This window comes from Pelophylax lessonae (assembly GCF_965119305.1).
Source record: "Pelophylax lessonae genome assembly, chromosome: 6".
Classification (NCBI taxonomy): domain Eukaryota; kingdom Metazoa; phylum Chordata; class Amphibia; order Anura; family Ranidae; genus Pelophylax; species Pelophylax lessonae.
In genome coordinates this window covers 185317730-185461908 of record NC_138773.1, presented here as the reverse complement: position 1 = coordinate 185461908, position 144179 = coordinate 185317730, and the positions used below count along the sequence as shown (strand labels likewise).

At 43.9% G+C, this 144179-nt stretch overlaps 1 protein-coding gene across 1 annotated transcript; it reads left to right on the top strand.

Moving 5' to 3' along the window:
* Positions 1-33835: 33835 nt before the first annotated feature.
* On the top strand, positions 33836-130259 carry CFAP410 (cilia and flagella associated protein 410). Its single transcript, XM_082260373.1, has 8 exons — positions 33836-33962; positions 44575-44696; positions 49243-49261; positions 84414-84460; positions 90713-90942; positions 108318-108492; positions 123903-123999; positions 129838-130259. The coding sequence occupies exons 2-8, from the start codon at positions 44620-44622 to the stop codon at positions 129964-129966; spliced, it is 774 nt and encodes a 257-aa protein (XP_082116499.1). The 5' UTR covers positions 33836-33962; positions 44575-44619; the 3' UTR covers positions 129967-130259.
* Positions 130260-144179: the final 13920 nt, after the last annotated feature.

Below are 144179 nucleotides of genomic sequence, written 5' to 3'. Positions count from 1 at the left end.
TTCCCCTAGAAGGCCTTCCTCGACGCAAGACAGAACCCGCAACAACGGAAGCCCCACAGCCTCTCCAGTTCACAGAAGATCTAGGCAAGACTGATCGGAGTGGTCGTGCTCTTAACTCAGACTTCTATTCCTTTATATCCCCCCTTTTCTTTTCCTTTCTCCCCCCTTCTAGGTCCATACCCGTCCCTCCGCCTTGAAAGAATGGATCATCCACACCCGCAACAGGCATAACTACTCATCGAAGAGACCTATCCATTACTACTCCTCGATCTCTCCAGGTAACTCATCCAGCCAACGACGACTTTCCACGACCGCATGCAAAAAGCCAATAGAACTATCTCCTCCGTCCCTCCTGATCCGATACCACCTTTGGTCCGGTAAAGTATTTCTACATATTCTCATGACATTACATTGACACCCTGAGGACCGCTAACACTAGCTCCTGAGCAGAGACACCATACTCTAACTTTAGAGAAAGTCGTTTGATTAGACTAGTGACCAGAAAACTTCTCAGGGTTGTCTGTGAGAATAGACCTCACTTTCTGCCCCCCCCCCCACATACAAAGAAAGAAAATTATATCTGATTATAGACTTCATCCCCATTTTATGAAACCGAACCACTAATTGTTGCAACAAGTGATTACAGTACCTGAAAAACTCTTCTGCGCATCACCAGGATAGCAAAACATGAGAAGAAGTCACCTTTTATAAATGCATACCTTATAGTTTAAATGCTATGATAAAACTCTGGTAGTCAATTTTTTATGCACATACGGCTGGCATGGATGGCGGAAGTCGACTCTCTAGGGCCAAGCCTCCTCCTCAAGACGATAGAAGACAGGAAGGGGTCAGGGGAAGAAGGAACTAGATGAGAGAGTTAGCAAGGGGGATACAATTATCTAAGTGGGTTTGAAGGGAGAGAGATATTTAAATAACAATAATATCTAATCCCCGCTCAGGCTCGACCTGATTAAGTAATTTTACTCATTAACTGATAGATTTCCCATTAACAATCTAAGACCAACTCGATCGTTTTTCCAAAAGCTGGGAAAGGCCCCGGAGTTGACTTCTGCCGCCATAGGATATTTGATACCACCCTCCCCCTTCCCAGAACCCATATGGCTCACATAACTCCAATCCAATTACACACGAAAGATCCCCTGTGAGTAGAATTGATAAGCCTTGATTAACACCTGGAGAAGTATGATTAGGACCTATTACACTTCTTGCCAACTCCTCATACCTGAGACAACTAGGTCAATACAATAACTTTGACTCAACCTACTTTAGACATGATCCTAAGTGTTTACTTAAGCTGACCGTGGAGAAATTCTCCCACTTCTTTGACTAATGAAACACCCTAAAATATATAGGCGAAGTAAAAGACCTCAGTTTCTTTTAAAATACTGCCTACTTGAAGATGGTAGACGGCCCGTTCTACTCCCTATAAAACAATACTCTACCCTCATTCACCTAACATGACTTCTTTCCTCCACTATGGAAATAACATTTCAATGGTTTTAAATGTTATAGTTGGTTATCTTTCTTTCAATTTTGATTGATTGTTCTACGTGGTAATTTCATGCTTCAAAACTCTCAAATGACATACTTATAGCTCTCCTCTCACAGCTATAATATATTCAAACTAGCCTCTTACACCCCCCATAGACCAATTTTAGCACGCACCCTGCCATATTGGCTACCCCATTCTCTAACTGAATCCGTTCCTCTCCTGACCGGGACTATGTTGCACGTCAAACTTACCTATTTCTAACACAATTCGCCCCCCCAAAAGAAAATTAAAAAAAAGAGACGGGAATTGCTAACGCTTTTCCTTTGTCGATCGTTTCCGAACTGTTAATACTTGGCTAGGTCGGAGTTCTTTACTCCTCCCTAGGTTCGGTCCTTTCCTTTCATCCTCCTCCCCTACCTACCCATCCCTCCCTCTCCTCCTCCCCTGTTCTACGCTCCTCCTCCCCTTTCCACCCTCTCCACCCTCCCAATCTCCCCTTTATACCTCCCAGTCTCTGTCCTCCAATTTTCATGATTGGAAAACACCAAATATTATCCGGAAATTATTAATTTTTAGCCCCGCCCTTTGTCAAATAATAAAATACACTATTCTGGAATAAAAATGCCCAGCACACAACAAACTGACAATGCCACTAGACTTAAAGTGGTATCGCTAAACGTCAAAGGATTGAACATCCCAGAGAAGCGCAGTCAAATTCTTGATCTTATGTCCAAGCTAAAGGCGGATATTGTGTACTTGCAGAAAACTCATTTTAGATCTAAAGACACACCAAAGCTCTCTAATCGATCCTATCCCATCTCGTACCACTCTACGAATCCCTTAGCAAAAACTAAAGGAGTCTCCATCTTAATATCTAAAAATGTGAATTGGTCAATGCTGGACTCAAGTGTCGACCCAGAGGGAAGATTTATCTTCTTAAAAGGCACAATAGCAAACAAACCCTTCACTCTGGCGAACATTTATAGCCCGAACACGGCCCAGGTCACATTCTTTAGAAAAATTGCTACTAATCTTGCGGAATTTAAAAAAGGTATAACTATCCTGGGTGGAGACTTCAACGTGGCACTCTGCCCCATCCTAGATACTTCAACGGGTACCTCCTCCCTCCCGTACAGAGCTCTAAAACAGATAAAACTACAACTGCAAGAACTCCTTCTCCATGATACCTGGCGAACACTCTATCCATCTACCAAGGATTACACCTTTTTCTCTCCCCCACACAACAAATATTCTCGCATAGACTATCTCTTCATGTCACAAACTGATTTACCTATACTACGCAATGCATCAATCGAGCCAATGTTATTGTCAGATCACCATCCAATAGCTATCACACTCTCGCTCCCTCCGACTCCTACAAGACCTCATTTTTGGAGACTTGATCCCACCCTTTTGACCACAGAGTCGAACGTACAATCCATTCACAAGGACATTAATGATTTCTTTACCGATAGCACTCATCCAGATATCAATCCCATCACATTATGGGAAACTCACAAATGTGTACTTAGGGGAAAACTTATTTCCCTTAAAGCCTCTAGGCGAAAAGCCCAACAAGCAGAACTGCAAAACCTAGTACAAAAAATTAAAAAGCTTGAGACCGCTCATAAAAGCACTCAAGCACACCAAACATATAAGGAACTCATAAATTACAGACAGCTCCTATTGGAAACTCTGAACGTCAAGACCAAACGTAAATTCATTCTACAGCAAAAGCTGTTCTATGAATTCAACAATAAAAGTAGCAAATATTTGGCGAGAGCCCTACAGGCAAAAAAGGCTAATCTCACCATTCATAGTATCAAAGATAACCAAAACCGAATTCTACATGTTACTCCAGATATCGCAACCCAATTTGAAAAATATTATTCAAAACTATACAATTTACACCTTACAATCCCGCATGCTGACAAACACCTACTCATACAAAACTTTTTACAAAAACATTGCCCCAAACCTATCTCGCAATCACAATCTGTTCTCCTAGAACAACCCATGAATCACGACGAACTCAAGACAGCTATATCCCAACTCAAAGCAGGCAAGAGCCCTGGACCAGATGGTTTCACAGCCCCATACTACAAGACATTTATAGATATACTCTCAGGACCACTACTACAAACATTTAATGCTCTGTCCAATCCCCCTTTGCCACTAAACAGACTTCTGGATGCCCAGATTACGGTCATCCCCAAGGAAGGAAAAGACGCCACCTGCGTTACAAATTACAGACCCATATCCTTACTGAATGTCGATATAAAATTGTACGCCAAAATACTAGCAAACAGAATTCTCCCCCTCTTACCAAGTATAATCGATAAAGACCAAGTAGGATTTGTCCCGGGACGAGAAGCCCGAGACAACACCATCAAGACACTCAATGTACACCATTGGCTGACAGCCAACAAACAAGAGGGCTTTCTGCTTTCACTGGACGCTGAGAAGGCGTTTGACAGGTTGGATTGGACATATATGACATCTGTTTTACAGTACTTGGGTTTCCAAGATAAGATGATCAACTATATTATGTCACTCTACTCTACTCCATCAGCCAGTGTAAGGGTAAATGGCCACCTGTCAGATGCCTTCTCTATATCCAACGGAACGAGACAGGGCTGTCCACTCTCTCCCATACTCTTTATCCTCACGCTAGAACCATTCCTCCGATCATTAACTAACAATCCAGATATCCGGGGCATCAAAATTAATTCACGCACATATAAAGTCGCAGCATTCGCAGACGATATTCTACTGTTTCTCTGTGAACCGCTACTATCTATCCCATCCCTACTGAAAGAGTTTCAAAATTTCCAAAAAATGTCAAATTTTAAGATCAACTTTTCAAAATCCCAAGCCCTTAATGTCTCCTTGCCTCAAGATAAAGTCTCCCATTGCAAACACAATTTCCCATTCCAATGGGCGTCTGATGCTATTAAATACCTAGGCATTCATATACCGACTAATCTATCTGACATTTACCAAAAAAACTTTATTCCTATACTCCAAACTATAAAAGACGACATCAAAAAATGGAATAAACCTCATTTTTCATGGTTCGGGAGAGCTGCAATCATAAAAATGAACATTTTGCCCCGAATATTGTATCTACTCCAAACTATTCCGGTTAAAATCCCACTGTCCTTCTTCAAAACCTTCAAATCTGCCTGCATACAATTCTTGTGGTGTCATAAACGCCCCAGACTTGCTTATGATGTCTTAACAAAACCGAAATCGATGGGGGGAATTGGTTTCCCAGATCTTAAAAAATATTACTGGGCTTGCCACATCACAAGACTGGTAGATTGGCATATACATAGATCCAATAAAGACTGGATAACGCTGGAAGACTCGTTTTCTGCAATACCTCTATATATTGTCCCCTGGATAGATTGCACTCATACTCCTACTTCATTAAAGAAGCACCCTTTGATCAACACCACATTGACCTGCTTTAAAGACACGTGCAAATATGCAAATATATCCTCTACTCCAGGACCGCTATCTCCCCTAAACCTCAACCCTGACTTTAGCCCGGGACTGACCGAGAATTTTCTCATAGACATACAAAAAGGCAATTCCGTTAGAGCGTATCAATTCTACAACCGTGGAGTTCTCTTGGATCGTACTGCACTTAAACCCGATGATGCTTCTCCCCCTATTCCATACTGGATATACTTCCAAATACGCCATTTCCTCTTCTCCCTAAACAAAACCGGAGCTCTTTGTAGAGATCTAACACCCTTTGAAAAATTGTGTACCTCAACATCTCCACAAAGACACCTAATATCTACAGTCTACAACTTGCTCTTCACTACAACCCATAACAGCCTCCGACAAAACACGCATAGCATGGGAAAATGATCTCCTCATCTCTATCTCTGATCAACAATGGGAAAACATCTGCACCAACACACATAAAAGCTCTTTAAATGTTTCCCTGCAAGAAAATTGCTATAAGATCTTGACCCGTTGGTACAGAACACCCTTCGTTATTAACAAATTCTACCCAGAAGTTTCCAATGAATGTTGGAGATGTGGTAAAGAACCTGGTACGTTAATTCACCTACTCTGGTCGTGTCCCATGCTTCAACCATTTTGGAAGCAAGTACACAGCATAGCATCTTTGCTGACTCTCTCACCCATTCCGTTTACTCCGGCACAATTTCTTCTCCACCACTCGGATATGCCCCCACATAGATATCGCAAAAGCCTTCTCCCATATCTCCTTAATGCAGCCAAGATCTGTATTCCTGCTCATTGGAAATCACACACCCCACCGTCCATTAAGGAATGGCTGCTCAGAATCGAGAAAATAGCAAAAATGGAAGAACTAATTTCCATAGCACGAGATACTACTACAAAATATACACAAATATGGAACGCTTGGACGGTGTATAGTCATTCTGAGGCATATTTCAATCTCTGTAAAGAACCACAACGAAACAATACACAACCCTCATCTGCCATATAATCTCTACTACTCTCTCCATATCATCATAGTCCGGACAGAAACAATAACCTTACTCCCTACTTCAAAGTGAGTTCCTCTCACCCCTAGAAAAGGGCTGAGTGTGAGAGGCGCTCACTTCCCCCTTTTTTATCTTATCCCCACTCTTAACCGCTATATCCCTAAACCAACGTTTCATACTCAGCTATACTTGCATTGGTCCCTCTTCATTCCTCCCTCTGAGGACAGAGACTGAGACCCCCCCCCCCCACACCTGCCCTTCATCCCCCCCCTTCCCTCCCTCCCCCTCTCTCCTCTCCCTTCCTCCAAGTGCCTCCCCTTCTATTGCAATTTTTCCTTTAGTCAATTAAGATGCTCCCTCTATGGAGGGGGGGGGATAAGCATCCTACGTCCGGTGAGATGTGGGAGGCGAACCCCCCTTTTCCATTCAGGGAACTGCGACATACAGCAGACTATATTATCCCACTTGAATGAGTCTTGTTAACACCCCCTCATTTATTACCATGTCCTTCTATACTCCAAACCGACAACGAATTTAAAGAAATCAAAATCCTGATTCTCCTTTGAAATTCTGTATGCTTACCCACAATTACCTACCTATTGTTATCTATGTTATGCAACACTTGTTCTTGACCCCCTCAAGACTTAAAGGCATTCTTTTGAATAGACTTATTCCCTACATTTCTCAACTTTCAATGCAAATTAATAAGAGCTAGTGTACTCTCTTGAACCGTGTTTTATCAACTATTGTTATTGGTTTTTGAATTCATACAGTATTCTTGATGTTAGAATATGACTGTAACCTTATCATACTCGTTAACACAGACGTTTCTTTGAATTTGCTGTATGTAAGTTTCTTTATATATTGATCCTCAATAAAGATATTTTGGAAAAAAAAAAAAAAACTTTATTCCAAAGAAGATCACATCAAAAAAATATATAGTGCAACGTTTCAGAGTCGCGCAGGACCCCTTCCTCAGGCATGTGATGCCTGAGGAAGGGGTCCTGCGCGGCTCCGAAACGTTGCACTATATATTTTTTTGATGTGATCTTCTTTGGAATAACGTTTTTGGACTGCTTTTGCAAGATCCTTGGCGTGCTGGCGAATATGTATCTACTTAGGACCCTACACAGACTGCTAAAAATGGCGCCCGCTGACATCATCCAGCGGCGCCTCCAGAACCTACTACGTATGGGCCGCCGCTACCGTGCATGCGCAAAACCAGGCCTCGATCCCGCGCATGCGCAAAAGGCTCAGACCGGCGGCCGGCAGGGACGCGGAAGCGGACCGCCCCCAGACACTAGACACCAGGGAAGAGAAAAGGGAGCAAGAAGAGAGGTAAGGGAGAAAACAACATACGGCTGCCATGGAGGGAAGAGCACTTACTTTTAGAGAGGCCCACTAGACACCAGGGATGGATAGCAGTCTTTGTTGCTGCATACACAAGACTTCTTGGGCAACAGGCCACCCGCAGCAGCTGGGTTTTAGGCCACTGGCTAACACATCCTCAAGTGCCCCACTAGGGTTTAGCGGAGGGATGCGACTCATCTCCAAGTCGTCGGAGCTATCCATCCCTTCAGATCCACCAGGTAGAATACAGGTACTGTGCACCGTAGGAGGACAAAAAAAAGAACAAAGGTGCTGAACAGTCCTCTCAGTCCTGGACCAGGGCATCACTGAGCTCCTGAACAGACTGAGGTGCAACATGGCGGCGTCGGATGGACCAACACATAATGTTCCAGAGTAGTTCTATTGGATTTAGGTCAGCCGAGCAAGGGGGCCAGTCAGTGGTATCAATTCCGTCATCCTCTCACCACATGAGGTCGGGCATTGTCGTGCACTAGGAGGAACCTAGGACCCACTACACCAGCATAGGGTCTGACAATGGGTGCATGATTTTATCCCGACACCTAATAGCAGTCAGGGTGCCATTGTCTAGCCTGTAGAGGTCTGTGCGTCCCTCCATGGATATGCCTCCCCAGACCATCACTGACCCACCACCAAACCGGTCATGCTGAACGATGTTACAGGCAGCATAACTTTTCAACAGCTTCTCCAGACCCTTTCACGTCTGTCACATGCTCAGGGTGAACCTGCTCTCATCTGTGGAAAGCACAGGGCGCCAGTGGCGGATCCGCCAATTCTAGTGTTCAAATGAAAATGCCAATCAAGCTCCACAGTGCCAGGCAGTGAGCACAGGGCCCACTAGAGGACGTTGGGCCCTCATGCCACCATCATGAAGTTTGTTTCTGTATGTTTAGTCAAAGACATTCACACCAGTGGCCTGCTGGAGGTCATTTTATAGGGCTCTGGCAGTGCTCATCCTGTTCCTTCTTGCACAAAGGAGCAGATACTGGTCCTGCTTATTGGTTAAGAACCTTCTACGGCCCTGCCCAGCTCTCCTAGAGTTACTGCCTGTCTCCTGTAATCGCCTCCATGCTCTTGAGACTATGCTGGGAGACACAGCAAACCTTCTGGCAATGGCATGTATTGATGTGCCATCCTGGAGGAGTTGAACTGCCTGTGCAAGCTGTATAGGGTGCAGGTATCCCCTCATGCTACCAGTAGTGACACTAATCCTATATGTCAATACTTGGTCACAACTGTGAGCTGCTACAAACCAAATTCCCAAAAAGTTGGGCATCAATTACAACATTATGGCTGCGTAGAAGAAGGATGCGGGGACTGAAATGGCCAGCCTGCAGTCCAGATCTTTCACCCATAGAAAACATTTGGTGCATCATAAAGAGGAAGATGTGACAAAGACCTAAGACAGTTGAGCAACTAGAAGCCTGTATTATACAAGAATTGGACAACATTCCTATTACTAAACTTGAGCAACTTTACTCCTCAATCCCCAGACGTTTGCAGACTGTTATAAAAAGAAGAGGGGATGCCACACAGTGGTAAACATGGCCTTGTCCCAACTTTTTTTGAGATGTGTTGATGCCATGAAATTTAAAATCAACTTATTTTTCCCTTAAATTTATACATTTTCTCAGTTTAAACATTTGATATGTCATCTGTGTTGTATTCTGAATAACATATTGAAATTTGAAACTTCCACATCATTTCTTTGTGTTTTTATTCAAAATTTGTACAGTGTCCCAACTTTTTTGGAATTGGGTTTGTATTTGACTGGCAGTTTTGGCACAGACACATACACTTGCAAGGATTGTGTTCAGCAGCGGTACCACTGAACATGACATGAGGTATAATTCTTTCTGCAATACAAACCATTGGGGCCAAAACTTGTATACAGCCCAGTCCAGCCACCATTGCAACTTAAAGAGGGGCTCCAGGCTCCATCAGAAAAAAATTAAAGTCAGCAGCTACAAATACTGTAGCTGTTGACTTATAATCTAAGGACACTTACCTGTCCAGGGATCCAACAATGCCCTCATCCGAGACGATTGTTCAATCTCTAGAAAGGGAAACAGAAAGTGAAGACTTCCAGCTTCACAGCCTGTTCACTACTGCGCATGCACGAGTTGCGCTGCGCCTTGTGAATGGTCCTGTAGCCTTCAGGGACCCGTGATGTGTCCCAGAAGACTGCAGGGTAAGGTAGAGGGGTGGGGGAAACTTCCGACTCCGTTTGCCAAGGTAATCTGAGCCAGGAGTTTTGACAGGTACCCGCTCCCTTTTCCACCCTAAAAAGTGCCAAATATGGCAGTTGGGGGGGGGGAGGGGGGGTTGGGTGCAAACAAGTGGAGATTCCCCTTTTGGGTGGAGCTCCGCTTTAAGAGGGGCAGGCGCAGGACGGAAAAAACACGGGTCACCTATAATGTCCTTATAAATATACAGTGAAGGAGTCCTTGTTTTGAAACAATACCTGGAGCAGACTCTTGGAATTATTATTGTGCCTTGCCAATTCTACGATAAAGAGGTCTGCAACGCATAAAACAAAACTTGTTTTATAGCAAAGATTTTCTAAACTTGTTCTTCATATAGCTTCTTGCTCAGATTATTCCGTTTTTATATTGGTTCTAAAATTCTTGTATACAACATTTCAGTTATTCTTACGAACAATAGAGGGTGCAATTGAACTTTCATATTTCTACTGTAGAGCCTCTTAAGGAACTAACATACTGTACCTTTGTAGTCACTCAGAAACTTATATATTTTGTCCAATAATATATATATATATATATATATATATATACACACACACACACAGTGCCTTGCAAAAGTATTCAGACCCCTTGACCTTTGCGACCTTTTGCCACATTTCAGGCTTCAAACATAAAGATATAAAACTGTAATTTTTTTGTGAAGAATCAACAAGTGGGACACAATCATGAAGTGGAACGAAATTTATTGGATATTTCAAACTTTTTTAACAAATAAAAAACTGAAAAACTGGGCATGCAAAATTATTCAGCCCCCTTAAGTTAACCACTTGCCGACCGCCGCACGACTATCTACGGCGGCGGTCAGCCCCTCACAGGCAAAGTGACGTAGGTCTACGTCGCTCGCCTGTGAGGGTTTAGGGAGCGAGCGCGCGCCGCCGGAGGCGCGCTCCCGCTCCCGCGTGGTCACGGACCCCCCCGCGCGTGTGATCGGCGGACCCGATCGCCGCCGGCCACTCTGCGATCGGCGGGGGAGAGGGAGAAAGTCAGGCAGCTTGTGTAAACAAGCTGCCTGTCATTCTCCTCTCTGTATGAGAGATGATCACATGGATCTACTATGTAGATCCATTGATCACTCTGCATACAGTTGAAGCCACAGCCAATCACAGTTAGAATCACGCCCCTAGGGACACACACAGCCCCTCCCTCTCAAATAAAGTTAACCCCTTCACTACCAGTGTATTTTTACAGTAACAGTGCATATATATAGCACTGATTACTGTAGAAATGTCACTGGTAACCCCAAAAGTGTCAAAAATGTCAGTCAAGGGTCCGATCTTTCCGCCGCAATGTCGCAGTACCGCAAAAAAAATCGCAGATCGCCGCCATTACGCGTTAAAAAAAAAAACAAAAATGACAAAAATCTTTCCCTTTGTTAGTAAACGCAATAACTTTTGCGCAAACCAATCAAAATACGCTTTTTGCGATTTTTTTTACCAAACATAGATAGCATAAAACAAATTGGCCGAAAATATTAAAAAATTTTGATTTTTACATTTTTTTTGGGGGGAATTTCATATAAAAAAAAGGGAAAAATATTGCTATTTTTGCAAAATTTACGCTCTTTTTTTGTTTATAGCGCGTGATCAAAAAATCGCACAGGTGATCAAATACCGCCAAAAGAAAGCTCTGTTTGTGGGAAAAAAAGGACGCCAAATTCATTTAGGTACAGCGTCGCACGACCGCGCAATTGTCCGTTAAAGTCACGCAGTGCCGAATCGCAAAATACCCTCTGGTCGTTTAGCAGCCAAATCCTCCGGGGCTTAAGTGGTTAATACTTTGTAGTGCCACCTTTTGCTGCAATTACAGCTATAAGTCACTTGGGGTATGTCTCTATCAGTTTTACACATCGAGAGACTGAAATTTTTGCCCATTCCTCCTTGCAAAACAGCTCAAGCTCAGTGAGGTTGGATGGAGAATGTTTGTGAACAGCAGTTTTCAGTTCTTTCCACAGATTCTCGATTGGATTCAGGTCTGGACTTTGACTTGGCCATTCTAACACCTGGATATGTTTATTTGTGAACCATTCCATTGTAGGTTTTTGCTTTTTGATTTGGATCATTGTCTTGTTGGAAGACAAATCTCCGTCCCAGTCTCGGGTCATTTGCAGACTCCATCAGGTTTTCTTCCAGAATGATCCTGTATTTGGCTCCATCCATCTTCCCATCAATTTTAACCATCTTCGCTGTCCCTGCTGAAGAAAAGCAGGCCAAAACCATGGTGCTGCCACCACCATGTTTGACAGTGGGGATGGTGTGTTCAGGGTGATGAGCTGTGTTGCTTTTACGCCAAACATAACGTTTTGCATTGTTGTCAAAAAGTTTGATTTTGGTTTTATCTGACCAGAGCACCTTCTTCCACATGTTTGGTGTGTCTCCCAGGTGGCTTGTGACAAGATTTAAACGACACTTTTTATGGATATCTTTAAGAAATGGCTTTCTTCTTGCCACTCTTCCATAAAGGCCAGATTTGTGCAGTATGCGACTGATTGTTGTCCTATGGACAGAGTCTCCCACCTCAGCTGTAGATCTCTGCAGTTCATCCAGAGTGATCATGGGCCTCTTGGCTGCATCTCTGATCAGTCTTCTCCTTGTATGAGCTGAAAGTTTAGAGGGACGGCCAGGTCTTCGTAGATTTGCAGTGGTCTGATAATCCTTCCATTTCAATATTATCGCTTGCACAGTGCTCCTTGGGATGTTTAAAGCTTGGGAAATCTACTGTATCCAAATCCGGCTTTAAACTTCTCCACAACAGTATCTCGGACCTGCCTGGTGTGTTCCTTGTTCTTCATGATGCTCTCTGCGCTTTTAACGGACCTCTGAGACTATCACAGTGCAGGTGCATTTATACGGAGACTTGATTACACACAGGTGGATTCTATTTATCATCATTAGTCATTTAGGTCAACATTGGATCATTCAGAGATCCTCACTGAACTTCTGGAGAGAGTTTGCTGCACTGAAAGTAAAGGGGCTGAATACTTTTGCACGCCTAATTTTTCAGTTTTTTATTTGTTAACAAAGTTTGAAATATCCAATACATTTCGTTCCACTTCATGATTGTGTCCCACTTGTTGTTGATTCTTCACAAAAAATTACAGTTTTATCTCTTTATGTTTGAAGCCTGAAATGTTATAAAGGTCGCTAAGTTCAAGGGGGCCGAATACTTTCGCAAGGCACTGTATATATATATAATAATTATTATAATTTTTTTGTATTTTTCAATTTGCATTGAGAAATAAAGCAATTAAAATAGCAACAGACATAAAATTTGGCTGCACTGTAACTTGGAACGTATGGTAATGTAGCCTCAAAGATGTATTAATAATAAAAGTCCTTGAGGCAAGAAACATGTCTAATGCCTCATTAACATGGGAAAAAAGTTTCAGCTGCAGCCAGAATCAAGTATATTCCGTATATATATTCTGGGAAGTGTCTAGTGCAAACATCACATCTAGGGTGCAGTGCAGAGCAGCAGGAAGGTGAGCAGGGTCTGGACTGGCGCGGAGACACTAGCAGAGGGCGGCACACGTGATTTGCAAAATGGAAATGCTATAGTGAAAGGTGAGCAGGATTCGGAGAGAGAGAGGACCGAGTGGCAGAGGATCAGCAGAGCTGGGGGACCAGAGTAGGGGAAACAATGTCACACATGGTGTGCAATATAGCGGAAGGTGAGGAGGGTACAGAGAGAGAGAATGATCAGAAAAGCTGGGGGTTTCTACTGAGTGGGGGATCAACAGAGCTGGGGGTTACTACTGAGCAGGGGATCAGAAGGGCTGGGGGTTACTACTGAGCAGGGGATCAGCAAAGCAAGAGTATACTACTGAGCAGGGGATCAGCAAAGCTGTAGGTTACTACTGAGTGGGGGATCAGCAAAGCTGGGGGTGTCAGGTCACCTGTGGCCAGGTGACAACTGCACTCTGTTGGAGGCAGGGGCGCAGCGCAAGGTAGTGAACCCGATAGCAGACTGCTGCGGATGGACCGGAACATGAGCCCAAGATTCCACAGGGTGCGGAGTCTAAGATCCAGCAGGTGTTCACCAGAGCCTCTAGTTGTGAGGATGGACTTGGCTGCAGTTGGGCCCAGGTCACGGCCCCTGGGGTCCCCCAGGTCATGCTCCATAGGGAGAGAAGGGAAGAAGCCACTCAGGACACACGGAATGGTGATGGGTAAGCCGAGGTCGGGGTAACAGGCAGACAAGGGTAACCAAGGGACAGGCCAAAGGTCAGGGTAACAGGCAAACAGGAATAGTCAGAGACAAGCCAAAGTCGGTACACAGAAAAGTAGATCAAGCACACGGCAAACAGGAAACAAACACTGTTGAACAGCAAAGCAGACCTGCAGTGCACTGGTTAGTATAGACTTCCCGTGATGACCTGGGTGGGGCAGGAACAGGAAGGAGAGTTGATAAAAAGGAACCAGAATTGCAGTCTGACCTTGAATACAGACATGAAGGGACAGGTAAGCTTGCCAACACTATTGCAAGTCTATGACAGTACCCCCCTCTTATGAGGCCTCCCCCTACCCCGCCTGGGCCCGGGTTTAGAGGGACACCTCAGATGAAACCTTCTTAACAGACGAGGTGCAAAGACCTCCGATGCATGAACCCAAGACCTCTCCTCAGGACCAAAGCCTTTCCAATGAACAAGGTACTGAAGAACGCCTCTACAGAGTCGGGAATCCAGAACTTGACTGACCTCGTATTCCTGATTATCCTCAGAGACCGGTGCCATGGTAGGGAAAGGACGAGAGAACTTATTGAGGACTAAAGGCTTCAGAAGGGAAACATGTAAGGAGTTAGCAATTCTGAGGCTTTTGGGGATCTGAAGTTTGAAACAAACCGGATTCAGTTTAGAAATTATAGTATATGAACCAATTAATCTTGGAGCAAACTTCAGGGAAGGCACTCGAAGCTTGATGTTCCTGGTGGAGAGCCAAACTTTGTCCCCTGGCTGAAGAGAAGGTGGTTTACTCCTGCGGCAGTCAGCAAAGCCTTTGAATTTGTCGGCAGCTGCCCGGAAGGAAATCATGAACGTGTAACGCTCATGCGTTTTTGTTAGTGGATGGATTTGCAGCTGCAGAATTGTCACACTCAGTAGTCGTGTAGAGATTCTGTTGAACAAACATATCCAACTCTCAGGACTTCATCACTGTGCACAGCCTGTTTATGCAATATACATACACTCAATCTGATGTTAATGGAGGGATAGAATATGTGAGAGTATATAGGTGAGAGACAGGCTATAGTATGGTGAGCACCTAGGAGTAGTATTAGGAGAGTGGTTAGGTGATGGTAGTAAGCAGATAGGTTCTAATGTCAAGTATAGTGCAGATGGTAGGGGACAGCAGATGGAGTATACAAGACAGAGTAACCTAGTGCAAGAATAGTTGATGGTAGTCCCAAGAGCTAACAGTCTATGCAGATGATAGGAAATAGCTTAGATAGAGATAGTCCTGGTATATGCAGTAGATGACAGTAGAAGTGCAGGTTAGTAAGGAATCCCCTGTGGGGTACTTATCACTAGATAGGTAGTAGTAACAAAGTTCAGTAGTGAGAGGTGATCCAGTAGCGAGATACGGATCGGCAGCGAGGTTCTGGTTCAGTTCAGGCAAAGGGAATAGCCAGCAGCTCCAGCTTCACAAGAGAAGGTGCGGTGAATATGCGGTTTGAACGAGCAATGAGTGAGAGAAAGCCGGCGATTGAAATAGCCGCTCATAGCGGCGCTCGGCGATGATGTCATTGCCCTTAAAGGTGTATGCGTCCCATTTGGATAGCAAGATGGGACGCAATATTAAGAGAGAAATGTGGAAATAAGGGTAACATTACAGTACCCCCCCCCCCCTTAAGGCCGGCTCCGGAAGGCCTCTAGAACTGTTTTTTCCGGGTATTTTGAGTGGAAATTGCGAATCAGTCTAGGGGCATGTATATCGGAGGTATCCAGCCAGGTGTCATCTTGGGGCCCATAGTTCTTCCATCGTACTAGATATTGGAGTCTTCTTCTATGGATACGGGAATCCAGAATCTCCTTTATCTCAAATTCTTCTCCACCTTCAACTTGTACAGGAGGTGGAGGTGATATGGTAGGCCTTATTCCTTGGTTAGGAACATGGGGCTTTAGTAGCGACACATGGAAGATGGCAGGGCCGGCCCTACCATGGGTCCCGGTGGGACCATGGGACCCAGGCGGCACTTAGAGAGGGGCGGCCCCCGGCCGCCTCTTCTCTTTGGCTATTGCTAAAAAAAAAAAAAAAAAAAAAAAAAGGTCCGCGGCTGGCCTGACATGCACACTGCGCATGTGCCGCCGGCCGCCGCCGCTCGGGAATGCCCGTAAACGTTCGGCTATTTCCGGGAATAGCCGAACATGTACAGACTTTACCGAGCGGCGGCGGCGGGCGGCACATGCGCAGTGTGCATGTCAGGCCAGCCGTGGACCTTGTGCCGACGTTCGTTTCCCCAGGCACTCGGCTCTGATCGGAACTCCGCCTCCCCAGCACACATGGATTCCGCCCCTCCAGCTTCCACCAGCCTTCTGAACTCCAGCTCCGCCTCCCCAGCCATTTTTAAATCCTAAGGCGCCCTTTAGGAACAGGTAAGTGAGACTGCTCCATACACAGCCACACTACCTGCCATTATGCGGGGCTGCATGCATGCTACAGAAGATGCAGTGCTGCGGGCATGGTACATGCCCACAGCACTGCATCTCCTGCAACATGCCTGCAGCCCCGCATTCTCCTGTACCATGCCCGCAGCCCCGCATTCTCCTGTACCATGCCTGCAGCCCCGCATTCTCCTGTACCATGTCCGCCACCCTGCGTTCTTCTGTACCATGCCCACAGCCCTGCATTCTCCTGTACCATGCCCACAGCCCTGTTTTCTCCTGTACCATGCCTACAGCCCTGCATTCTTCTGTAATATGCCCGCAGCCCCGCATTCTCCTGTACCATGCCTGCAGCCCCGCATTCTCCTGTACCATGTCCGCCACCCTGCGTTCTTCTGTACCATGCCCACAGCCCTGCATTCTCCTGTACCATGCCCACAGCCCTGTTTTCTCCTGTACCATGCCTACAGCCCTGCATTCTTCTGTAATATGCCCGCAGCACTGCATTCTCCTGTACCATGTCCGCCACCCTGCGTTCTTCTGTACCATGCCCACAGCCCCACATTCTCCTGTAGTATGCCCGCAGCCCTGCATTCTCCTGTACCATGCCCACAGCCCTGTTTTCTCCTGTACCATGCCTACAGCCCTGCATTCTTCTGTAATATGCCCGCAGCACTGCATTCTCCTGTACCATGCCCGCAGCACTGCATTCTCCTGTACCATGCCCTCAGCCTTGCATTCTCCTGTACCATGCCCGCAGCTCTGCATTCTCCTGCACCATGCCTGCACCCTGCATTCTCCTGTACCATGCCCGCAGCCCCGCATTCTCCTGTACCATGCCCTCAGCCCTGCATTCTCCTGTACCATGCCCGCAGCCCTGCATTCTCCTGTACCATGCCCGCAGCCCCGCATTCTCCTGTACCATGCCTGCAGCCCCGCATTCTCCTTTACCATGCCCGCAGCCCTGCATTCTCCTGTACCATGCCCTCAGCCCTGCATTCTCCTGTACCATGCCCGCACCCTGCATTCTCCTGCACCATGCCCGCAGCTGCGCATTTTTCTGCACTATGCCCGCAGCCCCGCATTCTCCTGCACCATGCCCGCAGCCCCGCATTCTCCTGCACCATGCCTGCAGCCCCGCATTCTCCTGCACCATGCCCGCAGCCCCGCATTCTCCTGTACCATGTCCGCAGCCCTGCATTCTCCTGTACCATGTCCGCAGCCCTGCAGGGCACTGTGGCATTGTAGACAGTAGAAAGACTAGTACGCTCATCTGCCTAGTGTCAACTGCTCTGTCCTGCTCCTGCTGTCACTCCGTACACACTCACACCCCTCTGACTGCTTTCATAGTCCAATAGAATGTGGGGGCCTCTTGGAGGGCGTGAATTTTATTTTTGGGGGGGGGGCAGCATTTAATTCTCGGACCCAGGCAGCACAATGTCTTGGGCCAGCCCTGGAAGATGGGATGTATCTTGAGGTCTGTTGGTAATGTGAGTTGTACTGCAGCTGTTCCAATAAGCTTCTTTATTGGGAAAGGTCCCAGGAATAGAGGTCCAAGTTTTTTACTAGGGATCTTTAATCTCAGATTTTTTGTAGAAAGCCAGACAAGATCCCCAGTGGCATATTGGGGAGAGGGTTTCCTACGGAGGTCGTAGTACCTCTTTTGTTGGCTATGAGCATGTGAGATGGTATTGTTGAGTAATCCCAGGGAATCCTTTATCTGGGTAAGATAATCAGATGCCACTGGATTACTTGATGGCAAGATACGTGGCTGAAGGAGTGTGGGATGAAACCCATAATTTAAGTAGAATGGACTTTGTTTAGTAGTGCTGTGGGTCGCGTTGTTATAGGCGAATTCCGCCAGCGGGAGGAGATCCACCCAATCGTCCTGTAGATATGAAGTATAGCAACGTAGATATTGCTCAATGCACTGGTTAACTCTCTCTGTCTGTCCGTTGGTCTGAGGGTGGTAAGGAGAAGTAAGTTTACGCTCTATTCGTAGTATCTGAAATAGAGCTAGCCAAAACTTTGAGATGAATTGTGAACCACGGTCAGACAGCAGTGTTTTTGGAATACCATGTAACTTAAAGACATGTTTCACAAGTAATTCCGCTGTTTGTTTGGATGAAGGTAGTCTTCGGATAGGAGTGAAATGTGCCATCTTGGTCAGATGGTCCACTGACACTAAGATGGTGTTGAATCCTTTGGAAGGTGGTAGTTCCACTATGAAGTCTAAGGATACCACTTCCCACGGAACCTGGGGTATTGGTAAACTACAAAGTAGACCCGATGGTTTTGTATTGTCAATTTTAGACCTTGCACAGATATCACAAGATGAAACGAACTTTTTTACGGTTGTCTTCATGTCTGGCCACCAAAACTGCCTAGTAAGTAGATTGAAAGTTTTAGTCATACCCATATGTCCTGCCATAGGTACATCATGCGACAATTCCAAGATCTTGGTTCGCATAGTAGGGGGTATGTATAATTTATCGTTGTAGTAAAGGAAGCCTTCTGCGTCAGCATTTAGTTGTGGTGGAGGTGAATCCAGTCCTATGCTGTGCAAAATCTCCTCCTTCAGGGAACGAACGACGCCGACAATACGTTCATGTGGTATTATAGGAACTGAGGAAACCTCGGTGCAATCATTCTCGGCTAATCGTGAAAGCGCATCCGCTTTTTTATTTTTGTCTGCAGGTGTGTAGGTTACTAAAAAATTAAATCTCAAAAAGAATAACGACCACCGTACCTGCCGGTGGGAAAGAGTTCTATTAGTCTGAAGGTATTGAAGGTTTTTGTGATCAGTATATATAAGGATTGGCAATTGAGTACCCTCAAGTAGATGTCGCCAATTCTCTAGTGCCAGTTTTATGGCTAGCAACTCTTTCTCACCTACTGGGTAATTCACCTCGGGGCTGCTTAATGACTTTGAGAAGAAAGCAACTGGGTGAAGAGGTGAGGTGTTAGTTGGTCGTTGTGAGAGAACTGCTCCTACTGCCATATTTGACGCATCTACCTCCAAGATGTATTGAAGGGATGGGTCTGGATGGCGTAGTATGGGAGCAGAAGTAAAGCTTGATTTCAACAGACAGAAAGCTCCATTTGCTTCTTCTGACCATTTGAATGATTTTTTTGTGCTTGTGAGTTGTGTGAGAGGTTTCACAATCGCAGAGAAGTTCTTAATGAACTTCCTATAGTAGTTAGAGAATCCGAGGAACCTTTGTAATGCTTTGCGAGTGGTTGGCACAGGCCAATCCAGAATGCAGGATATTTTGCTCATGTCCATTTTGATTCCATTTTTAGATATAATGTATCCTAGGAATAGTACTTCCTCTTTATGGAATAAACATTTTTTTGATTTAACATATAAGTTATGTGCAAGTAGTCATGACAACACAAGTCTTACATGTTTTATGTGCTCAGGTAAGGAATGAGAATAAATAAGTATATCGTCCAAATATACTACAACACAAACATCAAGCAAGTCTCTGAATATCTCATTTATAAAACGTTGGAAGGCTGCGGGAGCATTACACAACCCAAATGGCATCAAGAGGTACTCAAACAGTCCGTATCTGGTTCTGAATGCTGTCTTCCATTCATCCCCCTCACGGATTCGAATTAAATTGTATGCCCCTTTTAGGTCCAATTTTGAAAAGTAGGAAGCTCCGCGCACCTGTTCGATAAGTTCAGGAATAAGAGGTAAAGGATAACGATCCTTTATTGTAATGGTATTTAATTGTCTGAAATCAATGATAGGCCTAAGACTAGAATCCTTATTGCGGACAAAGAAGAGTCCAGCAGCAGTGGAGGAAGTAGAAGGTCGGATGAATCCTTTTGCCAAGTTTTCATTCAGATATTCCTTGAGATGAGAGAGTTCATCTTGTGAAAGAGGATAGATGTGACCGAAAGGCAACTTACTATTAGGGAGTAGATCGATACAACAATCATAGTCCCTTTGGGGAGGCAACACTTGAGCGTTTTTCTCAAGGAAAACCTCCGATAAATCCTGATAACATTTTGGTATAATGTCATCCGACACCACAGACAGGATCCTACCATATGGGGGGAGATTACACGTAGTTTCGCAATAGTGAGAAGAGAAGGCTAGCGTTCTTGTTTTCCAATCGATGATTGGTTGATGTATGTGTAACCAGGGAAGTCCCAGAATAATGGGAAAATATGGTGAGGTTAATACATCAAAGGTGGTGGTCTCCACATTAGACTTGTCAGCAGTTACAAGGAGTGCCTGTGTCTGATTGGTGATGGGACCGGAGGATAAAGGGGTACCATTAATAAAACTAACAGAGACAGGTTTGGGTTTTGGAACAATAGGTATTTTATTTAAGGAGACAAAACAAGTATGAATGTAGTTTCCACAAGATGCAGTGTCGATCATAGCCTTGGTGGTGATCCTAGTTTGGTCCCACTGCAATGTCAATTGAACAAAAAGATAAGGATTAGAAAAGGAAGTTGTTAGTCCCCCTCGCAAGACATTTGAACACTCACCCTCTTTTTTGCGGACAAGGGGACAGCCGCTTATCAAATGATCCGAGGATGCGCAGTACATGCAGAGATGTTCGGTTTTCCTCCTGGCACGTTCGGAAACGGTCAAAGGTGGGCGTATCATTCCTACCTCCATAGGAGTAGGGTCAGCAGGCGACATCCGAGAAGGACTGGAAAATGGTAAGCCCATCTTCTCAGCCTTTCTTTCTCGCAGTCGTCTGTCAATATTGATACTGGTCTGCATCAGGCCATCCAAAGTGCCAGGTAAATCCGCTCGGGCGAGCTCGTCTTTAACGGCCTCTGATAGGCCGAGTCTGAACTGCGTTCGCAAAGATGTGTCGTTCCACCCTGAATCAGGGGACCATCTTTTGAAATTTGCCACGAAATCTTCAACAGGTCTCCTTCCTTGTTTTAAAGCCCTCAATTGGGTATCAGCAGTACTCTGCCTATTGGGGTCTTCATATAAACTAGCGAGTTGCGCTAGGAATAAAGGATAGGAGTTAAGGAGTGGGTCATCTTTCTCAAAGAGAGCGTCTGCCCAGGCCCGGGGTTCACCCGTCAGATAGGAGATAATGGTACAGACTTTAATTTGGTCAGTGGTGTAGGTCAGAGGTTTTAACAAGAAAAGCAATTGACATGCGTTTCTAAATTCACAAAATTTACTCCGATCACCAGTAAACACTAGAGGAGGGTTTATCTTAGGCTCACGGGGCTGAGCAGCAGAAAGCTGCGTGAGACGGCCAACCTGCTGTCTTAAAGCCTGATTTTCGTTTTTTACCTCTGTAAGAGCAAGGATCAATGCATCTATTTGCTGTTTTAATTGTAGTACCTGAGTGGGTAATTCTGCTGAATCCATAATTTTTTTAAGGCTCGTTCAATCTGTAACGCTCATGCGTTTTTGTTAGTGGATGGATTTGCAGCTGCAGAATTGTCACACTCAGTAGTCGTGTAGAGATTCTGTTGAACAAACATATCCAACTCTCAGGACTTCATCACTGTGCACAGCCTGTTTATGCAATATACATACACTCAATCTGATGTTAATGGAGGGATAGAATATGTGAGAGTATATAGGTGAGAGACAGGCTATAGTATGGTGAGCACCTAGGAGTAGTATTAGGAGAGTGGTTAGGTGATGGTAGTAAGCAGATAGGTTCTAATGTCAAGTATAGTGCAGATGGTAGGGGACAGCAGATGGAGTATACAAGACAGAGTAACCTAGTGCAAGAATAGTTGATGGTAGTCCCAAGAGCTAACAGTCTATGCAGATGATAGGAAATAGCTTAGATAGAGATAGTCCTGGTATATGCAGTAGATGACAGTAGAAGTGCAGGTTAGTAAGGAATCCCCTGTGGGGTACTTATCACTAGATAGGTAGTAGTAACAAAGTTCAGTAGTGAGAGGTGATCCAGTAGCGAAATACGGATCGGCAGCGAGGTTCTGGTTCAGTTCAGGCAAAGGGAATAGCCAGCAGCTCCAGCTTCACAAGAGAAGGTGCGGTGAATATGCGGTTTGAACGAGCAATGAGTGAGAGAAAGCCGGCGATTGAAATAGCCGCTCATAGCGGCGCTCGGCGATGATGTCATTGCCCTTAAAGGTGTATGCGTCCCATTTGGATAGCAAGATGGGACACAATATTAAGAGAGAAATGTGGAAATAAGGGTACCAGAACATTACAGAACGTCACTCCAGATAGAATTGAAGGACTCCTGAGCTGAAGCCAATGCTGGGATATCCGGAGAACAGGCCATGGGAAGCGGAAGTTGAGGATGTCTTCCATAAACTGCAAAAAAGGGTGTTTTCTGCGAACTGGTATTTACAGGATTGTTAAGGGAAAATTCCGCCCATGGAAGTAGAGAGGACCAATCGTCATGATGAGCGGAGACTAAGGTGCGAAGAAAAACCTCTAACTCCTGATTAACCCTCTCCGTCTGCCCATTGGATTGAGGATGGTAAGAAGAGGAAAAATCCAAGGCAATATTGAGGGATTTGCAAAAGGCTCTCCAGAAATGAGACGTAAATTGAACGCCCCTGTCAGAAACAATGTGAGAAGGAACCCCATGGAGGCGGAAAATTTCTTGAATAAAAATGGGAACCAAGGCAGGAGCAGAAGGAAGACCAGGAAGGGGAACAAAATGAGCCATCTTGGAAAACCGATCGACTATCACCCAAATGACCGTATTACCATCCGACAGTGGGAGATCGGTGATAAAATCCATGGCAATATGAGCCCAGGGTTCCTTAGGAATGGGCAAAAAATGCATGAAGTGGGGATGATTGGCTCAAGTTCAGGAGTGGACTCCTCGTCCAAAGTGTCAAAGGACCTAGAAAGTGCATCAGCCCGACCGTTGCAGGAACCAGGTTTGTACGTAATCGTGAAATTAAAACGGGAAAAGAAAAGACTCCACCTGGCCTGTCTGGGATTCAAACGTTTAGCATTCTGTAGGTACTGTAAATTCTTCTAATCGGTGAAGATCGTTATGGGGTGAGGAGAACCTTCCAAAAGATGACGCCACTCTTCCATCACCAATTTGATTGCGAGAAGTTCCCGGTCGCCGATGGCATAATTTCTCTCTGCCTGAGAAATTTTTTTGGAAAAGAACGCACATGGTTGACGTTTCTTCTCAAAGAGTTGAAGAAGAACAGCTCCCACCCCCACTGAAGAAGCGTCCACTTCAATAAAGAATGCATCCCCAGGATTAGGTCTCCTCAAGAGAGGCCCAGAGACAAAGGCCTGTTTCAGATCATGAATTGCAGCTACAGCTTCGGGGGGCCAGACTTTGGCATTAGCAACCTTATTGGTCAAAGCGATAATAGGTGCGGCAATAGAAGAGTAATTCCTTATGAACTGCCTATAGTAATTTGTGAACCCAAGAAAGCGCTGTGTGGCCTTAAGACTAGCAGGAAGGGGCCAGTTGGTAATAGCCAAGACCTTCCCAGGATCCATACGAAGGCCCAAACTTGAGACAAAGCATCCTAGAAATAGGACCTCAGAACATTCAAAGGAACATTTCTCCAGCTTGGCATAGAGATTATTCTCTCTAAGGCACTGGAGTATAGTGCGGACATGGTTTCTGTGGACACGCAGATTTTCCGAAAAGATCAGAATGTCATCCAGATAGATGACAACAAACTGGTACAGCAGGTCCTTGAAGATTTCATTGACAAAGTTTTGAAACACAGCTGGGGCATTACACAGCTCAAAAGGCATGACCTGGTATTCGTAGTGATCGTCCCGAGTGTTAAACAGTCTTCCATTCATCACTTTCTCAAATTCGAATGAGGTTGTACGCCCCTCTGAGATCCAAATTGGTGAAAATGAAGGCACCCTTCAACCTATCGAATAGTTCAGATAATAAGGGTAAGGGATATTGGCTCTTAATAGTAACAGCGTTTAAGCCTCGATATTCAATGCAGGGTCTTAAGGTACCATCCTTCTTGGCGACAAAAAAGAACCCTGCTCCTGCAGGCGATGAGGATTTCCGGATGAAACCTTTCTCAAGATTCTCTGCGACATACTCAGACATGGCCTGGGTCTCTTTGATGGACAATGGGTAGGTACGACCCCTGGGCAGAGTTGCCCCGGGAACAAAGTCAATGGCACAGTCAAAAGACCTGTGGGGAGGAAGCACCTCAGCTGATTTCTTACAGAACACATCTCGGTAATCGCTGCATGCAGCGGGAAGGTCAGAAGATACCGATGTGGTGGCAATGGAAATTCTCTCCTTTCGGGTCACCTTGGAAAGACATGACGAGAAACATGAGGGGCCCCAAGCCAGGATCCGCCCAGAGACCCAGTCCACATGGGGAGAGTGGAGCCGTAGCCAAGGAAGGCCCAACACAATGGGGTTAGAGGCTTTGGGTAGGATGAGAAAGGATATCCACTCCTGGTGAAGAATCCCTACCGACATCCTAATGGGTAGTGTCTGGAAGCGAATAGGGCCCGCTGGGAGAACAGTGCCATCAATTGCCGAGACGACCAATGGCATAGAGAGGGGTGAAAGGGTGAGCTTCATAGAACAAGCAGTTCTCCAATCCATAAAGTTGCCGGCAGCCCCGGAATCCAGATATGAAAGGGTCGACTGGGGAGAAGTGCTTATGTGAAGGGACACCAGAAGAAGAATACGGGAAGGCAATGTTTCTGGGTCCAATATTCCACCTTCTAAATGTATTACCCGAGCGTTTCCTGGGCGAAGCGAACAGGAGTCATGAAAGTGGCCCTTGCCTCCACAATAGAGGCATAAGCCCAAAGTTCTGCGTCTAGCACGTTCTTCGGGGCTAAGTCTGGTCCAGCCCAGCTGCATAGGTTCCTCAACAGGCAGAGGATGCTCCACGGGACGGAGTGAGGGGATCTCAGACTGGCTAAGACCTAGGGAGTGTTGACATCTTTTTTCTATGGACCTCTCCTGAAAACGAATATCGATCTGGTTGCATAAAGAGATGACATCGTCCAGACCGACGGGGATGGTTCTTCCCGCTAATTTGTCCTTCACTCGGTCAGAGAGGCCATGCAAAAAGGTAGTGACCAGAGCCTCATTGTTCCAGCTCAATTCAGCTGAGAGGATACGGAACTGGAGAGCATATTGTCCCACTGAACGGGATTCTTGGCGGAGACATAAAAGAGCACTAGCCGCTGAAGAGGCCCGAGCCGGCTCCTCAAAGATGTTATGAAAGAGCTTCAAGAAGTCGGGCAGGTTGGAAACTACTGAATCATTCTTCTCCCATAGGGGGGCAGCCCAGGCTAGAGCTATACCGGAAAGGAGGGAAATAATATAGGCTACCTTTGCCCGATCTGACAGGAAGTTTTGCGGCTGAAGCTCAAAATGGATGGTACATTGGCTAAGAAATCCCCTGCAGGCCTTGGAGTCTCCAGAAAAAAGGATTGGAGGAGGTAGTTGCAGCGAATGCGAGTCTGTGACTGGCGCGACAGGCCCAGCCACTGGTTGCTCTTGGGGTTGCGGCTTTGGGGTTCCCAATGAGGTCTGAAGCTGTTCAAAGCGGGAATCCAGAACCTGTAGGAATCGCATCACCTGAGCCTGATTAGCTTCTTGCGTCTCGTCTGTGAACTACCCTGTAACGGATCGTCTGGGGGGGGAACGGCACGTCAGTCGGGTTCATGGCTGTTCAAACTGTCAGGTCACCTGTGGCCAGGTGACAACTGCACCCTGTTGGAGGCAGGGGCGCAGCGCAAGGTAGTGAACCCGATAGCAGACTGCTGCGGATGGACCGGAACGTGAGCCCAAGATTCCCCAGGGCACGGAGTCTAAGACCCAGCAGGTGTTCACCAGAGCCTCTAGTGGTGAGGATGGACTTGGCTGAGTCCAGGTCGCGGCCCCTGGGGTCCCCCAGGTCACGTTCCGTAGGGAGAAAAGGGAAGCAGCCACTCAGGACACACGGAATGGTGACGGGTAAGCCGAGGTCGGGGTAACAGGCAGACAAGTGTAACCAAGGGACAGGCCAAAGGTCAGGGTACCAGGCAAACAGGAATAGTCAGAGACAAGCCAAAGTCGGTACACAGAAAAGTAGATCAAGCACACGGCAAACAGGAAACAAACACTGTTGAACAGCAAAGCAGACCTGCAGTGCACTGGTTAATATAGACTTCCTGTGATGACCTGTGTGGGGCAGGAACAGGAAGAAGAGGTGATAAAAAGGAACCTCTGACCTCTAATACAGACATGAAGGGACAGGTAAGCTTGCCAACACTATTGCAAGTCCATGACAGGGGGTAACTACTGAATTGGGGATCAGCAAAGGTGGGGGTTATCACTGAGTGGGGGGGATCAGCAGAGCTGGAGGTTACTACTAGTGATCGACCAATATCGTTTTTTCATTGCCGATACCAATATTTTGGTCGGTATATGCTGATATTTTCGTACATTTAAAATTCTTTTTTTTTTTTTTCTTACTTGACAAGTACTCTTGTGGAGGGATCTAAAAGACCCCAAACCCCTCCTCTGCACTTAAAAGCATTCAAAAAGCCAAGTTTACCTGTTTTGAATGCTGTCATTTTTTTTTTAATCTGGCGCCAGTACATGGATGCATGGATACCCGATCAGAGCCAAATGCGTAACGGGAGACTCGGGTGAGCCGCGGAAGGTGGCGGGAGGGGGGGGCGCTCCCTCGCGCTCCTTGTAATAACAGCTGAGCAGCTTCTCATTTGCATCGGTTGTCATTACAAGACAGCCGACAGTTGGCTATGGACGCCGGTACCGGGGTGATGCCTCTAGCTTCAGGCATCACTCGGATACAAGCACTTTCCGAAATATTGGTAATATCGGCCACCTTGGTGGGCGATTCCGCTATATCGGCCCTCTATATATCGGCTTTGCTTATAATCGGTCGATCTCTAGTTACTAATGAGCGGGGGATTTGCAAAGCTGGGGGTTACTACTGAGCAAAGGGACAGCAAAGCTGGGTGTTACTTCTGAGCAGGGGGTCAGCAAAGCTGGGGGTTACTACTGTGCAGGGGATCAGCAAAGCTGGAGTTTACTACGGAGCGGGGATCAGCAAAGCTGGGGGTTACTACTGAGCAGGGGATCAGCAAAGCTGGATTTTACTACGGAGCAGGGGATCAGCAAAGCTGGGGAATACTACTGAGTGGGGGATCAGCAGAGCTGGAGGTTACTACTGAGTGGGGGATCAGCAAAGCTGGGGGTTTCTACCAAGCAGAGGGTCAGCAGAGCTGGAGGTTACTACTGAGTGGGGGATCAGCAGAGCTGGGGATACTACTGAGAAGGGGATCAGCAGAGCTGGGGATACTACTGAGTGGGGTGAACGAGGGTACTAAAAAAAGCTGGGGATCTGCTGAACAGGGGTAATAATGAGCTGGGAATCTGCTGAACAGGAGTAATAATGAGCTGGGGATCTGCTGAGTGGGTGTACTACTGAGCTAAGGTTATACTGGGTCCTTTTAAAACAAATTGAATATTAACACACACAGGGCATTTGCCAAGATTCATTAACCACTTTACTGCTGCTCACTGAGCTGCTACTGCGGCAAAGTGACTCGATAACGTCTGACGACGTAGACCTACGTCGTCAGACTTTCCCCTCTCTCGGTGGCGCGCGCGCGCCGCCGGAGGCTCGCTCCCGCTGTATTCAGTCACAGCAGGAGTCGGGCCAGGGGAGGAGCGGTGGTGATCACCGCCGCTCTTCCCCGATTGTCGGGGAATCGAGTGTGGAGATCTGCCTGCTTGTGTAAACAAAGCAGGCGGATCTCCTAAGTGACAGGCAGGGTCAGATTGCAGGGTTCAGCATAGCTGAACCTGCGATCTGTCCCTGTGTCACTCAGTCACCTCCCCCCACACACGTTAGTAAGCACCAGGCATACATTAACCCCTTGATCACCAATAAAAATTAACCCCTTCCCTGCCAGTGTCATTTTTACAGTAACAGTGCATATGTATAGCACTGATTACTGTAGTAATGTCACTGGTACCCCCAAAAGTGTCAAAAATGTCAGTCAAGGGTCCGATCTGTCCAGCGCAATGTCGCAGTCCCGCAAAAAAAAAGCGCAGATCGCCGCCATTACTCGTTAAAAAAAAAAAAAACACCAAAAATGACAGAAATCTTTCCCTTAGTTAGTAAACGCAAAACTTTTGCGCAAACCAATCAAAATGTGCTTATTGCGATTTTTTTTACCAAAAATATGTAGCAGAAAACAAATTGGCCTAAAATGACATAAGAGGGCGGGGTCTCCCGATGACGTCATCTGGTGGCCACGCCCCTAATGGCTATATAATAAGCTGCAGAGACCGGAGACCGGCATAATCACCGGAGACGTCGTCGGAGGAGGACCGGAGGAAGAAGAAGAGCCGACAGCAAAAGAGCAGAAGACCGGAGAGGAGAAGACAAGAGCGGACAGCAAAAGAGCAGAAGACCGGAGAGGAGAAGACAACAAGAGAGGACAGCAAAAGAGCAGAAGACCGGAGAGGGAGAAGACCAGATGAAGATTTTTAATAAACTTTCCAAAACGTCTCCTGTCGTTATTTACACACACTGCCTTTTATGGGGTGAATGGGTAGGGGTACAGTGTACCCCATACACATAGGGAGGGGATCTGGGGGGCCCCCTTGTTAAAGGGGGCTTCCAGATTCCAATGAGCCCCCTGCCCGCTGACCCCCACAACCACCGGCCAGGGTTGTGGGGATGAGGCCCTTGTCCTCAACATGGGGGCAAGGTGCTTTGAGGTGGGGGGTGCAGAGCCCCCCCTGCCCCAAAGAACCCACATGTTGAGGGCGTGTGGCCTGGTATGGTCCAGGGGGGTGGGGCCGCTCGCTCGTCCCCTCCCCTTTCCTGGCCTGCCGGGCTGCATGCTCGGATAAGGGTCTGGTATGGATTTTGGGGGGGAACTCACGCCGTTTTTTCGGCATGGGGCTACCCTCAAATTCCATACCAGACCCGAAGGGCCTGGTTTGGAACCTGGGGGGGAACCCCACGCTGTTTTTTTCCCCATTTTGGCGTGGAGTTCCCCCTCAAGATTCTCACAGCGCAAGTCGCGCTGCAAGTCGGATCATCCTGATGTGACTTCCATTCAAATCAATAGGCTCCCATAGGGAACCATTGATTTTGAATGGAGGCAGAAAAAACGCTGCTAAAAGCTACTGTGGCCAAACGTGCAATAATGCTAATGGAAAAAGCTACTGAAAGCACGTTTTTACAGCTGCTTTTTCCCGGCGTCAAGAAACAGCTTTGGAGCTCGTTTTTATGACGCCCTGTGTGCATGGAGCCTTAGCAGCGCCAGACGTTTTTAAAGCTTGACGCTGCAGCTCCAGAACGCACAGTTCCTGGGTTTTTTTTTTTGAAGCTGTAAAACGCCTATGCCACTTGGAGCTCCTAAAAGCTCTATGTGTGCATGAGGCCATAGAATAACATGGATGGGCGTTCTGCAGCTGCAAAAAAAAACGTCTGACGCTGCTAACAGCAGCTCCAAAAACGTCCAGTGTGCATGAGGCCTTAAAGTGTAACTCCACTTTTGTTGAGAAAAAAACATTTCCCTCTGGGTGATCTCTGTACATTGCATGGATTTTTAACAAACTTTGTTGCAGAATCCTATCTTTTGTTATTCTGAAGAAATTACTGTTTGTGCTGAGTGGGTCTAATGGGAGTGGTTTTATAATTATCAACCAGCAGAGCACTAATGAGAAAACTGATAGGCCAGCCAGCATGTTCCTATTGGAAGTATCTCACCAAAAAAGACATTTTGGTTGCAGGGGATGCCAAGCCTTCATATTCACCTCATGTTGCTACAGAAAATTATTTTTTCGTGCTCCAGAAATCTTTTCTTTCCAGGAATTTACTTTTCTTGTGCTTATGAGCATTTCTTTTTATTATATTTCTCAGACAATTCTCCCATCATTGATTAGAAAATCGTTTGTTTTTCAACAGGTTTCCAACATGACATCACTCAAACTTTATGGGCACACGAAAATCAGCTGTTGCTGCAGCCAACAGATAAGATTCTTTCTAAATTCGTCCTATTATGGCCAGCCCTAGGTAGACTTCTGAGGAAATCAGTGAGTCAATTACACAAGCAGGATGTAAACAAGGCAGACCGCTGTTCTGTCAGACAGAAAGAGAGGAACTATGTGTTCCTACTAATCAGGAACACAGATCTCGCTCTTCCTGCAGTTAGTCCATCCCCCTACAGTTAGAAAGCACTCCCTAGAAGCACACTTAACCCCTTGATCACCCCTGATGTTAACCCCTTCCCTGCCAGTTTCATTTATACAGTAACAGTGCATATTAATTAGCACTGATCACTGTATTGGTATCACTGGTCCCCAAAAAGTATCACTAAATCCCCGTACACACGCACTGATTGTCGGCCGAACGATCGGCCGTCTTTTGTCCGTTGCTGTCCTAAAGTGCTAAAGACTGCACACGAATTTTGTCGGCCAACAACAGCCGACTGCAGAAGTGATGTCATGTGATGTTTAACTTTCCGTGTGTTTTTTTCTTCTCTGAGCATGCCCAGTCTTGCTCATCTGCTGTTTGTCGGCCGAATTCTGTACTGACTAAGGAACAATCGGCTGTTCTGGTGTTGGCCAACAAAAATTTTAAAGGCTGCACACCAGATTCTGTTCGGCCGAAAAGTCACAGTCGGTTGTCGGAAGCATCATACTAACAAGCCGACAATCAGCTGATCGGACATTGGCCGAATATTTACGGCCGACAATCGCTACGCGTGTACGGGCCTTTAGTGTCAGATTTGTCCGCCGCAATGTCCTGCTAAAAATCGCTGATGGCCGCCATTATTAATAAAAAACAATAAAAAATAAATAAATATCCCATAGTTTGTAAATGCTAGAACTTTGCGCAAACTAATTAATATACTCTTTTTGTGTTTTTTTTTTTTACCAAAAATATGTAGCAGAATACATATTGGCCTAATCTAATAGAGAAAGTTGATTTTTTCAATCTTTTTTTTGGGAATGTTTTATAGCAGAAAGTAATATATATATATATATATCTTTTTTTTTAAATTGTCGAACTTTTTTGTTTATAGCGCAAAAAATAAAATCCACAGAGGTGATCAAATACCACCAAAAGAAAGCTCTATTTGTGTGAACAAAAAGGAAATCAATTTTATTTGGGTACAGTGTCGCACGACCGCGCACTTGTCAGTTAAAGCAACGCAGTGCTGGTGTTCTATCCGAATACCGCTACCTATCAGATTTTGCAACCGGAAGTGACATCCGGACGAGAAAAACTTACTGTGCATGCACCATGCATTCCAACATGGCCGCTATGTGTTCCAATAGCTTTCCTAGTGTGACAGAACACGAAGCAGCTGCGGACATCTTCTCACACCCACGTAAGTACATTTATTTTAGCAGTAAACTGACCTTATAGACTTAATAACAGTAATATATTTCTATAATTATTGTAATATAGTAAATATAGAGAGTAACCTGCAGGAAGAAGGTGGCGACGTCTATCTTGGCACACCCTGCACTGCTCAGCGACAAACTGATTATATAGTGAAATAGTCTATTTCAGTTTATAAGGTGAGTTTACTGCTAAAATCAGTCAGCAATTCCAAGAGTTGCTTGGATGTAAAAACTTGTCTGCTGCTGCTTCATGTTCTGTCACATTAGGAAAGCTATTGGAACGCATAGCGGCCATGTTGGAGCGCATGCCGCATGCGCAGTAAGTTTTCTTGTGCCAACGTCACTTCCAGTTGCAAAATATAGGTATAGGTGGCGGTATTCTGATAGAACAACGTACCGCAAAAAATGGCCTGGTCATTAACCACTTTACCTCTGCCCACAGTAATATTACTGCGGCAGAGTGGCTTGTTATCGTCTGACGATGTAGTACTACGTCGTCAGACACTCCCCTTTCTCGTTTTCAGTCACAGCAGGAGTCGGGCCAGGGGAGGAGCAGCGGCGATCGCCGCCGCTCTTCCCCGATCGTCAGGGATCTCCTAAGTGACAGGCAGGGTCAGATTGCAGGGTTCAGCATAGCTGAACCCTGGATCTGTCCTTGTGTCACGCAGTCACCTCCCCCCACACACGTCAGTAAGCACCAGGCATACATTAACCCCTCCTTCTCCAATAAAATTAACCCCTTCCCTGCCAGTGTCATTTTTACAGTAACAGTGCATATATATAACACTGATTACTGCAGTAATGTCACTGGTACCCCCAAAAGTGTCAAAAATGTCAGTCAAGGGTCTGATCTGTCCGCCGCAATGTCGCAGTCCCGCAAAAAAAATCGCAGATCGCCGCCATTACGCGTTAAAAAAAAACACCAAAAATGACAGAAATCTTTCCCTTAGTTAGTAAACGCAATAACTTTTGCGCAAACCAATCAAAATACGCTTATTGTGATTTTTTTTTACCAAACATGGGTAGCAGAAAACAAATTGGCCAAAAATTTAAAAAAATTTGATTTTTACATTTTTTTGGGGGGGAATTTCATATAAAAAAATGTTAAGAATATTGTTATTTTTTCAAAATAAATGCTCTTTTTTTTGTTTATAGCGCAAAAAGTAGAAATCGCACAGGTGATCAAATACCACCAAAAGAAAGCTCTGTTTGTGGGAAAAAAAAGGACGTAAATTTCGTTTGGGTATAGCGTCGCACGACCGCGCAATTGTCAGTTAAAGTCGCACAGCGCCGAATCGCAAAAAGTGGCCTGGACGCAAGACAGCAAAATGCTCCGGTGGTAAAGTGGTTAAAGCGGTTGTATCCTCTTTGTAAAAAAAAATAAAATCCTGCAGTACAATGGCATAATGTGTTAGTGTTCATCTCATAGGAGCACATTATGAAATACTTACCTTAGAACGAAGCCACACGGTCGCCCGGACACCGCTGAGGGAGCTGACATGTTCCCTCTGCGCCTCTTCCGAATTCTGCGACTCCAGCCCTGTGAGTGGCCGGAGCAGCGATGACGTCACTCCCACGCATGCTCGCAGGAGTTAACTTTTCGGCAAGGAGCTCTGAAGGTCTGGCAAGATACACCGGACCTTCAGCGCGCATACGCCGCTGGTGTCAGCGGCTGCATGCAAGGTGAATATCTCCTAAACTGTGCCAGTTTAGGAGATATTCATTTTACCTACAGGTAAGCCTTATTATAGGCTTACCTGTAGGTAAAAATAAAAAAGCAGAGTATACTACCGCTTTAAGGGGATATAACCTTCCGGGGCTGAAGTGGTTAAACTGTACCACTCATATAGAGGAAAGCTAGAGGTTCATTATAATGCAAACCACCACAGACATGTATACTTGTCTTCCCCTGTCCACTTTCCTCAGCCACATGGAGTGAAAGGACAGCTCTGGGTGAGCTCCAAGTCTCTGGAGTCATACCTCACACATGGACAATGACTCCACTACTAATACACAGGACAGGGGCTGTCTCTACAGTGTACAGCTCAGCTCTGCTTTCCCCTTCACTGTGAGGGAAGACTGTTCCACAATGACCATCCTGTACCTTGGGAATAAAGAACAGCTCGTCTCCACATAATCCAGCGAGCGGGGAAGCTCAGTACACTTATCAGCCCCTTACTAACACATCCTGCTGGTGTGAATGGAAAAGCCGGAACTTTATTTTCAGTGACAAAGTACACTGGGGACCGCTTTGGAGAGTGCACACAGCCGCACCAATCCACAAGCAGCGGATGATAGTGTTGCTGGAACTTGTTACCTGGCAACTGGAAGAAATAGTGCCCGAACGCTGTATAATTTCAGGGGGTTCTGAATATTCTTTCCCCTAGACAGGTGAGTGAGAGAAGAGGATGACTCCCCATCCCTGGATACCATGGACAATGTGTGTATAGTACACCAATGACAGACACACTACCAGGGTCAGCCATGTGTTTTTACAGTGGGTTCTCCATCCACCTCTATAGGCACTGTGGGGTTTTCTTTTCTGTTTTTGAAGTGATACTGAAGTAGTGAGCTCCCACCAGATTATTCATCAGAGCATTTCTCTATTTGCCAGAGATGCCTATTGCATTCTCATTACTAGTAAATCTGTGTGTATTAGTGCTGGGTCACATTGGTGCGATGTGGGAACCCTGCGATTCTACTGTGGGTTCCCGCATCGCATACGACTCGTAGGCAGTTCACACTGCAATATGCGAACTGCTGGGGGTGTCAATACAAAGTTAACGACACTCCCAAATTAGTTCGCATATCGCAGTGTGAACTGTCAGTTCAGACAGGAATCGGATTGCATCGGTGTGAACACCCATTCAATCCGATTCTGGTCTGGACCAAAAAAAAGGGTCCTGTGCGACTTTGGTCCTAATGCGATGCAAATTCAGCCGTGCAATCACACAGACATCGTATGATTTGTGATTTGCGGTGTGAATCACATGCAATGTCTGACATCGCATATGTTTAAACGGGCATTTTCTTTCTTCTTTTGTTTGGTTTATGTATACTCTGTGCAGTGGTTTCCTTATCCACTTCAATACAAGGCACTTTCACCCCCTTCCTTCCCAGGCCAATTTTCAGCGCTGTTGCAATTTAAATGACAATTGCATGGTCATGCGACACTATACCCAAATTAATTTTGTTATCATTTTCTTCACACAAATAGAGCTTTCCTTTTGGTGGTATTTAATCACTGCTGTTTTTTTTTTTTTTTTTGCAAAAAAAAAAACGATAAAAAAGACCAAACATTAAGCCCCCGTTCACACTGGGGCGACCTGTGAGGCGACCTGGTCGCCTCATAGGTCGCCGTAGGTCGCCCGCCATACAGAAGCTGTGGACCTGTTCTAATAGGAGCGACACAAGTCGCTCCTACTTAGAAAAAGGGTCCGGAGCTTCTTTGGGGCGACCTGCATAGACTTCAATGTTATGAAGTCCGTGCCGGCCGCTCCGAGGTCGCGGGGCGAGCAGCGCGCCGCGACCTGTGAGGTCGCCCGGCAAAGTCGGGTCGCTGCAATGTGAACGGGGCCTGAAACAAAAAAACAAAAAAAAAAATTCTTAGCTTCTACCAGAAAATGTGGCAAATAAGTAGTTTTTCTCTTTCAATGATGGGCACTGATGAGGAGGCCCGAATATGCAGCACTGATAAGCAGTACTGATGAGCAGGCACTTAAAAGCATCACAGATTGGCCTCACTAATGGGCACAGACTGGTGTCACTGATGGGCACTGTTGGGGCTGTATTGTAATCAGGGCACTGATGAATAGTGTAAAGAGTCGCAGCTCTTTGCTGAGATCCAGGCTGTGGCTAAACTGGGCGCCGTCATATGCCGTCGTCTCAGAACGAGAGCCGCACCACTCCGCCATCATTTGTCGGCGGGCGCCAAGTGGATGTGGTACTAAACTCAAAAACAAAAAAATTATATATCGCAGTTTACCAATTCTTCAAGCTTAAAGTAGAATTAAAGTACCTTTTTACCTTACTGTGAGCAGGCAGTCATTTATTGCAGAACAGACATGCAATGCGTCTTCTGCAATTAACTACAGCTACCTTCCTGATCACAGCAATCCTTGGAATGTAAGCTGCACAAGCCTACAAAGGCCAGCCTGATCCTGTGTGCCAGGATGACTTACTCCTGCGCATGCACAGTAGTAATGTGATCCCGTGCTTGCCAATGAAGAGGCCCAAATACTGGCACACAAGAGACGATGCCGGCACCAGAGGGACTGTTGTAAAGGTGTGAATCTCTTCCTTAAGTTCCGTTTTACTTTTTTTTTTTTCTAAATCAGCACAAGGGATGGTACATACACTGAATGAGACGTGTCCCGTGTACTGCTCTCTTTGTTCCAATCCTCAAGTGATTGTAAATGCTGTTTTTTTTTTTTTTTTAATATTAAAATAACAAACATGTTTAACATACCTGCTCTGTTCAATGATTTTGCACAGAGCAGTCCTGATTGTGCTCCTGGTTCCCCCCTCCAACCGAGTGCCCCCATAGCAAGAACCTTGCTAGGGTGGACGCTCATGCATGCTCGTTCCCACTCTGTGTGTCCATTGGTGGGGGCCTGGGAAGGGGAGCTGCTTGCAGAATGTTTTTTTTTACTTTAATGCAGAGGATGCATTTAAGTATAAAACCTTCCTGCCTTTAGAACCACTTTAAGTCCTCTGCCCAAACGCCCCCCTCCCCACGCACCTCCCACTGCGGTAATCGTCTATTGCTGCAGGAGCAATATGAGCAGCTGATCCTGTCTTAAGCCCCGTACACACGATAAGATTATCGAACGATCTGTTGTCCGTTTTCCGTGGCATGCTAGTCTGATGTGGAAAGTGAAGAGGTTATTTTCATACGAATTTTCCCGTACGACAGAATTCTACTTCAGAAGTGATGTCATGTGTTGGATTGCTTTCTATGTGTTCTTTCATCTCTGAGCATGCCTAGTCTTGCTCATAAGATTTTTCCCCGTCAAAATCTGTACTAATGAGACAAAAATCGGACGTGTGTTGACGGAGGACAAAAATTTTAATGCCTGCACATGAGGATTTTGTCAGCCGAAAAGTCGGAGTCGCCTGCTAAAAGCACCATACTAACAATCCGAAAATCGGCAGATCGGTCGTCGGACGAAGTTTTCCCTTCCGAATTTCTTATCGTGTGTACGGGCCTTTAGGCACCTATGACAGTTTGAGCTCTCATTGATGCTTGTTGCTAAGGAGCCGGCACCCACTCTCATCCTAACATCCAGTGACTCATCCCTGCCCTGCTCATTTAGCTGCCAGCTAGGGATTCCCGGCTGACAAGTGAATGTAAACAAAGGAGCAGGGACGTTTAAAACCCCCCACAAAATATTAAGTCATGGGGTTACCCCATAATCCATATGAGGCAATATGGGTCTGGCATGCATTTTAATGGAGACCTAACACCCAAAAAAACAAACAAACAAAAAAAAATAATGTTTGAGGTCCCTCCCAAATCCAAATTTCAATAACCCCCCCCCCCCCTGCCCACAGACCCCTAAACCACCTGGCCAGGAGGGGGGGAGGTCTCCTCTGTCAAAGTACACCCCAGGTTGAGGGCATGTGGCCTGGTATGGTTCAGGTGGGGGGGGGGGGGTACATGCTCACCCACCCCCCTCTCCTGGCCTACCAGGCTGCATGATCAGAAGAGGGTCTGCTATAAACTTTAGGGGCACCTCACACTTTTTTTTTTCATTTGTTTTTGTGGTATTTAGTCCCTCTTAAAATTCATACAAGAGCCAAAGGTAAAGATCGTAAAGGAACTGCCTCGGGTTTCTTTTTTAAAAAGTTTTTAAACATCCCTGCTCCTTTGTTTACATTCACATGTTCATCGGGAACCTGCAGTTGACAGCTGAAAAAGCAGGATAGAAATGAGTCGCTGCTTGTTAGAATGCCGACTGGTGGTGGCTCCTTAAAAAATCTCTGCTAAAAACGCATGTACATGCATTTTTGTTTTTTTTCTATTGAAGTCTGTGGGTCCAAAATGCGACAGCACCAAATAGCACTTGCACCTTTCACAAAACCATGCTGCAGTTGTGCCACATTCATGTGAATAGGCAACATTGAATATATTGTGACTTTCATTGTAGTGCAATGCTGTACGACAGCAGTCACATCTGAAATCTCACTAGTGTGACTGGGAGCTAAATTGGCTAAATACAGGAAAATCAGCGTTTTACAGTTTGCTTTCAGCAGAAAGCAGCCACAGCCTGAGTACTGAGTAGCTGGCGGGTACTGCTGGTGGTTACTGCTGTGGATACTGCTGGCGGAGAGTTTGAGGAGCGGCGCTTGAGGAAGAATGCAGAGCTGATGCTTCCTGTATCTCTCCTCTCACAGGGGGAGTGCATTTGATATCACTCCGCCTCTGACAGGGCAGAGCCAGAAATATACAGAAAGCATCGGCTCTGTTCTGTCACAGCTGACAGACACCATTCTGTCGCCAGACATCCCAAATCTCCTGCGAGGTGCGGGAGTCTCCTGCATGCGGTCGCGGCACTTCCGGGTGTCAGGGAGCCGCAGCCTGCATGCGGGAGACCTCCGCACCTCTCAGGAGACTTGGGATGTCTGGCGACAAGACACCTGCCGTAGTGTAATCCTGGCACCCGGGGAGGGTGTGGGGGCTGCTCAGTTAGTAACATGATACATCCTAAATATGGGTGTAACATGTAACTTTAGAGCTGCATGATTAATCTTTAAAAAATAACGATCTTGATTCAACCCCCCTCACGATCTTAATGCAGCATTTCCACAATTCATGTAACAAGTGCAGTGCAGTTCTTTGTTTGCAGCTGTCAAAATAAAAATAAAAAACCTGCCAGTGTTCCGTGAAAAAACCCTACCCGTGAAAATTCCCTACCCTCGTCACTTCCGGAGATGATTTAATGTACCCGAGGGAACAGCTGATGCGGTGTAACGTTACAAAACACTACCCCCTGAAAATTCCTTACCCTCCGGAGCTATGAGAATGCACACTGGTAAGCTGCTCAGCTGTTCAATTACGTAGGTGCTACCCTCCGGAGCAGTGTTAATTTTGTCGACTAAAACCGACTAAAACGTTTTCGTCGACTAAATTAACACAATTTTAGTCGACTAAAATACAACTAAAACTAAAACAATTCAGATGACTAAAATACGACTAAAACTAAAATGGCATTTTAGTCAAAAGACTATAACTAAAACTAAATTTAAATTTGCTGCCAAAATTGGTGCATGCTCAAAGCTTAATACCATAAATAATAACATATTAGATTTTTCACTCCAGGGCCAGCAGTAGTATATAATGTGTTTGGAAATTGTAGAGAAATGCTTAAATAATGCATTACAAATTACAATTGAACTACACCCATTCGATTATAGATGACTAAAATGAGTTTTAGTCAACTAAAATGTAGGACGTTTTAGTCGACTAAAATGTACTGGAGTTTTAGTCGACTAAATACGACTAAAACTAAAACACTTGCAGAAGACTAAAATGGGACTAAAACTAAAATGCCATTTTAGTCCTAAGACTAAAACTAAATTGAAATTTGCTGCCAAAATTAACACTGCTCCGGAGCTGTGAGCATGCACACTGGTAAGCTGCTCAGCTGCTCAATTACGTAGGTGCTACCCTCCAGAGCTGTGAGCATGCGCAGTGGTAAGCTGCTCAGCTGTTCCATGACGTATGTGCACAGTAAGTGACGAGGGTAGGGAATTGTCACGAGGTATGGTTTTTTAACGTTACACCGGTGTTGTAAAATTTTGTTGGACCCATGAAAAAATCGGACCTCGTCACTTCCGGTGATAGAGCATCACAAAACAGCTGATGGGAGTCGTCCGTGCGCATGAGCAGAAGACATTTTTCGAGGTTTGGCAAAATTATAACAGAGAGCGGACAGCTGATTGAGAGGAGGCGGGGCTGAGGTAGGACGGAGGATACCGCCGCGTCATCGAGACATTAGGGACGGAGGCACATATGCAGAGCTGGCAGAGGAGGCGGGATGGAGGTGCGGCCGTGTAATAAATGCAGGGCTTAAGCGACTCCTTCTGTTTATTATCTTTAGTAATTATCGTATTATTTATCCTTAGGATTTCGTTACATTTAGTATTTCTTATTTTGTATTATAGAAATAATAAATGTTATGAAATCCTAAGGATAAATAATACGATAATTGCTAAAGATAATAAAACAAGGAGTCGCTAAAGTCCTGCATTTATTACACGGCCACACCTCCGTCCCGCCTCCTCTATTCAGCTCTGCAGATGACGCGACGGTGTCTTCCGTCCCACCTCAGCCCCGCCTCCTCTCATTCAACTGCCCGCTATGTGTTATAAGTTTACCAAACCAAGATAATGTCTTATGCGCATGCGCACTTTAGACTCCCATAACCGGAAGTGACGAGGTCCGATTTTTTTTCACGGGTCCGAGAAAATTTTAGAACACCGGCAAAGTTTATTACAACATTGCTCAGTGCTGAGAGATTAAAAGAAACATTGTATTATTTGGTTTATTTGGTTCTTTTAGAGATCAAACGGATGAACTTTGATCTGCAAATGAGGTCAGTTTAACCACTTGAAGAGCCTTTTTCTTACACTTGTCGCTTACAAGTTAAAAAATAAATATTTTATGCTAGAAAATTACTCAGAACCCCCTAAACATTATATATGTTTTTTTTAGCTGAGACCCTAAAAAATAAAATGGCAGGTGTTGCAATATTTTATGTAAGACTGTATTAGCACAGCGATTTTTCAAGCACAATTTTATGGGAAAAAAATACACTTCAATGAATTTAAAAAACCCAAAAAAGGAAATAGTAAAGTTAGCCCAATTGTTTTTGTTTAATGTAAAAAAAAAGATGTTACGCTGCAAATTGTGAGAGAATCGTAATCTTTATTCTAAGCAAAAAAATTGTGATTCTCATTTTACACCGAATCATGCAGCTTTATGAAACATGTTACTAAAGGTGAATTTATCCTTAAAAGCAAAGTTCAGACTGTTGTGAACGCAATAAAAATGCTCACCACCACTGAGCTTAATCACCCCTTTTCATAATGTTACACTGCAAATGCTCCTTAGCAAAATAATGTATCAGTAACACAGCTGTAGAAAAGAGTGTCTTCAATGGTGCCTGATTAGATATCTGCAATGTGTTGTAAGCCATTCTCTAAAAAGTTTGTGCACATTTTTTGGTCGTGACAACACTTGCCACAGGGTCATTAAAATTAATGAATACATGACAGTGTACATCCACAGGGGTGAATTTATTAGGCAGTGAATGTTATTCTCACCATATATTTACAGGTGGTGAATCAATCACTGTCATTTTAAACACACACAGACTAAGAAAAGTAATTTGGCAGTGAAGGTCTGGTGAGCGTCAGATTAACTGCTTTATAAATATATCCCATACAGTTAACGGGACTTTAGTGTTTATTCATAGATATTGCTCCTATTTTATGGAGCAATAGTCCACCTTCTGTCTTCGAGAATGATTATTTTAATATTTGATTATAGAGAGTTTAGGGTGTCTGATTTGTGTGAGGGTCCTAATTGATATAGTTACATAATAGTTAAGGTTAGATAAAGACAATGGTCCATCCAGTTCAACCTGTGTAGGTGTGTCAGTGTCTATAATCTTTTCCCATATCCCTATATGTTTTGTTCACTAAGATGCATGTTCAAGAGTCTTTTAACCACTTCTGGACAGGAAGATTTTCCCCCTTAAAGTGGAGTTCCACCCTAATTTTATACTTACCTCCATCTTCTCGCTCCGGGTCACCTGAAAAACAAATGGATAATCGCAATTTTTTTTTTTTTTTTTACTTACCTTGTAGAGAAAATATACTTACCTTACTTCCTTCTTCCTCCCCTCGGCGGCCGCGGCGATTCGTCACTTCCTGGCTTTTGCAATGATTCCTGGGAGCTGAACGTCATCGCTCCCAGGAATCATTGCGCCTGCACCGGCCCAGACGTCAGTTCCGGCGCACACGCGTCATTCCCTTCTAAACAGCTTCTGGGCATGCCCAGAAGCTGTGGAGGGATGACGCGCGCGCCCGGAAGTGACGTCGGGGCCGGTGCAGTGCATCGTGGGACCGAAGAAGAAGGAAGAGGACGCCGAAGAGGATCGCGCTGGCTTCAAGCTGCCCACACCTGAGATGGCAGCGCTGGAGAATACTTTTTCAAGGTAAGTATTTCTCCTAAAAGGTAAGTGCAACCCGGGACAGATCAGAGGCTAGCCATTGTGCAATGTACTAGCCCTGACTGTCCCGGGGGTGTTTTTTTCTTTAAAAAAATGTGCACTGGGTGAAACTCCGCTTTAATGACCAGGCCATATTTTGTGATTCAGCACTGCGTTATTTTAACGGACAATTACGCGGTCGTGCAACGCTGTACTTAAATAAAATTGATGTCCTTTTTTTCCCACAAATAGAGCTTTGTTTTTGTGTTATTTGATCACCTGTGCGATTTTTATTTTTTGCGCTATAAACAAAAAAGGAGCGACAATTCTGAAAAAAACATATATATATTTTTCACTTTCTGCTATATAACATTCTCAAAAAAAAAAAATTCAAATCAAAATTTTTTAACATTTTAGGCCAATTTGTTTTCTGCTACATATTTTTGGTAAAAAAAAAAATGCAATAACCATATTTTGATTGGTTTGCGCAAAAGTTATCGCGTCTACTATCTACGGGAAAGATTTAGGTCATTTTTATTGTTTTTTTTTGTTTTTACTAGTAATGGCGGCAATCTGCGATTTTTAGCGGGACTGCGACATTGCGGCGGACTGATCGGACACCCAACTGACATTTTTGACACTTTTGGGGGGACCAGTGACATTACTACAGTAATCAGTGCTAAAAATATGCACTGTTACTGTAATGATGACACTGGCAGGGAAGGGGTTAACATTGTGGGTGACCAAGGGGTTAAATGTGAGCCTAGGGGAGGGATTCTTACTGTGGGGGCATGTGGCTTCTGAAATGATCATAGAGATCTGTGATCCTATATAGAAGGACCACAGGGGCTCTGTGATCATTCCAGGGAGAAGTACTGTGAGCTGTGTTTACAACAGCTGACCGTTCTCTCTCAGCGGGGAATGATTGCGGGTGTCAGGCAGCAATCGGAGCCACCTGCCCGCTGCTTTGGCTTCCCCTCTGACGAGCGGGGGCTGGAGCGCACCGGTGGCGGCGCGCTCGCCCCCTAGACTCCCGAGAGCAAGCGACGTACAGCTACAGCGATTTGCCTGGGAGCGGCTGCCTGCCACCGTGTAACTGCGGTAGACGGTCGGCAACAGGTTAAGATATTGATATACATGGATGTTTTTTCTTCAGTTTGAGTTAGTCTTTTCGCAGTAGCTATCCGCCTTGGTGTTACCTCAGCATCAAAGGCTATACCCCAAACCCTGCTCGAGTAAAGACTGCAGTGTAATGATCAGTGTGGAATGATCACAGGGGCTCGGTGATCATTCCAGGGAGAAGGACGGTCGGCTGTGTTTACAACATCTGACCGTTCTTCTCTCTCAGCGGGGAACGATTGCGGGTGTCAGGCAGCAGTCGGAGCCGCCTGACCCGTGCATCGGCTTCCCCGCTGCCAAATGGGGGTGGCAGCGCACCGCCGGTGGTGCGTGCTCGCCCCCTAGCTGCCTGCTCACGACCGACGTAGACCTACGTCGATTTGCGCAGCAGAGGTACATTGCTGCAGTAAATAGGCGGTGGCCGGTCGGGAACCGGTTAAAGTTATCAAAACTCCCCTCTGACACCATTAATTATGGAAGAGGGTTCCACATCCTTATTGCCCTGACAGTGGAAAAAACCCCTACACAGCTTATGGGTTAACCGCTTCTCCTCCCAATCTCATTACGTGGCCATGTGTCCTCTTACACTCCCTGAGACTGAAACCTTTTTTTCCTATGCTGGGATCATGATTGAGGTATTTGTATATCGCTATCCTGTCTCCTCTCCAGGGAGAATAAATTTAGTGCTTGTAATTATTCCTCATAATTGAAGTCCTCCAGTCCCCTTATTAATTTTGCTGCCTTCCTCTGGACTCTCTCCAGTTCCAGCACATCCTTCCTGAGGACTGGTGACCAGAACTGGACAGAATACTGTAGATGTGGTTGAACCAGAGTTTTATAAAGTGCCAGGATTATAGTTTTATCTCTGGAGTAAATTTCCTTTCTTATGCAAGCTAATAGTCTGCTGACTTTGCTTGCAGCAGCTAGGCATTACATGCTATTGCTTAGTCTGTCTTCTTCCAGGTCCCTCAGGTCTTCTTTTCCCATCCTAGATTCCCCCAGCGGCTCACCCCCTAGTGAGTAGTTTGCATTTTTGTTTTTAGCCTCCAAGTGCATCACATTTCTCAACATTAAACCTCATTTGCCCACCCATTATTTTATTCAGGTCTTTCTGTAAAACTTCTATATCCTGATGTGAAGGTATTGCCCTGCTTATTTTTGTGTAGTCCGCAAAAAACTGCGATTGAGCTATTTATACTGACCTCTATATCATTTATGAATAAAGTAAACAGAATTGGTACCAGGACAGAGCCTTGGGTTTCCCCTACTTACCAATCCAGTTTGAGTACATGTTATTTATCACCACCCTTTGGACACGCCCCTGTAATCAGTGTTCAATCCAAGAACAAACCCTATGGTCCATGCCTACAGACCTCAGTTTGTAGATTAAGTCCTTATGGGGAACTGTATTGAATGCTTTTGCAGAATCCAGATACACCACATTCACAGGCCTTCCCCTATCTAGATGGCAGGTCACTTCCTCATAGAATGTCAACAGATTGGTGTGGTAGGAATGACCCTTTGTAAACCCATGCTGATTAATACTAATTTATTATACTAATATATATCAATTTTAATATTTAATTTATTTACCATATTCTATGACTTATTTTGTTTACGTGTACATATTGTCTGGATTGTTGCTCATATGCTTATTTGTCACATAGGAAGGCCAGTCTTTAACAGGGATACTTACAGACTGTGAAACAGTAATGAAGTTAACGCGAAAGCAAGTTCTATCCAGGGCAAAGGCTTCCGAGTTAGACAGTGTGAGGAAACTGAACTGCTGGTGAGTATGGATTGTGTTGCTTTGTTGATGATAAAACATGGCTACATAGAGTACCTGTGATTTGTTTAGCAAAACCTTTTTAAATCGTGTCATTCTTTCATTTAGGAAGCCATCTGGCTGGAAATCGAAAATGGATGCAAAAAACTCTGCTAGCTTAAGTTTATGTGATCTTTTATGGTCCCTCTTTGCAGTGGTTTTAGGTAGTACAGTATACTGTATGTGGGCAGTTTTAATTGGTATAAGAGTATGAGCATAACATTATTTTTTTAAATAAAGTAATACCTTGGTTTGCGAGGAACCTGGTTTACGAGCGTTTTGAAAGACGAGCAACATTTTTAAAAAAAAATCTGTCTTGATATATGAGCAGTTTAGTAGAGTACAGTATAAGCATGCCATCCCCTCTGTTACATAATGTGTCCCTTTGCCTGTACTGTATATAAAAGATGCTGATTTCTACTGTTTCAAAGTGTCTGCCGGCGCGTATGTGTCTCCTCGTCTCTCTGCTCTCCCCAGCGGGCAGAGCCGATCACTCCTGCTGATGTCATCCAGGGAGGAGGGGAGGAGAGAAGCAGAGAGCCGAGGAGTCACGCGAGCCCCGGAAGATGCTCTGATACAGTAGAAATCAGCATCTTTATATAGAGTACAGACACAGGGACAAATAATGTTATTTAACTGAGGGGATGCAATGCTTATACTGTACATTACTGTACTTTATGATAGCAGCATATCTTTATTTATACCAATAAATGGTTGTGGAACGAATCATCTGAGTTTCTATTATTTCTTATGGGAAAATTTGCTTTGATATACGAGTGCTTTGGATTACAAGCATGCTGCTGGAACGAATTATGCTTGCAAACCAAGGTATTACTGTAAATTGAAAAATATGGGCACATGCCACAGTCCATGGATCCTCCATCCTACTTATTTCACTAATTACATACTGTATAACCTATGCATAACACGAGCATCTTGGTATGACACTTGATATTGAATATGACAAAGACGCCTAGTATAAATGTAAGCTTTATACTGTACACCTTTATATGTTTTGTAGGGTTTTTTTGGCTGTATTACAATTAGTAATGAATTCTCTAGATAGATTCCTATTCTATACTCTCGTGATATGCCTATTGTAATCTTCTGTTAGAAGCTTATTATTATTATTATTATACAGGATTTATATAGCGCCAATAGTTTGCGCAGCGCTTAACAAAATTAAGGCAGACATTACAGTTACAATACAATTTGGAACAAAAGGAATCAGAGGGCCCTGCTCGTTAGAGCTTACAATCTAAAAGGGAGGGTCAATTGATACAAAAGGAAATAGCTGTGGGGGATGGGCTGATGGAGCAAGTAAAACAGTGTTATTAGTTAGTAGCCGGGTAGGCTTCTTTAAAGAGAAGGGTTTTCAGGGATCGTCTAAAGATGGATAGATTAGGGGACAGTCGGACAGATTGGGGTAGAGAGTTCCAAAGAATAGGAGAAGCTCTGGAGAAATCCTGGAGGCGAGCATGGGAAGAGGTGACAAGGGAGCTAGAGAGCAGGAGGTCTTGGGAGGACCGAAGAGAGCGGCTTGGTTGATATTTTGAGATCAGGTTAGTGATGTAGCTGGGGGCAGAGTTGTGGATGGCTTTGTAAACTATTGTTAGTACTTTGAATTTTATTTGTTGGGTGAGTGGAAGCCAGTGAAGGGATTGGCAGAGAGGGGTGGAGGACACTGAACGGTTGGTAAGGTAGATAAGTCTTGCAGCAGCATTGATTATGGATTGAAGAGGGGATAATCTATGTAAGGGTGATCCAATGAGGAGGGAGTTGCAATAGTCGAGGCGAGAGATAACCAGGGCGTGAATTAAAAGCTTGGTGGTGTCATTGGTTAAAAAGGGGCCGTATTCTAGAGATGTTGCGGAGGTTAAGGCGGCATGATTTGGACAGGGATTGGATGTGAGCCTGAAAGGACAGTGCAAAGTCCAGGGTTACCCCTAGCACCCTGGCATGTGTGGAAGGATTGATAGTTGTTCCATTGATCTTGACAGAGAATTCCGGGGAAGGGGCACGTGGAGGAGGAAATATTATGAGCTCGGTTTTAGATAGATTCAGTTTGAGGAAGTGGTGAGACATCCAGGCTTATATGTCTGTTAGTAGATCAGTGATGAGGGAGGAGACTGATGGGGTGAGCTGAGGGGTAGAGAGATAGATTTGGGTGTCATCAGCATAGAAATGGTAGTGGAAGCCATGGGAGGCTATTAGCTGATCCAGGGAGGAAGTATAGATTGAGAATAGTAGCTTATATAAACATATCGAAACAGAAAAAATCTGGGCAGCTGCCTATCTCTGAATCCAGATGAAATCAAAAGTTACCCTTGCATTGGGGCTCTGCCCACACTGCAAGGGTCAAATGTTCATTTTTATCTAGGAAGAACATAAACAGGAATTTTACTTATCTTATACCTCGCTTCTGCAGGCTACCTCTGATTGTTATGACCAGTCCCCACAAGTTGTTTCTCTTGCTGATCCATCAGTTGCAGGCACTCTGATGTCATTACGCACAATGCAGAACCAGCTGTCCTGTGTTGATAGTGAGGATGTCGAGGGCCTGCTCACAGCCTGGAACCTGATACAGTATGCTGGTTGATATAGGCATACTAAATATGCCTATAATCGCCACTTTTGTGGAATGAAAAAAACAATTGATGCCAAATGGGCAGAATGGGAAATCCAGTTGTGTGATGACCGTATGTTTCAGTGTAAAAACACTTGTGCAGATCGGTCATTTTTGGTTATACATATATATGCATGGCTTAATCAGTTAGGCTGGCCATACATGATACAATTTTCTTACAATTTTCTGTCCAATTTTCTTGAAATTTACCTTCAAGTATGTAGTACGAATGCCTGCCTAATTAGATACAAGTGAATGTGTTGTTTAGCTCTGACCTCACATTACAGGCGGTCCCCGGGTTACAAACAAGATAGGGTTGGGTCTGTAGATTTGTTCTTAAAGCGGAGTTCCGGGCACAAAAACAACCTTTTTTTTTGTGCCCGTCCGCTTGGTCTTCTTAACCTGAAAAGGAATTGGATAGTTAGGTTTTTTCTTTTTTTACACTCACCTTGTAATTTTAGATAGAATATACTCACCTATTCTTCACTTCCTCCCTCAGCGCCGCGGCTCCGCCGTCACTTCCTGTCTTGCGATGATTCCTGGGAGCTGAACGTCATCGCTCCCAGGAATCAATGCGACGGCACCGGCCCGCTCGTCACTTCCGGGCCGGTGCTAAACAGCTTCTGGGCATGCCCAGAAGCTGTGGAGGAATGCGGCGCCGCACCGGAAGTGACGAGAGGGGCCGGTGCAGGCGCATTCTGGGAGAAGAAGACGCGGAAGAAGACGCCGAAGAGGATCGCGCCGGCTTCAGCTGCCCACAAGAGAGATGGCAACGCTGTGGAAGAAATTTTATAAGTGAGTATTTCTTCTTGCAGGTAAGTGCGAACCAGGACAGATCAGAGGCTAGCCATTGTGGAATGTACTAGCCCTGACTGTCCCGGGGGTATGTTTATTAAAAAAATGTTTCTGTGCCCGGAATTCCGCTTGAAGTCGAATTTGTTTTGTAAGTCGGAACAGGTAAATTTTTTAAGTGTAGTTACAGCCAAAATAATAATTTTTAAGTTTTTTAGATAGCATAGGGAAGGGTTATCATGCCTGTACCATTTTCTTTGCTGTCTGTACCCCTGTTCAGAAGATTTCACCTCACTTTCTGTTCCTATGACAACTGGATTTTGAAAATTTGGGGTTATTGTGGAAACAAGGATTGGTGATAAAGCTCCAGTGGAGACACCTTTTTCTCATGATAACTCTTACAGAAGTGAATTTCCCTTCCTAGGTGTAGATTTCTCCTCACTTCCTGTTGTCTCTCTCCATTTGTAAGTAGGAGTCGTTTGTAAGTTGAATGTTTGTAACTCGGGGACTGCCTGTATGTGGTTTGTGGTAGATCTAACAGAAAATTGTACAACAAAAGTTGAACATGTATGGCCAGCCTTAGTCTCTTGAGTCCTGTGCGTCATTTGAAAAGGGAACTAGTACATCTGTACATCTGTGCATCCCAGGGGCAATTGAAAGTGGTGTTCAGTAATAGTGGTTCTACTGGGGAAGTTTAAATGTTGGCACCCCCTTGCTGTCAGTGGCAGCTACAATCCAGCACTAAGCCAAGGCACTGAACTAGTACAAGTTCTCTATAGAACAGTCCAAGACTATGCTGTTGTTTATGTTTAAAGTTCATGTTGTTTAAAAGAGCTATCTGGTCCCCTATTCTAATCAAAAACTCAACTTCATCCCACCTACTGTATGTGATTACTTTCCTTTTCCCATAATTGTGCCTTGTTTACATCATTCTGTCTGAAATATTGCATTGCACTGCTTGCACAGTAACCCCCTATACACTGGATGGGGGATGTACCTGTACTGTTAGAGCATTGTGTTTTTTTTTATTCTCCTATGAAACCAATATGGCATTAAAGGGTTGATTTTTCTATGTTTTTGTTTTTGTTTTAGGGGAAGCCGCCTTACAGATGTAAGTAATGTCTGAAAGAAGACTTGTATCCTGAATTTTGAAATCTAGATATCAGTAAAATGTATTTTTAGTTTAAGCAATTCACATTTGTTTTGCATTTCTTTATTTTTTTTATTAGCATTTACACATTTAAAAAATATATACAGTTGTGCTCATAAGTTTACATACCCTGGCAGAATTTATGATTTCTTGGCCATTTTTCAGGCAATATGAATGATAACACAAAAACTTTTCTTTCACTCATGGTTAGTGTTTGGCTGAAGCCATTTATTATCAATTAACTGTGTTTACTCTTTTTAAATCATAATGACAACAGAAACTACCCAAATGACCCTGATCAAAAGTTTACATTCCCCCAGTTCTTAACCGGTTGCCGACCGCTGCACGACTATATACTGCGGCGGTCAGCCCCGGCCAGGCAGAGTGAAGTATCGGTACGTCACTCGCCTGTCACTGACTTGTGAGCCAATTGCTGGCAGGCGCGCGCCCGCCGCGGCTCGTTCACTGACAAGTCAGTGCGTGTGACCGGCGGACACTCACGATCGCTCCTGTGAAGGGAGAAAGGCGGACGGCTTATGTAAACACTGTCATTCTCCCTGGTATAAAAATGAAGATCAGACGGTTCTACTATGTAGGACCGTTGATCTTTGTTTTTACACCAATAGCCATGTCCCTTTACAGTTAGAAACACCCCCCCCCCCTCCCTCTCCAATACAGTTAACCCCTTCCCTGCCAGTGTCATTTTTGCAGTAACAGTGCATATGAATAGCACTGATTACTGCAGTAATGTCACTGGTAACCCCAAAAGTGTCAAAAATGTCAGTCAAGGGTCCGATCTGTCCGCCGCAATGTCGCAGTCCCGCAAAAAAAATCGCAGATCGCCGCCATTACGCGTTAAAAAAAAAAAAAAACCAAAAATTACAAAAATCTTTCCCTTTGTTAGTAAACGCGATAACTTTTGCGCAAACCAATCAAAATACGCTTTTTGCGATTTTTTTTTTTTTTTACCAAACATATGTAGCATAAAACAAATTGGCCGAAAATGTTAAAAAATTTAGATTTTTACATTTTTTTGGGGGGGAATTTCATATAAAAAAATTTGAAAAATATTGTTATTTTTGCAAAATTGACGCATTTTTTTGTTTATAGCGCATGATCAAAAAATCGCACAGGTGATCAAATACCACCAAAAGAAAGCTCTGTTTGTGGGAAAAAAAGGACGTCAAATTCGTTTAGGTACAGCGTCCCACGACCGCGCAATTTTCCGTTAAAGTCACGCAGTAAAAAATCGCAAAAAACCCCCTGGTCTTTTAGCAGCCAAATCCTCCGGGGCTTAAGTGGTTAATACTGTGTATTGCCCCATTTAACCACTTTACCGCTGCTCACTAGAGCTCTACTGCGGCAAAGTGGCTCGATAACGTCTGGCGACGAAGACCTCGGCGGCGCTCCCGCTGTATTCAGTCACATCACAGCTCTTCCCCGATCGTCGGGGAATCGAGTGTGGAGATCTCCTAAGTGACAGGCAGGGTCAGATTGCAGGGTTCAGCATAGCTGAACCAGATCGATCTGTCCCTGTGTCACTCAGTCCCCTTCCCCCACGCACGTTAGTAAGCGCCAGGCATACATTAACCCCTTGATCACCAATAAAAATTAACCCCTTCCCTGCCAGTGTAATTTTTACAGTAAGAGTGAATATTTATAGCACTGATTACTGTAGTACTGTAGTAATGTCACTGTTACCCCCAAAAGTGCCAAAAATGTCAGTCAAGGGTCCGATCTGTCCGCCGCAATGTCGCAGTCCCGCAAAAAAAGAAATCGCAGATCGCCGCCATTACTCATTAAAAAAAAAAAAAAAAAACACCAAAAATGACAGAAATATTTCCCTTAGTTAGTAAACGCAATAACTTTTGCGCACACCAATCAAAATACGATTATTGCAATTTTTTTTTTTTTTTTTCCAAAAATATGTAGCAGAAAACAAATTGGCCTAAAATGATAAAACATTTTTGATATTTACATTTTTTTGGGGGGGAATTTCGTATAAAAAAAATGTGAAAAATATTGTTATTTTTTCAAAATTGTCGCTCTTTTTTTGTTTATAGCACAAAAAGTAAAAATTGCACAGGTGATCAAATACCACCAAAAGAAAGCTCTGTTTGTGGGAAAAAAAGGACGTAAATTTCGTTTGGGTACGGCGTTGCATGACCGCGCAATAGTCAGTTAAATTCGCACAGTGCCAAATCGCAAAAAGTGGCCCAGACGTAAGACAGCAAAATCCTCCGGTGGTAAAGTGGTTAACATCAATGACAGCTTGAAGTCTTTTGTGGTATTTGTGGATGAGGCTCTTTATCTTCTCAGATGGTAAAGCTGCCCATTCTTCCTGTCAAAAAACCTCCAGTTCCTGTAAATTCTTGGGCTGTCTTGCATGAACTGCACGTTTGAGATCTCCCCAGAGTGGCTCAATGATATTGAGGTCAGGAGACTGTGATGGCCACTCCAGAACCTTCACTTTATTCTGCTGTAGCCAATGGCAGGTCGACTTGGCCTTGTGTTTAGGATTATTGTCATGTTGGAATGTCCAAGTACATCCCATGTGCAGCCCCAGTATTTTTTGATAACATACTGCATTCATCTTGCTATCAATTCTGACCAAATTTCCTGTGCCTTTGTAGCTCACACATCCCCAAAACATTAGCGATCCCCCTCCGTGTTTCACAGTAGGAATGGTGTACCCTTCATCATAGGCCTTGTTGACCCCTCTCCAAATGTAGATTTTATGGTTGTGGCCAAAAAGCTCAAATGTGGTCTCATCACTCCAAATGATTTTGTGCCAGAAGGTTTGAGGCTTGTCTCCGTGTTGTTTGGCATAATGTAAGCAGGATATCTTGTGGCATTTGCGTAGTAATGGCTATCTTCATGGGACTCGACCATGCAGCCCATCTTTCTTCAAGTGCCTCTTTATTGTGCATCCTTAAACAGCCACACCACATGTTTTCAGAGAGTCCTGTATTTCACCTGAAGGTATTTGTGGGTTTTTCTTTGCATCCCGGACCATTTTCCTGGCAGTTGTGGCTGAAATTTAAGTTGGTCTACCTGACATTGGTTTGGTCTCAACACAACCTCTCATTTTCCACTTCTTGATTAGAGTTTGAACACTGCTGATTGGCATTCTCAATTCCTTGGATATCTTTGTATATCCCTTTCCTGTTTTATACAGTTCAACTACCTTTTCCCGCAGATCCTTTGACAATTCTTTTGCTTTCCCCATGACTCAGAATCCAGAAATGTCAGTGCAGCACTGGATGAAAGATGCAAGGGTCTGTCAGGAGTTCAGAAACTCTTTGAACTTTTATATAAACACACTAATTACAAGCAAACAGATCACAGCTGAGGATGGTTACCTTTAGTAGCCATTCAAATCCATTTGTGTCACCTTGTGTGCATGTTATCAGGCCAAAATCACCAGGGTATGTAAACTTTAGATTAGGGTCATTTGGGTAGTTTCTGTTGTCATTATGATTTAAACAAGAGTAAACACAGTTGATTGATAATAAATGGCTTCAGCCAAACACTAACCATGAGTGAAAGAAAAGTTTTTGTGTTATTATTCATATTCTCAGAAAAATGGCCAAGAAATCATAAATTCTGCCAGGGTATGTAAACTTAGGAGCACAACTGTATATATAAAATGCAAAAATGAATGCAGCTCTTTGTTAACCACTTCAATACCGTCACTTTTCCCCCTTTCCGCCCAGGCCAATTTTCAGCTTTTAGCGCTGTTGCATTTTGAATGACAATTGCGCAGTCATGCAACACTGTACCTAAACCAAATTTATGTCATTTTTTCCCCACAAATAGAGCTTTCTCTTGGTGGCATTTGATCACCGCAAGGTTTTTCCTTTTTTGCTAAACAAATAAAAAAAAGACCGAAAAGTTTGAAAAAAAAAAAAAGTTTTTTGTTTGTTATACAATTTTGTAAATAGATATGTTTTTTCCTGCACTGATGAGTAGGCACTGATGGGGTGGCACTGATGGGGTGGCACTGATAGGCGGCACTGATATGCAACACTGATGGGCACTGATATGTGGAACTGATAGGTAGCACTGATAGGCGGCACTAATAGGTGGCAAGGATAGGCGGCACTGATCAGCACTGATGGGCACTGATAGGCGGCACTGGTGGGCAATAATGGGCACTGGTGGGTGGCACTGATAGATGGCAATTATGGGCACTGGTGGGCAGCACTGATGGGGAGGGCACTGGTGGGCAGCACTGATGGGGAGAGCCCTGATTGCCATCCCTGGTGGCCATGGTGGGCATCCCTGGGGTCATGGGTGGGCATCCCTGGTGGTTCTAGTGGCACCCCCCCCCCAAGGATCTGCACTGGTAATCAATGCTCTGATTACCAGTGCAGACCCCCCGTCAGGAGAGCCGCAGATTGGCTCTCCTCTACTCGTGCCTGTCAGGCACGAACTAAGTGAACCCGGTCAAAGGCTCTTCCTATTTACAATGTGACCAGCTGTGATTGGACACAGCTGGTCACATGGTAAAGAGCCTACGTCAGTAGGCTCTTTACCGAGATCAGAGATGCGGTGTGTCAGAGTGAGCCCAGGGGCGCGCAGAGCGCATTATCCTGCCGTCGTCATATGACGGCGTGTCAGGATAACACAACCACCTTCCCGCCGTCAATCGCCTATAGGGCGGGCAGGAAGTGGTTAAAACATCCCTCAGTGTATTTTCCTAAATACAGGCAGTATTAGTGTGTGTGTGTGTGTGTGTGTGTGTGTGTGTGTGTTTGTATATATAAACAAATGCAAATATACATTTAATACATACCAAATGATTCCCAGAGTACATTGGATTAGCTAAAGAATCATCTCAGAGTAGGCCCCTCTCAGGCTATTCCCATGTAATTGAAACCTCAGACTCAACTTTACAATTAGGAATACGGCACTCTTATGACTTACTCACTTGTTTGTGTAATTTTTTTTATTTTGTGCTGTTCTTACTTTTAACATTAGCCTATTCCCAACACCATGGTAAGGTTAAAGTGTTTGTTACCCTAAAAAAAAAAAAGAGATTCTGTTTCCCTGTAGCAGGTTAAACAGCACAGTGTTTGTGCTGTCTATCCTGTCCCACTGGAAATTGTAAAAAACCTGGCTGATCCTGCCAGTCTCTGCCCCCCCCCCCCCTGTAAACTGGCCACGGTATATCATGGCTGCTGAGCTCTGACACCGTGGTCAGTTTACGAGCCTCCATCATCCGCTTTGTCTCCTCTCTGCTCCCCCCCCCCTGTCTATCAGTTCGGAGTCTGTGTCTTTGTCTCTGCCCCCCCCCCCGCTGCTGTTAATAAAAAAGAAAATGTCACTGCCAGCCCCTCTCTTTTAAGCTCTCATCCTGCACTATATAATTGTTTTTTTAGAAACAAAGGCTGTGGCTTCAGGGCAGTCATGTGACTCCCGGCTGCTCTGCTATTACGATCCAGGGCTATAGCGGGAAGAGCCAATCAGCTAGCTCGGCAGTCCTGTGGCTCTGGGGCTGACATCAGAGGGAGAGCTTGGCTCCTCCTGCTGTAGTTCTGGATCGTAATATCAGAGCGCCCGGGAGTCACGTGACCGCCCTGAAGCTACAGCACAAAAAGGTATTTAGAGCCTTTGTTTCTAAAAAAAAACAATTATAAAGCACAGGATGGGAGCCTAAAAGAGAGGGGCTGGCAGAAAAATCATTATTTAGGGTTACAATTGCTTTAAAATGGAAAGCGTGTAAAAAGGATTCTAGAAATCATTCTGCTGGCTAGATAAAAACATAAAAATTTATATAATATTTACTATATTCATGACTAAAAAGATATTTTTAAACCATCTACGTTTGTAGTTGTAATGCTACCCCCTGTAAGGGGCCGCTTGTACTAGCTTGTTCTTCTCTGATAATACAGAGGCTGCCCACCACCACAAGCACCAGTCCACTCACTTCAGCTCCAATACCCAGTCTAGGTGATGTCTTTTTGAAGTTTATTACTTGAATAGGTTTAAACAGGAGAGGGGCATATAGGGCAATACTCCAAAATGCTGCATAGTAACAGAGGACACTCTTCACTAGGCTTAAACCCTGGGGATTCTGCTAAGGAAGGGAAAAAAAATAAATATTGTGTACCGCTAACATTAGTGATTAGTGTTGAGCGAACACGGACTGTATTATTCGTGTTCGTACCGAATAATTGGATTTTTTTTACCCGAACACGGACACGGACACTTTACTGTATGTTCGGGTAAAAATCCGTGTTCGGTCGTTTTATTTCCGGGTTTTGCATGCTTTGGCGCTCTTTTCATGGCGGGCTTTCAACAGCCAATCAACAATCGTTTAACTGGTGTGCCTTAAGCCATCCCAGCCATGCCTGCAAATGTCTTAGTAGCTGTGATTGGCCGTCTGAAGCATGTGACCAAGTCTTTATAAGTTCGAGGCAGCCGCCGCAGCAGCGTCATTCTGCTGCTTAGCTAAGGGACAGAGCACACATCAATGTGCTGGCTGCTGATTAGGGAAAGATAGGCAGGAAAAAACCATTTGTGTCCGGATAGAATTGAGGGACAGGTCGGAGTGTTTAGGCAGGGCGAGTTGTAGGCATTTTAGGGATAGAGTCTGCTGAATTATAGGGTCAGTGTCTTCTACAAACTACAATCGATATTGCTGTGTGGGGGGTGGGGTGAATCTGCACTCAATCCTGATCTACGATCTCTTCTCAATCCTGTTAGGGACAGAGTCTGCTGAATTTTAGGGAAACTGTGTTCTACAAACTACAATCGATATTGCTGTGTGGTGTGGGATTGGAGATAGGCAGGTGTCAGTGATCCACATCCATTTTTCTGTGTGTGAGCTGCAGTGAACACAATCTTTTTGGGCTGCAGTGAACACAATCTTTTTGGGCTGCAGTGAACACAATCTTTTTGGGCTGCAGTGAACACAATCTTTTTGGGCTGCAGTGAACACAATCTTTTTGGGGTGCAGTGAACAAAATCTTTTTGGGGTGCAGTGAACACAATCCTTTTTGGTGTGCAGTGAACACAATCCTTTTTGGTGTGCAGTGAACAAAATCCTTTGTGGGGTGCAGTGAACACAATCTTTTTGGGGTGCAGTGAACAAAATCCTTTTTGGGGTGCAGTGAACAACATCCTTTTTGGGGTGCAGTGAACACAATCTTTTTGGGGTGCAGTGAACAAAATCCTTTGTGGGGTGCAGTGAACACAATCTTTTTGGGGTGCAGTGAACACAATCTTTTTGGGGTGGAGTGAACAACATCCTTTTTGGGGTGCAGTGAACAAAATCCTTTTTGGGGTGCAGTGAACAAAATCATTTTTGGGGTGCAGTGAACACAATCTTTTTGGGGTGCAGTGAACACAATCTTTGTGGGGTGCAGTGAACACAATCTTTTTGGGGTGGAGTGAACAACATCCTTTTTGGGGTGCAGTGAACAACATCCTTTTTGGGGTGCAGTGAACACAATCTTTTTGGGGTGCAGTGAACACAATCTTTGTGGGGTACAGTGAACAGAATCTTTGTGGGGTGCAGTGAACACAATCTTTGGGGGGTACAGTGAACACAATCTTTTTGGGGTGCAGTGAACACAATCTTTGTGGGGTGCAGTGAACACAATCTTTTTGGGGTGGAGTGAACAAAATCATTTTTGGGGTGCAGTGAACAACATCCTTTTTGGGGTGCAGTGATCAAAATCCTTTTTGGGGTGCAGTGAACACAATCTTTTTGGGGTGCAGTGAACAAAATCCTTTGTGGGGTGCAGTGAACAGAATCTTTGTGTGGTGCAGTGAACACAATCTTTGGGGGGGTACAGTGAACACAATCTTTTTGGGGTGCAGTGAACACAATCTTTGTGGGGTACAGTGAACAGAATCTTTGTGGGGTGCAGTGAACACAATCTTTGGGGGGTACAGTGAACACAATCTTTTTGGGGTGCAGTGAACACAATCTTTGGGGGGTACAGTGAACACAATCTTTTTGGGGTGCAGTGAACACAATCTTTGTGGGGTGCAGTGAACACAATCTTTGGGGGGGTACAGTGAACACAATCTTTTTGGGGTGCAGTGAACAACATCCTTTTAGGGTGCAGTGAACACAATCTTTGTGGGGTGCAGTGAACAACATCCTTTTAGGGTGCAGTGAACACAATCTTTGTGGGGTACAGTGAACAGAATCTTTGTGGGGTGCAGTGAACACAATCTTTGGGGGGTACAGTGAACACAATCTTTGTGAGGTGCAGTGAACACAATCTTTGTGGGGTGCAGTGAACACAATCATTGTGGGGTGCAGTGAACTCAATCTTTGTGGGGTACAGTGAACACAATCTCATACTTCTGAAGATTTGAGGGTGCTGCCTGTTCCATACTCCCCCTACTCCTCATCTAGCCTTTTAGGGGTACAAACAATAGTAATTGGGGCCTAGTGTGGTTGTGTACGTGTGATATACATACACTTTTTTTGGATCATATTTTCTATTCCGCTATTTAATCAAAAACCTTTGGGGATCAGTTAAATTGGGGGATAGTCTGTGTTGGTACGTGTGAGAGAGATCCACCTTTCCAAGTTGTTGGGGTTCATCTCATACTTCTGAAGGTTTGAGGGTGCTGCCTGTTCCATACTCCCCCTACTCCTCATCTAGCCTTTTAGGGGTACAAACAATAGTAATTGGGGCCTAGTGTGGTTGTGTACGTGTGATATACATACACTTTTTTTGGATCATATTTTCTATTCCGCTATTTAATCAAAAACCTTTGGGGATCAGTTAAATTGGGGGATAGTCTGTGTTGGTACGTGTGAGAGAGATCCACCTTTCCAAGTTGTTGGGGTTCATCTCATACTTCTGAAGGTTTGAGGGTGCTGCCTGTTCCATACTCCCCCTACTCCTAGCCTTTTAGGGGTACAAACAATAGTAATTGGGGCCCAGTGTGGTTGTGTACGTGTGATATACATACACTTTTTTTGGATCATATTTTCTATTCCGCTATTTAATCAAAAACCTTTGGGGATCAGTTAAATTGGGGGATAGTCTGTGTTGGTACGTGTGAGAGAGATCCACCTTTCCAAGTTGTTGGGGTTCATCTCATACTTCTGAAGGTTTGAGGGTGCTGCCTGTTCCATACTCCCCCTACTCCTCATCTAGCCTTTTAGGGGTACAAACAATAGTAATTGGGGCCTAGTGTGGTTGTGTACGTGTGATATACATACACTTTTTTTGGATCATATTTTCTATTCCGCTATTTAATCAAAAACCTTTGGGGATCAGTTAAATTGGGGGATAGTCTGTGTTGGTACGTGTGAGAGAGATCCACCTTTCCAAGTTGTTGGGGTTCATCTCATACTTCTGAAGGTTTGAGGGTGCTGCCTGTTCCATACTCCCCCTACTCCTCATCTAGCCTTTTAGGGGTACAAACAATAGTAATTGGGGCCTAGTGTGGTTGTGTACGTGTGATATACATACACTTTTTTTGGATCATATTTTCTATTCCGCTATTTAATCAAAAACCTTTGGGGATCAGTTAAATTGGGGGATAGTCTGTGTTGGTACGTGTGAGAGAGATCCACCTTTCCAAGTTGTTGGGGTTCATCTCATACTTCTGAAGGTTTGAGGGTGCTGCCTGTTCCATACCCCCCCTACTCCTCATCTAGCCTTTTAGGGGTACAAACAATAGTAATTGGGGCCTAGTGTGGTTGTGTACGTGTGATATACATACACTTTTTTTGGATCATATTTTCTATTCCGCTATTTAATCAAAAACCTTTGGGGATCAGTTAAATTGGGGGATAGTCTGTGTTGGTACGTGTGAGAGAGATCCACCTTTCCAAGTTGTTGGGGTTCATCTCATACTTCTGAAGGTTTGAGGGTGCTGCCTGTTCCATACTCCCCCTACTCCTCATCTAGCCTTTTAGGGGTACAAACAATAGTAATTGGGGCCTAGTGTGGTTGTGTACGTGTGATATACATACACTTTTTTTGGATCATATTTTCTATTCCGCTATTTAATCAAAAACCTTTGGGGATCAGTTAAATTGGGGGATAGTCTGTGTTGGTACGTGTGAGAGAGATCCACCTTTCCAAGTTGTTGGGGTTCATCTCATACTTCTGAAGGTTTGAGGGTGCTGCCTGTTCCATACTCCCCCTACTCCTCATCTAGCCTTTTAGGGGTACAAACAATAGTAATTGGGGCCCAGTGTGGTTGTGTACGTGTGATATACATACACTTTTTTTGGATCATATTTTCTATTCCGCTATTTAATCAAAAACCTTTGGGGATCAGTTAAATTGGGGGATAGTCTGTGTTGGTACGTGTGAGAGAGATCCACCTTTCCAAGTTGTTGGGGTTCATCTCATACTTCTGAAGGTTTGAGGGTGCTGCCTGTTCCATACTCCCCCTACTCCTCATCTAGCCTTTTAGGGGTACAAACAATAGTAATTGGGGCCTAGTGTGGTTGTGTACGTGTGATATACATACACTTTTTTTGGATCATATTTTCTATTCCGCTATTTAATCAAAAACCTTTGGGGATCAGTTAAATTGGGGGATAGTCTGTGTTGGTACGTGTGAGAGAGATCCACCTTTCCAAGTTGTTGGGGTTCATCTCATACTTCTGAAGGTTTGAGGGTGCTGCCTGTTCCATACTCCCCCTACTCCTCATCTAGCCTTTTAGGGGTACAAACAATAGTAATTGGGGCCTAGTGTGGTTGTGTACGTGTGATATACATACACTTTTTTTGGATCATATTTTCTATTCCGCTATTTAATCAAAAACCTTTGGGGATCAGTTAAATTGGGGGATAGTCTGTGTTGGTACGTGTGAGAGAGATCCACCTTTCCAAGTTGTTGGGGTTCATCTCATACTTCTAAAGGTTTGAGGGTGCTGCCTGTTCCATACCCCCCCTACTCCTCATCTAGCCTTTTAGGGGTACAAACAATAGTAATTGGGGCCTAGTGTGGTTGTGTACGTGTGATATACATACACTTTTTTTGGATCATATTTTCTATTCCGCTATTTAATCAAAAACCTTTGGGGATCAGTTAAATTGGGGGATAGTCTGTGTTGGTACGTGTGAGAGAGATCCACCTTTCCAAGTTGTTGGGGTTCATCTCATACTTCTGAAGGTTTGAGGGTGCTGCCTGTTCCATACCCCCCCTACTCCTCATCTAGCCTTTTAGGGGTACAAACAATAGTAATTGGGGCCTAGTGTGGTTGTGTACGTGTGATATACATACACTTTTTTTGGATCATATTTTCTATTCCGCTATTTAATCAAAAACCTTTGGGGATCAGTTAAATTGGGGGATAGTCTGTGTTGGTACGTGTGAGAGAGATCCACCTTTCCAAGTTGTTGGGGTTCATCTCATACTTCTGAAGGTTTGAGGGTGCTGCCTGTTCCATACTCCCCCTACTCCTAGCCTTTTAGGGGTACAAACAATAGTAATTGGGGCCCAGTGTGGTTGTGTACGTGTGATATACATACACTTTTTTTGGATCATATTTTCTATTCCGCTATTTAATCAAAAACCTTTGGGGATCAGTTAAATTGGGGGATAGTCTGTGTTGGTACGTGTGAGAGAGATCCACCTTTCCAAGTTGTTGGGGTTCATCTCATACTTCTGAAGGTTTGAGGGTGCTGCCTGTTCCATACTCCCCCTACTCCTCATCTAGCCTTTTAGGGGTACAAACAATAGTAATTGGGGCCTAGTGTGGTTGTGTACGTGTGATATACATACACTTTTTTTGGATCATATTTTCTATTCCGCTATTTAATCAAAAACCTTTGGGGATCAGTTAAATTGGGGGATAGTCTGTGTTGGTACGTGTGAGAGAGATCCACCTTTCCAAGTTGTTGGGGTTCATCTCATACTTCTGAAGGTTTGAGGGTGCTGCCTGTTCCATACTCCCCCTACTCCTCATCTAGCCTTTTAGGGGTACAAACAATAGTAATTGGGGCCTAGTGTGGTTGTGTACGTGTGATATACATACACTTTTTTTGGATCATATTTTCTATTCCGCTATTTAATCAAAAACCTTTGGGGATCAGTTAAATTGGGGGATAGTCTGTGTTGGTACTTGTGAGAGAGATCCACCTTTCCAAGTTGTTGGGGTTCATCTCATACTTCTGAAGGTTTGAGGGTGCTGCCTGTTCCATACCCCCCCTACTCCTCATCTAGCCTTTTAGGGGTACAAACAATAGTAATTGGGGCCTAGTGTGGTTGTGTACGTGTGATATACATACACTTTTTTTGGATCATATTTTCTATTCCGCTATTTAATCAAAAACCTTTGGGGATCAGTTAAATTGGGGGATAGTCTGTGTTGGTACGTGTGAGAGAGATCCACCTTTCCAAGTTGTTGGGGTTCATCTCATACTTCTGAAGGTTTGAGGGTGCTGCCTGTTCCATACCCCCCCTACTCCTCATCTAGCCTTTTAGGGGTACAAACAATAGTAATTGGGGCCTAGTGTGGTTGTGTACGTGTGATATACATACACTTTTTTTGGATCATATTTTCTATTCCGCTATTTAATCAAAAACCTTTGGGGATCAGTTAAATTGGGGGATAGTCTGTGTTGGTACGTGTGAGAGAGATCCACCTTTCCAAGTTGTTGGGGTTCATCTCATACTTCTGAAGGTTTGAGGGTGCTGCCTGTTCCATACCCCCCCTACTCCTCATCTAGCCTTTTAGGGGTACAAACAATAGTAATTGGGGCCTAGTGTGGTTGTGTACGTGTGATATACATACACTTTTTTTGGATCATATTTTCTATTCCGCTATTTAATCAAAAACCTTTGGGGATCAGTTAAATTGGGGGATAGTCTGTGTTGGTACGTGTGAGAGAGATCCACCTTTCCAAGTTGTTGGGGTTCATCTCATACTTCTGAAGGTTTGAGGGTGCTGCCTGTTCCATACTCCTCCTCCTACTGCTCAACCATCCTTTTAGGGGTACAAACAATAGTAGTTGGGGCCTAGTGTGGTGGTGTACGTGCGAGATACATACACTTTCTTTTTGATCATATTTTCTATTCCGCTATTCAATTAAAACCTTTGGGGATCAATTCAATTGCGAGATAGTCTGTGTCGGTACGTGTGAGATCCACCTTTCCAAGTTGTTGGGGTTCATCTCATACTTCTGAAGATTTGAGGGTGCTGCCTGTTCCATACTCCTGCTCCTACTGCTCAACCATCCTTTTAGGGGTACAAACAATAGTAATTGGGGCCTAGTGTGGTTGTGTACGTGCGAGATACATACACTTTTTTTGATCATATTTCCTATTCCGCTATTCAATAAAAACCTTTGAGGATCAATTGAATTGCGGGATAGTCTGTGTCGGTACGTGTGAGATCCACCTTTCCAAGTTTTTGGGGTTCATCTCATACTTCTGAAGATTTGAGGGTGCTGCCTGTTCCATACTCCTCCTCCTACTCCTCATCCATCCTTTTAGGGGTACAAACAATAGTAATTGGGGCCTAGTGTGGTTGTGTACGTGCGAGATACATACACTTTTTTTGATCATATTTCCTATTCCGCTATTCAATAAAAACCTTTGAGGATCAATTGAATTGCGGGATAGTCTGTGTCGGTACGTGTGAGATCCACCTTTCCAAGTTTTTGGGGTTCATCTCATACTTCTGAAGATTTGAGGGTGCTGTCTGTTCCATACTCCTCCTACTCCTCATCCATCCTTTTAGGGGTAGAAACAATAGTAATTGGGGCCTAGTGTGGTTTTGTACGTGCGAGATACATACACTTTTTTGGATCATATTTCCTATTCCGCTATTCAATAAAAACCTTTCTAGGGCAAGATCTTAAATTACAGAAATATGAGGAGACCGTCAAATAAGGGCCGTGGCCTGGGTAGTGGTGCCGCTGGTAGAGCTCCTGTTGCAAGGAGAGGACGTGGTCGATCTGTGCCAGCTACACGCACAAGTGAAACACCTTCCTCAAGTGTGAGTAGGCGACAGAACCTGCATCAGTATTTGGTAGGGCATCAAACGCCCCTAGAAGTGATGAGGCCAGAACAAGTTGAGGCGATAGTAGATTGGTTTGCTGCTGACAGTGCCTCCAGTTCCTTCACATTGTCTCCCACCCAGTCTACTGCAGAAAGGTCAGAGTTGGCACCTGCAGCCAATGTCCAACCGTCTTTCACCTCACCCCCTTGCAAATCAGGCCAGCAGTCTGAGCCCCAAGCCATACAGCAGTCTCTTATTCTTTTTGAGGACTCTGTCAGCAGGGTTTCCCAGGGCCATCCACCTAGCCCTGCCCCAGAAGTGGAAGAGATTGAGTGCAGCGATGCCCAACCACTTATTTCTCAAGATGAGTACATGCAAGGATCATCGCAGCACGTCTCCGATGATGACGAAACGCAGGTGCCAACTGCTGCGGCGTTCAGCATTGTGGAGACCGACAAGGAGGGCAGGGGTGAAGACTGGGTGGAAGATGATGTGGAGGACGATGAGGTCCTCGACCCCACATGGAATGAACGTCATGCAGGTGACCTGAGTAGTTTGGAGGAAGAGGCGGTGGTCGCACAGAGCCACCAGCACAGCAGAAGAGGGAGCAGGGTGCAGAAGCGGAGCGGCCGTGCCCTAGACACTACGCCCGCTACTGCCCAACGCAGCAAGGGAACGAGCGCACCAAAGTCAGCTCAAAGGAGTTCTCTAGCGTGGAAGTTCTTTAGAAAATGTGCTGATGACAGGACACGAGTGGTTTGCACCCTGTGCAATCAGAGCTTGAAGCGAGGCATAAACCTTCTCAACCTGAGCACAACCTGCATGATCAGGCATCTAAGTGCAAAGCACGAGCTGCAGTGGAGTACACACCTTCAAAACCAAGAAACGTCTCTGGCTCATCCTGCTTCCTCTTCTGCTGCAGTCTCGGCCGCTCCAGCCACATCTGTAGTGATACCGGCACCTGCCACCCCGCAAACAGACGATCTGTCAGCAACACCACCACCTGGGTCACCAACAACCATCTCCACAATGTCCCGTGGAAGCGTTCAGCTTTCCATCTCCCAAACACTTGAGAGGAAGAGGAAGTACCCCCCTACCCACCCGCGATCCCTGGCCCTGAATGCCAGCATTTCAAAATTATTGGCCTTTGAAATGCTGTCATTCCGTCTGGTGGAGACGCACAGTTTTAAAAACCTTATGTCGGTGGCTGTCCCACAGTACGTCGTGCCCAGCCGCCACTACTTTTCCAGGCAAGCCATCCCTTCCCTGCACAACCAAGTGGGGGAAAATATCAGGTGTGCACTGCGCAACGCCATCTGTGCCAAGGTCCACCTAACTACGGATACGTGGACCAGTAAGCACGGTCAGGGGCGTTATATCTCCCTAACGGCACACTGGGTAAATGCAGTGGCGGATGGGCCTGAGGCGGATAGCAATTTGGCGCATGTCCTTCCACCACCGAGGATTGCAGGGCGCTTCAGTTTGCCTCCTGTTCCTAACTCCTCCTACTCCGCTTCCTCATCCTCTACCGCCTCCTCATCCGGACAGCGTAACACCTTCACCACCAACTTCAGCACGGCCAGGGGTAAACGACAGCAGGCAGTTTTACAACTTGCCTGTTTGGGGGACAAACCACACACCGCGCAGGAGTTGTGGAGGAGCATGGAACAGCAGACAAATGAGTGGTTGCTGCCAGCGAGCCTCAAGCCCGGCCTGGTGGTGTGCGATAACGGGCGAAATCTCATAGCAGCTCTGGGCCTAGCCGGTTTGACGCACATCCCTTGCCTGGCGCATGTGCTGAATTTGGTGGTGCAGAGGTTCCTTAAAAACTACCCCGATATGTCAGAGCTGCTGCAGAAAGTGCGGGCCGTTTGTGCGCACTTTCGGCGTTCTCACCCTGCTGCTGCTCGCCTGGCAGCGCTGCAGCGTAACTTCGGCCTTCCCGCTCACCGCCTCATATGTGACGTGCCCACAAGGTGGAACTCCACCTTGCACATGCTGGAAAGACTGTGCGAGCAGCAGCAGGCCATAGTGGAGTTTCAGCTGCAGCACGCACGCGTGAGTCGCTCTGCGGAACAGCACCACTTCACCACCAATAACTGGGCCTCCATGCGAGACCTGTGTGCCTTGTTGCGCTGTTTTGAGTACTCCACCAACATGGCCAGTGGCAATGACGCCGTTCTCAGCTTAACTATCCCACTTCTATGCCTCCTTGAAAAAACAATTCGGGCGATGATGGAAGAGGATGTGGCACAGGATGAGGAGGAGGAGGAGGATGAAGAGGTAACATTTCCAAGGCTTTCAGGGCAGTCATTCGCAAGGGGCTCCGAGGGTGGGTTCCTGCACACGCAAACGCCAGGGACGCAATTGTCCAGCAGGGGCACAGTTCTGGAGGATGAGGAGGATGAGGAGGAGGAGGAGCTGGAGGAGGAGATGGAACCATGTTCACAGCAGGGTGGCACCCAGGCCAGCTCATGGCCATCACTGGTGCGTGGCTGGGGGGATACAGAGGACACGGACGATACACCTCCCACAGAGGACAGCCTTTCGTTGCCTCTGGGCAGCCTGGCACACATGAGCGATTACATGCTGCAGTGTCTCCACAACGACCGCCGAGTTGCCCACATTCTAACTTGTGCTGATTACTGGGTGGCCACGCTGCTGGATCCCCGTTACAAGGACAACGTACCGTCCTTAATTCACTCACTGGAGCGCGATCGCAAGATGCGCGAGTACAAGCGCACGCTGGTAGACGCCATGCTGCTGGCATTCCCATCTGACAGCGGGGCCACAGTGGAAGCACAAGGCAGAGGAGGAGGAGGAGGAGGTCGCCAACGCAACCAGGGCACCGCCAGCACCTCAGAAGGCAGGGTTAGCATGGCCGAAATGTGGAAAAGCTTTGTCAGCACGCCACAACAAACAGCAGCACCAGCAGCTCAGATGGAACGTCTTAGCAGGAGGCAGCATTTTACCAACATGGTGGAGCAGTATGTGTGCACACGCCTACATGTAGTGAATGACGGGTCTGCCCCCTTCAACTTCTGGGTCTCCAAATTGGGCACATGGCCTGAGCTTGCCCTTTACGCCTTGGAGGTGCTGGCGTGCCCTGCAGCCAGTGTATTATCTGAACGGGTATTTAGCACGGCTGGGGGCGTTATAACAGACAAGCGCAGCCGCCTGTCCAGAGACAATGTGGACAAGCTCACGTTCATTAAAATGAACCAGGCATGGATCCCACGGGACTTTTCCGTACCTTATGCAGAATAGCAATGGATACCGACCTTACCCACCCATTGTTCCATTTTTGCTCTTTCTCACTCTTTTGGGGTGTACCCTCATTTAAAATTTTTGAAAAGAAGCAGTGTTGGCTACCTCGTCCTCCTCCTCAGGGCCAGATTAATGTAGGGGCTATTGGAGCTGCAGCTCCAGGCCCCTACCTTTTATATAGGCCCCGGGTTGGCCATATTCACTGTTACCGCTCTTCTGTCACTTGTAAACACAGAAGTCTGGCTTCTATGCTCGCTTCCCCAGGCAGCACCCTCAGAACCTCCCCACACAGCGTGAAGGCCGGACAAGGAGGGACAGTTGGCGATGCATGGATGTGTTTATGGGCTTCAGAGACAGCATCCCATGTTGAATTAGGCATGCATGGCTGCACCCTTCCTCCTCTGGGTGCATGGCAAGGCACGGCCCTTAAGGCCCTTCAAAATCCTCAGCACCAAGCCCATGATGCTGTTAATCCGGCCCTGGTCCTCCTCCACCGCCGCTTCCACCTACACCGCCCATAGGTGTGCGCAGCCTATTGCATTAAGGTGTGCACCCCAAAGTTGAAATACACATGCATGTGTTTGCCAGCAGGGAGAGTAATGTATCGGGGCCATGTACCTGTAGGCAAGGAGAAATAGAGCAGAGCAGGTCCCAGGGAGATCTTTCCCATCTCCTCACTGGCAATGCTATGTGCCCTAGGTGATTAGGGTGTGCCCAGGCACACCCAGCACACCCTGTGCGCACGCCTATGTCACCGCCACATCCACCACCACCTCAACCTCCCTCCTACTCCATATGGGCCTCGTCCTTCAGAGATGAAGAAGAACATTGTTTTATTTTTCTGTTTTTTTTTGTTGTTTTAAGTTATTTCCCTATCCACATTTGTTTGCAGAGCACTTGCCATGCTCTTAATTACGTTTTGCTGCCATTTGCAGCACTCTAGCCCTTTCCTTTGGTGTTTTAGAGCCATTTTAGTGCCTTAAAGTTCGGGTCCCCATTGACTTCAATGGGGTTCGGTGTCCGGGAAAAGTTCGGTAAAAGTCCGGGACACGGACCCGGACTTTTTTTTAAAGTTCGGCCGAACCCGTCGAACACGGACATCTAGGTGTCCGCTCAACCCTATTAGTGATGTAAAACAATATGAAAGACTTGGGGTGTGGTGAACGGTGACACAAGTCCAAAAATTCCCCCAATAATTAATCAAATAACTGTAAGTGATTAGGAAAGTCCAAATTAATATAAATGAATGACAAAAGTAATAAATCCTCCAACGAAGTTATAATGGTGAAGTCCAAAAGTGAAACCTCATAACAATTATAAGTGACACAACATAAAAGGAACCACAAGTAGCAGCAGATGTTGAAATTCAGGAGACCTCTTCCCAGTGTGAATCGAAGAAAAAAAATCACCCGTGGAATGAAAAACATATGGGTGGCCGCTTACCAAAAGGCTGTGGCCACAAGCACTAAAGACAAATGGCATACTCTACATCAAAAAGGAGATAAGAGGCACATAGTGTAATACTGCATAAAACTAAAATAAAAGTTTATTAAAAGTTGCACTTACATGTAGGCAAGTAAAAACGAGCATGTCACAAAAAACGATACACAACAGATTTGGATGAACCGCGGCGTCCCGCGTTCACGGAAGTATCAACAAGCCGGTATCCAAGGGGCTGTGGTGACATCACGTCTAGCACTGCCCGACGTATTTTGTCATAGGTTGACATCAACTGGGGAAATGACCAGTACTTTGAGACCTTATGAGAGCTGTCTCAGTCAAAGCTACCTCTGGCACTTATATCCCAAAATCACACACAGTCACTAGTAATCGAATAGGGGTGATTACTCACAAGACCCCAGGACAGCTGCACACCTTCCAGCTTCCTACAGACATGGTCTAGTGAAAGAGGCAGTCCTTCTCCAGACCTGTTCCCTATGGTGAAGTCCCACAGCCAGCTCCTTAGGAAGTTCACTCCAGGCCCCCAGCCCTGACACCACTGGGGCCTTAAGTACAGCTACATAGTCCACAGGCTACTTCAAAGGGCAGGTGCCCCCCAAGGCATGGAACCCTCCTGGGGGGGCAATCTCTCCAGGGCTTCAGATTTATCATCTCCCTGGCCACCTGCTGGACACACATCTCTATGGATTGGTCCAAGCATGATTGTTGCATGAACTGTTTATTTGAATCTCCCTCCCTAAACTCTGGAATTTTCCTCTAGAGGCAGGGGGAAGCAATCAAACTCCCAGCTTGCGAAACCCTAATAACAGCTCTTATGACTACAGAAGGAGCCAAAACTAAATGTGCCTAGAATCTTAAGCTAGGAGAGTGCTACATTATTATGACCATAATAAGAATAGACACAATCCATTCAGTTGCATGGCCATAGAATGTTGCCGATGTATAACTTATGCATGCTTATACTTCTTCAGTAATTTATGATTTTCCTTTCAGAATACATACAGTGTGAATAGATGGCATTGGATACTTCCTATGAGTAGCTGAAGGTGGGAATGTCATTTATATATAAAGAAACCTTTATAGGAGAGACACAGAGGCCACTATTGTTCAGTGAAAGACAAAAGTAATCAATCAAGAGGGAGGAGGTTAAAGGATAAAAAATAGTGTAGTAAGAAGCATAAATCTGTCTGCTCTGTGTGATGACAGGTTGCCTGATTCTTTCTCCAAAATTGGACAAAGAATTATTAGATAATATAATGCACTGTATTAGTGGGTAGCTATTTGTTAAACCACGTGTGCTGACATCTTCAGGTGGAACTAAAGAAAGCACCTAGTTTTGAGAAACCTACAACATAGATGATGCAGATAACAGATGCTGTAGTGATAGCTCTGAAGAGGTAAAGGATAATAATTATCTGTTTAATTTGGAAAATAGTGATCATCTGCTATAGGGAAAATCACGGTTAGTATTTATTTTATTTAATTTTATTTATTTCAGGTTCTTATATAGCGCTGTCAATTTTACACAGTGCTTTACATATACATTCACATCAGTCCCTGCCCTCAAGGAGCTCACAATCTAAGGTCCCTAACTCACATACATACACAGTAGGGCCAATTTTTATACAGGATCCAATTAACCTACCAGCATGTCTTTGGAGTGTGGTAGGAAACCAGAGTACCCGGAGGAAACCCACGCAGGCACAGGGAGGACATGCAAACTCCAGGCAGGTAGTGTCGTGGTTGGGACTCGAACCAGTGACCCTCTTGCTGCTAGGTGAAAGTGCTAACCACTACACCACTGTGCCGCCCATGTATTGAAGGAGAGTGGGATAAATGTTCACTGAATATGTACAATAGACTAAGATTTCTCTTTCATTCATTGACGGACACAGCTCCTGATATTCTTAACCATTGGGTTATACTGCCCCCCTACAGGAGTACGACACTAGACAGAAATAAAGTCTGACTACGCCTATGGGCAGACCCAGGGGATATACTACCTCTCTCTGATATAGGTACTCAGTTTCTTTTCTGCCTAGTCAGGAGTAAGGACCTCGTTTCTTGCTGGGATCTCTGGTCCTGGCAATTTTTTTCTTTTTAGATAGAATTTTTTTCTCCTGTTTTTTTCCTGTGAGATCTACAAGCAACTGCCAGACTGGGCGACGGGCTGGATAATCAAGATCCAGTGGTCATCCCAGTCTGGCCAGGGAGAACGCGCAGACCTCAGCTCCACGCTAGTTTGGCCGGGACATAGCCCCACTGGACAGGGGCTGGCCTGCGAGGTAACATACGACAGGGTCCCAGCCCGTGTTGCAGCCCTTCTTCTGGCCAACAGGACCCCCAATTAGATGGAGAAGGGTTCTATCTGGACCAGTGCCCACCCGGTTCCTTGTATGGTAAGTAGTTGTCCCCCCTCTCCCCCTGGAGCATTTTGGTGTGGATGTGGGCCCCTCTATGGGACAGTCGGACCCCTGGGTTCCCCTCCTTTCCATCAGGCACCCCCTTTCAATATGTCCCTCATCCTACCCCCCCTCCACATATGCTGGGGCTGTTTGGGTGGTCTGGTCCACCTCCTGGGGTTGGGGCAGGCCGCTATACTGGCGATGGGGGCTGGGGGGGGTGTGCCGCTGGTGACCGGACAATCGGCTGTGCGGGGTCCTGCCTGGGTCTGTCCCTGAGGCCTGGGGATCCCTCTTGGGTCCATGGAAGCCTCGTGGTGCCACGCAGGGCCACCATTTTGTTGTAGCATGTGTGTTTCTATGCACAGCGGCCATATTGTTTAGTCTGGCAGTCATTTTGCGGTGGTTTACCATTGAAAATAGCGGCGGCCATGACCAGACTACCGATCAATGTCTTAAAACTTCGAGCAATTGTGTCTGGACCATTGGACGGATCGTCTTCAGGGTTACCCAGTGCGCATTCAATCAGACAATGCCATGGCTGTGGCTTATGTCAATCACTAAGGGAGCACAAGAAGTGTCCTTGTGGCTCTGGAGGTAGCCTGCATTCTAAGGTGGGCAAAATGGTTTGTCCCAGCCCTCTCTGCATACACATTACTGGGGTGGACAACTGGTAGGTGGATTACCTCAGTCGGCAGGTGTTGGACCAAGGGGAGTGATCCCTTCATCAGGAGGTGTTTCTTCAGTTGTGTCTCTGGTGGGGAATCCCTGAGGTGGATCTGTTGGTGTCTCGGCTCAACAGAAAGGTGCAGAGGTTTGTGGCTCAGTCAAGGGATCCTCTGGCAGATGCCACAGAAGAGCTGGTGTCCACGTGGGGTCTCAAGCTCCTCTCAAGCTTCTGCCAAGACTTCTACACAGGATCGAGGCAGAAGAGATTCCAATCACCTTAGTGGATCCAGACTGGCCTCGCCGGGCTTGGTATGTCGATCTGGTGTGTCTGATCGCCAGAGTTCCTTGGAAGCTTCCTCTCAGAGAAGATCTGCTGTCCCAAGGACTAATCGTCCATCCTGCTTTACAGTCGCTGGCTTTGATGGCTTGGCTGTTGAATGCCAGGTACTGAAGGATAGAGGTTTATCTGAGTCTGTGTTTCCTACACTGTTAAAAGCTAGGAAATCTACTTCTAGGAAGATCTACCATCTACCAGAAGCACATTGTGTGGTGTCTCTTGGGGTTCATCCTCGCTTCTTCTCGGTGGCTCAGATCTTGACATTTCTTTAATGGGGGGGGGGGGGGGTTTAAATAGAAATTTGCCTTGAATATCATCAAGGGTCAGGTGTCAGCTTTGGCGGTCTTCTTCCAATGACCTTTGGCCACACAGTCCCTGGTGCGTATCTTTCTTCAGGGTGTCCGAAATTTGGTTCCTCCAGCGCGGTCCCTTTTGCCTCCTTGGGACCTCATTTTGGTGCTTTCGGCCTTCCAGAAGCCTCCTTTTGAGAATCTTTGTGAGATTCCATTGCTTACGCTGTCCCAGAAAGTGGCCTTTTTGGTGGCTTTCACCTCTGCGTGCAGGCTGTCAGAACTGGCGGCATTATCCTGTCGTTCACCTTACCTGGTAATTCACAGGGACAACAAATTGGTTCTTCGCCCCTGTCTGTCGTTTCTTCCAAAGGTTGTCTCTCATTTTCTTTTGAATGAAGACATTGCGTTGCCTTTCCTGTGTCCCAGACCTAAACATCCAAAGGAAATTGCCTTGCGTGCCTTGGATGTGGTCAGGGCAATTAGGGTGTACCTGGCAGCTACGGAGTCTTTCAGGAAGTCAGACTTACTATTTGTGCTCGCGGATGGGCCTTGTAAAGGGTTGTCCGCTTCCTCTGCAATCATTTTCAGATGGATCAGACGAACAGTGATTCATGCCTATTCCATCAAGAGTCAGGTTTTCTTCTCCCTGTTAAGGCACACTCTACTAGGGCGCTTAGTACTTCCTGGGCCTTCTGTTATCGGGCGTCAGTGACGCAGGTTTGTAAAGCAGCCATCTGGTTGTCGGTGCACACTTTCACAAAGTTTTAAAGTGGATGTCTTTGGCTTCTGCGGATGCTTCTTTTGGAGACTCCTGTTGAGAGGACCTAATCCTCTTTGAGGGTATATTGTTTTTGCCTGGTTGTCTACTGTTTAGCCTTAGGAATTTTTTTGCTATTCCCACCCCTCATATTTAACACTGCTTTGGGATGTCCCAATATTTAAGAATATCAGGAGCTGTGTCCGTCAATAAACTAAAGAGAAAATGGGATTTTTGACTAACCGTAAAATCCATTTCTCTGATGTTCATTGATGGACACAGCACCCACCCCTCTGTGGAGTTGTATTCTTCTGACACTGCTTTTAACAAAACGGAGTACCTATAGCAGAGAGAGTAAGTATATCCCCTGGGACTGCCCATAGGCGAAGCCAGACTTTTTTTTCTTTTTACGATACGACAAATATCCAGTTTTTACTGACCATTAGGCAATATCAAAAATCGGAAGCAATAAAAAAATTCAGATAAGATAGCTTGTGTGTGTGTGTGTTTTTTATACATTGGGGCTCATTTACTAACAGTGGAGATTGCATGGTAGCCAATCAGCTTCTAACTTAAGCTTATTCAATTAAGCTTTAAAAAAAAAACCTGGAAGCTGATTGGTTTCTATGTAGAGCTGCACCAAATTTTGCCCTCCCTAGTTTATTAAAAATCAACCCCATTGTGTCCGCATACATCGAATACTGTACCAGAATATTCTTTAACCACTTGCCGACTTGCAGGTTCCCGTGAATCGCAGTACTTGTATGGCAGTCCGCGGGAGCAATCCTGGGGGAGCGTGCACGCCCACTCACCAGCAGGGAAATTGATCTACAGGACCGGTGGGCGCGATTGCCACCTGGCACCCACGATAGTTCCCCGTGAAGAGTGAACAGCGGTCTGCTGTTGTAAACACGGCAGACCATTGTTCTCTCAGCAATCAATGCAGAGCTCCTGTGTTTCTCCTATTTAGGAACACAGGTCTCTGTATTGATTTTATAAGCCCCCCCCCCCCCCCACAGTTCACACTTAACCCTTTGATCGCCCCTGGGGGAACACTGATTACTGTGGTAACATCACTGGTCCCCCCAAAAATGTCAGGGGTCCGGTCCGTCCGCTGCAATGTTGCAGTCCCGCTAAAAAACGTTTGCGCAAACCGATTAAAATTCACCTATTGGGATTTTTTTATTTTTTACCAAAAATATGTAGCAGAATACAAATTGCACACCCTGCCACTTTCCTCATTAGAGCCCAGCAGGTGCAGCAACTGATTAATCATTTTAGCTTAGCTAAAACACAAGATCTCTCTTTTTCTCCTTGACAGAACAGTGATCTGCCTTGTTTACATAGGCAGACCACCATTTTGACTTTCCTCCGAACGATTGGCGGGTCCAATCACAGCAGGAGTGACACGCGCATGCCCAAGAATTGTGTGCACAAAATCATGTACATGTACAGGATTTTGCCCAGCCAGGCCGTGGGCGATCTGGAAAAATCAGGTTTTTCCTACATTATAGTTTATCAGGAAAGCATCAGGACCATGCATTAGGCCTCTTTCACACATGCTGTCCGTTTGTCCGTTTTTCATCCATCCGTTGACAGATGAAAAACGGACATCAATGCATCTCTATGTAAAAACGGATGACAACTGATGATCATCAGTTAACATCCGTTTTCATCCACTTCCGTCAATGTCCGTTTTTTTGAACGGATGAATGCCCTATTTTTCATCCGTCAAAAAAATGGATCGGACGAAAAACGGATGACAACGGATGAAAAACGGATGTCAACTGATGACAATGGATGAAAAACTGATGTCAACTGATGACAACGGATGAAAAACGGACGACAACGGATGAAAAACGGATAACAACTGATGAAAAACGGATGAAAAACGGATAACAACTGACGAAAAACGGATGAAAAACTGATGAAAAACGGATGAAAAACTGATACATTTGACGTGACTGAACTGATGAACTGAACGGACTGTATGTGTGAAAGGGGCCTTAGACTTGAACCTCTAAAAAGAGGAATGTATGAATATCATTTCAGGAAAGGAAAGAAAAATTGCACACTTCCTTTCTGAAACATGAAAAACATGTTTTAAAACACATTCATTGAAAAATGTAGATATTTTTTATGAGGGATCTGTGCACAACCACTCTTCATCCCTAGTCTGGCTTATTTCTTGTTTGATAGATTTATCCAAGTGGAACTAGTTTACCATGTCTTTGATAGATTTCTTGAAGTGGAACTATTTTATCAAATGTGCCAGCTATCCTAAGCTGAAATTTATACATTATGTGTTTAAAAAAAAAAACTTTTATAGTTTTGTTGTCAAGTGAACCTATTATACTGCCAGTATTTACAAATGCATTGGACTATATTAGACTCTAATTAGAGGGTATTCTAAGTTTCGTGAACATTTTTTTCCACATTTTATTTTCTCCAATTTTTATAACCATGCCTGAGACAATTTAATAGTCCACAGTGTTATGGTACACAAAACAAGAAATAAACACCCATATTTATGGTGCCCATATACTAGACGAATAATCGTTTGAAAATCTGTCATTTGAAAAGTTAATTCGTTTTTTGGCCAGGTAATGAGCACAAATCGGTAATAATTTGCTCTCAAGGCCAAGTGTTCGTTATTCGAAAATGAGTTTGAACAATTGTACGGCCAGCATTAAAATGTACTTATCAGCCTGTGTGAATACATCGCTAATGTACCAATATACAGCCAAAGTATAGTTTAAAAATGAATCCACCATTTATTATTATAAAGCAGTCCATGAGCTTCATTCAAATGATTTGAAAATAATCTGAATGAATAATGTCAAAATTTTGCTGCAGGAAGGAAGAAGCATTTTGGGCTATTTCACACGGGCGTTCCGTATGTCCGTATATCACCCCATCCGTTTGCGGGTGATATACCGACATAATGCATGTCAATGGGATTGCGGATGTCAGCGGATGATTTGTGTCCTTTCAGTTCTGTTCCGTTTTTTGGACTGGAACAGAACCCTATTTTTCTTCTGTTAAAAAAACGGAACGGATGCAAAATCGGATGTCAGCGGTGTCATCCGCTGACATCCGCAATCCCCATAGACTTACATTATGTCCGTATATCATCCGCAAACGGATGGGATGATATGCAGACATACGGAGCGAATGACACAAGTGTCATCCGTGTCCGTGAAAAAAAAAAAGTCCCGCAGCGGAAGAAGAAATCGGAGCGGCCGTGTGAAAGAGCCCTTTCTCAGTTCTGTCTGCCACAGTGATTATTCTGACTATAACAATGTAACTTTGTAGCAATCCACAAGCTAACAGTAAGCTAGAGAAATGATTTATCAAAGACCACAGAACAGAGAATTTTGCTGGCAACAGTATTTAAATGATTGACATCTCAAGCCAGCATTTCAGTCCAGGACGTAGATACTAACGCTGAAAAAATCCTAAACAAAGATGGTGCCAGTCTTCTGGAAATAAAGGTAGATAAAGACATTGACAGGGGAAGTACTGTTCTCTCTAAAAGGTAATAAATACCTGTAAGTGATACACTTACACATTATTTACTTGTTTCTGAGGGTACACATTTCAGGACTATCATCCTTATAGTGATATTTAAGCCTCTTTTTTTTTTTTTTAACTTAAAATAAAAACATGTCATACTTACCTGCTCTTTGCATTGCTTTTGCAAGCCCTGATCCTCCTTTTCTTGGGTCCCTCACAGCAGTCCTTGCTATGAGTGCCCCATAGAAAGCCGTTTTCTACGGGGATGCTCATGGGGACTCAATCCCAAATCTAGCTGCACCCCTCTCCATTGTCCATACGATTTGATTAACAGGAGCAGGAGCCAATGGCTTCCGCTGCTATCAATTTACCCATGCATAGAATGCCTTTTAGGTTAAAAACCTTAAAGTGTTTGTTACCCCAACATTTCATATTCCTGATATGTGCCTGCTGTACCATGTACTTGTATGGAAAAGTATCCTATTCTCTTTGTATTGCTCCCTTTAATATGAAATCCCTGGTGTCCCTACCAGTCCCTCTTCTATCCTATTCAAAAATGACCACACCTTGCAGAACATATCCACCACACTCTGTATGATACTATGCATCTCTATCGTAGGAAATGGGAGTACTGGGACTCCTCTATGATGTAGCTGTATATCTCTATATCCCTCATGGTGTCAAGATATAATTCTATACTTTGACCAATGGATATTTGATGTAATCCTATTTCTAGGCTTTATTCTCTGTAATATACTCTGATGCATGTTTTTGGCTCATTGTCAATGTGTACACTGTTCTATTTTTTGTTTTTAACCACTTCCCGCCCGCCCTATAGCAGATTGACGGCGGGAATGTGGTTGTATTATCGTGACCCGACGTCATATGACGGCGGCAGGATAATACAGCTCTGCGCGCCCCCCCGGGGGCGAGGTGTCAGCCTGACACCCTGCATCTCCGATCTCGATAAAGAGCCTACTGACGTAGCTCTTTACCATGTGACCAGCCGTGTCCAATCACGGCTGGTCACATAGTAAACAGGAAGAGCCGTTGATCGACTTTCATTAGTTCGTGCCTGACAGGCACGAGTAAAAGAGCGCAGATCGGCGGCTCCCCTGACTGGGGGGGGGGGGGTTGGCACTGGTAATCAGATCATTGATTACCAGTGCAGACCCTCGGGGGGGGGGGGGGGGGTGCCACTAGAACCACCAGGGATGCCCACCTATGACCCCAGGGATGCCCACTATGGCCACCAGGGATGGCAATCAGGGCTCAGGGAGCCCCCCATTGCCCTCCCCATCAGTGCTGCCCACCAGTGCCCATCATTGCCATCTTTCAGTGTCGCCCACCATTATTGCCCACCAGTGCCGCCTATCAGTGCCCATTAGTGCCCATCAATGCCGCCCATCAGTGCCGATCAGTGCTGCTTATCAGTGCCCACCAGTGCCGCCTATTAGTGCCCATCCCTGCCACCTATCAGTGCCCGTCAGTGCCACCTATCAGTGCCCACCAATGCTGCATATCTGTGCTACCTATCAGTGCCACATATCAGTGCCGCCTCATCAGTGCCACCCCATCAGTGCCTGTCAGTGCAGTCTCATCAGTGCAGGAAAAAACTTATTTATTTACAAAATTGTATAACAAACAAAAAAACTTTTTTTTTTTTTCAAACTTTTCGGTATTTTTTTATTTGTTTAGCAAAAAGGAAAAAACCCAGAGGTGATCAAATACCACCAAAAGAAAGCTCTATTTGTGGGGGGAAAATTACATAAATTTGGTGTAGGTACAGTGTTGCATGACCGCGCAATTTTCATTCAAAATGCAACAGCGCTAAAAGGGGAAAATTGGCCTGGGCAGGAAGGGGGTGAAAGTGCCCTGTATTGAAGTGGTTAATATGTTCTTCCCATAAAAAAAGAAATGTTTTCAAACAAAAAAAATGACCACATGAAAGCGTAGCGTGGTTAGTTCTATAGCTGTGCTGGGAACTCAGCCTGCTCTTCAATGATTAGACTTGTCTTGACACACCCCTCCTGCACAGCTTTTCACTGGGAAGACCAGTGTGCTTGCTGTTGCTTCTCCTCCCCCCAGCTCCTATACAGCTGAAAATAGAGGGAATGTGATCCCTTATAAAACTTCATAAATACCCTTTTGTCTTTTTATTCTATCAATACACAAATGCTTTGCCTTTCATTTCTATTTTAAACTGACTGACAGCTGTTTTATAAGGTTAGGGTTTTACAATCGCTTTAAGACTTTAGAACCACTTTATCCTTGCTTCACTATTTAACCACTTGCAGACTGCCCGCCGCAGATTTACTGTGGCAGGCTGGCTCGGCTGGGCGAAACAACGCAGCCCTACGTCGGTCGCGTGCGTGGTGCTGGGGCGCGAGCACGCCGACGCGCTTCCGCACCCCACTAGGCAGCTGAGATGGCGATCCACAGGACCGGCAGCCACGATTGCCGCTGGGCACCCGCGATCGATCCCCGCTGAGAGAGAAGGACAGTCAGCTGTTGTAAACACAGGTGACCGTTCTCTCTGAAATGATCACAGAGCGCCTTCTATATAGGATCACAGGTCTCTGGTTATTTCACAAGTACATCCCCCATTCAGTTAGTAAACACTCCCCTAGGCTCACATTTAACCCTTTGATCCCACTGTGTTAACCCCTTCCCTGCCAGTGTCATTAGTACAGTAACAGTGCATATTTTTAGCACTGATCACTGTATTAATGTCACTGGTCCCCCCAAAAGTGTCAAAAATGTCAGTTAAGGGGTCTGATCTGTCTGCCGCAATGTCGCAGTCCTGCTAAAAATTGCAGATCGCCGTCATTACCAGTAAAAAATAAATAAATAAAAAATGACAAATCTTTCCCCTAGTTTGTAGACACAACCATTTTTGCGCAAACCAATTAAAATATGATTATTGCGATTTTTTTTTTTTTTTTTTTTTCACCAGAAATATGTAGCAGAATACAAATTGGCCTAAAAGGATGGAAAAAAAAAATGTGATTCTTAATTTTTTTTTTTTTTTGGGAATGTTATATAGCAGAATGTGAAAAAATATTGTATTTTTTCAGCATTGTTGCACTTTTTTTCAAATACCACCAAAAGAAAGCTCTATTTGTGGGACAAAAAGCACATCAATTTCATTTAGGTACGGCATCGCACAACCAGTGCCGAATCTCAAAAAATTGCCTGGTCATTAAGGGGGCAAATCCTTCAGAACTGGTTAACATGTCAGCTCATAAAGTGATAGGGGTTTGGAACTGTACAGTACATACTAGTTTTGGGTCAGTCACACTAAATAGACAAGGAAGAATAGGAATGACAGCTGAGAAGCTTTCACCCTCACAACAAATCAGTAATAATCCAGTTTAGCTGTTTGCACAAAGGTTCCCCCCCCCCCCCAAAACAAATTTAAGTCAGCGGCTACACATACTGGAGCTGCTGACTTTCAATATTAGGACACTTACCTGTCCTGGAGTCCAGCAATGTCGGCATGCAGCCGATGTTTCCATCGGCTGTCAGGTGCTTCCGCCGCCATTGCCTGTCAGGGAACCCGGAAGTGAAGCCTTGCGGCTTCACAGGTGGGTCCCTACTGCGCATGCGCGAAGCGCGCTGCGCATTTGAATTGGCTCGGCAGGGGAAGGAGGAGGGAGCCAAACTTCGGAGGGACGGCGTCACAGGGCCGTCTCCCCCAAAAGTGGGGAGGGGTACCGGTCAAAAACAGGTATCTGTTCCCCCCTCCCCCCTGAAAGGTGAAAAATGTGTCACCGGTGGGCGGAGGAAGCAAATGAGCAGAAGTTCCACTTTTGGGTGGAACTCCGCTTTCACTGTCATCAGTGTCTCGTGGCTCGTATAGAAATGTACAGGAAAAGTGTATGAAATGTCTTTCCAAGGAGGAGTTCATATATGAACTAGACAATCCCTACAGCAGATAATTTTCTTTGTGTAACTGTTACTTACTCTGGGATTGAATTGCCTAAGGATTAGAGACTGTTAACTTTAACCACTTGCCGACTGCCTAACGCCGATCTACGTCGGCAGTCAGCCCCTCACAGGCAAAGTGACGTAGGGCTACGTCACTAGCTTGTGAGGGTCTAGGGAGCGAGCGCGCGCCCCCGGAGGCGCGCTCCCGCTCCCGCGTGGTCACGGACCCCCCCGCGCGTGTGACCAGCGGACCCGATGTCCGCCGGTCACTCGGCGATCGGCGTGGGAGAGGGAGAATGTCAGGCAGCTTGTGTAAACAAGCCACCTGTCATTCTCCTCGCTGTAAAGACACTGATCAAACGGATCTAGTATGTAGATCCGTTGATCAGTGTCCTTACAGCTCAAGCCACAGCCAATCACAGTAGAAAGCACGCCCCTAGGGATACACACAGCCCCTCCCTTCCAAATAAAGTTAACCCCTTCATAACCAGTGTATTTTTACAGTAACAGTGCATATGTATAGCACTGATTACTGTAGAAATGTCACTGGTAACCCCAAAAGTGTCACAAATGTCAGTCAAGGGTCCGATCTGTCCGCCCCAATGTCGCAGTACCGCAAAAAAAATTGCAGATCGCCGCCATTACGCGTTAAAAAAAAAAACAACAAAAATGACAAAAATCTTTCCCTTTGTTAGTAAATGCGATAACTTTTGCGCAAACCAATCAAAATACTCTTTTTGCGATTTTTTTATTTTACCAAACATAGGTAGCATAAAACAAATTGGCCGAAAATTTTAAAAAAATTTGATTTTTACTTTTTTTTTGGGGGAATTTCATATAAAAAAATGTGAAAAATATTGTTATTTTTGCAAAATTGACGCTCTTTTTTTGTTTATAGCGCGTGATCAAAAATTCGCACAGGTGATCAAATACCACCAAAAGAAAGCTCTGTTTGTGGGAAAAAAAGGACGTCAAATTAGTTTAGGTACAGCGTCGCACAACCGCGCAATTGTCCGTTAAAGTCACGCAGTGCCGAATCGCAAAATACCCCCTGGTCAGGAAGGGGGTAAAATCTTCCGGGGCTTAAGTGGTTAACAAAGTTTATATTCTATTGGCAAAGTAAATGGCAACAAATGAGATAAACCTGTGTTTATTTTTAATACCTGGTTATGAACAAGTGTTTGGCTAGGACATGATTAGAATTACAAAATGAACATTCAGTTCACAAAATGAACATTCAGTTTGTCAAGAGAACCGCCTCTACTACTTTGGTATATCTACCCCATTGTGAAGTTCCTTCAGAAACGTAATTCTTGCCCTGGCAACAGTCTTCACCTTAAAAATACTTCACAGCCCTCAATCACAATAACAGATCCAAATTAGGATAATATTGTATGGGAAAAACTCTTTTTTTTGTGGTTTCTGACATAATCTGCATCTGTGTGTAGCACCCTACAAAGTAGGTGCTAGGTAAAGTATAGTGGGCCTTGGCTGCCTAACACAGGGCCATGATTTTCAGCTGGGCTGTCATATCTACCAGGTGTAGCTGTTGAGACTGGGGAGTCTCCCCACTGTGCTACATGACAGGGTTATCCTTGGGCAGTGGAGGAAACCCAGCCAATGGCGCACCCAGGCCTGTATCTACCCCAGAAAGGCACATTCTGCCGCACAGCATTCTGGGAGTGGGTATAATTTTGAGGGGAACACATGATGCAGCGTCTTTGGCGGGAAGCAGAGTCCCAGGAGGGAGAGTACGGCTGTCTCTCCTCCTGTCAGCAGGATCGGGTGTCCCAGGCGGCTTACTTGAGGTAACAGAGGGCTGAGCTGCAGAGAGGATCCGGTGTGCCGAGGACCACCGGAGTTGAGAGGGGTCCAGTTTCAGGAAAGCATTCCCAGTTTGTGAGTACTGCAAACTGCCCCCTGGGGGGTCTGCCTAGAGAGAGAGGGGACTCCGGTGAAGGTCGTGGGGATCCAGGAGCTAGCTAGCCGGTGCAGGAGTAAAAGGAAAGGGGTGCCAGTATTGACCCTGAAGAGAAGCAGAGAGGGTGCCAGTGTGTGGACCCTGAAGTGCAGAGAGGGTGCCTAGTGAGAGGATCCCGAAGTGTAGAGGGGGTGCCTAGTGAGAGGATCCTGAAGTGTAGAGGGGGTGCCTGGTGAGAGGACCCTGAAGTGTAGAAGGGGTGCCTAGCGAGAGGACCCTGAAGCGTAGAGGGGGTGCCTAGTGAGAGGACCCTGAAGTGTAAAGGGGGTGCCAGCGGTTGGGCCCTGAAGTGTTAAAGTGTACAGCGTGCAGCGTACAGTGTTGAGAGTTGCAGTAGCACAAGTTACAGGAGCTACCTCAGTCAGGAAGGACTGGAGGGAGCTGTATGCAGGACCTTTAAGCTACCCAGAGTGTCAGAAGTCAAGTCTAAGTACAGTCCAGGACGATTGAGCTGATCAGAGTGTCAGAAGTCAAGTTCAAGTACAGTTCAGCAAGTCAGTGTTTTTTCAAGCGCCAGCAAGCGTTGGTCGGCATCCAGCCGGCGTCAAGACAGCGCTGAAAGGCATTTTTCCACAAAGTGTCCCATTTGTACCTAGTTGAGCCAGAGGAGTATTCCACTCATTCCCATACTCATTGTCTCCAATCTCACACTTGGGTATTCAGATTAAATGGGCTGAAGGTGTAACCGGTAACAATGGCAGACCCACATCAGGCCCAATGCCTGGAAAACCTGCTACATGTGTAAAGCTTGCAGCTTCCCTAGGTAGGACAATGACACTGCTAGATTACTGTACCCAGCTCATTCTATCTTTTATCTGTTTATCAGGGGAGCCTGATCTGTTAGTCATGCCTGTTGCATGTGTCCAGGTGTGAGTCACTTGGTGTGAGGGAGTGTCCCGATTGTATCCAATAGGGGAGCCTGTTGGACAGTGGAGGAAACCTGGCCAGTGGCAGTTTCAGTGGGAGTGCACTACCGCAGTACATCCTGGGGTTGACCATAAAAGCCAAAGGCACGTGTAACAGGGCGTCTTTGGCGGGAAGCAGAGTCCCAGGAGGAGGGTAACGGCTGTCTCTCCTCCTGCTGTCTGAGGAAGGTGGTCATAGGTAGTCAGCCAAGTGAGCCAGGTGTGGAGCTGAGCCTGAAGGATCCTGGAAAGCTGACGGTGGAGCTGCTGGCAGGGTCACCTGGGAAAAACAGTGTCCGTGAGTTCCAGGGGGCTTGCCAAGGGGTCTGCCCAGGAAGGGGGACCACTCCAGAGAAGTCAGAGGATAGAAGGTCAGCTCACACAGTATGCAAGAGTAAAGGGGGAGCCAAGTAGAACCCTGAAGAGTAGGGGTAAAGGGGGGTGCCAAGCGGGGCCCTGAAGAGTAATTCACTATACAGTTCGCTTATCAAATACTTCACTACAGTGGCAAGGTGAAGCAGCGGCCTTGCCGCACTCAACATAGCTAGAAGTCCTAAAATTGTGCATAGTTAATCCAGTTGGAGTATCCCACTCAACCCTTCTCCTATCCAAGTTCTAAAATAAAACCAACAAAAAAAAACACATCCCCTGGACTATTTGCTGACTGAGCCAAGCACTTAAAGTACCTTGAATTGCTAAGTTTTTGCTATGGGTAACCCAGGGGAACCCGCTTCAAGCAGCTCCCCATGGAGTCGTGCTACCTATGCATTTTTAAAGTGTTTGTAAACTTCTACAAAGAAAAATAAATAAAGCATATCCTCATATAGTGTGTGCTTTCCTCAATCCACAGCACTTAGTGGGAATACCTTCTGCTCTATCCTTCTTCTGCAACCTGCATCTGTCACTTCTGACAGTTTAACCTGACACCAGCACACAGCAGGCGATTGATAACCCCAGATGTGCATGTTTCTCAATGAGACTGCTGGTGGGGGTATGTCCATTCCCTTCACTCAGTTGTCAGATTACACTTGGCTCATTGCTCCTATGCTGTGTAGTGTGTGACACCAGATTCCTGCCTCCTGAAAGCTGAGAAATACTATCTTTTCTTTGTGCTTTAGAAGGCTGTAGAGCCCGTGTGTCAAACACAATGCCTGCAGGCTGAATCCAGCCCTCCTGGCAATTTCATGTGGCCCTCGTACCCAGGGGAAGGGGTGGAAGTGAGATGTGAACAGCCTGTGAAAGACAACTGATGCCGGCACACTGTGCATAGCACCATCGTCTTCAGCCTTCTCTCTGTTTGCCAAGCTATCCCACAAATGCCAAATGCACTCGCTCCAATTTACTAGGGCAGAAACCTATGCTAATAATTTATTAATCCAATGAAAAGTGTTGCAGAATTTAACAAAGATGCGGTCAGAAAAAATACACATAAAGATTTTATAACTATAGGTCATATTCTAATTAGGTTAGTCTAAACAGTTACTATAAATAAAACATACTGGAGTTAGGGATGGTCATTTTTGCAGAGACCAGTCAGGTTTTGGTATAACTTAGAAATGAAAAGGTAAGGAGAGGTTTAAAAAGAGTAAAAAAAAAAAATAAGCTGCTGTCAGTATATTCATTACTGTTGTTGGTAAATGTTTTTTATTCCAGATTTCAATATGTCATGAGCTTCCAAACATCGAAGTTATGACTTTGAGGTAAGTCACTTTCCTTATAACCTCAATTTAATATATACGTAAACAGAACAATAAATCATTGATATATAATCTTTAATGCTATATTCTTTTATGTCTTTTTTCTCCTTTCTAAGTCATAGGGAACCTTTGTGATCCATAGAATATTTATAAACCTTAAGATATATTAGTTGTACTCTTTTTAGGGACATTTTGGTAAATTTTTTCAAATCTCTTGTTCCTGAGTGAGCCCGCTATGTATTTGTTCATAGCATGGCATAAGCCCTTCTGTAATAAGAAAACATAGATTTATGAGCACCCAGATGCTAATCAGGCATTGCCAGTAGTGATGTATACTGTGTTCCTTATCTTACATCTGGGCTGCAACTGTATTGCAGATAATGTGTGATTTTAGTTTTTTTTGTAAGCTATAACGTTGAATTTGCAAGACTCTCCCCAGCACCAGAGTCAGGAATTTCCCTTCAAACTAAAAATGGTGCTGTTGCTGTGGTATTGGTTGTTGAAGAAAAAGTACTGCATTCAGCAATTGTTATGTTCTTTTGCACTGAAGGAATGAAGCATTTTAAAAAATGGGTTAGATCTTAAAACAAGCTTATTGGCCTTTTTAGGGCTCTTGCATACATGCACCTGAGCTTGTTCAATGTAAATTCCAGCATATTTTCCCTGCCTGGGATGCCCATGTGGTGTGTACAGCCACCCATAGACTTTAATGGCTGTGAACAGCTTTACTCAGGTATGTGCTGGCACTTGGGTATACGCCAGTATACCCAAGTACAGCCATTCATGTCTGTGGGTGGCTGTAGGCAACAACTAGGCTTCCGAGGAGTGAGACGCATGCCAGAATTTACATTGCATGGGCTCAGATGCTTGTGTGCAAGAGCCCCTAAAGTTTCTCACCTAAGCCTTTTCGAAGAGTATGTACCAGAAAGTGTACTCTACTAGTTATTTAGTTCGCTGATTAGGCCCTCCGATACCCTCTGTCACTAAAACCTGGACTTCTTTGACTTGAGTGCAAAGCCGTACAACTAGAATTAAGCCTTTCAAATGTTTCTTCCCACTATCCAGTGAGAGTGTCATTATGATATACTGAGCTGCTCTTATTGCTTTTTGAAGCACAAATGAGGGATCTAAAACGAGACAGTAGTGCAAATATTAGCAGTCCACTTACAGCCATCAGAAGGCAAGAACATCTAGGTATATTCTAGAGCAGCCTTTTACAATATTTAGCCGTTACCTATTTTTTAGATCAGGGGTCTCCAAACTTTCTAAACAAAGAGCTAGTTTACTGTTCTTTAGACTTTAGGGGGGGGGGGCTGGAGTGTGGCCAGTGGGAGTAGATCATGTCCTGGTATTAGTGGCGGTAAGCAATGCCCCATCTTTAGTATTAGGGGAATAAATAGTGCCCCATTGGTATCAGTGGAAGGGCTAATGCCCCATCATTGGTGCCATTTGACGGACTAGTGCCCCATCATTGGTGCCATTGGAAGGACTAGTGCCTCATCATTGGTGTCAGTGGAAGGAATAGTGCCCAATCATTGGTGTCATTGAAAGGAATAGTGCCCCATCATTGGTGTCAGTGGAAGGATTAGTGCTTCATCATTAGGTGTCAGTGGGAGGGCTAGTGCCCCCATCATTCGGTGTCAGTGGGAGGGCTAGTGCCCCCATCATTTGGTGTCAGTGGGAGGACTAGTGCCCCATCATTTGGTGTCAGTGGGAGGGCCAGTGCCCCAAGGGCCAAATAAAGGCAAGCAAAGGGCCCCAGTTTGGAGACCCCTGTTCTAGATCAATTATTCCCAAAGCAGTGTATTTTAATTTTACCACATTATTTTTAGTACACTTTAAAAAAAAAAACAGAATGAATTGTAGCTATTTGATTTACAGTTTAAACCTTGTGCGTGTGTGTATATGTGTGTGTGTATATGTACAGTGCCTTGCGAATTCGGCCCCCTTGAACTTTTCGACCTTTTGCCACATTTCAGGCTTCGAACATAAAGATATAAAACTGTAATTTTTTGTGAAGAATCAACAAGTGAGACACAATCATGAATTGGAATAAAATTTATGGATTTTTCAAACTTTGTTAACAAATAAAAAACTGAAAAATTGGGCATGCAAAATTATTCAGCCCCTTTACTTTCAGTGCAGCAAACTCTCTCCAGAAGTTCAGTGAGGATCTCTGAATGATCCAATGTTGACCTAAATGACTAATGATGATAAATAGAATCCACCTGTGTGTAATCAAGTCTCCGTATAAATGCACCTGCACTGTGATAGTCTCAGAGGTCAGTTTAAAGCGCAGAGAGCATCATGAAGAACAAGGAACACACCAGGCAGGTCCGAGATACTGTTGTGGAGAAGTTTAAAGCCGGATTTGGATACAAAAAGATTTCCCAAGCTTTAAACATCCCAAGGAGCACTGTGCAAGCGATAATATTGAAATGGAAGGAGAATCAGACCACTGCAAATCTACGAAGACCTGGCCGTCCCTCTAAACTTTCAGCTCATAAAAGGAGAAGACTGATCAGAGATGCAGCCAAGAGGCCCATGATCACTCTGGATGAACTGCAGAGATCTACAGCTGAGGTGGGAGACTCTGTCCATAGGACAACAATCAGTCGTATACTGCACAAATCTGGCCTTTATGGAAGAGTGGCAAGAAGAAAGACATTTCTTAAAGATATCCATAAAAAAGTGTTGTTTAAAGTTTGCCACAAGCTACCTGGGAGACACACCAAACACGTGGAAGAAGGTGCTCTGGTCAGATGAAACCAAAATCAAACTTTTTGGCAACAATGCAAAACGTTATGTTTGGCGTAAAAGCAACACAGCTCATCACCCTGAACACACCATCCCCACTGTCAAACATGGTGGTGGCAGCATCATGGTTTTGGCCTGCTTTTCTTCAGCAGGGACAGGGAAGATGGTTAGAATTGATGGGAAGATGGATGGAGCCAAATACAGGACCATTCTGGAAGAAAACCTGATGGAGTCTGCAAAAGACCTGAGACTGGGACAGAGATTTGTCTTCTAACAAGACATGATCCAAAACATAAAGCAAAATCTACAATGGAATGGTTCACAAATAAACATATCCAGGTGTTAGAATGGCCAAGTAAAAGTCCAGATCTGAATCCAATCGAGAATCTGTGGAAAGAACTGAAAACTGCTGTTCACAAACGCTCTCCATCCAACCTCACTGAGCTCAAGCTGTTTTGCAAGGAGGAATGGGCAAAAATTTCAGTCTCTCGATGTGCAAAACTGATAGAGACATACCCCAAGCGGCTTACAGCTGTAATCGCAGCAAAAGGTAGCACTACAAAGTATTAACTTAAGGGGCTGAATAATTTTGCACACCCAATTTTTCAGTTTTTTATTTGTTAAAAAGTTTGAAATATCCATTAAATTTCGTTCCACTTCATTGTGTCCCACTTGTTGTTGATTCACAAAAAATTACAGTTTTATATCTTTATGTTTGAAGCCTGAAATGTGGCAAAAGGTTGCAAAGTTCAAGGGGGCCGAATACTTTCGCAAGGCACTGTGTGTGTGTGTGTGTGTGTGTGTATATATATATATGTATATATATATATATATATATATATATATATATATATATATATATATATATATATATATATATTCCTTTGACATTTATTTAATAAATGTTTTTCTGTTTTACATAATGTCTTGTGATATATCATCTTTAGTCCATTTACCTGTAGTGACTCACTGTTGTTCTTAAACAGAGCTGAGCAATATCAATTAAATAAACATTGCATGCATTTTACCATTTTTCCTTGTAGCTCTGATTTGAAGCCAGGCCTGTTTCCCATGGCCATCTGTTGGGCAATTTATTTGAATCTCTCCAGCAACAAAATTGAAAGTTGGACATATTTACAGTTATCACAGGAAATAGCTAGTGTAAGTCATTGACACAAGTGCCCTATGCACATTCAATGCTAAAGTAATATTAAACTCTCAGATTTTTTTAACCACTTACAGCAGCTGATTTCATCGCTCGCAGAGCATGCACCTTCTTTATCTTTTATTCCTTTTTCCAGTTTAACCCGGGTTCTCACTGCCAATGCTTCAAAGTCACACGACCTTGAAGCCCATTGTCAGCGCAACTTCGGCACGACTTGCGTATGACAGAAGTTGTTACGGAACAGGGCACCCCTGAGCAGGTACCTCCGTTGACAGAAGCTCCTAGTGTTTCCCGAGGGCTCCAAGCACTCCACCAGACACCGTAAGCACTTCAGACTCCACGAACCGCCGCAGCTTGGTTAGGGTCTTGGCATCTCCTACCCACCCTGGACCAACGACAAGGCTCCAGGTTCCTGTGGGTGAACCTCTCTTTCACCAGAGAGTGCAGCACGAACAAGCTCTACACAAGCTCATACAAGAGCTTAGTGATGCTCTAAGGGAGTATGGAAGACCATAGCAATCCCTGCAGCAGATTCCCCCAATAACGAGACAAAGCTCCGAGATGAGGGTAAAACAGGAACAACATTTATTGGAAGAACAGAGCACACTTTTATACAGAAATTGGAACATCCCTCCCCCAACAACCGCCTTCCCATTGGTCAATTGCAAAGCACTTGCAGTCCTCACCAAGGTCCTCTCCAGCATATGCAAATGAGGGCTTGAAAATGAGTCAACAGGGATTGGTCAGATAGCTTTGACCAATGCAAGGAGACAGAAGCCCCAGGGGGCAATCAATGCACACAACAGTCAGACACAGAACAATGGTTCCCTAGCGAGCCCTCAATACACATCACTCTGAGTGTCAATAGACCGCCCGTCTCCTCAGAACTTCCTGTAATGCCCATATTAGGAGTTGGCTTCCTGTTCCTTACAGTTTACAGGAATACGTTTTAGCTTCCAGGAGAGGCAAGGCTCCATTAGCCACCTGTTTAAAGAAACACAAAAAGACAAAAAAATGCATAACTCCCAGTCTACTGAACAGAACCCCTACATTCAACCCATCCCCAGATAGCCTGGATCTGAGCGCTCAACATATCCAAACAGCGCTCAGATGCCACAAACACAGTCATATTGCCATGGGGTTTACGTTTAGCCTGGGCTGATGAGAGGGTCCATAGTCATATTGCAGGAGGCGAGCCAAGAGGCTTCTCCAACGCCCAGTGGCGAGATTGGTCTCGTCACAGAAGTCAATGTAAGTTATGCAGAAATCGGACCAAAAGTAGTGCAGGAACCTTTTTCTAAGTCAGAGCGACTCAAGTCGCTCGTATTAGAAAGGTTCCATTGCACTAACTGGGGTTACGACTTCTGATAAGACATGTGCTCCCAAAGTCGGAACGCATGTTGCATCAGTGTGAACTGGGCCTTGGGCACGATCCCTGCACCAGATTTCTTTTTTTTTCAGGGACTAGATTGGTGTCTCCCTACATTGTTTGCATCAATAGAAGCACACATCCCAGTAGACCAGGATGGCAAGGCCTCCTCCTACCTCCTTTTTTCAAGCTAATAGACAGACTTGAGACTGCACTGCCCACAATTAAGACAGGCCATAGATTATGTGATTTTCATTCCTGCAACCATGTGTTGAGGTAAAGAAAATCACTTGATTCTATCAACGCAGTCAGTGTTGAGGGGGGATTCTTCTCGTGGAACTATTGTGTTCTCCCAGTGGGTTGGATCGGCGTGGTGAGCCCTCCCTTCCATGAGCACACAATTATTATTGCTAGCAGCTATAATCACATGCTGGAAATCTGACATGCTGATTGTACCCAGGTTAATTGATGGATCGACTTGAGTACAATCAGCCTGCCCATAGATGGTTTGAATCACAGTCAGTCCCTGCTGAATTGGTTTAGATTTGAACCATCTACCAGTATGGCCAGCTTAACTCTTTTTCCAATGAAATTCAGAAAAGAAGAACTGAGAGAGCAGGAACCAGCAGCATTGAAAGTTGAAAACTGCAAGTGCTAAAGTAAGAATTTTAACAAATAATTGGTAAATGTTTATTTGATTGTGCTCAATGTGTTAAGCTAAAAAATGCTGAAGGTTTAATACTACTTTAATATTCATGAAGCTCATATAATGGGTAGAAATGGCTGGAAAAGATAGCTAAGAGTTTTAAAACCCAGTTATAAAAATGACAGGATTAACTTAGCTAGGCATTGGAAAAAAAAAAAAAAGAAAGAAAGAAATCAGTGTGGCTTACTGCAATGCTAAGCTTTGTTGTGCAACAGAGACCTAAAAAAAATTAAATTCTTGATTTATGACTTTTTACAGTGTAAATAGCATTTCCACCCTTGAACCAATAAGCCATTGTCAAAATCTGACTGAGCTATATTTGAGAAAAAATGATATCTCCAACTTGGGCGAACTTTACTACCTTAAGCTGCTACCAAGACTGAAAATACTGTGGTTATCAGAGAACCCATGCTGTAGCCAAGATCCTTACAAATACAGAATGACAGTATTGCGAAACCTGCCCAACCTTCAAAAGCTTGACAATCAAGGTAATGTCCAAGTGTAATCTACTTTAACTTTTAATCTAAACTTTATATCACTTTAGGAACATGCTTTTATCTCCTTAAAAAACTTTTCACAACTATGTCAATGCCACTGAACAAACTAAAAATAGCCTTAAAAAAAAAAAAAGAAATACCCTAGAGAAATACTGGAGATACCATACTTTATAGAACATCTGCTGTTAATATTCCCTCCTTAGACAAACTGTTTAAGGGGAGTGTATGATACAGCAAGCGAATTGTAGTAGGTTTAAAGATGAACTCCGGGTAAAACAAAAATTAGTCTATGCAGTAGGGCTTATCCTGTCCTGCAAGGACCAAATGCTAATTTTTATCTGGGGGGGACAAAAAAAGCTTGTTTACTTGCCTTATTCCTCACTCATCCAGCAGCTGGCGCTCTTCTGTACATTCCAACACACAGGGCTGTTGGTGGGCCCTTGATATTCCCCCTGCTGGTTTGGCATTGTACATAATGAGGTCAGAGTGCCTGTAAACCATGAAGCAGTGAAGAAAAGTGATTCCAGGGGACTGGTTGTGCAGCTAAGAGGAAGAGCAAGAGAGAAGGTAAGTGTAACATTTTTTTTTCTATCCCCCCGCTGCTATGGTTAACTTTATCTTTTATTGGAGTTCAGCTTTAAAAATGTATTTTAGTTATCCAATAAATATACACTATATTGTCCAAAGTATTGTGACGCCTGCCTTTACACGCACATGAACTTTAATGACATCCCAGTCTTAGTTCGTAGGGTTCAATATTGAGTTGGCCCACCCTTTGCAGCTATAACAGCTTCAACTCTTCTGGGAAGGCTGTCCACAAGGTTTAGGAATGTGTCTATGGGAATGTTTGCCCATTCTTCCAGAAGCGCATTTGTGAGGTCAGGCACTGATGTTGGATGAGAAGGCATGGTTTACAGTCTTCGTTCTAATTCGTCCCAAAGGTGTTCTAGCGGATTGATGTTAGGGCTATGTGCAGGCCAGTCAAGTTCCTCCACTCCAAACTCGCTTATCCATGTTAAGCTGTGACGGTACCCACCGTCACTGGGAGTGAAAGACAGATACTTAATGGTTTGGATTGTTTCAAGTGGGACAGTAATATTTGTCAGCAATATCTCTCAAGAAGTTTGAAGATGTAATCCCACTTTACACTGTGAGACCTATAGCCTGTTGCCATGAAGACACCTAGATGTGTATTCCATGTACAGTACTTCAATGCAGGAGATGTTCAGATTGCCATTGTTAGTCTTGTCCTATTGTCTGTCTATCGAGCTGGGATGTGTATTGTGTGAAGTCTGCTTGTCCCATTGTTAAATGTTAATGACCTCACATTGTTCTGTAATGTAATCAGGCAGAGGGGAGGGATTGTGTACACTGTATGGGAGGGACTGAGTGTAAAACTCTGTTTTTATTGGATTGTGAATTCCATGTCTTGTTCCCCCAAGGTCCACCTTGGCGGTAACCTTGTGGGGGAAAACTGTATAAAAAGTCCTGTCTCTTATTGGGGGTATCTGCTACAAGGGATTGCTATTCTCTTCATAGAGAGAAAAATTTGGGAATTGGCTCTGCCTAATAAATGTGATGTGAATAGGGGTAAATGAAGACGTAGACGTATGCTTACGAAACGCGTACAGTGCCGTCGCATCACTTCCGGTTCCGGCACTGGCGTGGAACGCATTGCGTTCCAGACGATCTTATTATTGCTTGTTTGTACTTCATTAAATGTAAGTACCCATTTACTTGTATTCCTCAATAAGAACACCGTCATACACAGTTACACTATGTGCCTTTTCCTTACCCTACATGGCCTTTGTCCCGCTGAGACTGGTTGATTGCTTTCCAGACCATTGGAGCCACTACTCCATACGTACAGGACCCCACAGGACCCTGGCCATCCTCTTTTAGGAACCCCGGTATACCCCGGAACCCCGCAGGGACCCTCCAGCACGTCCACTTAGGACCAACAGAGGGAACTAGGATCCATCTGAGGGACCACCATCCATATTCACATACCCGCTCTATACCCCTGTGTGGGGTGGGTATTTCTGGTGAGTGGGCTATAGGGGTCGCGGAGCACCTCACCTCACTACCCACCACAGGGCCACCAGCGTGGTGTATTATTTACACGAAGAATTCTTTCACCTTATTTATTTTTCATTGTTTGGACTTTTCCAGCCACCAAGTCACCTTTTAGATCATTATCCTGTCACCTTATTCACTTGTTGAATTTATATCCACTGGAGCCACTCCCTTTTAATTATTATATCATCACTCATTAATCACCTTTATTCTTGTTTACAGAATCATAAGTTATTTGTTTATTTATTAGCACTTGGTCACCTTTATATATCGAATATTTATGTGCACATGTCACTCACAGGCACCTATGCACGTCACTTTACTGATACTGATTATTTGAGATAATATTCATTTATCTTCATATATTTTTTACATATTGTATATTGTATATTATTTTATGCTCTTAATTATCACATATTTTTACTCTTTTACACATCATCATATATATTCATTTACCCCTATTCACATTACCTTTATTAGGCAGCGCCAATTCCCTCATTTTTCTCTCTACCTTTTATATAGTCTTTTGACTATATTTTAGGGAGGCAGCAGCCTACACACTTTCCATTTATTTCAATCCTATAACCATAAGCGTGGAGTTTACTACCTCTATTCTCTTCATACTCCCTTGAATAATCACTAAGCTCTTGTAAGAGCTTGTTCCTGCTTCACTCTCTGGGGAAAGAGAGGTTCACCCACTGGAACTTGGAGCCTTGTCGTAGGTCCAGGGTGAGTAGGAGACGGCGAGACCCCAACCAAGCTGCGGCGGTTTGTGGGGTCTGTGGTGATTATGGTGTCTGGTGGAGTGCTTGGAGTCCTTGGGAAGCACTAGGAGCATCCGTCAACAGAGGTACCAAGTCGGGGTGCCAGTTGATCCGTTACACTTGCTTTGTGCACTGGTACACAGTCATTTTGGAACACGAAGGGGCCATTCCCAAACTGTTCCCATGAGGTTGAGAACATGAAATTGTCAAAAATGTCTTTGTATGCTGACGACTTAAGAGTTCCCTTCACTGGAACTAAGGGGCCAACCCCACACCATAATCCTCCCCCCTCCCAATCAGCCATAACATTATGACTACCCATCATACCTGTTTATATATGGACTCCATTAGACATCTGAAGGTATGCTGTGGTATCAGTCTCCAAGCCATCAGGTGCAGACCCTCTGAGTTGTGAGGTGGAGGTTTAGGATTATTTTTCGAGCACTATTGGATTGAGATCTGGAGAATTTGGAGGCTAAGTCAACACCTTGAACTCAATGTTGTGTTAAATTGAATGCTGTTGTCTTCAATTCATCTGACCAGGCCACCTTCTTCCAATGCTCCATGGTCCAATTTTGATGCTCATGTGCCCATTCTAGCTGCTTTTGGCTGTGGACACAGGTCAGCATGGGCACCTTCACCGGTCTGCTACTGTGCAGCCCAATATACAACAAACTGAGATACACTGTGTGTTCTGACACCTTTTTATCAGAAATAACATTAACTCTTTCAGTTACTTGAGCTACAGTAGGTCTTCTGTTGGATCAGACTGCAGTTCACGGGCCAGCTTTCGCTCCGCATGTGCATTAGTGAGCCTTGGCTGCCCATGATCCTGTTGCCCATTTGCCATCTTTCCTTCTTTGGACCACTTTTGGAAGGTCCTAACTACTGCAGACTTGGAACATCCCACAAGAGCTGCAGTTTTGCAGATGCTCTGACCTGGTTATGTAGCCATTTACAATTTATCCCAAATCCTTACGCTTATCCAATTTTTTTTTTATGCTTTCAACACATCAGCTTCAAAGATAATATGTTTACTTGCAGCCTAATATATCCTACCCACTTTCATATGCTATTGTAACAAGATATTATTATCTTGTTATATATTATATGTTATTCCCTTTACCGGTCTGTGGTGATAATAATATGACTGGTTGGTTTAGCAATTGGTGTAGCAAGTAGCAAAAGTTTGCCAGGAGGGATCATGTGATGTACCCATTACACAAACATTTATTTATTTATTTATTTATTTTTTCATATTTACCACTTGCAGCCAGCAGGGGAAAAGCAACTTGTGTTAATGGGTTAGCTAGCGGCAATTGTGAGAGAGTTGGGGTCACATGATTATAGAAAGGGTCAGTTGAGGGCAAGGTAGTTGTACTTAGTGGCTGGTAAGGTTCAACCATTGGTTGTCAGTGGAGTGTGAGAGTCTGCTAGTGGTAGTCAGAGGGGCGTGTTGGTTGGCTGGCTGAACCCCATTGGCAAGCATAGAGGCAGGCTGAACCCCATCTGCAAATGTAGGGACATGCTGAACCCCTGCTGCAAGCATAGAGAGAGGCTGAACCCCATTGGCAAGCATAGAGGCAGGCTGAACCACATTGGCAAGCATAGAGGCAGGCTGAACCCCATCTGCAAACATAGAGGCAGGCTGAACCCCATCTGCAAGCATAGAGGCATGCTGAACCCCACCTGCAAGCATAGAGGCAGGCTGAACCCCACCTGCAAGCATAGAGGCAGGCTGAACCCCATCTGCAAGCATAGAGGCAGGCTGAACCCCATCTGCAAGCTTAGAGGCAGGCTGAACCCCATCTGCAAGCTTAGAGGCAGGCTGAACCCCATCTGCAAGCATAGAGGCAGGCTGAACCCCGTCTGCAAGCATAGAGGCAAGCTGAACCCCATCTGCAAGCATAGAGACAGGCTGAACCCCATATGCAAGCATAGAGGCATGCTGAACCCCATCTGCAAATGTAGGGACATGCTGAACCCCTGCTACAAGCATAGAGGCAGGCTGAACCCCGTCTGCAAGCATAGAGGCAAGCTGATCCCCATCTGCAAGCATAGAGACAGGCTGAACCCCATATGCAAGCATAGAGGCATGCTGAACCCCATCTGCAAATGTAGGGACATGCTGAACCCCATTGGCAAGCATAGAGAGAGGCTGAACCCCATTGGCAAGCATAGAGGCAGGCTGAACCACATTGGCAAGCATAGAGGCAGGCTGAACCCCATCTGCAAACATAGAGGCAGGCTGAACCCCATCTGCAAGCATAGAGGCATGCTGAACCCCATCTGCAAGCATAGAGGCAGGCTGAACCCCATCTGCAAGCATAGAGGCAGGCTGAACCCCATCTGCAAGCATAGAGGCAGGCTGAACCCCATCTGCAAGCATAGAGGCTGGCTGAACCCTGTCTGCAAGCATAGAGGCAGGCTGAACCCCATCGGCAAGCATAAAGGCAGGCTGAACCCCATCAGCAAGCATAAAGGCAGGCTGAACCCCATCAGCAAGGATAGAGAATAAAGTGGAGATCGTTGCAATATTTTTATCACACCATATTTGCGCAGCGTTCTTACAAATGCAATTCATTTGGAAAAAATACACTTTTTTTAATTAAAAAATAAAACAGTAGAGTAAGCCCAATTTTTTTCTATAATGTGAAAGATAATGTTACGCTGAGTAAAAAGATACCCAACATATGCTTCAAAATTGTGCAGGCTCGTAGCAAAAGTTGTCGGGCACCTGCACAGCATTCTTCTTTGCCCCTCTCCTGCCCCTTTCCTTCAGCACCAGAATCCCATTCGTTGAGTTAGGGAGAGAAACCAAGGTAGAAGAGAAACACTGGTATACTAGTGGGTACCAGTGTGAAAAGGTTTATTTGCTTTGGAAGAATAAATCCCCGTTAACGTTGGGTGTCCTAGGCATGTGGATGTTGCTACATTATGCAAAACTATTTGTTTAGTTTTATAATGGGGTGCATTGAGATTGTGTTGATTTTAAAGGGTGCCTTGACTGAAAAAAGGTTGAAAAACACTGCCCTATATAACCATTTTTACTGCGGTTTAGCTGCAGCATATGCCACACTGATGTATGCAAACAAAATTCTATGTTGCTTGGTGTGACAAGAATTTAAATCATATATATTACACTTCAGTCTGGTATATTTTTCATGGCATGGTAGGTAGTAATCTGTTTTATTCAGTTCACAGTGTCATTCCCTGTGTGTATGCTTCTTTTCTGATTTTCTTTGCCGCAAAGGTGCAATTTCATATAATGAAGTAATTTGAGCAAGCACATTTTTATGTATAGGGTCAGGTGTTAAATAGCTGACTGTATTTCAGGCAGTAGAGATTAGAGAAAATTGCATGACTTGATATGTTGATTCTGTTTTCTTGGCTGTCTGCAGGTGGCAGCAGTTTATAATAATTATATACTGTATATTTATCTTGCATTGATTTCTACTTTGAATATCACGCTCTTCTTTCAATATCATGCTATGCTAAGAGTGCAGTAAATGTTCTGACTTTATGACATTCCTAGGGAATTAACTAAGCTTCCTACGCCATGAAGCTGTCAGAAGTGGTGTGCGCCATATTAACAGAGCAGATAGACCAGTTTCAGATCTGGTGAAGTAAATTCTAACGCAGGTCGGCATCTGATTAAAGCTGGTCATACATGGATTAAAATTCGGCTGGTTCAGCAGGAACCGGCCAAATTGAATTCTATGTGTTGCCATTGTCAGTCTACCGATTGCCTTCTGTACAACTGTCCTGTCTGGTTTTCCCTGCTTGGTCGGTGCTGCAGGCAGTGCTGCTGTTAGAAATTATGGGTTCCGTACAGCCTATTTCACAGGGCGCCCCCCCCAAAAAAAAAATATATCAAAACAATATTTTCACTAAAAATGCACTAAAGTCTTTATTAGCGGACACAAACATAACAACTTACAGAATCCCTGCCGAATCAGTCGAACAGCTCAACAAATCCGGCTTCAAAATCGAAGGAGCTTGGTGGAAAGATATCAGCCAAACAGTGACTTCATTCAACCAGATGTATCATCCAATCAGATGCAGTCACTGTCTGGATATTCAGACAGCCATGGCTGCCGCTGTCCAAATACAATAGCCACCAGAGGAGATTTTCTCATCTGTTTTGTGTGGATTGGGAGTTGAGTGATTTCCCTCTTTTTGGATTAAACAAGAGAAATTGTCACGTGTATGGCTAGCCTTAGTTTGTACAATTGAATCTAAAGCGTAGCAATCCAACAATTCTTCCAGAGAATACAATGATGAAAACCAATTACACTGCAGATACATTTTAATAAAATATTTAAAAAACATCATTTGACATTGACCATTCTGCTGAGTACTGTGACATCTGTTGTGATTGCTGTTGGACTGTAAGTTTTTGTAGGTAGTAAAAATCCTGGGTAATACAAGTCATTAGGAAGCATTTCACTGTGGAAAAATTTGAATCATATAGAGCAAAGCTGGAAGTCTTTTGCATGTATGTAGTGGGAGATTCTACACTCACCACAAATGCAATGGGGAATTTACACTGATGTAAGGGGGGATTTACAGTGACCACCATGTAACAGGGGATTTTACACCAATCACAAGTATAAAGAGGGATTTCTACACTGGCCACCAATGTATGGGGGGGATTTATACTGACAACCAATGTAAGGGGAAATTTATATACTGACCACCAATTTCAGGAGGGGACTTTTCCATTGACCACCAGTGAAATTGAGAATTTACACTTACTGCCAATTTAAGGGGGAATTTCTACACTGACAACCAATGTAGGGGGGAATTTACACTGACTACCAATGTAGGAGGGGATTTCAACACTGACCACCAATGTAAGGGTGGACGCTACACTGATCCCTAATGTAACTGGGAAATTTACACTGACCTCAACATAACAGGAGTATTTACACCAGCCACCAATATAATTGAGACATTTACACTGACCATCGATGTAATAGGTATATATACATTAATCACCCATCTCGCTGCTAATCTCTGCATTCACCCTTATGTCCCTTATACAAACCTTTGGCTCATTCTCCGGTCTTGTTATCACCTGGGACAAATCAGTCCTTATCCCCTTAGATGACCAGAGTCTATCCATGCCACGAGAAGCTCACCAAATAAAATGATGTCCTACTATAAGATTTTTGGAATATGGATACATCCCAGGATAGAAGACTACCTAAAACACAATCTGTCCCCCATTCTCCATAAATTCAAAATCAAGAGCAATATTTGGACAAAACTGCCTTTATCGGTTGTAAGCCATGCAAATCTTATTAAAATGATTTGGGCCCCCCAATTACTATATGTCCTCCACAATACACCTATCTGGATATCCCTTAAGGGGTTCAAACAAATAAAATCATTATTTTGCATATTACTATGGAAAGGTAAAAACTCTAGGATTGAAAATCACTCTCTACACTTCAGCTACCTAAAGGTGCGGACAGTTTAGCGGTACCTCATTCAAATACATATTTTGTAGCCTCCCAACGTCAGCACTTTTCTGTTTGGGGGAGATAAAATTGGAGGAGTCTATATAAGCCCTATTGCTGAGTCGTAACCCACGTTTTCATTTACTGTCCCAGCTAGAGTCTGGTGCGTTTGCCCAAGCTCGATTTTGCCCAATGTTAGTGCTTATGAACAAAATATGGAAGGCAATAAAAAAAACAATGAAATATGAAGGGGTGTCGGAATATGCGCCGTTGTGGAGAAACAAAAATTACAATGAGCTTGATAAATTAGAGGGATTTGACCGTTGGCATACCCAAGGGCTCCAGTTTATCCCACAACTTTTATTCTCAAAACGTTTTGAGGACTTTTCAGAATCTGAAGGAGTCTCATCAACTTCCCCACCATGATTTCTTTAAACACCTACAAATATGGCACTCACTCCAGTCTCAGTTTAGAAATCCTGAATTACGGTAAGATTCATGTCACTGATAGTTACATAGTTAGTGAGGTTGAAAAAATACATAAGTCCATCCAGTTCAACTGATGTTCTTCCTAGCAGGGTTTAATGAGAAAAAAGGCCTTATCCCCTCGTATAGCCAATTAATGAGCAATTTTTAAGCTGCTTCCTTTGGTTCTGGCAGGAAAGGATGGGAGAAGGATTTGGGTATTTTGTCAGATGAGGAAAGACAAACTATTTTAGAGATGGTTCCCTCAGTATCTCTGTCACCTGCGCAACGCCTGACCCAATTTTTTTTAATATATAGAGCTTACCGAACACCGGCAAAGTTGTTCCACTGGGGTAGCAGAGACACTCCGGAGTGTCCAAGATGTCCACAATCTCCGGCTGATCTACTCCACATGCTTTGGAGATGACCCAAATTATTTAGATACTGGAGAAAGCTGGTGAACACATTAAATAGGGTTTTTCAGACATTACTCTGGATCCTAAATTATGTTTACCAGGTAGCCTTGATGAGAGAATGTTTTCACCCAAGGTATTAGTGGTATTAGTGCCACTGATTACTGTTTATAGCACATAAAAGTATTGCTATGAAATGGATGTCTCCTAGTCCTCCATCTTTTGAGGAATGGCGCCTCCAAGTAAACAACGCCCTCCTGAAAGAACAACAGATCAAGAGAAATGGGCTCTCAAAAAAAGTTTTATGAATTATTGGAGCTATGGATGGCACTGCCAGGCCTGGCCCCTTTTTTCTTTAGTTTAATTTAGATTACTGCAACGTGGATAATTTTGTAATAGCAACATATCTATCATCCGTATGTTGGATGGAACATGGGCTAGCCCTAAAGGGCCATACACACTATAAGATTTTCTGAAGACTTTTTCCTTTAGACTTACCAAAACCATATAATATGAGGTCAAACCTAAACCCTTTTAATTTGTATGCAATCTGGCAGGCCCTTGCACCACATAGAAAAGGTAAATCTGAAGGAAATCTAACCACAAAAGTTGGATAGTGTGTATCCAGCTTAAAACAACTATTCCAGTAGCTAGTCTAACATAATGCTTAGAAATACTAGCAAGAAAGGGGATTAACTCTATTGGGGCACAATAGAGGAACATCCCGGCTTTTCTCACTGGCAGCAATACTAATTTTTTCATGTCTGGCAAATATCTATTTTCAGCTGAGATGTTACCTGGTATACGTTGAGTTGAAACTATGCATATACATCCTCTTTGAGGGCCGCATAGCTGCCAGTTTAAGTCAAAAGTAGCTTCCGTGAGAAGTACTGTCCACACGTATGTTAATTGAGATAACATATGCTTATACTAATCAGTGCACCCCCAAACCCCCCTCTGCGAACATCTGCACTTCAGACCCCCTTCTGTTGAACTCTGCCCCCCAAACTCCTCCTCTGCTAACCTCTGCCCCCACCCCCTCCTCTACTAACCTCTGCTCCCCAAATCCCATGTCTGCTAACCTCTGCCCCCCCCCAAACATCTCCTCTTATAACCTCTTTACCCTAAATCCAACCTCTGCTAACCTCTGCCCCCCAAACTGCTTCTCTGCTAACCTCTGCATCCCAAAGCCCCCCTCTAATAACCTCTGCACCCCAAATTCCACCTCTGCGACAAACTGTGGTACATTTAATTATTCATGGGAGACGCTTCAAAAGCTGTTTACCAGTTTAGAGGTAAACAGGAGGGCTGGCGCCAAAATTATTGCTCTCACTCTGGGGGTGCTTTAAATGCTTTTTTCGTTTTAATTATTTAATTTAGTGGGTTTTTTTTTTACAAAAAACACACAAAAAAAGCGTGCAAACAACATGTGGAAATGCTGCATATCGGGAAGCCAATTGAAATCAATAGACTGCCCTATGCGTGTCACAGGAAAACGTGCCAAGAAAGGTGTGCTCGGGTCACGCTAGATGTGAACGGGGCAAGAGCTGGATTACAAGAACTATGACAGCTGAGTCTCACCACCCCCCCGGTCATACACTATGCAGTTTGATTGTAACATTTCTGTACAATATTCTTTAGGTTTACCAAAACTAGGTGATGGGAGCACCCACCTGAATAATATATTCAATTTGCATCAATTCAGGCAGGCCGTTGCACTACATAGTTAATGGTAGATTAAAAGAAGACTGTTCAATTAGTTTTTACAGAGTATGGACTCCTTACCCACTTTCGGACCGCCCACTGTGTATTTATGTTGGTACTTTGAAGTTCAATAGCGGGGTTATGGCAACAGCTATCTGCCATACCCCTGGTATTTTTTTACACAACTGGTGATCCAGAATCTGATAAAAGTGGTCCTGGCTGCAGATTCGCCACAGGTTCACTTTTATGGGCAGCGGGAGAGGTGCCCCCCTGCTTTGCGGTCCTTTTCCCCACTTACCGGAGCTGTCAGTAGTGGCGAAAACTATCAGATTCGGATACACGGATGGGCAGGAATTTGAGTTATGGCAAGATGGCCCCCACTCGACTCTATGCCCCTGGAGGATCGGAGCAATGTCAAACGTCACTTCCACCCAAGGACCTATTTTTTACTAGCCAAAGTAAAATTACTTTTTTTTTTTTTTTTGCTTTTAAGTGTAAATTAGAGATCTGAGGTCTTTTTGACCCCAGATCTTGCATTTAAGTTGATCTGTCATGCTTATTTCCATTACAAGAGATGTTTACATTCCTTGTAATAGGAATAAAAGTGATCAACTAAAAAAAAAAAAATTTAAAGGGACAGTGTAAAAATAAAAAGGAAAATAAATAAAAAAATTTAAAGCACCCCGTCCCGCCGAGCTCACGCTCAGAAGCAAACGCATACGCAAGTCGCGCCGACATATGTAAATGGAGTTAAAATCACACAGGTGAGGTATCGCCAAGATCATTTGTGTGAGAGAAATAATTCTAGTGCAAGACCTCCTCTATGACTATAAACAGGTACCCTGTTTATGTAAAAAAGTAAAGCGTCGCCTAGATTTTGAAGTACCGTAGTTTGTCGCCATTCCATGAGTGCGCGCAATATTGAAGCATGACATCTTGTGTATCCATTTACTCAGCATAACATCAACTTTCATATTATACAAAAAATTGGGCTTACCTTACTGTTTTCCTATTTTTTATTAAAAAAATTGCATTTGTAAGACTGCTGCGCAAATACGGAGTGACATAAAGTATTCCAATGATCTCCATTTCATTCTCTAGGGTCTCTGCTAAAAACAAATACATAATGTTGGGGGTTCTAAGTAATTATCCAAAAAAAAAAAAATACTGATTTTTAACTTGTAAACCACAAATGTCAGAAATAGGTTTGGTCCTTAAGTGGTTAAAGTAAGAAAAACAAAGAGGTAATATAGTAATGAGGGAGGTTTGGTTCAGAGAGGTAAAACACACCCTATTCTGTGATGCAGTAAGGCAGTGCATAATGAGAAAACGGAAAATTGTATCATACTTACCGTAATTTTCCTTTCCTGGTGCCTATCCATGGCAGCATACCCGTGATAGAGCTCTGCCTCTTCTCCGCCCTCAGGACTAGTGAATAGCTTAAAAGAAAGACACCCCCTACTCCCAGCATTCTCCTGTGATATAGAATACCGAGGGAGGGAGCGTATGCTGCCATGGATAGGCACCAGGAAAGGAAAATTACGGTAAGTATGATACAATTTTCCGTTTTCCTGGTGCCTCCATGGCAGCATACCTGTGATAAATAACTAGCTGACAAAAGGGTGGGTAGATGCTAAAACACAATGTTTTTTTTTTTTTTTTTGCTTTTTGGATGAAGGTTTCCTGCATTGCCCTTCTTTCAAATTCTACAGTGGTGAGCATTCCAGGGTCAACTATAATGTTTTATAAATGTGTGCTGTGACGACCATGTGGCAGCCCTGCAGATGGTATCCAGGGAGATGTTCGCTCTGGCTGCCCATGAGGCAGAAATTGATCTAGTCACCTGCTCCGGAGGAACCATGCCTTTATCCTTGTACACTTAATGTATTAGGTTGACAAGCCAGGCAGTGTCCTGATAGAGGCTTTCTTCACTCTGTTTTTTTTTTTTTTTTTCCCCATGGGATAACGAACAGCCTGTTAGATGTTCTAAATTGTTCTGTAGCCTTGAGATACTTCTTGAGGACTTTCGCTATGTCAAAGCTTGGGTCTATTTCTGGGACAAAAACTGGCAAGGCCCATGGTTCCCTGAGGTGACTTGCGGTAGCGATTTTAGGGTTGAAACCTTGAATAGGTCGCAGTTTCACTCTGTCTGGAAAGAAAGAAACGTGATCCTCTCCGATTCCCAGGGCTTGCAAGTCCGATATCCTCCTGCCAGATGTAATGGCTAGAAGAAAGGCCATTTTTAAGGAGAAGTTCCAAATCGATATTTGTTCCATAGGAGCAAAAGGATGTTCCACCAGAGCTTTCAGGATTAGAGTTGGGTCCCATTTTCGAAAGGTGCTGACCAGAGGGCGTGACTTTAACACCCCTCTAAGGAACGTAATTACAAGAGGGTTGACCGCCCATCTTGAATTTGTTGCCACAGATAATGCGGCCACCTGGACCTTTAATGAACTGAGACCTAAACCAAGTCTGGTCTGTAGGAACCCCAAAATATTGGAGACTGAAGGTGAGAATCAATCGAAATTTTTTTTTTTTTTTTTTTTCAGCCGCAAAGGTTTGGAACTTTTCCCAGACTCTTGAGTAGATGAGTTTGTGGATGGTTTCCTTGTTTGAAGGTGTCAAAATGACTTCCGGGGAACAGCCTAAGGCTTCAAACTTCCGCCACTCAATTTCCAAACCCGTGGATACAGTTTGTGCGAGTTTGGATGAGAGACTCTGCCCTGTTGTAGAAGTTGAGGGAACAGGGGAAGTGTCAGAAGTGTGCTAACAGACAGCCGCATGGCTAGCGGAAACCAAGGTCCTTTGGGCCAATAAGGGAGAATTGCCAAGATGTGTACTGGTTCCTTCAGGAGCGTCAGGAAGAATTTTAGAATAAGAGGGCGAGGTGGGAAGGCATACCCTGTGACGAAGTCCCAGGTGCATGTCAGAGCATCCACTGCTTCCACCTGGGGGTGTGGAAATGGGAGATAAATCTTGGAAGCTTGGTGTTCCGTGAGCAAGAGGATGTCATCCAGGTAATGATATACCCGTAGGCCCTTTACCTTGAGAAGGGCTATGGTAGAGACCAAGACCTTCGTGAAGACCCTAGGAGAAGTGTATAGGCCGAATCCAAGGCACTGAAACTGAGGGTGTAAATGCCCCACTGCAAACCTCAGGTATCTCGAAAGGACAGAAGAATTGTAATGTGCAGATAGGCATCCTAAAGATCTATTGAGAGTAACCAATCCTTTGGTTGTACTCCTTGGATTATCGTCTGCAGAGATTCCATCTTGAAACTTTCTAGATCGATATGTCGATTGAGCTTTATCAGGTCTATTACTGGTCTCAATCCCCCAGTTTTCTTTGGAACGAGGAATAGAGTGGAGTAAAAACCCTGTATATTGCTCCGAAGGGGGCACTGGAACCACTGCGCTTTGTACTTGGAGAGACGTTATAAACTTCAGAAGAGCTTCCGCTTGTTGCGGTGATGTTGGGATCTCTGTCCTCTTGAAGTAATCTTGAGGAGGCTGAGGAGAGAAAGTCCAGTAGTGTCCGTGTAGCGAACAGATCCACCTGAGGATATTTCCAGTGATTGGGGATCTGGTGAAATACGTGCGGATGCAGGGCCCATTCGTTGTTGTCCGGACAAGAACTGGAGAGAATGTCCACTTGATTGTTTAGCCTGCCCGGGAGATACACTGCTCTGAGGTCTAGGAGATTCCTCTCTGCCCAGAGCATGATCGGTTCTACTTCTGACAGAAGCGACCTGCTGCGAGTCCTGCCCTGTTTTTGAATATAGGAGACTGCTGCCCTGTTGTCCAGTCGTAGAAGGACTCTCTTGCCTCTGATGTGGGGAGTTAGAGAGGTTAAGGCTAGGAATGCTCCTCTCGACTCCAGGATGTTCGAGACTAGGCTCTTGGCTTGAAAGGACCATTTTCCCTGGACCTCGATTTCCTCACAGTGGGCTCCCCACCCTTTTCCGCTGGCATCTGAGTTAATTGTGGTCCAGGAGAGGGAACCCAACTATCGCGGTTTGGAGAGGTTCTGAAGCTTCATCCACCAATGAAGACTTCTGCGCATGCATGGTGTTAAGAGGATGGGCTGTGAGAGACGCTGTTTCTTCCACTGTTTTAGGAAGCCGGTCTGAAAGTGCCTCAGATGCCAACGTGACCATGGCACCATCAGAATGCATGCTGACATTCAACCTATGAGGCTCAAACCGAGAGAAGCGGTCAGGTGGGGTTGTGCAAAATCTTGGAAACTCTATGAAAGATGATCTTCGCCTTCTGTATGGGTAATGACACTGTACCCTGACTGGTGTTGAATAATGCTCCAAGATAGATCATCTGCTGGGTAGGCATGAGATGGCTCTTCTGATTATTTTTATTAACCACTCTGTCTGGGTCACAGACTGTAACAAGATGTCCCTCTGTGCAAGAAGGTGACTGACTGTTTTATTGTAGATAGGACCAAAGGGTCCTGGCATCTGCCTAAACTGGCACAAAATGTTTGAGCCTGGCTCCCATTGGGAGTGTTTGGGTCTGCCCTATGTCAAAATGATTTTGTTTTATCCTGGGGGGCGGAGAAAGGTTTACTTTTACTTTTTCTTGTCCCCAGAAAGGAAGACTGGGTACCCCTCCAGGATTACCGACTATCTCTATTTTGGCGAGGTGTCTGAAATTTCTTGACCTGGATTGTTGAAATCTAGAAGAGAAAGAAGTTTCTGGTTCTCCCGGCCAGGCTTACTTCCACAAAACAGACGGACTTGCCACCAGTCACTCTGGAGATTGCTTTGTCCAATCTCTCCCCAAACAGTGCCTTCCCATCAAAGGGAATCCTGCACCAGTTCTGTTTTGAAGCAATATCTGCTGCCCACGGCTTTAGCCATAAGGCTCTTTTGTCCATGATTGAATTGCTCTGGCTGAGCAGCGAATGGGTGTCAATTGCTGCTTCTCCGACTAAATCGGCTGACATCTTCAGCTCGTCCAGTGCCTTTATGATGTCTTGCTTAGTCACATCTTGTCTGATAGCCGACTCTTATTGCTGTGGACACTGATGTAAGGGCGATTGCTGGATACATGCTGCACCTGAAGCTAGATAGCTCCTTTTGAGATCCAGATCCATACACCTCTCTAAAGGACCTTTAAAGGATGCTGAATCTTCCATAGGAAGAGTAACATTCTTTGCTTGTTGGGTCACTGCTGCATCCACCACTGGCATTGAATCCAGGGGCTCAGAATCAGCTGGAACTAGAGGGTAAAGTTTCATAAACTTTGCGAGTGAAAACGTATTTTCCGTCTTCTTCCACTCCTCCTCAACCACCTCCTTTTCCTAAGAAGGGGTTCTGGCCCTGTGCCCTGAAGGGGGAATTGGTATGCTGGCTATAGAGGGGCCTGGTACCTATGGATCAACGTCTGTTGCCTTCGGGTCCTGAGGTATTGCCTGAGCAGGCATCATGGCAGCCAGTTCAGAAAGAGAATCTTTCATGGTCGGTTTCAAAAGCATTGGCTACTTGTAGACTTTCTTGGTCTCGGTCAGCTGCGATTCTTTAAAGCAGCTCTGACAGACCAGCTTGTTAGGTAGGGGTGTGGCACCACAGGCCCAGCATTTTTTCCTCACCGAGCACGTATGAGGAGAGGAAGAGCGATAGCTCCTATGAGATCTAGATCAACCTGTCTAGATGAATGCGACCTGTGGTCCGGACTGTGTTCACAAGGATAAGCATAATGTCCAGGTGACTTTCTCAATCTTTTTAAAATAAATTTACTTTGGTTCTACTTATTGTTTTTGGTAAAAAATGGATTTCTATTAGCTCTGCAGTAAAAAAAGAAAAAAAAATGTGGCACCTAAAAGACGTTCTGTATAAATGTGCCAACATGCATTGTTACAATGGCTTTGTGGGATTCTTTTGGTTTTCATGGGTCTGGTACCATCATGCACATTGCACAACTGAGTTTTTTTTTTTTTTTCCATGGATGTAGATAAAAAAAAATGAATTGCAAAATTTAAAGTATGGTGTCTGCTGACAAATATTTCAGTTCCAGATTTCCCAGGTCTGTTATGGGTTCGTGTTGTAAAGAGAAGGAAATGCTGCATGAAAATGAGCAAGGACATTGCAAGGAGGAGTTAGAGTATTTTCATATGACATTAGGGATCACCAGGGAAATGCTTTGCATGTACTGGACAAATAATTAATTGTGCCTCTGCTTTTAGTTGTCCTACCTAAGGAAATTACTTGCCACATTAAAAACAATCCTGTGAAACGCAGTGTAATAAGGTAGAATAACTCCTTTTGTTGCTGTGACATTTTTCTCCAGCTCCCTTCTTTCAAGTGATTTGTTTGATGTTCATATCTTGCGTTTATGCAGCTTTGATTATTATTTCTTACACTGTATCATGAAAAAATGGTTTGTATATTTGACACTTTACTGTGAGAGCCTAAAAATGCATCTGACTTCCATTGCTGAATATTGATCACTGCTTATTCTTGTGTGCAGCTGTGACAGCAGATGAGGTCTCCCAAGCCACTATAGAAGGTGAAGAGTTTATAGCTCCTCCAACTGTAATTTCCAGCACAGAAAATGGTCATTCGGGACCAACAGAACAGAATGGGGCTGAAGTTACAACAGAATCTGAAAGTGACATGTTAAATTTTAGCATGGAAGAAACAAAGTAAGCCTTAAATATAATATTGGTATAACATGATTTTTATTTAAAAAATGTTTAGATTTTTTATTATTATTTTCATGTACAGTGCATTGACAAAGTACACATAGCAGACTTTTCATTTTTGATGCCTGCTGACGTCACAGGCACATGTTATTGTTCCCTGTTTAGACCAGCAGATGGCATGGGTGGAGGAGGTACAGAAACCCCCAGCTGTTCCAGCAAAAGTTTACTTTCCGATGACTGTTATATATCTTAACCACTTGCCAACCAGCCACCGCACTTTTACTGCGGCAGGTCGGCTCTGTTACACGAAACAACGTACCTGTACGTCGTATCGTGAAATAGCCAGTGGGGGCGCGCTGTTTAACCAGAGGGGGACCCAATCAGCGGGTCCCGCGGACACGACATCCGCCGGCCACCCGCATTCACTCCCCATAAAGACAGAACAGCGGTCTGCCTATGTAAACAAGGCATATTGCCGTTCTGTCAGAGATGAACACAGGGATCCTGTGTTCCTACTATTTAGGAACACAGATCTCTATGTTCATCTAGTACCACCCCCATACAGTTAGAATGCATCCCCTAGGGACACACTTAACCCTTTGATCGCCCCTGTTAACCCCTTCCCTGCCAGTATCATTGGTACAGTAACAGTGCATATTTTTAGCACTGATTACTGTACCAATGTCACTGGTCCCCTCAAAAGTGTCAGTTAGGTGTCCGATCTGTCTGCCGCAATGTTGTAGTCCCGCTAAAAATCGCTGATTGCTGCCATTACTAGTAAAATAAATAAACAAAAATGACATAACTCTATCTCCTAGTTTGTAGACGTGATAACTTTTGCACAAACCATTCAATATACACTTATTGGGGTTTTTTTTTTTTTACCAAAAACGTGTGGCAGAATAAATATTGGCCTAAACTAATGAGAAAATTGAATTTTTTTATTTATTTTTTTATTGGGTGTGTTAATTGGCGCTCTATTTTTTTTATTTATAGAGCAAAAAAATAAAAACCACAGAGGTGATCAAATACCTGCAAAAGAAAGTTCTATTTTTGGTAAAAAAAGGACATCAATTTTATTTAGGTACAGCGTCACACAACTGCGCAATTGTCAGTAAAAGTAATGCAGTGCCATATCGCAAAAAATGGCCTGGTCATTAAGGAGATAAAACCTTCTGGTCCAGAAGTGGTTAAACAATATATCTATTGCAGTATTTTGTACATTTGCAGTAAGACTGGAAATATCCATGGTAATTGTTTTTTGCTTTTTGTGGTTTATTTTTTATCCATACTAACAAGAACACTTGAGTACTGTCTGTAATACTTTTTGTATTTGTACTAAGATTGACATTTTCAGGACAAGCTTTTGAAGTGAAAATTAGAAAAGGTTTAGTAATTTTCTGTGTACAGAAAACAGGAAAAAAAAAAGGGGAAACGGGATTCATGTAGTCTGTTTTTTAGCATGGATAAGCTTCAGTTGATTGCAGCAGTATTCTGACAGCGCTAGAGCTATTTTGCAAAGAAGAATAAGCAAAAATTTCACTCTCTTAGATGTGCAAAGCTGGTAGAGATGTACCCAAAAAAAACTTGCAGCTGTAATTGCAGCGAAAGGTGGTTCTACAAAGTATTGACTCAGGGAGTCTGAATACAAATACACGCCACACTTTTCAGATATTTATTTGTAAAAAAGTTTGAAAACCATTTATCATTTTCCTTCCACTTCACAATTATGTGCCACTTTGCGTTGATTTATCACATAAAATCCCAATAAAATTCATTTACGTTTTTTGTTTTAACATGATAAAATTTAAAATGTTTCAAGAAGTATAAATACTTTTTCAAGGCACCATAATGCTTGCACTCTATCTATTCCACAATATCCAAAAGAAGTGGTGTCACCCCCATGAATTATTTTGAAATGTCTTGAGTCATTCGATATCTGTTTGGCTTGTGGATTACGAGAGTCACAAAAATGCTCGCCAATGCAAGTCCTCAAAGGATGTATTGTGCACCCCACGTACTGCACACGACAAGCGGTACAGCAAATGAGGTACACAATGTTAGAAGTTCTACAGTTTATATAATGTTTGATTTTAAATTGCTCACCTCTGACTAAAGATTCAAAACTCTTTGTGCACAAGTTTAAACAACAATACTTGCATGTGTTTAAATAAAAAGTGACCTTCAAAATCACAGGATCATACATCTGTACGTCTAGTAATGTTGAAATTTAGCAAATGATTTTTATGTTGGCGAAATAGGACCGAAATTGCATAAATTGCAAATTCAGGTGAATTTACACAGACCTAGCATTAGGAAAAAGTAGGATGATTTCTGCACACCTTTTTGGAATATCATTTCTCACAACCAGAGTACACCATGGAAGACATTAAAGTGTAATTTCACTCTCTCTTTTAACATGGACTATTTATACCGTATATACTCGAGTATAAGTTGAGTTTTTCAGCATGTTTTTTTAATGCTAAAACCCCCCCCCCCCCTCGGCTTATACTCGAGTCACTGGCTCACTTACCTTTTAAAAATGGCGCAGCCCGGCGCCAACACGTCACTGCGCAAGCGCCGTCTACCTGGGAATAGCCGAACGTGTAGGGGCTTTCCCGAGCATCAGCGGCACATGCGCGGTGACGTGTTGGCGCTGGGCGGAGCCATTTTTAAATGTAAGGCGCCTCACCGTCAGGTAAGTGAGACTCCTCTGCAGCGCCTGCATCTCCTCATGCAGTGCTGCGGGCATGGTACAGGACATTCTCCTGTACCATGCCCGCAGCACTGCATCTCCTGTACCATCACCTGTGCCATGCCTGTACCATCACCTGTGCCATGCCTGTACCATCACCTGTGCCATGTTTGTACCATCACCTGTGCCATGTTTGTACCATCACCTGTGCCATGCCGGTACCATCACCTGTGCCATGCCCAAACCATCTTCTGTACCATCTCCTGTACCATGCCCGACCATCTTCTGTACCATGCCTGTACCATCTCCTGTACCATGCCCACAGCCCTGTATCTCCTGTACCATGCCCGCAGCCCCTGTTTTGTGTCTCGTGGTGGTCCAGTTGGGTCTAGTAGCTGCTGCATTTCCCACCCTAGGCTTCTACTCGAGTCAATACGTTTTCCCACTTTTTTGTGGTAAAATTAGGTGCCTCAGCTTAGCTTATATTTGGGTCAGCTTATACTCCAATATAAATCCTTATGCTGCTAGCATTAGTAAATAGATAGGAAAGTATATAATATTTACTTGTTTACACTTTTTTTTTTTTTTTTGCATTTCTTCTGTTACTTTCTGGTTTTTATGCCTTGGCAAATGATGTCATGCATCCCAGGAGTGTTCAGGAGGGGAGGGAGGGTTCTCAGCTCAGCCCATGTCTGAGACAGATTCCAGGAAGTTAATGCTACATGAATCATTTTCCCTTACTCATGATGGCCACGGCCAGAAATGCGACGGGGCGTTTTTCAAAATGTTTTCTTAGCAAAATAAAGCATGGAGACATGGATGGATGGGGTAGTTTGCTTTAAATACTAAAAATGAATGAAATAGCGTTTTTGGTTTGTGGTGTCCAGATGCAGTGCAGTTCCACCTTAATGTTTTGGTTCCTAAAGAGATCTTCAAAACTATTTCAGAAAGGAAAACCTATGAACTAAGAATGATCATGCTAATTGACACAAAAGATAATGGACTAAATGTGGACCTTTTCTAAATCATTATCGAACAGTTTTACAGCCATCCTCACCCCTGCGACTGCTACTTCCCCTCCCAGTCGATAGCCCTCTCCCTGCCTTATCTCACTAATTACTGAAGTTTAATTACTAATGCTGTGTATGTTTGTGCATTTTTTTTTCTCCTCAGAGATTGTCTTTCTTAACATCCTTCTAAAACTTTGTATGTTAATACTGCTTGGACCTTGAAGAGGGGGAAACACTACAAAAGCTTGTCCTGAAAATTTGGATGTTAATGGAAATAAAAAAAGCAATTTTTACTAATATGTCTACAGTCACCTCAATCGTATTCATGCTTAAGAACAAACCACATGAATCCTGTTTGTCCTTTTTTCCCCGTTTTCTATACAGAGAAAATAACTAAACATTTTTTTAATTCTCTCCTCATTTATATGCTACTGAAGATGTTTTATTAGCTGTTATAGGGTTTAATTAGGCCTCATTTCTAGGGGCGTACCTATCCGTGCACCAGTTCAAACGGTTGTCTTTGCCCACACGGTATGCACAGGTGTTCTGTACATCTTCATTGAGACAGTCCCATTCATGTCTATTGGGAATGTAGCAGTTGTATGGACACAGACACTGGTCCCAATTTGAGAACTGTGTTAAAGAGTCTCCACAGGGACACGGGGTTCAATCTGAGGAGTAAACCGGTACTTTCAGACACCACATGGTAGCTATACTGTTGTTATCTTGGAAAGGTTTCAGATAAGATAAGGTTCACTTTAACCACCAGGTCAGTTCTGACATTTCTAGCATACATGTAAACATCAGCTTTTTTCTGCTAGAAATGAGTTGGAACCCTCCAAACACTATATATTTTCTGAACACAAAGTCCCTAGAGAATAAAATGGTTGGTGTTGCATTTTTTTCTGTCACATGATATTTGCACAGCTGTTTATCCGACACAAATTTTCAGGAAAAAAGTATACAAAATAATTTTAGTGCACACAAACACAATATAATGACTGTTTGTTTTTTTTGGGAAAATATAAAAGATAATGTTACCAAGTTTGGATATTGTTGCCAAGTAATTAGATACCTAGCATGTTGTGCTTAAAAATTTCGTACACCTGTAGAACTGTGACAAATTAGGGTACCTAAAAAGTCCCTAGGTGACACTTTCAAGAGTTTACTGGTTACCAGGTCAGAGTTACACAGGAGGTCTCATGCTGGAATTATTGCTTTCACGTGATCACACTGGCATTCCCGATGATACATCACTTGTGTGGTGTGATCACTGTTTACACCATTTTGTTTTTATATTTTATTTGTTTTTTTACACTACCTTTAAATTTTGTTTGATTGAACTTTCATACTATCAAAAGGAATGAACAGCATCCCTTAAGATAGGATTGGGCGCAACAGGTCCTCTTTATGGAGAGATCCAGGGTCTTCTGTTCCTTTTACTCCTCACAGTACATTGATTGCGGCCAGTCGCATCTGTAACGACACCCCGGGTATGAAAGGGGTTACAGTCGTTTTGGACATTTCATTCCTGAACACAAAGGCAGCTACCGGATACTCCACTCAGCCGAACAAGAAACCCATACGAATAATCCCCCCCCCCCCCCAAGTACGAGACGAGGCTCTGTATTGAGGGTCAAGCAGGAATCAGACTCTTTATTGAAAAGGAATACACACTTTATATACACGTTAGAAGTAATGCAGTCACTACATGAACAATGACCCAAATCCAGCCCCCAACATCACACAATGGTTACATAACGAGCCCCCAATACACATTACTCTGAGTGTCAATACATCCCTTAGCAGACATCAGGTGAGCTCATTAGCACACTTAACAATAGGTGAATGGAAAGCCACCTCAGACAAGAATATTACGGATGGGATGAGCATGGATTTAGAATCTGTGTGGGTTGAACTCGATAGGGAAGAAGATAAGGGAAAAGTAGTTGTGGGGGTTTGCTATAGGCCACCTAACCAAGGGGAGGAGGTAGAGCTGGAATTTTTAGCACTAATAGGTAAAGCGGCAAAACTAGGATCAGTCATCATATTGGGGGACTTCAATTATCCCGACATTGACTGGGAAGAGGGGACTGCACACTCGCATAAGGCCCGGCTATTCACGGAAACCTTACAGGATAACTACATGTCGCAGTTGGTGGATTCCCCTACTAGAGAGAATGCTATCCTGGATCTATTGATCACTAATGACCCAGACATAATCTCGGAGGTAGGAGTCCAGGACAACCTGGGCTCTAGCGATCACAGGATGATCACATTTAGTATAAATAACAATATAAAAAGGCAAGTGGGGAACATAAGAACCCTAAACTTCAGAAGGGCAGACTTTCCAAAATTGTACTCATTGATGGAAAGGGTAAACTGGGACCAAACCCTGGGATCACTGACCACAGAGGAAAAATGGGAATGCTTTAGAACAATATTAAGCAAAGGCATCTTGCAGTGCATTCCTATGGGGAATAAATTTAGAAGAGACAAAGCCAAACCTGGCTGGCTAAACCGTAGCGTTAAAAAACTTATTAGGGGAAAAAAATTGGCCTTCAAGAAATATAAATCAGAGGGCACAGTATCGGCCTTCCAGCAATACAAGGAGGAAAATAAGAAGTGTAAACACGAAATCAAGATGGCTAAAATCAACTTTGAGAGACAAATAGCGGAGGATAGTAAAAAAAACCCAAAGAAATTCTTTAAATATATCAACAGCAAAAAAACTAGGGCAGTGCATATTGCACACATAATTAACGATGATGGGAGGATGGTTACAGAGGACACTGAAAAAGCAACCGTGCTGAATTCTTTTTTCTCGTCAGTTTTTACGCAGGAAAAGGAAGGGTACACTGACCATGACTGTATGGTTAGTAGTAATACACAGGACTTGCCACTATGGCTAACAGAGGGGGAAATCAGGGAAAGACTGGATAAACTTAACACAAACAAATCACCAGGCCCGGATGGCGTACATCCGAGAGTGCTCAAGGAACTCAGTATGGTTATATCTAGACCACTGTTCCTGATCTTTGCTGACAGTATTAGGACAGGAGATGTACCAGGGGATTGGAGGAAGGCTAACGTGATTCCGATATTCAAAAAGGGCCAGAGACATATCCCGGGAAATTATAGGCCTGTCAGTCTGACATCAATAATATGTAAACTTTTGGAGGGGATGATAAGGGACTATATCGTAGAGTATGCTAAAGACAACAACATCATCAGTAGTAACCAGCACGGGTTTACAAATGGGCGTTCTTGTCAAACCAATCTCTTAGCATTCTACGAGGAAGTGAGCTGTGAGCTAGATAGGGGGAGACCAGTGGATGTGGTGTACTTGGATTTCGCTAAGGCGTTTGATACAGTTCCCCACAAGCGCTTAATTTATAAAATAAGGTCTGCAGGTATCGACAGCAGGGTTTGCTCTTGGATACGGAATTGGCTAAAAGGCCGTGTCCAAAGGGTAGTAATAAACAGCGCATACTCAGACTGGTCTGAGGTAGTAAGCGGGGTGCCCCAGGGCTCAGTCCTGGGACCAACCTTGTTCAATTTATTCATAAACAGCATTGAGGAAGGGATCAGTAGTTCGTTATCAGTTTTTGCAGATGACACAAAATTGGCCAGGGCGATAACTGCACAGCATGAAGCAGATATCCTACAGAATGACCTGGACAAAATTACGGAGTGGGCAACGACATGGCAAATGAGGTTTAATGTGGAGAAGTGTAAGGTTTTGCACTTGGGGACCAAAAACATAAAAGCACAATACACGTTAGGAGGGGAACCCTTGGGGGAATCAAAAATGGAGAAAGATTTGGGAGTCTTAGTTGATGATAGATTAGGCAACAGCATGCAATGCCAAGCGGCAGCTTCCAAAGCCAACAGAATATTAGCATGCATAAAGAAAGGGATGTATTCCAGAGATAAGACTATAATCCTTCCACTTTATAAAACTCTGGTCCGACCGCATCTGGAGTATTCTGTCCAGTTCTGGTCGCCAGTCCTCAGGAGGGATGTGTTGGAGCTGGAGAAAGTCCAGAGAAGGGCAACTAAACTGATTAGGGGGTTGGAGGACCTTACCTATGAAGAGCGGCTGCAATCGCTCGATTTATTTTCCCTGGAGAAAAGACGTCTGAGAGGGGACATGATAGCAATTTATAAATATCTTAATGGGGATCTCAGCTTAGAAGAAAAGCTGTTCATTCGAAGGAATTGCATGAGGACTCGAGGACATACAATGCGATTAGAGGAGAAGCGTTTTAACCTCAGGCAACGTGGGGGGTTCTTTACTGTTAGGGCTACAAGATTGTGGAATTGTCTACCACAAGAGGTGGTTTCTGCGGGTAGTATGGTGACTTTCAAAAGACTCTTAGACTTACATCTCAAGGATCAGGAGATTGAGGGCTATGTTAGATGATTACAGTCACACACACCTACACAGGTTGAACTGGATGGACTATTGTCTTTATTCAACCTCGCCTACTATGTAACTATGTAACTATGTAATATCACAATAAGCAATAGACAGTCTGTCTCCACATTAAACTTCCTGGAATGCCCATATTAGGAGTTGTACTTCCTGGTCATGGAGCTCACAATGTACAGGGAATAAAATCTTCATATTTCAAGAGAGACATCATTCCTGAATATCACTGTCCCATTTGGAGCCATCCAAACCATATCCCCCAGTGCCCCCCAGTTTCCTGGTCACCCCGTGCCCAAAGTGACTCCCGTCACATATGGCTCCCTCCTTCTGGGACACTCCGGCAGACTCGGCTTGATCCTTCTCGGGTCAACTTGGGGATGTCCCGAACCAGGCGGCCGGAGTGACGTCTGTTTGCTGGGACAACCCATCAGCATTGCCATTTTGCTTACCGGGTCGGTAGCTGATTGTGAAGTTGTAAGGTTGAAGGGCTAAGCTCCACGCAACAACCTGCCATTGTCTCCTGAGACACGATTAAGCCAGACCAATGGGTTGTGGTCGGTGACTAATGAAAATTCCTGTCCGTACAAATAAGGGTTCAACTTTTTAAGTGCCCAAAGCAGGGCCAAACACTCCTTCTCCACTGCTGCATAGCTGACCTCCCGGGGTAATATCTTTCTGCTCAGGTATGCGACAGGGTGTTCTCCTAGATCCTGCCCGACTTGACTCAGCACAGCCCCCAGTCCAGACAAGGAAGCGTCTGTGTATTTGTCCGCCAGGGGAGCTGCTTCAGGCAAGGTGCAAGGTTTTCAGTCCCGGACCCACTCTCTGACTTTCAGGGACAGCTTGTCAAAGAAGTGCTCCAGCAGGAACAGCTGCAGCACCTCTTCCCCTGGTACTGCTTGGCATCCAGTGACCCAGTGAGATGCCGTGCGGTGTAGGCGGCATGCCCACTCTGTATATGAGTCTCCAGTCTGCTTGCTAGTCTCTCGGAACCGCCTCCGGTGTGACAGCATACCTGGCCAAAAGTGCTTCTTTTACCAGCCCATAGTAATAATAATATCCTCGTCTGGGATGGCCCTGAACGCTTCACTGGCTCGGCCGGACAATTTCCCAGACAAAATGGTAACCCATTCTTCTGTGGGCACCCGGTGTAGGGCACATTGCCGTTCATAATCGGCAAGGTACCCATCAATCTCCCCTTCCGTTTCAATGAAATCTATAAAAGCAGCAAAATGTACCTTTCTACTTTCAGTTGGTGCTGCTTTGACTTCTGCTGCTGCACTTCTTTGCTGTAGCCAATTTGCCTCCACAGCTGCTATAACTCGGTCTATGATCTCGGCTGATGGGTTAGGACCATAATGTGCCAGTCTTATGTTAACAGCCCGATCAAAACTTGCCTCTTCGGGTGTCCTGTCTGTTACGCTGGGCCTTTCTATTATGTTGGGTCTTTCAGCTCTATCCATTTCTACTAGTTCTGCGATAATGTCCCTCTTCTTACGGTTGTTGGCCGGTCGGCCCCAGTTCTCCAGTAAGTCCTTGAGGGTAGATCGCTTTAGCCGTTCATACTATGCTTCCGTTGGCCTGTGTCCTGTTGTAGCTGTCCTTCTGGGCTGTGGGAATTATCCCGCCGCTTGCCACCAACTGTAACGGCACCCCGGGTATGAAAGGGGTTAAGGGGTTACAGTCGTTTAGTACATTTCATTCCTGAACACAAAGGCAGCTACCGGACACTCCACTCAGCCGAACAAGAAACCCATATGAATAATCCCCCCCCCCCCAAGTATGAGACGAGGCTCTGTATTGAGGGTCAAGCAGGAATCAGACTCTTTATTGAAAAGGAATACACACTTTATATACACGTTAGAAGTAATGCAGTCACTACATGAACAATGACCCAAATCCAGCCCCCAACATCACACAATGGTTACATAACGAGCCCCCAATACACATTACTCTGAGTGTCAATACATCCCTTAGCAGACAACAGGTGAGCTCATTAGCACACTTAACAATAGGTGAATGGAAAGCCACCTCAGACAAGAATATCACAATAAGCAATAGACAGTCTGTCTCCACATTAAACTTCCTGGAATGCCCATATTAGGAGTTGTACTTCCTGGTCATGGAGCTCACAATGTACAGGGAATAAAATCTTCATATTTCAAGAGAGACATCATTCCTGAATATCACTGTCCCATTTGGAGCCATCCAAACCATATCCCCCAGTGCCCCCCAGTTTCCTGGTCACCCCGTGCCCAAAGTGACTCCCGTCACATATGGCTCCCTCCTTCTGGGACACTCCGGCAGACTCGGCTTGATCCTTCTCGGGTCAACTTGGGGATGTCCCGAACCAGGCGGCCGGAGTGACGTCTGTTTGCTGGGACAACCCATCAGCATTGCCATTTTGCTTACCGGGTCGGTAGCTGATTGTGAAGTTGTAAGGTTGAAGGGCTAAGCTCCACGCAACAACCTGCCATTGTCTCCTGAGACACGATTAAGCCAGACCAATGGGTTGTGGTCGGTGACTAATGAAAATTCCTGTCCGTACAAATAAGGGTTCAACTTTTTAAGTGCCCAAAGCAGGGCCAAACACTCCTTCTCCACTGCTGCATAGCTGACCTCCCGGGGTAATATCTTTCTGCTCAGGTATGCGACAGGGTGTTCTCCTAGATCCTGCCCGACTTGACTCAGCACAGCCCCCAGTCCAGACAAGGAAGCGTCTGTGTATTTGTCTGCCAGGGGAGCTGCTTCAGGCAAGGTGCAAGGTTTTCAGTCCCGGACCCACTCTCTGACTTTCAGGGACAGCTTGTCAAAGAAGTGCTCCAGCAGGAACAGCTGCAGCACCTCTTCCCCTGGTACTGCTTGGCATCCAGTGACCCAGTGAGATGCCGTGCGGTGTAGGCGGCATGCCCACTCTGTATATGAGTCTCCAGTCTGCTTGCTAGTCTCTCGGAACCGCCTCCGGTGTGACAGCATACCTGGCCAAAAGTGCTTCTTTTACCAGCCCATAGTAATAATAATATCCTCGTCTGGGATGGCCCTGAACGCTTCACTGGCTCGGCCGGACAATTTCCCAGACAAAATGGTAACCCATTCTTCTGTGGGCACCCGGTGTAGGGCACATTGCCGTTCATAATCGGCAAGGTACCCATCAATCTCCCCTTCCGTTTCAATGAAATTTATAAAAGCAGAAAAATGTACCTTTCTCCTTTCAGTTGGTGCTGCTTTGACTTCTGCTGCTGCACTTCTTTGCTGTAGCCAATTTGCCTCCACAGCTGCTATAACTCGGTCTATGATCTCGGCTGATGGGTTAGGACCATAATGTGCCAGTCTTATGTTAACAGCCCGATCAAAACTTGCCTCTTCGGGTGTCCTGTCTGTTACGCTGGGCCTTTCTATTATGTTGGGTCTTTCAGCTCTATCCATTTCTACTAGTTCTGCGATAATGTCCCTCTTCTTACGGTTGTTGGCCGGTCGGCCCCAGTTCTCCAGTAAGTCCTTGAGGGTAGAGCGCTTTAGCCGTTCATACTATGCTTCCGTTGGCCTGTGTCCTGTTGTAGCTGTCCTTCTGGGCTGTGGGAATTATCCCGCCGCTTGCCACCAACTGTAACGACACCCCGGGTATGAAAGGGGTTAAGGGGTTACAGTCGTTTAGTACATTTCATTCCTGAACACAAAGGCAGCTACCGGACACTCCACTCAGCCGAACAAGAAACCCATATGAATAATCCCCCCCCCCAAGTATGAGACGAGGCTCTGTATTGAGGGTCAAGCAGGAATCAGACTCTTTATTGAAAAGGAATACGAGTGTCAATACATCCCTTAGCAGACAACAGGTGAGCTCATTAGCACACTTAACAATAGGTGAATGGAAAGCCACCTCAGACAAGAATATCACAATTTACTTATTCAGACAAAAGCAACATCGTTAAGCAATAGACAATCTGTCTCCACATTAAACTTCCTGGAATGCGCATATTAGGAGTTGTACTTCCTGGTCATGGACCTCACAATGTACAGGGAATAAAATCTTCATATTTCAATAGAAACATCATTCCTGAATATCACTGTCCCATTTGGAGCCTTCCAAACCATATCCCCAGTGCCCCCCAGTTTCCTGGTCACCCCGCGCCCAAAGTGACTCCCGTCACAGCACCAGTCTCTCGGTGGGATGGGAGAGCCCAGAAAAGGCGGCAGGAGTGGGGGACCCCCTTCTTCCACCTGTAACAGTGATTGGTGCAGCTGTTTAGCCAGTTTATCCCTTTTACTTTAAAGGGAATTGCCGGCTGAAGAAAATTTTATATCTAGGTCATAGCTGCAGATATCACTGTAAGTATGTTGGCTGGAAAGTGGTTAATATATTATGATACTCTATATATTTACCATCTTCTGTTACAATTCTTTAAACCAAAAATGCAATATATTGCAGCTTACCAATCATTAGTTGTAGCTGCATTATTTTTTTTTTTTTTTACCCTTTTTGTCTCTTAGTTTTCACCTGGTGATCTAGCCAGTAACACATTTCCTGTGCTGCCTCCACTTTGGATTAAGGAGCATAGGGGCAACTTTGGACAGCAGTATTGTCAGTCTGGGTGGAAGGGAGTGTTAGATGTACTAGGAGATTTATTTACAGTAGCAAACTTAAGTTGAACTTCAACTAACACTTTATAAGCAGTTCAGGAAACCATTTTTTTCTTTTGGGATAAAGGTTTTCCATAAATAAAAGCTGATCATTGTAAGCACCCCTGTCAGTAGTAAATGGTTTGTCTCCACTCTGTAACTGCTACATCTGCAGAACAACTTGTTCTTTTGAAAAAACACAGACTTTCTGGCAAGATCACCAGGTGAAAATAAAGGAAAGAAAGGCTAAAAATAAAATGAATGCAGCCATCATATCCAAAAATTTGGTAAAGGATAGGTTAACTCTCTGACAAAAATAATAAATGCACATTTTTTTTTTTGCAGGTAAAAAAATGTGCATTTATTATTTTTTGTTTTGGAAGCCTGTAAAGCATTGCACCAGCGATCAGCAGATCGCTGTTGCAATGCAGGTCTTCGTACGATGAAGCCGATGCATTCTTTCAGGAAGACTCAATGAACTACCACAGCGCCCGCTGCGCCACGGTAGTTCATTGAAAAGTACAAGCTGACAGCCCCAACGGCTGCCACACCTTGTAGTTTGCCATTTACAGAGGACTGCAAATGAGTGACGCAGCTGGGTGGCTCTTTTTTGAACTGTGGCACCACAGTCAGAAGATAATAATAAATATTTTTCTTTTGGGTTCAATACAGCTTTATTAACTCTAACAAGGAATATATGTGTATATATATATATATATATATATATATATATATATATATATATATATATATATAGCTTGAAAAAATTAGAGTGTAGAGTAGGATTTCATTTATAAATTATATAGTATAGACAGGTCCTTTTTAAATCTGTAAATATTCAAAATGACAGCTTAAGAGTGTACAAAACCTTGTAAATTATTCAAAAACGCCCAAATACAATTCGTATGTAGCACTAGGATTGAATTTCCCTTTTCTATATATATAATATATTTTTTTCACATCTTTATTTTCAGGATATTTTCCAGAGATAAATAGCCCTAACATTCTGTGATATAGAATAGGTATTCATCTACAGTATTAAAACCATATATTTATGACATGTGAAGCCATAATGAAGAAAAATACACAACAATGTCCTGACTGGAGTCTTTGAGTGCACTATAGGCATTATAAACCTTCCTGCCTGCAATTTGTGTTTTCACCTAGATAAAATGTGCATTGATGATGTAGTTTCACTGTATCATTTGTTGCCCTGTACCCACAGCCTTTTATAGAGTAAATCTTCACATTCCAGGGTCAGAAGTTTCTGTTTGTGTTCAAACATGAGGCATGCCACATGGCACTGCACAAGTTAATGCACTACCTCTGTCTGTAGTCTAAGAACTGACACTTCCTGTGAATAAACAAAATATCCCACAATCCTTAGGTCTCTAACTCTAGTGATCTTCAGGTGAGAGTTAAACAGTAATTAGATATTGCAGAGACCTAGCAGGCAGAGGAATTAACAGAGAGATCACCAGGCAGTATTTCATCACATTAGCACTCCCACATTTGTGATGCAACACAAGAATTTGCGAGGCATGAATTGTGACATGGAACAAGAAGATGCATGTCCTTTTAGCAAATAGGGACAACCTAGGTCAGGGATCCTCAAACTACGGCCCTCCAGCTGTTGCAGAACTACACATCCCATGAGGCATTGTAAAACTCTGACATTCACAGACATGAATGGGATGATGGGAATTGTAGTTCCTAAACATCTATAGGGCCATAGTTTGAAGACCCCTGACCTAGGTGAATGAATAAATGAACATAGGGGAATCAATTGGCTATGATAGTACAAACTGCAGTCCTAACATGTGGGCAGAAGTCAAAGCCTTATGTACAACCTGAGATTCAGGGGTGCTGCACAGGAATCTATTTAAAAGCTAACATAGGTAAAGGTACCTACACATGATAAAATGTACTGCCTCGTAAATAGTGAAAGCAAGGTTAGATTTACTTTACTGTTTTACAAATGAACATAGCACAGAAGTGTTTTTCAAAATTGAATAACTAATCAAAGGAAATATGTACAGCAGTAATTTGCAATTATGTGTAGACCAGATATTTGCCATATTATGAAGGAAAAGGGGCACAGATAAATGACAAAGAGCTCATCATGCCGTATGTCATCACGTTTCACAGGCTAGAACTGCAAAGGATCACACAAATGTGCATAAGCCTTACTGTTATAGTAGAATTATTAACGGTAGTGGTAATTGTACTTTGTAATGGATGAGTTGAAAATGATGTTTTGACAAGAGGTGCAGCATTGAAGAATCTAAGTGATTGTCATTTAAGAATAGGATAGGTTTGTCTTCTTTTTTTTTTTTTTTTTTTTTTTTTACTTTTTTTCTAGTGAAAACATAACCAGACAAAAAATAATTATTCGGAGTTACATTTATATAATAACGCTCCCCTTGTTAAAGCAAAAGCCGTACCATCATGTACTGTGAAACATGACTATAAATACTTATTTGGTTCCTTGTCAGGCTAATCATTGTAGGAAAACATTTATTCTCATTTTGTGAGATTTCCAATCAATTTAAGATACTAGAATATTTTAAATTCTAATGGATATTTTTAAAACCACAAATTAGCATTATTTGTAGCATCTCAAAGCTTAACGCATAATTTATTTCCCCAGTAAAATACGTGAACAGCTAGGCATGAAGCCTTTACCAAGAGACAAATTTTCTCTCTTTGCTTCCCCAACGGAAACCGATGCAGGAAGAAAGAAAAAGGTATGGAATTATTTGTACTTTTTCATAATCCTGGAAAGTTAAGCGTGATAAATACTTATATATGCATTTAGGACAAAGACCAGTGGTATGCAGTATCCTATAAAAATAAACAATGATTTCAGCTTGCGTTAATCAATCTACACAGAGATACTCAAATTAATGTATTGTTTAATTTGGATTACTATACATCAGCACAGTTGCACTAAATTTTAATTAAATAGCAGTACTGTGTGATTTTGCTATACCATTGCCTGAACAAATATTAGTGATATGTTTGTTGTACTATGTCTTCATATGTACCATCAAGGGTTATTCAGAATGAGTATGAAAAAACATGTGTCTTTATTTAATTTTCAGCATTCAAGCATAGACTAGGAAATTGTGCTCTAAGAACTGTAGAAGGAGAATGCACCTGTGAGTAAGTTTGTTTTGGACCTGGGAAGAGGGTCATTTTAGGTGAACCACAGGGGAGACGTGATTTACTCCTGTGGGATATGTAGGTGTTCTTGTTAGGAGTGTTGTTTGGAGGAATACTGGGGAAGATTTACTAAAACAGGTGCACTCAGAATCTGGTGTAGTTGTGCCTAGTAATCGGCTTCTAATTTCAGCTTTTTCAATTTAAGCTTTGACAATAAAACCTAGAAGCTGATTGGTTACCATGCACAGCTGCACCAGATTTTAGGTGCACCAGTTTTAGTAATCTCCCCCACTGTCCTTCAAAGTTGCGCTGAAGCAAGAACAATAGAGACTTACACAACTCAGCCCAGGTGATAATTCCACTCATTGTTACCCCAGCACACAGTATCCCAACCTTCTAGCCTTCAGACATGGCCTGCAGCTCACACTTACACTTAGAGAGCCAAAGAGCAGTTTTCCTCAAAGCAGTCTTAAACTGTCAACTGTAAGTGTGAAGGGGGATAAGCCATAGTTGTAGCACTGCTGTGATCCAAATGACAGAAAAAAAACAGAGAAAGTTAGTAGCAGTACAGCCCAGGGGTAGGTAGAGAGAATATACAGTAAAGCGTGGCATCAAGTAGATGAAGTAGCTGGCAGGCTGGCATTCAACAGGTCATTAAGATCCTGTGGAGCAACCGTGATTCTGCAGTTACACATTTATCTCGCTGCAAATTCCACGACGGCAGCTCTTTCCGGGCTTTACTTGGATTACGGGTTGTGTCCTAGCCTAAAGTATCAATAAACCCACATCATTAAAAAATGTCAGTACATGCTGTATTATATGCTGTGCTTATTCAGTCACTATGAGATTTGTTTTATGTATTGTGTCAAAATCCTGATTATTCCTGCTGTTCATTGCTCTATCCTTGTCTGTGTTTCCACTGCAGCCTGAGATTGTGTAGACCAGCCATTGTAATACTTTATTAACAAAATTATTGGGACCCTGCCTTTACACCCACATTAACTTTAATGGCATTCCAGTCTTAGTCCCAAGGGTTAAATATTGAGTTGGCCCATCCTTTGCAGCTATAACCCAACAGAACACATTTGGAATGAATTAGAGTTCAGGCTGTAAGCCAGGCCTTATCTCCAACATCAGTGCCTGGCCTTACAAATGCGCCTCTGGAAGAATTTTCAAACATTCCCATAGGCACACTCCTAAACCATGTAAACAGCCTTCCCAGAAGAGGTGAAGCTGTTATAGCTGCAAAGGGTGGGCCAACTCAGTATTGAACCTATGGACCAAGACTGGGGTGCCATTAAAGTTCACGTGCAAAAGCAGATGCCTAATACTTTTGACAATATAGCGTTCATAAAGAGAAGGGATAATGTAAATTAAAGAGGAGTTCCAGTCCCCCCCCCCCCAAACAATTAAAAGTCAGCAGCTAAAAATACTGCAGCTGCTGACTTTTAATATAAGGACACTTACCTGTCTAGGGATCCAGTGCTGTCCTCATCAGAGCCAATTCTTTAATTGGCTTCGGGTCCAGGCCCTGGCATATTAACTAAGGGAAACTGGCAGTGAAACATTTCAGCTTCACAGCCAGTTTCCCACTCTGCATTTATGTGCTGTGCTGCACATTTTAATGGTCCTGCAGGCTTCTGTGACCTGTCTACCAAAAGGTTGCAGGGAAGGGGGGGGGGGATTCTGTTGTAATCGCCGTCGTGATCCGTCTGGAAGTGGAAGTAAGAGCGGGTACCTGTCCCCCCCCCCCCCCCAAAAAAGGGACAGTTCTTAAAGAGGAGGATGGGAGGATGCAAACAAGCAGGACTTCCTTTGTGTTAACGCCTTATCAGTAGCCTAAAACCAATATCACCAAAGGTTGCTACAAGAACTCCCACCAATGTGATCAGCAGCATTCTGCCCAAGTTTCAGGATGTTCAAGGGATTGTTTTGATAGACCCTCACAATACAGAGTTTTCATTGTCAGAGTTCGCGTAATAATTGTACAGTCAGATTGTCAAGTGTACAGTGTTGTCAAGGACAGAGGGACAGATTGAGAAGCAGAAAATCATTGGTAAACGTTGCAAAGAATCTTTTGGGTACAAGAATAAGGGGCAATGTGATCTATTTATTAAAGGCAAATGGACTGTGCTCTTTGCAAGTGCAGAGTTTAGTGAATGTGGTGAAGCTTTACTTTGTAAAGAATACTCAATCAGGTTCAAGGAAAATAAGAAAAACAGCAGTTGCTTGCATATTATTAGATGATGAAAATCAGCAGAGCTTCACCACATTCAAGTGCACAGTCTATTTGCCTTTAGTAAATCAGCCCCAATGATGGCCTCCAGATTACTATGCTAATTATATACTATAGTATAGTAATATTGTATACAGGGATTATTTTTAAATTTGATAATTACTTAGAACCTTCTATTTATTAATGTCAGCTGTTTTCTAGAATCAGAGTGTTACTAGAGGCAAAACTTTTTTTTTTTTTTTATGTTTTGGATAAAATAGAGAGTAATTAGAACACCTGCCAATTTTTTTATTGCTGTCTTTGCCCCTGTTAGGAAGGTGTACCTCCCTATTTTTTCTGTTTACCATTATCACCAACAGCAAAAATTAAAAAAAAATCTACATTTTTGGGTTGATGCCAGAACAGGAAAAAGTGGAAATCTTTCAGTGGGGCTACTAGTTCTGCTGACCTTAGTGACAATCAGGGATTCTCCCACTTCCTGTTTTGGCAATAAAACAGGAAGTGAAGGGAAATCTCCCCAATGGTACATAGATGGCAAAAAAAAAATGACAGGTTATGTACCTCCCTTAATTTTTAATGTCACGCAGTATTTGTGCAGCTTTTTTTCAAATTCAGTTTTTTGGGTAGAATACCCTGGATTTTAAAACAAAAAAACAGAATATACAACCCAATTTTTGGGTAGGATTCAAAAGATGATGTTACGCTGAGTAAATCGATACTGAACACGTCACTCTTGAAAATTGCGCATGCTTGTTGAATGACGACAAACAACGATACTTAAAAATCTTCATAGACAACACTTTATACATTTTTACAGGTTACCAGTTTAGGGTTAAAAAGAAGAATTATTGCTTTCACTATAACATTTGTGGTGATACCCAACATGTGTAGTAGGACCATATTTTACATATGCGTGTGCAGCCTATGTAGGCGTTTGCTTCTGCGCACAAGCACAGGAGTGCTTTTTAAAATCATTTTTTTAATTCTCTATTTTGTTAAAAATTTTTACACTGTCCCTTTACATTTTTTTGATCATTTTTATTGCTATCACAGGAAATGTAAACATCCCTTGTAATAACAATAAAGCATGACAGGTCCTTTAAGTAAAACTAAGGCCTCGTTCACGCTTGCTCCAAATACTGACGCTCCTATAGCGTTAATGCAAGTTAATTGGTGGTCTATTGACCAATAAAAATGCTCCCCCAAGCGCACTATGCACATTTGCGGCACGGTTGACAACCATTTTTGTCTTGTTAAAACCACACCAATAGCTGGTTTCCAAGGAGCAGGACAGGAAGCCAGCCACCGCGTCCTTTACAACCGATAAGTTATCAGCTTCTCCGCTGACAGCTGAATGTAAAAACAAGTGTTTCTGCCAATAAAAAAATTGTCGAAAAAACAACGTGGCACCCCCCTAATATCAGGCCCTTTTGGTCTGGTATGGATTTTGAGGGGAATTCCACTCCAAAATGTAAAAATAAAATGGCATGTGGTCCCCCCCCCCCCCAAAATCCATGCCAGACCTTTATCCAAGCATGCAGCTCGGCAGGTCAGGAAACGGAGGGGACGAGCGTGCAAACCCCCCCTCCTTATTTATACCACGCCACATGCCCTCAACTTTGAGGGGGTGCTTTTGAGCAGGAGGGCTTTGACCCTCCCACCCCAAAGCACCTTGTCCCCAAGGTCCTCTTCCCCACAACCCTTGACTGTGGTTGTGGGGGTTCTACGGGCAGGGAACTTATCAGAATCTGGAAGCCCCCCTCTGACAAGAGGGCTCCCAGATCCCACCCCCCCCCTCCCCTATGTGAATGAGTATAGGGTAGATCTTACCCCTAAACATTCACCAAAAAAGTGTCAAAAATAAATAAAAAACAGACACATAGTTTGACTTTAATCTAAAAATAAAATATGTCCCCCGATGTAGATCCATCGTCAATCACGACGCCCACCAGAGCCCAAAAAAAAGAGCTCAGGTGACACTGAATGGTTCCGCCCATTGCTCCGCTGCCTGACATTTATTAAATAGGTGATGTTGCTGGCTGGTCCTGCCCCTTATCTATTTAAGAAATGTCATTTGGACAGAAGCCTTCGGCGTAAGCACTTTTTTTGTTCGGGTCTGACAGTGGCGGCGGGTCATGATTGACAGTGGATCTACATCAGGAGGCATTGTTTTTTTATTTCTAATAAAGGAATGTCAAAAACTGTGCGTGTTTTTATTTAATTTTGACACTTTTTTTTTGGTGAATGGGTAAGGGTACGATATACCATTCACATAGGGGGGGAGCTGGGATCTCGGGGCCTCCTTGTTAAAGGGGACTTCCAGAGTCCAATAAGCCCCTGCCCGCAGACCCCCACAACCACAGCCCAGGGTTTTGGGTAAGAGGCCCTTGTCCCCATCAACATGGTGACATGGTGCTTTGGGGTAAGGGGGGCAGCGCGCCACAATCACACTGGCATACGTTACTATAGATTTGAATGGGAGACATTGAAAGGCTTAAAATGCTACCTGACTCGACACGAGGCTTCAATTTGGAAGTGAAGAGATGCTAACGCTTCATATTTGTATAATGTGAACAGCACCGTGTGCTGTCCATTGTATAATTTGTATAGGCGTTTTTTAAACCCCCTGAAACGCCTGCTTTTTAATGCAAGGCTTAGATTTCAATGGGGTTGCAAGGGTTTAGATCGTTGTAAGGCTTTTTATTGCTGTACTTGCTCCTGTTAGAGAGACTCGCCTTCTTTAATTGTCCTGATTACCAGTGTCATGGGGCCTGAAAGAGAAGGTTAATCAATTTAATCAATCAGAACAAGAAAAGAACATAAATACCATAAATATTCCACTTGGGATACTTGTAACTGTAAATACCTAAGAGGAGATTTCCCTCATTTGGAAAGAGATCTTCTCGCTTCCTATTGTGTCTATAAGCTAGGAAGTAAAGGAGGGAAAAAATGAGAAACAAAAAGTAGGTTTAACCCTCCCCTACTCTAACTGTGTGGAAATAAAGTTTAGGCTTTAAATATATTTTAATGTAAGAAATGCATTGTGTGTGGTCACCATCCAAACTTATTTCAAATGTCCTCAATAAAACACTATTTGTGTTTATACTTTTTAATAGAACAGAGCATTATTGTTGCTACTTTTTTACTTTAAGAATCCTCTAACATCCTATTTGTGTCTTATCAGAATAACGTCCTTAATGCAATTTTGCTGCTGCTCAAGGACCTGGACACAGAAGATTTGGAAATTGTTCAGAGAACCGCAGGGAATAGGATTCATCAGCTACAGAGAAAAGAGCTCCAGCAGGAGAGATAAATGTGTCAAGGAGGCAGGTGCATGTACTGTCTGTAACTTGAGCATTCCAATGACAAACTGCAATCTAGATCATAATCGCACTATACGTACTTTTTTTTTATGAATGCTGAAGTTAAGAGAAACAAATCTAGCAAAATTAGCTTTGCAAGGCATTTTTTTCTCTGCAAGATCACAGTTGAAAACTATTTATGGTACAATTTAGGAATAAATCATATTTCTCACTGCACCTAAACGTTTCAGACAGAATAAAATGTATGCGTCTTGTTTGCTAAGGTACAGACTTGTTGAGAGAATAAATGTGCATAATTTTTCAGCTTGTTATTTGCTAAAGATGAATTCAAAAATGCGCCTAGTATCTGTAATGTCCTTTTACTTATTCCTAAATGCTGCCTGATGTAAAACAAAACAAAACAATTTTCCTATGCAATGAAACTAAATCTAAGTTGTGATAATTAAATAAAGTAGACCAGATTGGCTAAAAAATATGATTGTTGCCTTTATTGTAAAGAAGCATCATGTTAAAGAACTGACCCAGAGCAGTACTAGTTTAAAAATATTTTTTGTTTCTTTGCACAACCCTAGACGCAAGCTCTGTTATACAGCTCTGCGGCGGTTTTTTACCCTGAATTGAAAAACCTGCCACTATATACTCTATTGTGAATTAAAGGGATATTGAAGTCTTGTCTTTTGTTTTTTTTTTTTTCTTTAAAAAAAACAAACATGGTATACTTACCTGTTCTGTGCAATGGTTTTGCACAGGGCAGCTCAGATCCTCCTCTTTTAGGGTCTCACACCGGTGCTCCTGGCCCTGGGCCCCCTCAACAAGAAGCTTGCTCTGGGGGCACCCAAGCAGGCTCCTGACCCACGGCTCTTGGTTTCCATTCCTACACGGAGCCGTGACCCCGTCCCCACTGTCTCCTAATCGGCTCACTGACTGTGATTGACAGCAGCAGGAGCCGCTGACCAAAAGCCAATCAGAAGAGCGAGTCTCCGGGGAGACAAGGCTCTCTTGGACATCACTGGATCGAGGGGGGGGGGGGCTCAGGTAAGTATTAGGGTTGGCTGGGGGGGCTTCTGTACACAGGTTTTTTTACCTTCATGCATAGAATACATAGATGGAAAAGAGGTCTTCATTAATGAAGACCTCTTTTCCATCTAAAATACAGCAACATGTAACCCTTCAATCTATTTACTCAAGCTAGACAACAACTCCTTTACCGTCACCTATACATTTGCCTTCTTATATTGAGTCACTACTTCCATTATCCAGTCCCCCCCCCTCAATAAATCCTTCTCACCCCTACCCCTTCTCTATCCTTATCCTTCTCATTCCATGAGAGGAGTTGGTGCAGGGAACCAACCCCTCCCCTCTATCACCTACACTTAACCTCTGCACAATCTAATTACATCAATCAAGTACCTGAATTAATCTTTGAGTCTGCAACCCTAATCTGATTTTCACTCAGCAACTTGATGAAACAAAAGATATTCCCTCACCCGCACCTATTCTGTTATGTTATGCATACTCATTCAAAAATATTCTAAATTCTGTTATATGGCACTTGTGTCTTAATGCATTCCTGTTTTTCTTCACTTATACCTTGAACACAGAGAATGTTGATTGGATTGTTCAACTGTTTGTATGATTCATTACCACCTTCTATGTATCAATAAATCGTTTTGGGAAAAAAAAAAAGAATACATAAATGTAAAAAACATTGTGCCTTTACAAGCACTTTAGAGGGCATGTCCGCTCCAACAATGAACCTTTCTTACTTTGTTCCCTTCGGACTTTTTAAAGTGGTTGTAAAGGCAGAAGGTTTTTTTTACCTTCATGCATTCTATGTGCAACAGCCCCCCTTATACTTACCTGAGCCCCATCATGGTCCAGCAATGTGCACAAGAGCAGCAGCTCTCCGGGGTCTCTGCCTCCTCGTTAGCTGAGACAACCGTTGGCTCCTACTACTGTCAATCACAGCCAGTGAGCCAATGAGAAGAAAGCGGCAATGGGGCCGAGCTGTGCTCTGTGTCTGAATATACAGTCAGAGCAGTGGCTCTGGAGCGAGCCTGCTTGGGTGCCCTCGTAGCAAGCTGATTGCTATACGGACAGGAGGGAGAAGCCAAGAGCGCCGGTAAGGGCCTCGAGAAGAGGAGGATCGAGGCTGCTCTGTGCAAAACCACTGCACAGAGCAGGTAAGAAAACAGGTTTGTTATTAAAATATATATATATATTTATTATTACTTTAAATACAACATTGAAAGTGTTTTCTTATCTGTTCAATAAGTGCAAAAAAGGTATTGATTCTGTCAGGAATCTTCTTGTGAGCTACTAACTTTCTATACTCTGTGCCTGTATTGACTGTCATCAATTCCCATCTTATCTATAAGGACTACAAAACCCCTCTCTTCTATATTATGGAGATGAAGGAAGCAGAAAATGTTTTGGATAATCAGCTCATCTCCAAATTAGAAATAAATGATGGCCCTGTAAGGAGGGAGAGGCTATAGTACTGAAGTGGTAAAGATTCTGTATGTGTAAAAGATTTTTTTTTTTAAATACACCAGAGGCAACGTGCTAAATTATCTACAATTCATATATCTCATGGGTACACCAGCGATTAAACAAATCTACACAGTGTATTCACCCAGCTGTAGTGATAATCACAGGAGTGTATCACTCTTCTCTTGGCCATGTAGATTACATTGCGACATATGCAGCACATAGGGTTTGTTTCCTCCAGCCCGAAGTACGTATGAATAAAAATTGCTCTCACACAGTCAACCATGCATGAGCAATCCAAATCTAAAATGCATCTTGTTATGAAGAAGAGTGATGGCCCTTAATATTTGCCATAGGATCCTTATGATTGGCCTTCATACAGATGTTGGTGTACCTGTAGTTAAAAAAAAAAAAAGATTCATTTATCTTGCCGTATGCTGGCCATACACTAGCCGAAAAATCATTTGAAAATCTGTCATTTGGTCCGTTCGTTAGTTTTTCATCCATTTAATGGGCACAAATAGAAAATCAGTTTTAACTTTTCAGAGCTGAAAAATCAAAGGAACAGTTTGGAAAATTTCTGTTGAACGATAAATTGAAATAAACAAGCACCCCTTTTTTATGGATAGTGTAGGACCCACTGATAATGGGGTACTTTGACGCAGTGGTGGGCTTGAGCACGATATGGCCATATGGTGGGACTAAATCCCCATTTCTATTTATGGATTGTCTCCATATTTAATAGTCATTTCTTTTGCATGGTTGCGCTATTCTTTTTTAATATACATGTTGCTTGGTCCATAGCTGCACCGGCTTTAGATATACATGTTCAGGGTTTGCTCCCCCAATTTTTTGCTTGTTTATTATATATTCGGTCTGACCAGACTTCTGAGGTTGAGCATCCCACCCCCCACACACACCTGTACTCTATCAGAGTCCACTATCAAGTAGATATAGGAGGAGTCCTTTGTAGTGCATTGGCACATCTATCCCAGCAAGGAGTGTTGTCTCCAAGGGTTAGAAAGGCTGGATTCATCCTTTTTTATGGATAGTGTAGGACCCACTGATAATGGGGTACTTTGACGCAGTGGTGGGCTTGAGCACGATATGGCCATATGGTGGGACTAAATCCCCATTTTTATTTATGGATTGTCTCCATATTTGATAGTCATTTCTTTTGCATGGTTGCGCTATTCTTTTTTAAGATAAATTGAAAGGTTAATGTGTTTCTCACCCGAACTGTTTGCACTAGGCATATGTGACAAAATGAACGAAAAACTGATTAATTTATGTCCATTGAACGATTTATCGATCAAAATTTGGTCATTACATGATGGCACAATCGTCTGCTCTCACGACCGATTTTTCCTTTTTCGAAAATGAGTTTAAACGATTTTTCCTATTGTGTATGGCCAGCATAAAACAGGATAGATAAGTCTACGTCTAGGTAAGAAGTGACAATTGACTTCAAATGTAATCAAATTACTCCATGTGCTCTATGTCAATACCTTTGTCAATGTACTGAAGGAAATTACTTCCTAAATCCCTAAAGGTACAGTAGCTTACAGAAAACATCTTTCCGTAATTTGTTTCGGTAATCAATGAGTAAATGTTTCTTGCTCATCATGGTAAATGGGCCATGAAGTAATTTTACTAATTGACCAGATGGATTAATGTATTGATAAATTATCAAAAGCAAACCAGAACAGTCTGTCATGTAATTCAATGTTTTTCTCAGCTTTCAGCAGAAAGCTATTTTACTGAATAACATAACAATACCATTAATCATTTATGGAGTAGGATGTATTTTTTCTTTTAAATAAAAATGTTATACAAGTAAAATGGCATGCTTTGTGTTCTCCATGGAATTGTTCTTCTGCAGTGTAATTTCCAGGTTTTTTTGTTTTTTTTTGGTAAGTGATATTAAAGTTTTTTTTTTTTTTTTTGATAAATGAGATGCGAAATTACATACACTGGCTGCTGTTTTTTTTTTTTTTCTCTCCTCTGAGCTTCCTTCTCAAACTTCCTCAGCCACGGTGCTAGACTCCCAATGTTGGTGCCCCCATTTTTGGAATTGCAGTGTTATGTGCAGTCGTTCCCAGTGGCACATACACAGCCAGCATGAGAAAGCCGGGCTGCTGTTAGAAGTCACAGGGCCCTGTACAGCCTATCTGACAGGGCTGTATTTACGCTAAAAAATATTCAAGAATCCTCATTAGCTTACTCAAACATAACTTACTAAATTTCTGCTAAATGTAAAAGATAAAACTGTTAAGTTAAATAAAGTTCTGTGGGTAAATAAGGTCTTGGGGCTCAAGGGTGCTGTGGCCTGTCCTGGGTAAATCAGTGTTTTGTTTTTTCTTTAATGTGGCTATTGCTGTGTACAGGCAGTCTGTGTTAAACTATGGGGACGCAGCAGCTCTATCCGCACAGCCAATCCTGCACACTTATAAAATTAGGACCTGCGGGTGTGTTCCATGTTAATGAGCTCTTAATTCTTTAAATTATTTTTTACAATTTTTAAAAATTATTTTTACAATTTTTTTTTCCTTTTTAAATTAAATTATTTAAATACATTTTTAAATTATTATTATTATTTTTTACAATGCTGTTGGGGGAGGCTTGGGTGAAATATCAGGGGTCTAAACAGACACCAGAACATCTCCTCTTTGAGACAGAGAACGGAAATAAGGGACACAGATTCTTCAGTTCCTTTCTATACAGCCTCAGCTGCACTGAAGATGAATGAACAGGAGATAGAGGCCCCTGCTCATTCATAAAGTGAAGCATAGTAAGCACAGTTTACTATGCTTCCGTTATAAATGAACACAGGAGTGATTGGTACAGATTGCTTACTATGTTCATTCAGAAAAGAAAGGGGCAGATAGGGGGAATCAGATGTGGGCAGAACAGGGAGGGGGATCATTGCTTTGGGTCGGCAGGTACCGTATTTATCGGCGTATAAAGCCTCGGACACACGCACCGATTGTTGGCCGACCGATCGGCCGTCTTTTGTCCAGTGTTGTTGTGTTGGTTGAAATGTGCTCTAGACTGCACATGAATTTTGTCGGCCAACAACAACCAACTGCAGAAGTGATGTCATGTTCTGGTCTACTTTTCGTGTGTTTATTCATCTCTGAGCATGCCCAGTCTTGCTCATCTGACTTTTGTCGGCCGAAATCTGTACTGACTGATGAACAATCGGCCGTTCTGGTGACGGCCAACAAAAATTTTATAGCATGCACACCAGATTTTGTTCGGCCGAAAAGTCTCAGTCGGTTGCCGGAAGCATCATACTAACAAGCCGACAATCGGCCGATCGGACTTTGGCTGAAAATTTACGGCCAACAATCAGTGCGTGTGTACGGGGCTTAACACGCACTTTTTCCTCCTAAAAATGGAGGGAAAATTAACGTGTTATACGCCGATATAAAAAAAAGTCCAGGAAGCAGCGCCGAGAGGTAGAAGGGGGCGGGCGCGCCGAGGAGAAGGAAGGACGCGCTGTCATCGGAAGTCCCGCCTCCTATGCCGACATCTATCATAGGCGCCGGGACTACCGATGACAGCGCGTCCTTCCTTCTCCTCGGCGCGCCCGCCCCCTTCTACCTCTCGGCGCTGCTTCCTGAACTTTTTAAAAGTGATTCGGATAGTGTCAATGGCGCTGGCGAGGCTGCAATTATGGGCACTGCGCTGGCGAGGCTGCATATATGGGCACTGCGCTGGCGAGGCTGCATATATGGGCACTGCACTGGTGAGGCTGCATGTATGGACACTGAGATGGCGAGGTTGCATGTATGGACACTGAGTTGGCGAGGCTGCATTCGTGGGCACTGCGCTGATGAGGCTGCATTCGTGGGCACTGGTGAGACTGCATTTGATTAAAAAAAAATGTTCTGAGTTCAAAGCTGTTTATTTTAAATTTCAGCTTTTTTCCTGAAATTTCTCTCCTAAAATTTAGGTGTGTGTTATACGCCGGTGCGTGTTATATGCCGATAAATACGGTAATTACAGAACAATGCATTGTGTCTCTTTCCCTCCAGCAGCTGCCTCCTTGTGCAGCACTGTGAATGACTGAATGTAAAACTGTAGTTCTAAATGGGAGAAAACACAAAAAGGAGACTCCTGTGAAACTCTCTAGGTCTTGGCAGGCACAGTGGGTACCAACATAACAGGAAGCTCAGAGGAGAAAAAAAAAAAGAAGTATGTATGCAAATTCTGTTATGAGCATCTTTTTTTATAAAAAAAAAATGACTTTAATATTATGAAAGAAATTTGTGAAAAGCCATTGAACATACAAATCTGATATTTAAATAAATGCATGTTAAAAGCTTTCGGGATCAAACATCATTGCCTTTTTTGTGCCAGGTCTCTGTGCAAGTCTCTTTTTATAGGTTGCTTTTTTAAGTCAGCACAAAGTGCACTGATGAAATAGAAAGTGCAGTGACCTGCAGTCGCATAGCAGATTTTACTTTTCATCCACTAGAAGCATTTAGAGTAATGAAAGATGACTACTGGTTGGTTGCTATGGTTAAGAAGAAATTCTGCATTACTTTGTTTTCCTAATTAAAGTGGTATTTAAACCCACAAGCAAACATTTATTATATTGCTGCTTACCTATTCATAGATGTTATGGCTGCATTTGTTCTTTTTTTAGGCTTTCTTACTTTTATTTTCACCTGGTGATCCAGCAAGTAAGTCTGTTTTTTAAAAGAACATGCTGTCTTACAGATGTAGCAGTTAAGGAGACAATGCAAGCCATTTGCCACTGACAGGGGGTGTGCACAATGATCAGCTTTTTTTTATGTAAACTTTTATTTTGAAAGAAATAAAAGCCTATAAAGTGTAAGCTGGAGTTTGGCTTTAATTAGTTAGTCTATCTCAATCTGCTAGTACATCTAACACTCCCCTTCCCCTAGACTGATGATGCTGCTCTCAGCTGTGCCACATGGGCTCCTTCATCAAGAGTGGGAACACTTTCATACAGGAGGTGTGTCACTGAATCACTAGGTAAAAACAGAGTGAAAAAAAAAGGAAAAATGCAGCCACCACATCTAGTGATTGGTAAGCTGCAATAAATATCATTGTTGGTTTTGGGTTTAATACCGCTTTAAGGCTAAATGCAAGAAACTTAAAGAATAATTCCAGGAATCAGCTTGTTATACATAATTACATTGGTATAGGAAAGTTAGGAGCATTGCAAGCATAAGGCATTCATTTTGCAAAGTAATTTTCACTTACATAAATGTGAAGTTGTGCTGACTTTAATCATCCAATCATGTGCAAGCAAAAATCCTGCTTTTCATTTTCCTTGCACGTCATTTGGTATTCTTTGCAAAGTGAATTTCTCTGATGAACAAGGGGAAGCTAAGTGAAAATACTTGAATATGTTTTCCTAAAGCCCCGTACACACGTACCGATGGTCGGCATACAAATGTTCGTCTTTTCTCCCCGGGATGTCGGTGTCTGTTGAAAAGTGCAAAGACAGCACAAGGACAGCACAAGAATTTTGTCTGCAGACTTCAGCTGACTGCAGAAGTGATGTCATGTAATGGTTAACTTTCCCTGTGTTTTTAATTTTCTGAGCATGCCCAGTCTTGCAAATCTGCGGTCTGTCGGCCGAATTCTGTACTGACAGGCGAACAATCGTCCGTTCTGGTGTCCGCAGACAAAAATTTTCATGTTTGCAAGAAAGACTTTTGTCCGCGGATTGTGCGCAGACATCTGTCGGAGGCACCATACTAACACGCGTACAATCGGCAGATCTTTCGTCCGCCGACGTTTGTATGCCGACGATCGGTACGTGTGTACGGGCCTTAAATCAGCCATATGTATAAATGAAGTTGGGATTGTTAAGGGTGCTAATAACCTTTTTTAAAAAAAAAAAAAAATATATATATATATATATATATATATATATATATCATCATTCATTTTTTGAAGAAAAATATTGTACAATTTGAGGAACATTCATTTTTGTCTAAAAAAGTGGAATTTGAACTGTAAAGACCCATATTTTCCTTTTGTATAAGTGAATTTGTCAACTGATTTAACTATCAAAAGCTATTGATTATGGGACATAGTGCTTGATGGTGACATAATATGGGCATGTCTTTATGGGCAGGGACTGATGTGAATGTGCAATGTATATGTAAAGCGCTGCGCAAATTGACAGCGCTATATAAGTACCTGAAATAAATAAAATAAAATAAATAAATGTTAATATGTGCAAAGGAGAACAACAGAAGACACTATTTTTTTTTACTATGTTAAAGATTTCTTTCATACTAGCAGCACTAACTCTATTCAAAAAGGTTTCAAAGGCATAGTACAAACAGGCTGTCATAATGCTTCAATCCTGGACAGGGAAGGGTGGAAAAGGGTCACACGATACCCGGTATAGGAGGCAAGGAGGATCGCCGCCTGTGGCCGCTCCGATCACCCACGATGAGTGCCGACTGGAAGGGGACACGGACGTGACGTCAGACTTTGGGGGGAAGGAGGACAAAAACGAGGCTTGAACCGCTATAGAGCCGCTCGTGGGGAGTGGCATGTGTGGTGATCCAATGCAGGGGAGCGTGAGGAGTGCCTACTTCTCGTATGGCTATCCTGACAACTTTTCAATGTTCTATTTACTACATTGGCATCATTCATGACTAATATTGCTTCCATTAGTAATCATCATCGGTGGGTTCATATAGCGCTTATATGTGGTTAACCCTTGTGTGACTGATACTTTGAACATCCCTTCTGGTGTGTTATGTTCCCACACAGCTGCTTCTTGACCCCCAGGTGTTATGCCAATTATCATGGAGAGGGTGTTGGTCCTGTCATACTAGCGTTGGATTTATTTGTGTTTTTTAGTGCTCGCTAATCAGGCTAAGTCCGAGGCCATATTAAGCAAGGGATATAAAGCTGGTGGGGATGGGCGGTGGGTGTGAACAATAGTGTAATCACAATTAACAGGAAAAAACAGAATTGGATGCAGCGGGGCAGGATGGACCATCATTTTGAGTAGAAGTTATTCAAAATAGTAGCAGTTATAAGAGGATGTATAACATGAATGGTACAATAACTAATATGGCATATGTGCAGTCCCACGGTGTTGAAAGATCCAGAGATCCCAGGGGTTCTAAGCAGCGCTCTGGGATTCGCAGGGGCCACAATAGATTTTCCCTAATTACCTCATTAAAACGGCCCGCGGGCCGGACTTTGGACATGCCTGCACTATACAATACTTGGTTGGGCTCCTTTTACATTGCATGAATTACTGCATCAATGCGGAGTGGCATGAAGGCGATCAGCCTGTGGCACTGCTGAGGTGTTATGGAAGCCCAGGTTGCTTTGATAGCAGTCTTCAGCTCATCTGCATTGTTGGGTCTGGTATCCCTCATCTTCCTCTTGACAATACCCCACAGATTCTGCAGAGTTTGCTGACCAATCAAGCACAGTGATACCATGATCATTAAACCAGGTATTGGCTTTTTTGGCAGTGTGGACAGGTGCCTGCCAAGTCCTGCTAGATAATAAAAGCATCATCTCCATAAAGCTGGTCAGCATAGGGAAGCATGAAGAGCTCTAGAATTTCCTGGTAGAGGGCTTTATAAAACACATGGCTCACCAAATCATCACTGATGGTGCAAACTTCACACTGGACCTCATGCAACTTGGGTTCTGTGCTTCTCCACTCTTGCTACAGACTCTGGGACCTTGATTTCCCAATGAAGTGCAACATTTTCCACAGTTCGTGATGACCTAGGGAGCCATGTCATCTGCTGGTGTTTGTGTTTTATCAAGTCCAAAGTCAGTGCAGCCCTTCACCAGGAAATACTAGAGCACGTCATGCTTTCCTCTGCTGCCCAGCTTTATGGAGATTCTGATTTCATTTTCCATCAGGACTTGGCACCTGCCCACACTGCCAAAACTACTACCGTATTTCCCTGGTTTATTGATCATAGTATCACTGTGCTTGATTGGCCAGCAAGCTCATCTGACCTAAACCCCCATTGATGTATTGTCAAGAGGAAGATAAGAGACACCAGACCCAACAATGCAGACAAGCTGAAAGCCACTATCAAAGCAACCTGGGCTTACATAACACCTCAGCAGTGCCACAGGCTGATCACCTCCATGCCACGCCACATTGATGCAGTAATTCATGCAAAAGAAGCCCCAACTAAGTATTGCGTGCATACTATAATGTACATGGACATACTTTTCAGTAAGCCAACATTTCTGTATAAAAAAAAATTTTTTTTTGGTCTTATGTAATATTCTAATTTTCTTAGATACAGAAATTTGGGTTTTCACTAGTTGTAAGCCATAATCACACTCTGTGTAACCCATCTATAGAAAATATTAGTTTCACTTTTTGAATTGAATTACTGAAATAAATTAACTTTTTGATGATATTATAATTTTATGAGATGCACCTGTATGTACATTGCATAATACATAGAGATGAACAACCACAAAGTACCTCAAGATGCAACTAGCATTTTACATTTTATATAAGCAAGAGTATTATTCAGCATTTTTTTTCCTTAAAAATGTATAGGGCTCTGACTACCTCCTGTCACACACAGAAGTTAAGTGGCTTTTATGTGGTAGAGTACAATTTCCACACAGTTTCAAGTGGTCTACCTGCAGCTATAGGCATCATCCCGGTATTGTTTTCTTCAGTCGGCAGCCTTCCTAGTAGCTAATCAGCTGAGAAGTAAAAAACCAAGAGGGAGAAAGAGAAAAAAAAAACATGTTCTTAATAAGGTGCCAGAGCAACACAAAAACATGGAAAAAAGGTTCTTATGTGCTGCTTTGTTGCCCTAATAAGAACATTTTTTCCCATGTTTTTGTGTTGCTCTGGCGCCTAATAAGAACATTTTTAATTTTTTTATTTTATTTATTGGTTTCATATTTCCTTGGTTTTTTTACTTGCAATGTATATGCTTTTTGGTTCCATTATTATTGCATCAAGAAATTTGTAGTTTTATGCCTTTATATACATATTTATATATCTATATATAGCTTTTTAACACATTTTAGGAATGTTTTGTATTTTCTCTGTCGTCTAGTTTTCAGCCCTAATGAAGGGGGAGTTCTGAGCCCCTGAAACACGTTGGAAGTTACAAAATAGATAAAAATCATTTAAAGAACTATACAAGCTGGTGTGGCGCTCCCATGCTTTCAGAGCTTTAGTAAATGCACTGTGAAGTGGGACCCTCATTTTCTGTGGGAAAAAAATAGTCTTTCTGCAGAGGTCTGACACAACCCCTGCTGAATAAAGGCCCGTACACACACGCAGATCGTCGTCATACAAACGTCGGCGGACGAAAGATCTGCCGATTGTATGCGTGTTAGTATGGTGCCTCCGACAGATGTCTGCACACAATCCGCGGACAAGAGTCTTTCTTGCAAACATGAAGATTTTTGTCTGCAGACACCAGAACGGACGATTGTTCGCCTGTCAGTACAGAAATCAGCCGACAGACCGCAGATTTGCAAGACTGGGCATGCTCAGAAAATAAAAAACACAGGGAAAGTTAACCATTACATGACATCACTTCTGCAGTCAGCTGAAGTCTGCGGACAAAATTCTTGTGCTGTCCTTGTGCTGTCTTTGCACTTTTCAACAGACACCGACATCCCGGAGAGAAAAGACGAACATTTGTATGACGACGATCTGCGTGTGTGTACGGGGCTTTAGACCTATAAATCTGCAGTTAGCAGGAGGGGTGTCAGAATACTGCATCCACACAGAGCAATGATCCTTCTCTGTAGCATGCTAGAAGAAGACAGGCTTTTCTACCCAAGATGTGGCTGCTTTCCAAAAAAAAATCACACTTTTCACGTTTTGTTTTGATGCACCTGGACTGTATTTAGCAAATTTAAACTGAAAGTCCAGTTGGGCTTTGAACATGAGTTTGTCATTTTATCTCCTAGAACATTAACTAGTTATTTCCAAATATTTTATGGATGAATAGTTGCTGGCAATGCTCTCTATCTTACAGACATTACTTAAAAATTAAATGATTTAAATATCTCTCTTCAAGGTAGAAATACAAATCTGTTAATCTTAACTGACAGAATGTGGGTGTTCACTTGAAAGATTAACTAAGCAAAAGAAACCATGAGATGCTTCCAGCAGTAGAGGAGTTGGTAAATTATAATGAAATAGAAGAGAAAGCGATGGCTCATTATTTACAACTGCAAATCTTCAGTTCCAGTTTCTCTATCCTTCATTGGGGGAAACGGCTTGGAATAAGCAATCTGGATTCTGCAAGATCAGGTATTGCCTCTCTGAGACATAGGAAATGCTTGGAATCAGTAAAAATTCAAGATGTCTACCACCATATTCCCATTTACCTACCTCAGCACTTTCTGTGCTTTGCAGTAGGAGACAAACACTTCCAATTTGTCATAAGGGCTTGCACCTCTACTCACCCTCTTAAAGCCTAATTTCAGATTTCTTGTGACTTTAAAGTGTCTTAAAATCCACAGTCACCCTTTCACATGTATGATAAGATAATGCAGCATTATAAGCAAATGTAATTAAGGCTTATAAAAAAAAATTAAATAATTCCACATAGTCTTAATTTTTGTTCTTTATAGATGCTGACCATATGACCTTTATTCATTTGCGCAGCACCACAGTGTACAATCGGGCAGGCAGAGCAAGCAGTAAGCTTCTGATGTATCATACAGACATCGATTATTTCTGTGGCTGCCCAGTGCCATTGGCGATTTTGCAGTCACATAGTTTCACTCTAAAAAAAAAACAAAAGACGTATACTACATTTGTTAAAAAAATGATTAACTGCCAAGTCTGCAAGCTATTATTCATCCCAAATATTACAGCTGTAATGCAAATCATTAAATAATAATATTTTAACTGGTGGAGGCTGATTTTATTCTGAAGGCCAGCCCCAGTCATCATGTAGGGCTCCTAGGAGGAAAGTGGGAGCAAATGTCATTCAAGCGACTGGAGATTTGACTTGATTCTTTCTATTATTTGCGGGGCAGCTCCAGCTGCTTGAATGGCCCTCTTTTCTCCTATGCTCCCAATGTGATGACCAGCGCTGGCTCTTAAAACTAACTCAGCCATCAGCTAAAGTATTATTATTAGACTTATTTTATTACAGGTGATTTTTTTTTTTTTGGATGAATAATTGCAGGGTTGGCAGTTAATTATTTCAGTAGGTAAAATAAGAAAATGAATGCCCTCTCCCAACAGGCAGTAGGAATAGCACACCAAGAGTGGCAACAGATGGATGATTGCATATGAAAACTGGTACAAGACACAATTTTAACCACTTGCCGACTGCCACACGACTATTTACGTCCGCAGTCAGCCCCTCACAGGCAGAGCGACGTAGGGCTACGTCGCTAGCCTGTAAGGGTTTTGGGAGCAAGCACGCGCCGCCAGATGCGTGCTCCCGCTCAGTCACGGAACCCCCAGCGCATGTGCCCGGCGGACCCGATGTCCGCCGGGCACTCGCGATTGTCCGTGACAGCGGACAGGTGGCTAGTGTAAACAATGCCGCCTGTCAGTTCTCCCTGTGTAAGAATGTAATACCGTTGATCACTGTTCTAACACATCAAGCCACAGCCAATCACAGTTAGAAACACGCCCCTAGGACACACTTAACCCCTCCCTCTCCAATACAGTTAACTCCTTCACTGCCAGTGTCATTTTTACAGTAACAGTGCATATGTATAG

What these genes read in the sequence shown, in the direction of transcription:
- CFAP410 (XM_082260373.1), top strand. Translation starts at nt 44,620, where the DNA reads ATGAAGTTAACGCGAAAGCAAGTTCTATCCAGGGCAAAGGCTTCCGAG. An exon ending in ATCGAAGTTATGACTTTGAG is followed by an intron (nt 84,461 to 90,712) that starts GTAAGTCACTTT and finishes GACTTTTTACAG; the next exon opens with TGTAAATAGCATTTCCACCC. An exon ending in ATGCAGGAAGAAAGAAAAAG is followed by an intron (nt 124,000 to 129,837) that starts GTATGGAATTAT and finishes GTGTCTTATCAG; the next exon opens with AATAACGTCCTTAATGCAAT.